This window comes from Sitophilus oryzae, unplaced genomic scaffold (assembly GCF_002938485.1).
Source record: "Sitophilus oryzae breed Bouriz unplaced genomic scaffold, Soryzae_2.0 scaffold_864_pilon_pilon, whole genome shotgun sequence".
Lineage (NCBI taxonomy): Eukaryota > Metazoa > Arthropoda > Insecta > Coleoptera > Curculionidae > Sitophilus > Sitophilus oryzae.
Window position 1 is genome coordinate 859,774 of NW_022147488.1, and position 144,179 is coordinate 1,003,952.

General features: G+C 32.8%; 2 protein-coding genes across 6 annotated transcripts; one reads left to right on the forward strand and one right to left on the reverse strand.

Annotated features, from left to right (window-relative positions):
- Positions 1-373: 373 nt before the first annotated feature.
- LOC115890429 (cAMP-regulated phosphoprotein 21) lies at positions 374-90,645 on the reverse strand. 5 transcript variants are annotated; one of them, XM_030910653.1, is made up of 22 exons: positions 90,444-90,645; positions 70,418-70,476; positions 61,036-61,135; positions 55,813-56,057; positions 53,478-53,630; positions 52,310-52,530; positions 49,439-49,580; positions 43,170-43,370; positions 42,959-43,115; positions 36,176-36,304; positions 35,833-35,986; positions 33,768-34,009; positions 33,096-33,260; positions 32,420-32,566; positions 30,004-30,159; positions 29,611-29,824; positions 29,304-29,510; positions 26,203-26,406; positions 14,291-14,550; positions 13,127-13,277; positions 6,434-6,563; positions 374-545 (listed from the first exon to the last, which is right to left on the reverse strand). In XM_030910653.1, exons 3-22 carry the CDS (start codon positions 61,114-61,116, stop codon positions 503-505), a joined length of 3,402 nt encoding a protein of 1,133 aa, XP_030766513.1. In that variant the 5' UTR covers positions 61,117-61,135; positions 70,418-70,476; positions 90,444-90,645; the 3' UTR covers positions 374-502. The 5 variants fall into 5 exon arrangements, with proteins under 5 accessions (XP_030766513.1, XP_030766515.1, XP_030766514.1 ...); XM_030910655.1 differs by having other exon boundaries at positions 375-545; positions 42,959-43,109; XM_030910654.1 differs by having other exon boundaries at positions 390-545; positions 6,434-6,560.
- LOC115890406 lies at positions 80,166-80,753 on the forward strand. Its single transcript, XM_030910635.1, has one exon. It carries the CDS (start codon positions 80,166-80,168, stop codon positions 80,751-80,753), a length of 588 nt encoding a protein of 195 aa, XP_030766495.1.
- Positions 90,646-144,179: the final 53,534 nt, after the last annotated feature.

The following is a 144,179-nucleotide window of genomic DNA, read 5'->3' on the forward strand; positions in this document are numbered from 1 at the left end:
AAACCCAAAACTTGCAATTTGTAAAAATCTAATCGTTTAGCTACAATACTCCGTGTCGTATGTGGTGAACAACCCTGTGTATGTCATTTATTAATAATTTTCGATAAAAAAATAAAAAAAAAGGCGAAGAAAAATGTAAGTTTTAACCGAGGTTTTAACAATCTTTTCAAATGACGTCTAGGGCCTGACCTCGCCAAAATTATCAACGACTGTCATTCCCTAGCAGTCTTTGACGCCGTTTTTTTTTATTATACGGTAGTTACTATTTAATATATTAATTACCACATAAGGAAAAACGTGCAAGAAAAAATTGAGCATTTATATTATTTATTTTATTTGTTCATTAAAGTTGAAAAGTATTATTCAACAAAAAAACTTGATTTTATATGCCTATAAAAAATATAACGCATAACGGCCAAATTTTGATTATACTAAATCTTAGATAATATCGCTGACAGTCTAATATGTCGATGTTTTTTCAAATAGATAGAAATTCCATCATCTATTTGCTAGTGGTGGGTGGGAGAGTGCATTGTTTGTTGTTCCTGAAAAAATACAGACGACTGAAAATGTTATCAGTAGTATATGATCCATAGAGTAAGAAGTAGTAGAGAGATAGTGTTTACTTGTTTACGAACTGTTTCTCTTGCACAAACTCGTTTATTTTCAGCTCAGCGGGCTACATGTCATTTAGCGGTTTAGCATAAAGTAGATTTGCGCAAATTGGACTGAAAAATTAAAATTGTGTATTGACACGGTTACTTTTTTGGCTGAACTTAAACTGCCGTTAAACGGTAGTTTACTAAAATGCCGTTAATAGGTATGACGTCGTTGTTGTGACACACTTGACGGCTTTATGAAATAGAGGAATTTTATAAGGACTAACCAACGCTATCCACCCCACCGAATAACCAACTTAACCAACGCAACTAACCTCGACACTGATAAAAAATATAAAAAACAAATATAAATTAGTAAAAATCAACCAACCCCACCAAATAACCAACTAACCTATGAATTAACACCCTCCAAATAACCACGCTAACCAACCCGCCAAATAACTAAACCAATCCAACCAAAAAGTGTAAAACCAATGCAATAAGATCACGCTATAAGCAAAAAAAAATATAAAAAAGGCTTGGTCGGCGTGAGATTTGAACCACAGACCATCCGCTTACGAAGCGATAGCCTCAGCCACTGACCCACAGGTGCTCTTGCAAAAAGCTTAAGGCTAGGCATTACTTTCCGCCGCACAGTAGGCAATATGTCCAAACCAAGTTGCAAAAAATAACATCCACAGTTAGCATTTATGGCAATAACATTAGATTGGAAACATATTAGTTAAGAGGAAACCACATAAAACTAACAAAAAAACATATTCGGAGTCTCTTTCGAGGGGCTGTAAAACGAACTTTGCGCAAAACCTACATTTTCAGTTAATTTGTGTCCAATAACTGCCTTTTTTCTACAATTTTTTAAATAGTAGGCGTTGCATTCAAGTGACACAGTATTATAACAATTGAATCGGACGACCTTAGCTTGCTGTCAATAATTATTGTGAAATTGTCATAACGTGTTTTACGTAGATTCCCGGTTGCGATAAATTTAATGTCAAGGTAAGTAAAAAAGTATCTTTTATTTTGATTTTTTGGATAAAAACTAGGTAAAGGTCAAAGTAGAACATAATCATTTAAGGTTTTTTTGATAGTGGCATATATTCTGTCTAAGAAAAGTTGAGTCAAAAAAATCGCAACATTAAATTTATTAGAAGCGTAAGCCTCCATGCGTATGTGTATAGTAAGATCCTTTATGAGGATACTTCTCATAAATTAATTGTTATAGTAGCTAGAGAAGAACTTGAAATATAAAGTTACGTATTTTTTCTCAAGATTTCCGAAGAGGTATGTCATAAATGTCAAATGACATTTTTTGACAAATTGGCAAATTTTGACAGTACCAAATTTTTTAAATTAAATGAAATGGATTTTTCTTTCAGATTTAAAAATGTGCACTTCGTGACCGTTGCATCCAGCTGTTATAAAACAAAATATCAGTAAATAGTAAATAGTAAAATAAAATTTAGATATTTTTAATAGGTATAAATTCTGTTATTTTCTAAATCGTCATTGTTTAATTCTCAGAATATGGTTACTTATTTAAAATATAATAATAAAATATTGTTCACATATTGTCTGGTATTATTAAAGACCCAACTTATTGAAATGACAAACAATCTTGAATAGATTGGATTAGTATACTGAGGGTTTTCTATTATACATTGACACCCCCTTTATCTTTTTTATTTGACGTTTCCGAAAACTGTCTCAAATGAAAGTGGTTTTGAATAAATTTGCCAAAAAAGTCTATTTTGCATGGTTCAACTATCTTATTTCGTTTTAGGTATAGAAGAATATATAAACAAGGGTATAGGCTATGCTACATAAAAGTAGTTAGGATTTTTAGGAGAAAATAAAAATCAAATATGAAATTGGGTACTAATTTGAAATAAGAAAGTTGGGCCACGCACAGGATTTATAAGGCACCCTGTATATGCAAAGAAGACTGTTTTGAAAAATGTATTCGAGACCATTAAACTTTTATTCAAGACACTTTTTTCGAAAACGTCGAATAAAAAAGATACAGAGGTTGTCAATATATAAAACAAACACTGTATATGCCGGAGGAGTAATAATTGCTCAATATTTGTCTCTTTCATCTTGGCTCTGCCAAAAATCGTAAAATTTAGAGAAATATAAAATACTCTTACCGCCTTTTGGTAGCTGTATTAGTCAATAGATGCTTTTCCCATTTTATGAATCCCCCCCACCACCCCTAACCACTCTCAAGTCAGCCAAAACTAACTGGGTTCACGGGCTACTAGCATAGCATGATTTTACCAAATTTGAATGAAATCGTACAAAAAAAGAATTTTTGCAACATACTTCTGGATTTTTGCCCACTGTGAATCGGTTTGCGCAGATATTCCATGAACGCCATCCTGACAAACACCTTTATGGCAAAATTGTTCGCGATTTAGTAGCAAAATTTCACGAAACTGGTTCCGTTATGAATAAAAAGAGGCAGAGGGAAAATCCTGTAGTAAATGAAGCTATGGAGGTATTCGTATTGGGCCAAGATTTTTCACTTAAATTTTAGACAATACATATACAAATATTTGTTTACATCTATATTATTAGGTACTTTGTCTACAATTACTATACAAACATATCCTAATTAAATGCAGTTATTAGCTAGTTTTCTGAATGAAAGCTCAAAGCTGTAAAGTTCTATTTGGTTAACATTAGTCTTTTGTAAGATTCTACTAATTACCTGTATTATCTATGACTCTACTCACATATGTCCGTAAAATGATACTAAACGCAGCTGCAACACGCTGAAAAATCTAAGTTTTCAATAAAAGCCGCAAAATTTAAGCAACAATATCAATTTTTACTTCTTTGAGGCAGTCTCTTTCCTGTTCAAAATAATTGAGTAGAGACGAGAAAAGTTGCTGATTCCGACTGTTAGTGGTTTTGGTATTTTACTGCCATGCCAATCACAGTCAAACGCAGATTTAATTTGCGATTTGTCAAAGAAAACTTGAAATAAAATTGAGAATGACAAAGAAATGTCAGATAGATAAAATTAATAAAATCGAAAATGACAAATATCAGCAGTGGGATTCTGTAAGCTCAGTAGCAAGAAATTTCTTGCCTAGCCTATTCTATTTTTATACGATTGATGAGTCACTAGACAAGAAATATGTTTACTGATTATGACTACCAACATAAAGTCTTTTTTTATTGCGCAGTTCCTTTACTTGATGCGACAACGTGCTACCTTTTTTTACCAGGATATAATGAGAGCTAGCAACGTTTTCCAGAAAGTATTTTAAGACGTCTGGCTCTTTGATATATATTTTACGATGCTCTCTGGAACAGCATGCCCGTCTGTCTGCCGATACCCGTTGCGTTCATTACTGCGCATCGGAAGAAGATCCTATATATTTTTTTAATTTAGTCCTATAAATTAAATTGAATATAAATCAAATATGTCTCCATAGCGCAGTGCGTAGAGTTTCCGACCACGAACCGATGATTCAGAGTTCGAATCCCCGGGTCAGGGCCAAAGACTTTTTTATTTTATTTTCGTTTATATTCTGATAGTAAAGTATTAAATAATTCTGGTGATTGAAAAAAAACAAATATTTAATACTTTACTATCAGAATATAAACGAAAATAAAATAAAAAAGTCTTTGCTCTGACCCGGATTCGAACTCTGAATCATCGGTTCGTGGTCGGAAACTCTACGCAATGAGCTGCGGTGACATGTTCGATTTATATTCAATACTAGGATTTAAAGGACTAATAAAAATATAGGATCTTCTTTCAATGCGCAGTAGGGAACGCAACGTTTACCGGCAGCTAGACGGGCCACATGCTGTTCTAGAGAGCATAGTGAAAGATATATCAAAGAACCAGACAAGCCAACAAAGGCTCTCATGATATGCAGAAGACTGGCGGGAAATAGGTGGGGCTGCGCCCCAAGAATTTTGCGCTGGATGTATACCATGATAGTAAGACCCATGATTACATATGGAGCAGTTGCTTGGTATACAAAACTAGAGCAACGTATAGCAAGGCAAAACCTGTGCAAAGTACAGAGACTGGCATGTATCTGTATCACAGGTGCCATGAGAACATGTCCAACAGCAGCAATGGAGGTCATTTTAGACCTAACACCACTGCACATTGTCGTCGGTAGTTATGCCAATGCGATAATGATTAGAATGGTCATAGACGGAAATAGTACTGGGAGAATTTTTAGGTCAGGGGCTTGGAAAACCCTCAAAAAGAAAATTCCACTTCTCCAACTCCCAGTGGATGACATACCAAGAATTTACAACTTTGAGAAACACCTCACTGTAGTATTGAGTAATAAAAAGGATTGGGAAGGAAGAAACGCTTACTCAGCATATAAAAGACCATAACATAACGTGGTATACTGATGCTTCCAAAACCAAAGCAGGGACAGGGATAGGAGTATTTGGGCCGAAAACCAAATACTCCGAATCAATGGGCACCTACCCCAGTATCCTTCAGGCAGAAATTTGCGCTATCGAAAGATGTGTACAATTTATCTTAGATAGAAACTATCGAAAACAGGAAATTGCCATCCAATTCGATAGTCATGCAGCACTAAACGCGATCAACTCAGTAACCATCAATTCAAAGTTGGTCAAAGAATGCCTAGAGAAGCTCAACAAGTTGGGCAAAGAAAATAAAGTCCTCCTACTCTGGGTGCCTGCTCACCAAGGGATAGAAGGCAATGAAAAAGCAAATGATCTAGCTAGGAAAGGAGTGAACACTCCACTAACTGGAACAGAAGCGTTCTGTTTTCCAAGCGGAAACCAGCTGAAAGCGGAACTGAAGAATCTGGAAGACTCCAACCGCAACTTGGAATGGGTGTCCTCCAACGGTCTAAGACACTCGAAAAAGTTCCTTAGAACTTATGACCGAGAAAAATCAAAGGTTTTCCTTGATTTAAGTAAAACAATCTTCGGATTGTCACGGGGTTCCCTAACAGGACACTGTCTCCTCAACGAACACCTCAGTAGGCTGAAGCTGAGAAACAACGGCGAATGCAGATTCTGTGGGGGAATATGGGGAAACACCAGAACACCTCATCACTGAGTGCGCCGAGACGACGACCATTCGTGCCATGAACTTTGGTACGGCTGATGTCAAGGATGGAGAGCTGGCCTCTATGGAGCCGTCTCAGATACTGGCTTTTGTTAAAGCCTTCAGACTGTATGATGAGTTATAACTGGTTATAGCTCAAGAAAGGGGAACACACAATAGATCTTTAAGGTCGCGGTGACTAACTCCCCTCCTAAACATTCTACATTCTACAAGAGCCAGACGTCTTAAAATACGTCGTGTTTTTCCGACGTTGCTAGCTCTCGTATTATAAGATTATAGGAAAAAGTGCGCTCTACTAAGTGTCAAACGAATTTTTATTTATAACGTTTTTGATGACGTGCACGCGAACTTCTATTGATTTTTCTATACTTGAAACTTTTATTAGATAAATCACGATGACGCAACGTTCAACGATCGTGCTACGAACTATACCTGCACCAGTATAAGAGTTGTAAGCGTTGAGGAATCAGTAAGATAGTTAAAAATCGGACCAACAGGTTTTAAGAGTCATCTCGGGCACATAAATCAAACTTCAATATATAAAAATCATTTTATTGTAACAACCATTTTTTTTAAGTACTAGATTATTTTTGAATTAAACTTCAAATTTAACGAAACTTCACACTAACATACAATGTCTAAACGTCTTATTGTGTTGTGTAAATGGCAAGGAAAAAGAAAAGGCATCTAGTGAGAGAGATATCTCTGAACTATCGTTGGTTTTACCTACTTGGGTTTTCTGTTCTTATTGTGATACCGGTTGTCTGCGTTTTGGTTCATGTTTGCCGGCTTGTTTTGGTTCAACGGAGGTGTTTGTCTATAGACGTTCGGCTGTCCTCTACCTACTAAGCGTGGATCTGCTAAACAAAAAAATGCAACTTAGAATAAAGCCACTGAAGGAGAAAATGCAAAACTTAAAGGAGACCAAACTATATTTTATTTATTTACATTTTATCCCGATCACAAAAAAAATCGATACTGACAGATTTCTTCAGATTGCGTTAGATCTACGGCTTGTGTTTGAAAAGGAAGTATGCTGTTACTGTTATTAATGTTTATTGGGTGTCTACAAAAACGGCGTACTAAATATACATATACAGGGTCCGGCAATAGTGCGTCGGGCATCTGTAGCTCCTAAAATAAAAAACTTTGGAATTTTGTTTAAGTGCAAACCTAAAGTATGTACTAGGATGTATTTCAGGAAAATATTTTAACTTCTATAGGGTGGCTCAAAAAAGTGTGAGTGGATCGGGATGATTTTTTTTTAAATTGAACACCCTGTATATTATTGCATTTTTGGCTTCCTATCAGATCACTTTACATAATCCTAAGACATGAGTAAATATATTTCGATAATTTCGGAGATATTAATAAATAAATAAAAATTATAGATTTTTCAGCCTTTTTTAAAAAAATTATTAATAATACAAGAACTGTCCTGAAATCAAATCTATATTAGATATTTACTTTAGATGGTCTGTACTTAGTTTGCTATAAATATGGAAATCGTAAATCATACAGGATGTTCAAAATTCTAAGCCAAACTTTCTAAAATATAAAATAATTTTTCACCCTGTATATTATTTTTTCAATAGATGGAGAATTAAAAAATGAACATTTTTTGCATTTAAAGTATTTCAAAATGTTTAACGGTTTCGCCGATATTCCCGGTTTTGTATTTCATATGGCAATTTCCACAGTAAATTTTTATCAAAGCCACCCAATGATTTTTCTCTCGTATTTTACCACTGAAAGCTCCATATGAAATAATACCGCGTGTATCCCCAAGACTATTAAAATTTTGAAATACTTTAAATACAAAAAATGTTCATTTTTTAATTCTCCATCAAATAAAAAAATAATATACAGGGCGTTTCATTTAAAAAAACCAAGAAAAAATATTTTATATTATTGAAAGTTTGGCCTAAAATATTGAACATCCTGTATGATTTACGATTACCATATTTATAGCAAAGTAAGAATAGACCATCTAAAGTAAATATCTCATATAGTTTTTATTTCAAAACAGTTCTTGTATTTTTAATATTTTTTTTAAGAAGGGTTGAAAAATATATATTTTTGATTTATTTATTAATATCTCTGAAACTATCGAAATAGATTTACTCATATCTTAGGATTATGTAAAGTGATCTGAAATGAAGCCAAAAATTCAATAATATACAGGGTGTTCCATTTAAAAAAAATCATCCCGATCCACTCACACTTTTTTGAGCCACCCTATAGAAGTTAAAACATTTTCCGGAAATACATCCCCACATACAGGTCCGGTAATAGGATATCTAGGCATAGGAATTACATGCATTGGAATGAAACGCCTATAAAAAGTCTAAGCTTAAACAGAGATGAACAACAACTTCCCCGTTTCCACTTCCACTTCGACTGTCGAGTTAGACAAACTCCAATAAGATAACAAATTTTAGAAATTCCGCCGCCTCCCAACCATCCATGATACACATCCACCTGCCCTTTCTCGCCATTATTTTATTTCCCTTCCCGCGCCCCCGCAAGACGCCTTCACCTCAGTCCATCACAGAGTTGCCAGGTCTACCGGTTTCGTCTGTAAGCTACCCATCTACCGATTTAAACAAAAATCTAACGATATGTTCAACTGCGTCTTTAGTCTAATCTGACTTTATTATTGTTTATTAAATTTTATTTAGTAGTCATAGGTCATCGTTCTGTCTAGTTGCAGAGTGACAAATATATTCTTACAAATCCTTATTACTCTTTATTAGGCGCGGTATTGGCGATATGCCCGAAGAAGTTGATATTTTTTGAAAAGATTTTGATTCTACTAAAGTTAAACCCATATTTTTCCCAAAAAAAAATATAAACAAAAAACAAAATCTAAGTTAAGAAACAAACTGAATATGGATAAATATTTTAGTGCTTTTCCTGTCAAAAAATATATTAATATGAAAAAAGAGTTGAGAGTTGCTACAGCTTTCCCATTGAAATGAAATTAATTTTAGATATCACTGATCAAAATTTGTACAAAGGTAAAAAGTGACTGCTATCCCTACTTGTTATAGTTTTTATTAATATATTAATATTGTTTAATTCAATATATTTTTTTTAAATTTTAAATAATATACCTCTACCTCAACCCGGATTCATCCACTCCTGGATATAGGTCTCTCCTATCCTTTTCCACGACTCCCTGTTTTCTGCTATATTTAACCACCGTTTACCTGCCACTACCTTAAATGTCACGCAGGGACGTGCCCCTGTCCACGCGAGCCTTATAGCTTATCTCCCAAGACCATACTGGGGAAATCACTGTCCCATCCCATTCTCATATCCAAACATCAAAAATTTCTAATCAAAAGCGTGGCCTTGAAATTACCAAACCTCTAAACCACGAAATGTCGAACCCTAAAACAAAACTACCCCAGGCGAGTAGAAAGTATGATTCAGAATCTCGCACTGAATATAATATACCTACCTATTTCTAATTCTTGTTATATTTACTATATTTGTATTTTATTTGAGTGATCTAGTATTACGACACATAGGAATGCTAATTTTGGACTTAAATATTTTATTTTATTATATCTCGTATGGAATTATAATCTAAAAAACCCGGCAACCCTGTTCGGCTACTACTTTATAAAGTTTTTTCGGCCTATTCCTTTGTCGCCGTCGCGCCGCCGACCGATCTGTCGGTGTCTGGAAGGAAGATCGTACAGTATTGCCATTTCATAGAATTGCACTTGCTATTTTTAGAAATGATTTCAAAGTTCTGCATGTTACTTTTTGTTTTAGAAAGAAGTTGTTATGTGCCTAGAGAAAACATTCTTAAAATTGTTTTGTACTTTATTTAATATTTCATTAAGTAGGCAAGATAATGGGATTAGAAGATTCGGGATTTAGGATAAACCAACATAATTTTGATTTAACAGAATGGCAACACTGTCCTTCGTCTTTCTATTTTTCCATTCTATTCTATTAGTAGCCGGTAGCCCCCACACAAGCGTCTTAAAGACCCGCCCCCTCAAGCAGAAACTCTCTCGTCGTATCACTTCTATGATCACTTCCCCTATACAATGGTAGGGAAAGACACTTTATCCGTCTCTGTTGTACTGCAGTGTATTTTGCAGCCTTACCATCTTTTTTTATCGCATTGAAAAGCTCCTATTGCTAATGAAATTTTGCCACACGTGTATACTTTAGTTAATCAAAATTCTGAAGTTTTTTATTCTAGGAGCTACAGATGCCCGACGCACTATTGCCGGACCCTGTATGTAGGTATATCATTTTAGTTCAATGCTTGAACCTTTGAAATTATTTTTACTTTTCTAATTAAATTAAATTACAATTAATTAGGGAAGTAACTGTGACAATGCAGCGTCAGGAAGACTGTTTGGTTTCTATGGTTTTTACAATGTTTTTATTCAAATTATGTATAACAGTGTTGCTGCGCGGTGTTTGTGAACTTTCGTGTGCTCTGAAGTAATTTTGACTGTTTTTCTTTGCAAAAGAACTGTGTAGCATTTTTTATTCCCTTTAATAAAATTGAATTTAAAAATCTATTTTTATTTAAATTTCTTAGTATTGGCGCCATCTATTTGCTAGATGCCAAAGATACCAAACTACATTTATTACAGTTCACTTGTCTTGTTTATTAGCGCATCTATTCGCTAGATGTCAAACTTCATTTATTACATTTCACTTGTCTGAATCTCACTTCGCTGGGGATTGCGATTTTCTGTTCTAATGATTTCGATCATATGATATCACTTTTTTCTCTCTCTTTTTCTTTTTTCTGGGAATTTGGATCTGAAAAAGACGCGTGTTTCGGCGTCCGACAAATTTTCCAGTGAAAAGCACTCTGAATCCACTTTTCGATTTCGATTGCATGGGTATCCGATTTGGAAATTTGAAAACCTTGTAAAGTATGCAATCCAGAGTATAGATCGTATTTGTTTGGTTTCTTCTTGGAATGATCACCGTAAGTTTATCCGCCATTTTATATAGCCCTATCTAACTAAACTCTATTTCAGTTATTTCCGTTTTTTATTTCGTTTATTTGAGTATTTAATTACTGGTTTGGATCGGCATATGGTTTGAATATATTTATGTAAAGCTGATTTTCAGACCGTAAGTTGTTTTCTTTATTGAATATCTGTCCTGAGAACTATTTTTTATTTATAGAGTAACTACCACATGGTACTCAGTAACTACCACATGGTACTCAGTAACTACCACATGGTACTCAGTAACTACCATATGGTACTCAGTAATTACCACATGACCTTAAGACAATGTTCCTGACATTACAATCGTTCTTTTGGCTAATATCGAAGACTTCTCCTGCCATAGTCATCTGCATCCACTTCTGTTAGTCTGGAGAATACCTAACTACCTGTGTACATCATAAGAAACTATATACAGATAAGTCTTAAGTTTGATACACAAGGTACGCTTTTATTTTATAATTTTTGAGAGAACAGATTTAATAACCTGGTAAATTATCACTATTTATCCCACATTTTGTAGTCAAAATTATTTTTTTATTTAACGTTATAAGTTATAATTTGATTCGTACAGTACACTCTTACTTAGCTATGATATTTTATATGAAAATTATTAACACGTATTCATTTTAAAGGTTTTTGTACATGACATGTTTCGAAACATCATCGTATTGAGACATACATAAATTTCACCTGTTTTTATTAAGTAGCTTACTTAGTTCAAAGAATACAGTTACTAAATTCAAATCTATTTAAAATAACTTGCGGTTTTATTGGGATCACTGTGACTAATTGATGATACTTGTGTTCGTTTTCAATAAATGTTTAATGTAGGATAGTTATTTCTGACTTTTATTCCTGATAAACATAATAGACCCTTAACGCTGTTGATTACTTTATTTTAGCTATGTTGTGATATAGTATTTTTCTTTTTGGTTTCTTACTTTACCACTCTCATAAACAAAGTAAGTGGCGCCCTTTTTCACTGTCTTTGACCATACCAATTTGAATTCTTAACATCAATATTAAAATCTCTGCAGCCTACATATTATCATTTTTTTATTTTTTAACAACATTAGAAAGTCACTGTGAGTCAGAAGCCTTACCTACGAACCCAGCTTTCCTCTAACCCTGATCAACGGATTCTTTTTTCATTCTATTTGGGTAACGACAGAAAAGTCGTCACAACTGGTTATAGTATTTTTAAATATCTAAGATAGTTTGTTAGAGCTTAGTTTACAAAAAGGTGGGCTATTCTAGTCCCAAATTGATTATTTGCGTAGATTTTTCGGCGGTAAGTGACGTTACGTATTTTTAGCTTTAACAGTGGTGTATCTAATTTAATTTGGATATTAGATATTACCCAAACCGGATTTATGAGAATAATATTATACCTATACAATTTTTATGGATTTCACATTTTGAATTTTTATGTAATATTACACGTACCCGGTATAAAAAATATTATACCGGATGGGCCTCGAAAGTGGCTCAACCCTATTATAACTCTTTTATTTTTTCAGATAAAAAAAGAGGTTTGGTATGTTAGTATATGACATAAATTAGGATTGATTGACGTGTTTAATTGTTTTTGGTCACTTCCAGTTTCACCGGAAATGACTACAACTTTTGATTTCTAAATAGCACCATCGGTATATTTCTACTTTATTAGATAGAAAATGACATTCTGAATAGAATGACATATCATATGTCAACTTTTGACACTTTTGCTTAAAAACAAATCGTATTTTAAATTTCAATCTAGAATAACATGGCTGTGTTAAAAACACTAATTTTTAATCAAGGGGCCTTGGAAAAATAAATTTGATCATCTAATGTTTTTCTTGTCTTGTCCTGGCCGGTTAAAAGATGCCCAAATCGATTTTTAATCATATCTCAATTTTTTCAAATGAAACAAGGGTGGCTCATTAGCATATTTGGAAAAAGCATTTTTTACAAATAATTTGGTACCACACACTTGGTATCTCGAGTCAAATTGTCATTATGAACATTATAACGTTACAATTTCAAATAAACCATATGCGAAAATGTCAAATGTTGACATGTGATATATCATTCTATTGTGTCATTTTCTATCGAATAACGTTAAAAAATACCGAGGGTGTCATTTAAAAATCAAAAGTTGTAGTCATTTCCGGTGAAACAGGAAGTGACCCCAAAAAATTGAATAGTCAATCAATCCTAATTTATGTCATACACTAACACACCAAACCTCGTTTTGTTATCCGAGAAAATAAAAAAGTTATAGGAGTAAGCCACTCGTGAGACGCATCCGGTATACGCTCAATTGTTAATACATGAATAACGAAAGTTCTTTCTGTCTAACACATTGACGTTTTCGACTAAGTATTGAAGATACAAGGTGACACTGAACCATAATTTATGGCGAAATGGATTATACTTACATTGAACAATGTAAGGCATAGGCATTCCTTGGTAAAAATTCGTGGGAAACATAAACCTTTGTCGTTCGAAATGCGTCGCCGCATCGCTGGCTGGAGTCGGAGATCTGCTGCTTTTGGCAGTGTTGGGTGTAGCGCCTCTTTCACTACTTAGCTGAAAAAAAAAACGTTTACATAAATTTTAATAATATAGTAATAATGCCAAGACTTAAATATAGGCCAACTTGGGTTTATATCAAATTGGGAAAAATCATGTAAAATATAATTCTAGTAAACCAATTTGATGTAGACCCAAGGGAATCGTTCACGTATACGTCGACCTAGACACGTTCTTATAGTAAACATTGTTACTTAAAACAATTAAAGTCAGATCGATGTAGCGTGATGTTTCAAGGCAAGCTCGTATTAAACATCGGTGCTGGAAATATACAAAGAAAACTTTTTTATGACGCACCCGCCGATGATTGGGACGAGCGGACAAATATAAAAGAGTATGCTGAAGACAGGGTCGAGGTTAGTCAGTTAGTCGAGGTTAGTCAGTCGGTTGGTTGCGAGTGAATCAGTAGAAGACAGAGAAGACAGAAGTTAACAAGTCAGACAAGATGCTGTTGTAAGTACTTCTTTGAGTCTTGAACCCTTAAGTCTTGGCATTTTCTAGAATTGTTATCTATTAACTTATTTGTTATGTATGTAGTTGTATATTTAGTAAATGCATATTTTTCCAATGGTTGTTTTGATTAAGAGAGAGAACCTGGTATAGCGATCCTAGCAAACAACCCCCCAACTAGGTCACGACATGTGGATATAATGTAATAATAACTCCTAATAATAGCTCCCGTATATAGCGTTTAACGCCTTGGGAGTAGCAAGGTACAGCTTGCTATACTAGAGCCGTTCGGTATACAAGGAAGGTAATGTGGCTAGCACTACGTTTCAACCGCCTATTATTACCTCAGGATTGTGAATCCCAAGTACTCATTTCAGGCTGAGTCGACCTAGGTACCCAAACTATTTTTATTTTAATAAAAATAGTCGGCTGATGAAATGCCGGGTGTAGGATTCGAACTCACCGGGCACCTTACATAAATTTTAAAAACGCTAAATAAAAGCTTCCCAAAAATCTACGAAATATATATATTTTTTTAAAGATTACGGTATATGCAATACCTGTCGAAAGATTCTGGGCGCGATCGGCATGCCAGGCTGGTGGAACACAAACTGCGGTGTAGGTGGCGTGCTGGGCGGCGGCGTTCGGTACTGCCCGGGTCCCATCGCCGATCCGGGGCAGTATCCGGCGATGACGGTTGCTGCAGGAGAATTCGTACCGGTACTGCTCTGACTAGAACCCATCATAAACGGCCTGGGCGGTTTCGATTGACTAGACATCTTGGTGACGGAACCGCGTGGTCTTTGATCAAATTGTGTACCTAGATAGATAGATAATGTCAACATGGTGTAAAAATGAGACATTCAAATAAAACTACTGAAAACTTATATTCAGTCAGTTTTCTTGTTAGGAACATTTAACAATAATTGTTAAGATACCATCCGCATAATTTTTTTTATCTTTGTGTGATGAATCATGGAAAAACAGAAATTATAAATCTATTATTTCTTTTTTAGGCTTAAAACTTTTGAAACTAACTACCAAACTTTTGTCGGGTGACATCAGTATGAAGTGGTAAGTGTTGACTCCAGTCGTCGCGTGCATAGGTTATAGGTTTAGAAAGGCATATCCGTTTAAATTTAGTCATGTTGGTACGAGAAACTAGTTTTTTGAAGAGGTAAATTTGAACCACACACACAGGTTTTAATGAGATAAAGGTAAGTCATAACTTCAATAATAAATAAATATAAACGATAGCGGGGCCTTTAAAGGTGCATTTTGTGTTGATCGGTATTTACATGTGTGGAAGTAAATCGCATAGGGATCTTATTAAGTCGCAGTGAGAGAAATGCGACGCTGTGTTGTTGCCGCGTTGCCACATTTCTACGGTACGTCCTTCCTTATCAAGTAAAGTAAAATGACGATCGCAACCCGCTTATTTTTAAAAGACTTTTTTTTCGAAAAGATAGCTAGATAAAATCATTAGATATGTTTCTGAGCATCTGAAATAGAATTATAAGGGTATCGTTAGGGTATCCATTTTTTATAACGAGAAAACGTCAGTAATCGCGATAATTTAAAATCTCAACTTTTTAACACATAACTCACGATAACTCAAGAATTCCTTTAGATATTAAAACATTCTTTTTTATTTTGTTAGTCTTTTTCTTTTCGAAGTTCGGATCTTTTACAAGATGTTTAAATAAGAAAAATTTGATATGCTTGTTTTTTTTTCATTCAAAAATTTTAAAAAAACCCATCTATTTACTTTTTTAGTGCACAGCAACAGTGTAAATTTTTTATTTATAAAGAATTTCACTGTCTGCGAAGAAAATATAGCAGACATATTAAGAACATTTTTCAAAACACTACAATCAATTATTTCTAATGGATTTTTGAATTCAGAGTTCTAATAGCGCGACCACTGTCGAACACCAATTCAATTCCACTTATTTTTTACCAAAAGTGCAAGTATTTCTAACTTGCACTTAAAAATGTACAAGCTATAGGGAAAATTACAACGAATCGTTAATAAATAAACAAATTAAGTATTACAAGACGTAATTAAATCGTGAAGCTGAACGCACGATGTATACCCTTCCCAAGGATACTATAGAGATAAGGATAGTTCGAATCCTATCTTCCTGTACTGTCAGTTTTTTCAGTTATCTACTGACCGAGTTGAAGTTGGCGCTAAAGATTTTAGACAGTGACAGTTATTTTTGCATTTGACGGACGAGCGCACAGTGCGTTGGAAGATAAATTTAGCGGGACAAAAGCGTTTGGTTAGAAATAAGCCAAAAAATGTGTACTGATAAGAATAAATAGTAGACATTCCAATTGATACAAAAATGCATGAATATTCTTTGTATTTCGATACATTTTTATCAACCAAATTTGGTCGTTTTCTGTTCAGCAAGGCAGAGATCATACGAAAACAAAATAGTTACAAGTGCTTATACATTTTATTAGAAGGCCAAATTATGTTGAAGATTGCCAAAGGTATGTACTTTTCTACTGTACATATATTATTTATTAAAATTCTTCGTGCCTTTGTTCTGCAGATATCAAACTTTCACTTTTTTTTCAAATATCAATATATTGAATGATGTAGATCTTTTGAGTTACCAATAGTTACCAACACAGGTAGTCACAGTCACATGGAGTTCAAGCTTAACAGGTGAATGCCCAAAAAGATTAATTTCAATCGGATAGTATAAAAACAAAACAACTCCATCAAAAGGCACTGAGTTTAAAAAATTGTCTTAGATACTTACTATATATGAATTTACAATTACCGAGTGTTAAAATTAAAATTAAAATATCTATCTTATTTATTATTTTCAAAATAAAATATATTTTTTTAAAATAAATTATAGAGGGTGTCACAAGATTACAAATTAATTAAAAAAAAACTGCTAAAGAGTTTTTTGATATCATAATGTTATGTATTTGGCAATAGTTTACAATACGGTTTTTGTGTGTCATGTACGAATAATATCATAGTTTTATTATCTTGTATTTATTTATTAATAAATTAAGTTGTTAATAAATAAATAAGTATAACCATATAGTTGCTATATATTAGACCATTTGCTACGTTCTTAGATTTTAAGTACCAAACATTGCTCTTGAGATTTTGTCCCGCTAGAATAACCATCCGCCGCACTGTGGAGCGCTGGTCAGCGCGTGACGTAGCATTCCACGGCGACTACGACAGCGGCGATTTGACGCGATCGAACAGTCCTTGTATCCTTCCATAGAATTTTATGTACTGATCGGGTTGACCGCGACGAATCTGCTATATCCCCGTCCACGTCTCTTAGCAATGCGCACAGTTTCTCGGTTTATTTCACGCGTTTGGCAACGTTTTTACTGTTCTCTCTTTGTTCAGTACATTATAAACGCACTGTAGCCTTCTTACATACGGAAATCGCGACCCAAAACTAACCTTTGCCAGCCCTTAATATATAACCCTAACCTCCGGTGTTTTCAGGTATAGATAGCGCGTTATAATTCGCCAGATATATTTTATTTGATGGATAGCAGAAAAAAGTGTATCTTCACCTATAGATACCAATATCTATTAGATAAAATAACCTTATCCGTCAGATATCCTATTTGGGATCTGAACTGCCAAATATCGCTTTATTTGTCGGATAAAAATTTGACACATGAGATTTTGATTTAATTTAATAAAATTGCTTAACATAACCTAAGACATTGTTACTATTGTAGATTTCGTTTATTTCAATAAATTCGATTTTAGATTATTTCGAAAAGACTTACCTATTCTGAGTATGTAAACTATAATCATTTTAGAACGTATGAGGTATAAACACTAATAAACACATTGAAATGGTGCAAAAAGCTATTGTTGTTAGTGCCGGACTTTATAATGAGTGTTGCAAAATAAAAGGAGCCTCTGTTAGAGCATCAGAACGAAGAGAATGCATTAAGTCAGGATAATAGTGATGAAATATGTACAATTACCGAGTAAAAATATAACTCAACGGCAATTTATAAATTATTTTACTTAAATCCCTTCAATTAAAAACCATTACGTACTTAATATAGCTCTAAAGTAGGTAAAAAATAAATAATTTTTTTTTTAAATCAAACTGTTTATTTCATTTTTAATTCGCATATCTTAATTCATTAATAATTACAACAGGAACTTAGAAAACCTGTTATTCAATTCACATTTGCTTTTATTTCTTTTGTGTTACAATTTTAATTTAATTTCTTGCACTTATGTACCTTATACTTTATACATCTCTTCTTCATGCTGTTTTTTAAGTAACTCTCTAGCTAAACCTTTTTAAAACACCTCCTTCGAATACCAGTTAGTCCAACTTTTTTACGGTTAAAAGGTTTATTAATATCAACTTTGTTTACACAATATTTTTCCTTTATTTTTTTCCTGTTTTTTTTGAAGTTCCATCACTTTGAGTTCTTAAAAATAAAAGTAATATGACAAAATTGTTTTATATTTATTATTTTTTATTAAAAAACTTGTGCATATGTGTTAATGTAACAATTATTATAGGTGCTCTTAATTTATTATTAATCAAGACAAAAGTATATCTAAAATCATCTATACATATATAAAATGCTAATGTTTATCTGTGTCGCCTCTACTGAAGTAACGACTTGTTCTAGAACGTTGCTTTTTACTAAAAGATAGCCAATTGGCTCTCTTTTTCATTTAATTAAAAAAAATATTAAAGTATTTTTTTTCCTGATGTCGCTGTCGTGGCGGATGCGCCAGGCTTCAACTAGTATACCAATAAATGAGGAGATAAAACTACAGTACTGGTCTTTGGGGTTATATATACTTATTCTCAATCGTGCTTTTCTAAAGAAAAATAATATAAGTACATTTATCTATTTTATAAAATTTACCTTAATTACTATCATCGATGCTATCCTACCTATTTCTTTACTATGAGAAGCCCTACAACAATACATATTTGTTATTACTAACAGCCTTATTCTATTTTTTTTACCAGATTGTGGTTTTAGGATTTATCTATAAATCTCGATCTGCTTGCACTTCACCAGTTTCTTCCATATTTTCTATTAGCAATTTATTGTACTAAAATGTTAATATAATAAATATAACAGTAATATCATATAATTAAATTATAAATTAAGTACTTACACATACTTTTTTTCTTGTTTTAATTTCTTATAAATCGCATTCCATCAACAGATCTATTTCACTACTGTTGAAACTGATTCCCTTTTTCCAGAAAGGTATAATTAATTACCCTATACCATAATAGAACTGGTCAGAGTTGAACACAAAATATATTTTAGTTGAATTTTATTGTTTTTATTTTCATTTTGACGATCTTTTGACAACTGAATAATAACCTCACTTTTTAATCTAACGATTTGAAATTACCGGTTTTTGTCTCTGTCTGTTGCATAGACTTTTTTTTTATATATATAACCATCTCAATTTCAGATATCTTATATTGGCAACACTTTCTCTACGGAGTGTCTAACGGTCCGTAGTCCTCCGAATTGTTATCTTTTGAATTATTTTGTATGAAAATACCCAAATGGTTATATCCTATAGATAGCAGGCTGTAGATTGTTTATCTTTTAGATGGTTATTTGTTAGATAAAAGCTATTTATCTATAACTGAAAACACCGAGCCTAAGGGTGGCTGCAACGACGTCCCGTCATCCTGCTGTTAAAACCTGACAGTTGGTTTTCATATATAAAAACCCATTGTTTTGTCTTAACCGCAGGATTACGGGACGTCGCGTCGTTGCGGTCACCCTAACCCCCGGTGTTTTCAGGTACGGATAGCGTGTTATAATCTGCCAGATAGATTTTATTCGATGGATAGCAGAAAAACGCGTATCTTCACCTATAGATAACAGTATCTATTAGATAAATTAAACTTATCTCCCAGATATCCTATCTGGCGCCCGAACCGCCAAATAGTGCTTTATTTGTCGGATAAAAATTTGACGCATGAGCAACGGCATGAGGAGATATTATTTTATTTGATATTTGACAAAATTGCTTAACATAACCAAGACATTGTTATTACTGAAGATTTCGTTTATTCCAATAAATTCGATTTTAGATTATTTGGAAAAGACTTACCTATTCTGAGTATGTAAACTATAATCATTTTAGAACGTATGAGGTATAAACACTAATAAACACATTGAAATGGTGCAAAAAGCTATTGTTGTTAGTGCCGGACTTTATAATGAGTGTTGCAAAAATAAAAGGAGCCTCTGTTAGAGCATCAGAACGAAGAGAATGCATTAAGTCAGGATAATAGTGATGAAATATGTACAATTACCGAGTAAAAATATAACTCAACGGCAATTTATAAATTATTTTACTTAAATCCCTTCAATTAAAAACCATTACGTACTTAATATAGCTCTAAAGTAGGTAAAAAATAAATAATTTTTTTTTTTAAATCAAACTGTTTATTTCATTTTTAATTCGCATATCTTAATTCATTAATAATTACAACAGGAACTTAGAAAACCTGTTATTCAATTCACATTTGCTTTATTTTCTTTTTGTGTTACAATTTTAATTTAATTTCTTGCACTTATGTACCTTATACTTTATACATCTCTTCTTCATGCTGTTTTTAAGTAACTCTCTAGCTAAACCTTTTTAAAAACACCTCCTTCGAATACCAGTTAGTCCAACTTTTTACGGTTAAAAGGTTTATTAATATCAACTTTGTTTACACAATATTTTTCCTTTATTTTTTCCTGTTTTTTTGAAGTTCCATCACTTTGAGTTCTTAAAAATAAAAGTAATATGACAAAATTGTTTTATATTTATTATTTTTATTAAAAAACTTGTGCATATGTGTTAATGTAACAATTATTATAGGTGCTCTTAATTTATTATTAATCAAGACAAAAGTATATCTAAAATCATCTATACATATATAAAATGCTAATGTTTATCTGTGTCGCCTCTACTGAAGTAACGACTTGTTCTAGAACGTTGCTTTTTACTAAAAGATAGCCAATTGGCTCTCTTTTCATTTAATTAAAAAAAATATTAAAGTATTTTTTTTCCTGATGTCGCTGTCGTGGCGGATGCGCCAGGCTTCAACTAGTATACCAATAAATGAGGAGATAAAACTACAGTACTGGTCTTTGGGGTTATATATACTTATTCTCAATCGTGCTTTTCTAAAGAAAAATAATATAAGTACATTTATCTATTTTATAAAATTCACCTTAATTACTATCATCGATGCTATCCTACCTATTTCTTTACTATGAGAAGCCCTACAACAATACATATTTGTTATTACTAACAGCCTTAAGCATACCGCGCACTTATGCGCAGCGCGGCGCGGCGAAGCGCGGCGAAAAACCGTGCAACGGATTAAATTTGTGTTATATAATGCACGTCCGCTGACTCAAGCGAAGCAACCGCTTGCACCGCGCGCCGAAGCGCCGTTCGTTGCAGACCTGGAATCCAAAGCGAGGAAATTCTTCTTCGGCGCGCTTCGCGTGCCCTAGTGCGCGGTGGTCTGCGGAAACTATCTCTGTTTTCGGTCATTTTCGAAATCTATTTCGGGTGTCTTCGATGAAGGATTCTACGATTAATGTATTACTAATTGGCATTTAGGTTACGTTTAATCAAGAGCCGTTTTGTTTCGTTTGAGTTTGTTTAGTACTTGTAATTTAATTATTGTTTTATCATGGATGATGAAACGTTCATTTTAATTATACAAAGTTATAAAGATATATATGATATTGAGATCCCAATTATCATAATCAATTGAGAAGGGACAATATTTGGGAAGAAATTGAAGAAAATGCGGAATAAAAGGTATGAAATTTTAATTATTTCCCAAGTTTATGGAGTGGGTAGCGGTACATAAACGTAGTACGAATTTGTTGTACAGGGTGAGTGAAGGATAGACTAAAGTTCTTTGTTCATTATCTCATTTATTTTAACAATTACAACAAAAGACTACAAAAAGAACAAATTTTAGAAGTTTAAGAGATGCCCAATTTAATATTTCTTTTTAAATGTAGAGAGCACATATTTTACGCAGAGATTCTGAGTAAAATTCTATAATTTTGTATATAGTTTTATATACCTAAAACTATTAGTTATCTATCTATACTAATATATAAAATCCTTAAGTGACTGACATACTGATTAATCACGATCCTGCTCAAACCACTCAACGTAAGAAGCTCAATTTTGGCATACAGGTTGATTCTAGGGTGTAGAGGTTCGATAAGAAGGGATTTTCGAAATGCCAGTTCCAAGAGGGTGAAACCACCCCTCAAATATTACAATATTTTTATTTAAAAACGGTCAAGTTTCCGAAAAAGCTTACACACACGTATATTTTATTTTGTTGTTTTACATATTTTAAGATTTTTATAAATGTATACAGGGTGTTTCATAAAATATGACCATAGAGTAATCACGATTCTGCTTAAACTGCTTGACGTTTAAAGCTGATTTTTAAGCAAACGGATTGACTGTGGGGTGTAGAGGTTCGATAAGGAGGGGTTTCTCGAATCTCAAATTCCAAGAGTGTGAAAACGCCCCTCAAATATTACAATATTTGTTATTTAAAAACGGTTAGTCTTTCGGGAAAACGCTTGGACAAGCATAATTTATTTGTTTTTTTTTACATATTATGAATTTTTTTAAAAATCATACAGGGTGTTCCAAAAGTTGGGTAATTTCTTAACCACGATTCTGCTTAAACTGCTTGACGTAAAAAGCTTATTTTTGGCAAACCGATTTTTCGAAAGTCAAATTCCAACGAAATTTAATCTACAACTTATGCTGCCATATTATCAAGTTATATTATGATTTATATGAAAATTAAAAATATTTCCAAAATTCTCTTTGAAAACAGGGGTTGAAATACACTACCCTAAAATAAATTGCACTTATTTAAAACTCAAACAACCCTGTATAATTAGTCATCGTTATAATCTTATTATATATCTAGTTTTTCTGCCTCTTCTAACCATTTCGACTTGCCAAGGTAATGAACCAGTCTCAGAAACAAAGTAATTCTTAAATTTTTCCCTGACATCTACTGCATAAAGAGATGGATTTCACCAATTCCGGGGATATCTATTAGACCTTGAGGTATTGTTCTATCATCTTCTTGTTCTTCTTCTGAGATCCCACCACTTACATCACAATCTCTCAAAAATTGTGAAGACAACATGTTGCAAGAACCACTTTATCCAAATGTTCAGGTGAAATTTGAAGCTTTCTTTGGTACAAACGAAACTTTTTTACTAAAATGCCAAACGCGTTTTCGGAAACCCTTCTTGCTCTACTTAGTCTATAATTGAATATTTTTTGTCTTCTTGTCCTGAAGTTTGTGAGCCAGGAAATGGACGCATTAAATGTTCATGGAGGGAAAAGCTTCATCTGCGACAATTACATGAGGCATTAATATATTTGTTCCTGGTAGATTTCTTTTTCCAGGAAAATCTAGCTCATCTTTAAAAAAATTTCCTTCCAAATTCTGAAGAAGAAAATACTCCACCATCACTATTACGTCCATAAGATCCAACATCAATTGCCAAAAACCTATAATTAGCATCGACCAAGGCCAGAAGTATAATACTAAAATTTTTTGTAGTTAAAATAACGTGAACCGCTATTTGGAGGTTTATCTGTAATTACGTGTTTTCCGTCAAGGGCACCCACGCAATTTGGAAAATTCCATTTCCGTTGGAACTCTTCTGCTACATTTTTCCATTTTTCTTTGTTGGGTACTGGCAAAATTTGGGGGATAGTACGCGCCATATTTCTTCACACACTTGATAAACTATCTCTCTAACAGTAGTTTCACCAAGTCGATAGCTCATTGCTATTGTTCCAAAGGTGTCTCCAGTTGCCAAAAATCTGTAAAAAACATAAAGTTATTTACTCGTTACTTAAAATTATCTTCTACATTTTTGTCTAAATACTCGTATAAGGTGAATAATAATGTTACCTTATGGTAAATTATCTTTTCAGCCGAAGAATGCCGAAAAAAGATGGCGCAATTTGAGGGAGTGCTACAGAAAAGCACAGAAGTCCAGACAAACAAAAGTGGACAAGCCGCTACAAAATCAAAGCCTTGGCGACTAGAACAGCAAATGAGTTTTATGAAACCATTTTTAGCAGAAAGGCCCCAACAATCAAATTATTCAACACAAGACATAATCAACACAGAACCTGAATCAGATGGTATAGTTGATACAGTTGTATCGGTTCCTTCACCGGCGTCACCATCATCCGCACCCAGCCCTTTATCTTCTATTTCACAAAGCAGTAAAAAAGAAAGTATAGTTCTGTAAAGAGACACCAACTTCAGTAGCACTTCAGGAATATGTCAATTATAAAAATCAAAAATTCATACTCCCAAGGACCACTTAACAAAATATTTTCAATCAGTTGAGGAATCTGTCAGGACTTTTCCACCTATATTGCAGATTCAGGTTAAATCTAAAATATCAGAGATAATTCATGAAGCAGAATTAAAAATATCACCTCGCCTACCACCTCAACATATACTCAAGTCGATGAATCCCCTCCTTCAGCATATCAACAGACTCTGTCTTCCCAAAGTACAAATATACATACACTGCCACCATATAAACCACATGTTTCTCAGCAGCAGTCATCTCAGTATAATTTAAATTATTCATCAGGCACGTATGGCATTCCAACACGACAGCATCAGCAGTCACTCGAGTGTCTTCCTATGCATACAACTCCAGCCCATTCTGAGGAGAATTTGCAATATTCACCTCAAAATTATAACAGCTTTTCTCTCAATGAACCACCTCGAAGTTATAACAGCTTTTCGCCCGATGAACCCGGACAAAAGTAATTTTATTTATGTATTGCTATTTGTACATCACATATAAAATAAAGTATTTTCTACCAATGTACAGACTACTTAATTTAGAATAATGAAAAATCTATCCATTTAAAAAGCATGCATTACATAAAATAATATAAATTATTCTCTATTAATTTTATTTAGACAATATTAAAAACTTGCCTGAGACAAACTGAAAGTCTTTCGATAACGTCAATTGAGCAGCGAAATCTAGAATTTTGACGCTCTATACTTGGTCTTAACAAAGAAAGAAGTTCACTAAATTTTCGTGGGTCATTCTATAATACTTGAAAATTTTCTTTCGTCTTCCAGAAGATCTGAGTGAAGGTGATGGAATTCTCCGTACGTATTTCTTTTATATTTATATTATGAATCCAAGATTTTCTTTTTTGTTCTCACGCATTTCTTCTTCCTCAGCTATTGTACATAAAGTAAGAAAATCTCCTCTGAACTGCTGCTAGAACTTGAGCACATAATGAAATTTAACACACCTTTATCAAACCGTCATAGAGATAACACTAAAATTAAAACGGTCAGCTCAAAACAACTTTAAATACCAACCGCGTACGCAAAACCGTGCATAAGTTAGCGGACCCATCAAAAATTCGCCGCGCTGCGCCGCGCCGCGCTTCGCATAAGTGCGCGATATGCTTTATGCTATTTTTTTACCAGATTGTGGTTTTAGGATTTATCTATAAATCTCGATCTGCTTGCACTTCACCGGTTTCTTCCATATTTTCTATTATCAATTTATTGTACTAAAATGTTAATATAATAAATATAACAGTAATATCATATAATTAAATTATAAATTAAGTACTTACACATACTTTTTTTCTTGTTTTAATTTCTTATAAATCGCATTCCATCAACAGATCTATTTCACTACTGTTGAAACTGATTCCCTTTTTTCCATAAAGGTATAATTAATTAACCTATACCATAATAGAACTGGTCAGAGTTGAACACAAAATATATTTTAGTTTAATTGTATTGTTTTTATTTTCATTTTGACGATCTTTTGACAACTGAATAATAACCTCACTTTTTAATCTAACGATTTGAAATTACCGGTTTTTGTCTCTGTCTGTTGCATAGACTTTTCATATATAACCATCTCAATTTCAGATATCTTATATTGGCAACACTTTCTCTACGGAGTGTCTAACGGTCCGTAGGCGGCCCGTCCTCCAAATTGTTATCTTTTGGATTATTTTGTATGAAAATACCCAAATGTTATATCCTATAGATAGCAGGCTGTAGATTGTTTATCTGTTAGATGGTTATTTGTTAGATAAAAGCTATTTATCTATAACTGAAAACACCGAGCCTAAGCATGTCTCATTTTTAGACTTTTTATGGGTTAAATAATATGAGACACTTTTTTCTGCATACCGAATTTTTTAGGGGTAGTACTTTTGAATAGTTTCAGAACAGAAGAAATACTGTTGCATTTAACTGGTTGAATGTAAGAAAAACATTAAGTTTTGAAAAAGTCTCATTTTTACACCCTAATCATTACAAACTCTTTGATGACGTGCATGCCAACTTTTATTGTTACTTACAACAGAAAAACTTACATTTCAGATTTAAAGGGACGAAGTTTCGATTGTTCGGTGGTGGTGGCATGCCCAAATTCATGTGTTGGACGCCTTGTGTCAAGTGTACAAATCCGTCGGAATTTCGGGGTTCCCCCGCAAAAGGCGTACTGGGTATGGAGGCGCTGCAACTACTGGGCGTAGGAGTACTTTGAGGATAAATAGGCATGTTTTGTACCGGATACGCTGGAAAGGTATAGGAATACCATAATTGTAACTAGCAATTGTACAATCAAAAAGTATTGAAATACGAATTGAAAAGCTTTTTCACTAGTGAAATAAAAAAAGTGGGTTTCTATTAAAAAAAATGACTTATGATAATTTTTTAATAACTCAATTCGATGGCAGCTACGGCCAATATTATATGACATTCAAACAATTTGATTCTTGAAATCGATAGCCACATATCTTCTTTTGTGTCACAATGGCTGTGGTAATCACTAAATTTGACGTTTAGGCTATACAGGGTTGTTCACCACATACGACACGGAGTATTGTAGCTAAACAATTATGGTGGGTTCATACAGCCAAATAAAATAAAATAAGAATAAAATAAAATAAAATAAGAAAGTTGGTTATATGGGATACCGTACATGCGTTCATACAGCCAAATAAAATAACAAATAAAATAAAAAGTCTTTATCTTTTAACTTCTTGTTTTATTTTATGTGAAAACGGCTTTGCGCACGCTTAATTCTAACCTACAAATATTTTCAGTTTGGATTTAATTTATTTTTTAATTTCACATAAGTAAAATGTATAATATAGTAGGCAACGAATAAATAAATATACTATAAATAGTAAAATTACTATAAACAATCGTAAAAGTTAACTTTTATCCAGCCTCATCGTACTGCGCATGAGCAAATATATATTTCTTATTTTATTTTATTTGCCTGTATGAACGCACACAAATAAGAATTCCTTATTTCTTATTTTATTTTATTCTTATTTTATTTTATTTGGCTGTATGAACCCACCTTTTGATTTTTACAAATTGTAAGTTTTGGGTTCGTTGAAGGACTATTAGAGCTACAATTTAAAAATATTTTTACAAGATACAGAGTGCCCCAAATAAATAAAAAATATCAAAGTTGTATTTTTTTAAATGGAACACCCTGTATATTATTGCAGTTTTAGTTTCTACGATTAAAATAAAGGCAAATTTGATTAAGGTTTATTACACTTAAACCTTACCGTTTTTGAAATATTTTCAATTTTGTGAGAATTGCAATATAAATTTTAAGGCTTCATTTCTCGAGGTTATCAAAGTTTTTAATACTAAATTTATTGAAGTTTATTTATTGATCAGATATTGTGTTGCAATAATAAAAATTATACTACCTTATACAGAGTGTTTAAAACTTTATTTTAAATAATTACTAGCTTTAAACGGCAATAACTTGTTTAATCTAAATGAAACACCCTGTATATTTTATAAGAATCAGATGCACAATTTAATTGTCTATCAAATTGTATTATACCACTTTTACCTATCCCTTCAAGTTTTCGTAGAAAATGCATTTTCTTATAATTTAGACCTCATTTATCAATATACCCATGGAATGTTGACATTTCAGATTGTTTTTTAAACAACAATGTGAACAAGCTAGTAATATTATCGTTTTTATTAAAACGATAATATTACTAGCCCATTTGCATGCAAAAAGAAAACTACTTTATAAAAGAGTATACCATTAATTAAATATACCACCAGTATTTCCGCCCAAATACTAATTAATTACATACTTAATTGTGTTCGTTAATAAATTATTCTAAATAAATGCGGATTTGAATCAGAAATGAATATAATAATAAGTTATGAAAATGAACGTCTCTGTTGTTATAAATAAGCATTTGTCAAAAAATGAAATATCATTTTTAAGGTGTTAGTTTTTTACCACACTGTCTAATACACATACATGATTCAGTTTTTTAGTATTTGGAGCAATTATTATTAATCAACGCAAACAGTCAATTACTGTAGTTTGAATACTGAAATCATATTAATTGGTCCTCTTTAACAAATATTTGAACAGTTTTTTTTTTATTTTTTAATGAAATAAACGAACTATATCGACAATATTAGTATCTGTACTCTTTAGAAATTTGGTATATCTTTAAAAATAATCTAAAATGTCAGTATTCCATGGGTATATTGATAAATGAGTTCTAAATTACAAGAAAATGATTTTTTTACGGAAACTTGAAGAGATAGGTAATAAATGGTTTAATACAATTTGATAGACAATTAAATTGTGCATCTGATTCTCATAAAATATACAGGGTGTTCCATTTAAATTAAACAAGTTATTGCCGTTTAAAGCTAATAATTATTTAAAATAAATATTTAGACACTCTGTATAAGGTAGTAAAATTTATATTATTGCAACACAATAACTGATCAATAAATAAACTTCAGTAAATATTTAGTATTAAAAACTTTGATACCCTCGGAGAAATGAAGCCTTAAAATTTATACTGCGATTTCACAAAATTGAAAATATTTCAAAACGGTAAGGTTTAAGTGTAATAAACCTTAATCAAATTTACCTTTATTTTAATTGTAGAAACTAAAAATGTAATAATATACAGGGTGTTCCATTTAAAAAAATACAACTTTGATATTTTTTATTTATTTGGGACACTCTGTATCTTGTAAAAATATTTTTAAATTATAGCTCTAATAGTCCTTCAACGAACCCAAAACTTACAATTTGTAAAAATCTAACCGTTTAGCTACAATATTCCGTGTCGTATGTGGTGAACAACCTTGTATAATTTTTTTTTCCTTTAAAAATTTTAAATATTTTTTTTCTCAAAAACAGTCAAGTCAGGTATAGATTGTTTGATATCAAAATTCACATAAAAATTTACAGAGAATTTAAGTAGGTAATAAAAAATGGGGGTACTCATTTAAAATAACAAAGTTGCTGCCAACTTCTTGTTGTAAAACAATGATTTGTTAAAAATCTCCGACCTAAAAATTTCAGTCCTCTAGAAACTTCTAATGCAAGCTCAGCCTGGGACACCCTGTATAAGGCACGCTATTATTATTATAAAGTATATCATAATGTACTTACATGCAGTTTGATATAGAGGAGTATTTTGCGAGTAAATCAACGACGGTGGATTCTGATATATCACAGAGCTGTTGGGCTGACTAGGCGGGTAGACCACTTGAACAGGCTGATTGGGGAACACCGGGACCACTTCGGGATTTTGCGTTTGCTGTCCAGGCGGCTGATTCACATAATTGACTGCCGTAGAATAACTAGGCGGCATAAAAGCTAAAGGGACAAAAATAATTATATGTTACCATCTGAATATATCAAACCAGTTTTTTAAAAAAATGGTTAAATATGTCTTCTACGAATTTTGTATTGTTACCTGATGGTCCTGGGGGTTGCATATGCACCGAAAACCTCTGCGGCGGTGTTTGACTGGCAGGCTGAGGACTGTTGGGATAGAAACTGATGGGTTGCTGGTTCCAGTAAGGGCCAGAAGTAGGTGATTGATAAGCGATAGTTTGAGCAGCAGGAGCGCCTCCTCCTTCAGGAATAAAATATGTCGTGGTGTTTAATTCCGGCATGCTAGGTTGTTCCTGCAAAACCATATTTTACAAGTTATACAGTTCGTGCGTGAATATAGTGGAATATAGGGCCTACTTAATAATAATCATTTGACACAAAACTAAAATGACGTTCGGAACGTAGTTGACATTTTGTTGCATGATAGTTTTACAGGCTATACAATCTTTGGTTATAGATTATTCCAACTTACGATTCTATTGTCGTATTGCTGAGGTACGGGTATACCATATGGAGTTGTGTAAACAATGTAAGGTTGTTGGTAAATGGGAGCATTGCCATCGGTTGGAGGATTTGAAAAGCTGGAAAAGTGAGTTTGTTGCGGCAAACTTTCGCAAGAGTTCACTACCTGCAAAAGAATCATTTTCTTTGTAAAGGATTGATATAAATAAAATTAATTAGACGATCTCTTTGATATTCAAAAAGATAAATATATTGGTTCAAACTTATTCTTAGCCTACGATATAACGCCTTAATAAGTAATAATAAATGAAGAGCACACGGGAAAAACGATGTGTCCAAAAATGATAAATTTTTAGGAGAGCGTTTTTTAATTCAAATTACGCATGAACTTTTATTGTTTTTCCCATTTTTAAATGCCCGTTTCTCTGTGACCGTTATCGATATTCCCATTTATTTAGGGAAATTCCATATCAAAATGTGTAGCTTTTTAAGACGAAAAATATTATGTATTAAAATCAAATCAGCAAAGAATGGACTTTCATCGTTTTTTTTTCAAATAACTCGAAAATAATCGATATATTTTACGAGGCATGTTTTTTAAGTAAGTACCGTTTTGCGATTCCGCCGCCGCAGCGCTACGGTCGGCGTTCCGCGCATGCGCGCTGGTTACCTACATCTCTTGTCTATGCACAGACGCCAGTACAGTCTGATTCTTCATTGAATACGTTGTTTATTGAGTGTTTAAGATGCCTCCGAAAATCGTGAGCCCCGCCGATTGTGAAGTACGGGCTGTCATACGATTTCTTAGTGCTAAAGGCGTAAAACCGATCGATATTCATCGTGAGATCTGTGAAGTTTACGGACAAAACATTATAAGTGATGGAATGGTAAGGAAATGGGTGAGAGCATTTAAAGATGGCCGCACAAATGTGCATGAGGTCGATAATGAAGATTTGATGCAGAAAGTGGACGAAAAGGTGAAAGAAAACAGACGCTTTACAATTTCATCATTGTGCGACTACTTTCCTCAATGTTCTCGCATTGTGACCGAGAACTTGAATTACCGGAAATTGTGTTCACGTTGGGTTCCGAAAATGTTGACGGATTTGCACAAAACCCAACGTTTAGGCAGTGCATTGACTTTCCTTGAGCAGTACCACAATGAAGGTGAAGATTTTTTAGACAAAATTGTTACTGGTGACGAAACATGGGTGGCCTACGTCACACCAGAATCGAAACAACAGTCCATGGAATGGCGACATTCATCATCACCCAAAACAGTGAAGTTTAAGCAAACAATTTCTGCCCGGAAAATCATGTGCACAGTTTTTTGGGACAGAAAAGGAGTATTGCTAGTGGAGTTTCTGCCTCGTAATGAGACAATCAATGCAGCATCTTATTGTGAGACATTGAACAATCTGCGCCGTGCAATCCAAAACAAAAGACGTGGCAAGTTGAGTAAGGGTATTGTTTTGCTGCATGACAATGCCCGTCCACATGTGGCTAATCGGACCAAAGATCTCATCAAATCTTTTAAATGGGAAACTCTAGATCATCCTCCATACAGCCCTGATCTGGCGCCCAGTGACTACCATTTATTCCTGCACTTGAAGAAACACCTGGGCGGTCAGCGTCTTCAAGACGATAACGAAGTCAAAACAGTTGTGATACAGTGGTTAACCAGTCAGGCGGCAGAATTTTATGAGGAGGGTATTGAAAAACTGGTGCCACGTTATGACAAGTGCCTCAATATTCACGGAAATTATGTAGAAAAGTAGATTAAGGTACAGGCTTTCATGTAAAAATAAAATTATTGCGATATCTTTGCACGTTTTTTTTTAATTCCAAAACGGTACTTACTTAAAAAACATGCCTCGTACTTTGAAAATTTCTAAAAAATTATTTTTCGCTTAAATTTTGAGGAAAATAAAACACTAAATCACCACAATACACCAAAACACTTTTACTTTTACACTGGACGCGCGTTTCGCTAACCATGTTAACTTGTTTAATCATTGTTAACCAAAAACTAAGTTTTAATCATCTGCTGATGATGCTAACATGGTTAGCGAAATGCGCGTCCAGTGTAAAAGTAAAAGTGTTTTGGTGTATTGTGGTGATTTAGTGTTTTATTTTGCTGTGTAACACCAAAGGTTCCAACCCCCAACTGTAATAACTTTTCAGGACCGCTGGATCTTTTCTGGGTTTTCTTTCTTGTTTAATTTAATCTACCTACCTATGTTGTCATGTTATATTATTAAAAAGAAGTCCAAAAATTTTTTCAAATTTTTTTTTTCGCGAAAAAACCTCATAGACGTGTTTCTGGGGTCGAAATATACTACCCCTAACCTACCACTAAAAATATTTGCACTTATTAAAAACTCACCCTGTATAAAAACATTAAATTATATTTTTAGATCCATTACCTGCATGAAAGGATAACTCCTTCCCGTAGGAACTCCGACAGATGAAGATGAAGATAAAGGTGGCGAAAATGGCAAGCTAGGACTAGTTGCTGTGTTGGTGAAGCTAGATTTCAATTTGACAGGTGAAGATTTCCTAGACGGTCGTTTCTGAAGAAAAGAACCCTTGTTTAATTTAATGTATGACACATGTAAAACAACATTTATATTACTTTCAGACTTGCGAGACAACATCTTTAGTATCGTATGATCGAAAAAACGGCGTCAATGACAATCGATGATAATTTTGGCGAGACGCCATTTACTAAAAACTGACATAATACATGCCAGTTAGAATGTGAAGTGAAATTAGACATGTCAACATAGAAATCTATTTCCAAAAAAATATTTTACTCGAATTTTAAACTACAATATTTAAAAATAATTTTCATAGGGCTTGGCCTCACCAAAATTATGGACTGTCATTCCTTAGCTGTCTCTGATGCCGTTTTTTTTGACCGTATGGTATATTGTCAATGAGCGTTTGTTCAACAATTTAGAAATGATCCACTGTCATGGATCCTCGTCTTGGACAGATTATATCCGGTATTGGCTGATTGCGTATTATTTATTGCCTAATGCTTGTTGTTTCAGTGTGCGATCCCGTTTATTATGCTTTAAATATATCGTGTCTACTAACCTCATGCTTTGGTGATGACGTAGGCGTTTTCTCCCTGTCAGGTGTCATCGGACGGTGTGGCTTTTCGGACAATCTTGGACTTGGCTCGGTTAAAAATCCAGGAGGGGGATTGCTAGGATCGTAGTGGTAAATAGAGCCATCCCCATTCTTGAACGGCTTGCCAGTCTAAACAAAATCAGTGTAAACTAAGTTGTAGCAAACAATCATCTGTACTTATTAAACTACTACTAGAGGAACAAGGAATAATGTGCGGGTTACAACAGGTCTCTTGACATGATATATGACTGTCAAGTGCTATCTGAATAAGCTCAACCTGTATCAAAGAAGGATTTCGTGTAGACTCTGCAATAAAAATCCTGAAACAGCAGAGCATAAAATATGTCACCTGCTTGTATAACAAGGGGCACTTTTTATTTGGGAAAGCAAGACTAGAACCGGAGAAACAGTGTCTATGGATATCTTATATTAACAACTTCACATAAAGAAGAGAGTATATTTTGTCATAGAAGCCAATCTTTTTAAAGAAATTTAATATATTATCAATGCTAGACATTCCAAGTTCCTATAGAAAAGAACAGAAAGTCTCTGCACAAGATAAGAACTCTGCACAGTTCGCCCTGGAAAACTGAGCATCTCTGGGGTCTCTTATAACACTAATCTCAACACACTTACCTCTGGATTAATGATAATACTGCCTTTGGGTACGTTACACATGTCGGTAACAGCCCACACGACGGCGTTACTGCCTCTAGCGCACCCCCTCTGATGATCGTGGGCGTCTCCAGAGTCACCAAGGCCTGTAGGATGGGGCGTTGAGGTAGGGCTGGGCGTCACCGACTCGGACAGTTGAGACTGCGACTTGTAGCCTGAACTTGACGGACTTAACCTCCAAGAGACCGAACTGGCTCCTGAATCTATCCAGAAAGTTTATATAAATAATGTAAACAGGGTTGTTGAGGATGTGTGTTACAGAAAAAGGATTTTTTTTATTATTTATTGCTTTAGGTAAAATTTTTGATTGGCGTTGGCATAAAAAAATATCTCGGGTACAACCCAAGTAGCATCTATCTGACTTCGAACTAAATCTGACCTGAAGCGACGTCGGACTTTGTGCAAATTTAGGTCGGGTGCTGGTGATACGACCGGTGACGTCGCTTTCCTATTAAAAGCGACGTCGTTGGATCCGAGTCGGTAAATCCAACGATCTGTCGACGTACAAAATAACAACGTACCATTTTTATTAATTTCCCAACGTCGTTCCCACGTTGGCTTGCACATTACATATGCTGGAACTAGCCCGACGTCTACCCGTTGTCCGAATAGGATACGTCTCACTGATAATCCCTAAAGTAACGTCCAATTATATTTTGTTGTATTTTATGTTCATATTTATAACCTAATTTACGTATCTCTATTTACGTCAGTAAATACAACCCATTAAGTAGCATTTGCGACCTAATGAACATCATGAACATAACCTAATAAAAAGTTTTTGTAAACAAACTTAATTTTTTTATTATGCCTAAAAAACACTAAAAAGGCATTTAGACATTCATCTACATTTACAGAAAGAGGTCGAGGCTTTTGCAAAATAATAATAGTAGTAGTGATGTCTTGCCTCCACCCGTAAATGCTTTTTATCCGGAAGAGATGCTGCATTACACTGGTGCATCTTAATTTCATTTTTTAGCTTAGGAAACTAGCAGACCCCATCCTCCTCCGACATGTGAGGTTAGGCTTAAAAAAGTGGCTGCCCATTTTTTTAAGGAGAAAACAAAAACTAAAATATAGTTCCACTAATCACTGATACGCAAAGTGAGGTTACGTGGCGTACGTTGGAATTATATAAGTCATAATATGATTGCCGGTCGTCCGGTTTGATGACTTCGGTCGTGTGAGACGACTAATGTTGGAGACCCGGTCGGAATTGGTATATTGGTAGTTCATATTAAGTCGGACACAGAAATCCGCCATTCTTAACACATATCCGATTGTCAGCCATTTTAAAATCGTTTTTTGTTTTTAAAATTTATATTCACATTTCGATTTCTAGTAGAATAATATTGATAAGGTTCAGTTTGGGGGGAACCACAGTACAGTTTTATGATTAAACCAGCTAGAAAATTAAAAAAAAATATTTTGCGAGTTACTTTTTTATAGATATTTTTATTTCATAAATCTACCTAATTTTGAAGGCGCTCGTTGTTTTCCGGAGTATTTTAGTCAGATATATCAAGAAAGTGACTTCCGTTGACAAAACTGATGTCTGGATTAATGATTCAGAATTATTATAATATGAAATTAGATAGGCACTTATAGTTATATTCGAGGAGTGATTATGAATCCATTTGTAATTAGGTAGTTTGGTTAGGTTTTTATGTATTCTTGGTAGCCAATATGAAACCAAACGTAAGGTAAGTGTTTAGCGACGAATTTTAAGTAACTAAAATCCAACGTAATATGACGTTGGTAATTGGTAGAATTACATTCCCTATTAGGTCAGATACCGATGTCGAGGCGACCCGAATCTGTATTCCCCATTTAGGTGCAAATAAGGGTCGTCAGGTGGTCGAACCGACGTTGGGTACGTTGGGTTTATTGAACGCGACGTATACCCGACGTTAGATAACGTCCAAATGCTACTTGGGAAATTTGACATTTAAAGAAATAAAGTGCAGAAAAATGTGTTGATTTTTAAGAAATGCTTGTGCTTAATTAATTTCTTGTTTTAAAATACCTTGCTTGGTCAAAAGTCTAGGACCGGGTGCACTGTGAGTGGACATGACACTATCGCCTCTTGTCAGTATAGAAACGTTGCCTCCATAACCTCCAAAGCTGTAACTCTTCGCGACACAAGGGCGCATGGATTGTTCAGTTTCTTCAGAATGAACCTAGAAATAACAAAATTTAAAATAATTTTAAAGGTCTCTTGGATATAATAAATGGCAGCCATGCCAAAATAAGACGATTATTTCTTATGGTGTAAGCTCTTTTTAGGCATATTTCATTAATTACCAGAATTTGCAACTGATGACAACTATACAACAAAGATTAATTGCCTAAAAAAAAAATAAACTTACTTTTAATAGCCTTCTTAATTGTTTACTCTGAAACTCTGGGGGTTGCAGTCTATACCGGGAGTAGTCGCTTTCTGTACTCGACCACTGCATGTCTGACCATCCGAAGTCGTCCGAAGAACCATCGTGCATCTACAGATAACATCAATAATTTATTTATTTTAAACTACTCCTTACAAACACCAAAAGAATAGTTGTTACAAGTAAGGGACTTAAATCTAAATAAATTAACTTAACAAAACTAAAACTACTGTACATACAATGAATGCAATAAGTAAAAAAAATTGGTTGATTTGAAACTAAAATATACAAAGTAAAAAAACAAAAATGTGCAGGTATATCACTTCACTGTGGTGAAGGAGATATGATTTAGGATCTTATTTATTTCTTTTACATTTGTATGGAAAATATCTATATTAAACTGACTTAACACTGCATTACATTCGTCCAGGATGTGGCACATATAAAAACTGACCGTATATATTTAGAATGAATTTAGAACATAGACAAACTAACAAAAGCAAGACGCGTCAACGCTGTACTGCAAAACGGTAACAAGTTTGATAAGAGTTTTTTACCGCGCTTGCGTCAACTGGCCTTTTAGACGAGGACGGTTTACTTATGGATTGTGTATTTTGTAGTAGCCTTTTAGACAAGGATGTTTAATTAAAAAGCGTTTATTAAAATCAAATAAATTTATTACCATCGGTAAAATAAACAATAATTTCTGGACATAACAGATATAAAAACAAAAGTTAAATAAACGAAAACGTATTTCTCTTATTAAAATAACAAAAAAGATGATAAAAAAAACAGTTATGGTAAACGAAATAAAAGCATTATTCTTCAAAAGGTACAAAAAAATAATTATGTATATTATAATATTAATAATAGGAACAACAAGAAACATCTTAAAAATATAAAACTTTTTCAAATATAAAACAAAAACATAAACTTCACATTTTCACAAGAATTTGCAAAAATATTAACATTTCGAGTCTATTATAAAATATAAAGCACGAAAATTCAAATCATAAAAAGATTAAAAAGATAAAGATTCTTATAACTTACAGTCAATTTGTAGGACCTTCGTTTTGTCTACGTTAGCGATGTAATCACAATAATATGTAAATCACAGTAATTATTATGTTCTTCATAAATGTAAAATGTATTAAATTATTTGTTTTCGTTTTGTACGCTAATAAAATAATAGTAATAACCAAACAAAACGCAAAATCAGGAATTCAACAGTTCGTTCGGATGGTTCAAGGCAAAAACGTTTTTCGTTTTATTTGGGTTAGTTTGACGAGTGCGACTGCGCGATGATTTCTGACTCAACTGGCCAGCGCAAAAACAATAATTCGACTTCCTCAATCCTTTGAAAAGTCTTGCTTTTGTTACTTTGTCTATGATTTAGAATGAGTGGGAGGGGGGTTAATCACTTCGACCTTACAGATCCATTGTGTCCCCCTTTCTTGAATCATAACTCATCATACAGTCCCAGGGCTTTGACAAAAGCCAGTATCTGGGACGGTTTTATAGAGGGTAGTTCTCCATCTCCAATATCAGTCGTACCAAAATTCATGGCACGAATGGTTGTCGTCTCGGCGCACTCAGTGATGAGGTGTACTGGTGTTTCCCCATCTTCCCCACAGAATCTGCATTCGCCGTTTCCTCTTAGTTTCAATCTACTGAGGTGTCCATTGAGGAGACAGTGTCCTGTTAAAAACCCCGTGACAATCCGAAGATTGTTCTTACTCAGACCCAGGAAGGTCTGTGATTTTTCTTGATCATAAGCCCTCAGAAACTTCTTCGAGTGTCTTAGACCATTACAAGATTTCCATTCCAGGTTGCGGATGGAATCTTCCAAGTTCTTGAGTTCCGCCTTGAGTTGGTTCCCACTTGGAAAGCAGAACGGTTCTGGTCCAGTTAGTGGAGTGTTCGCTCCTTTCCTAGCTAGATTATTTGCTTTTTCATTGCCTTCTATCCCTTGGTGAGCAGGCACCCAGTGTAGGAGGACTTTGTTTTCTTTCCTAATTTATTCAGCTTCTCTATGTATTCTTTGACCAATTTCGAATTGATTGAGACTGAGTTGATCGCCTTTAACGCTGCTTGACTATCAGATAAGATGGCTATTTCTTGTTTCCGATAGTTCCTATCTAAGATAAGTTGTACGCATCTCTCGATAGCGTAGATTTCTGCCTGTAGGATACTAGGGTAAGTGCCCATTGGTTCGGAGTAATTAGCTCTCGGCCCATCACTCCGATCCCTGTTCCCGTATTGGTTTTGGAAGCATCAGTATACCAAGTTATGGTATGATCTTTTAACTGCTGGGCAAGCGTTTCGCTCTTCCAATCCTTCTTATTGCTCAATACTACATTGACATGTTTGTCAAAGTTGTACGTTCTTGGCATATCGTCCACTGGGAGTTGCATGAGTTGTATTTCCTTTTTGAGGGTGTTCCAAGCCCCTGATCTGACAATTCTCCCAGTACTAATTCCGTTAGTGACCATTCTAATCATTGTCGCATTGGCATATCTACCAATGACAATGTGCAGTGGTGTTAGATCTAGAATGACCTCCATTGCTGCTGTTGGACAGGTTCTCATGGCTCCTGTGATGCAAACACATGCTAGTCTCTGGACTTTGCATAGGTTTAGCCTTGCCGTATATATATATTAAATGTTTTATTTGAATTTGTTGTGCGACGTAGGCTGATTTTTGGGACATGAAATTTGATATTATTTATTAGATCTGAATTATTGAGTTAATAATTATTTATTATATTATATAATATTATTAAACATTGTACGATTCTTCGGGCGTGTAGATCCTGGAAGTTGAATGAGCTTAACATGTTTTTATATGATACCAGCAGAGGGAAAACTGGATAAACACCATTTTGTTTAAAATATAGATATCTTAGAAATTTTTTTGGATTTTCTCAATCAGATCGCGATTGCATTCCGCTGTAGGAGTCCATATAATTGATGCATATTCTAAGTGAGGCCTGACTAAGCAATTGTACAGTTTAGACAACGTACTAATTTGTTTGAAATGCTTAGAGTTTCTAATGAGAAAACCCAGCATTTGATATGCTTTATTAACCATGTTTCGATAGTGTAGATTAAACCTTAAGTTAGATTCAAACGTTATACCCAGATCTTTGATAGCCCTACTTTCAGTCAGAGTTTCACTATGTATACGATATTCAAAATTTATCCTGGTTGATTTACGTGTAAAGCTCACAAATGAACATTTTTCGATGTTAAGAAACATTTTATTGTTTGTAAACCAAGTCATAACATTTGTCAAATCACTCTGAAGATCAATACAGTCACTCTCGGAGGCAACATTTTTGTAAATCTTGAAATCGTCCGCAAACAAAAGACACTCGGAGTGCATTATGCATTCCGGAAGATCATTCACAAAAAGAATAAACAGCAATGGCGAAATGTTGCTCCCTTGTGGAACTCCTGAGTGACAGTAAATGCGTCAGATGTTTCGTTGCCTATTCTAACAGTACAGGTTCGATCTGTCAGATAGTCGTCCGAGGAACCATCGTGCATCTACAGATAACATCAAGAATGCTATTAGAAGCATTTTGTATGTTAGAAGTATGCCATAGAAAAAATTATTTAAGCATTTTTTGTTCTTAAATGTCGCTTCTACGTCACCATGAATTTTTTCCTAGAGTCCTAAACGTCCTAAACATCAAAAGGCGTTTCTATTCTTTGATAGATGGCATAATAGGAATTATAACTTACATTATAAATTAACATTATAAATAATTCTTACAGGTAAAGGAAATAAATTTAGATTGGAATGTTCGGCCGCCCGCCAAAATTTATAATTATTTTGAAGCGCATACATTGTAGGGCGCTGCTATAGCGTTTGCTAAGAACAACCGCAAACAAGAACAGAAAGAATTTTCTTTTGTCAAAGTAAGAATCTTCAAAAATCATAAAATCTTTCAAAATTTAAACCGTCCTCATTGATAAAATACCGAAAGGTGTTTAAAGCGTCCATTTTCAAAGTAATTATTGCTATAGTAAACGCCACGAATGTTTGGGAGTGATTCATCGCTTGATGAAGTTAGAATCGACACGCGCGCTATCATTTTTACACTAAAAACGTATTTTTTTACCGCAGACGTAGGTTTTTAAAGGCCCGGTCTAATCATCTGCCTGCGCTCCTCCTACTTATTCTAAAATGTTAACGTGATTGACAAAGACGATACTATATCGCGTTTGTTTGATTGATTCGTCTTTGTGCGTCAGTCCATTGGTGTGCTTGCAGTGCGACCAATGGGGCATTCCAGTTTATATTTATAGCCAAATATATGTTTTGACAAGACTTTTACAGTTAAAACAACAAATTACAACAGATTATATATTGATTATTATAAGACTTGAAACACCACGGCACTGGAATTAAGTTTTATGTGACCTTGAACAGATTAGTTCACATCTTTGAATAAGAAGACTAAGGAAGGAGCATATCAAAAATCTTAGGTACACCGCGATGGGCCTCAAATATGGCCGACTTAAATTCCGGTTTATCAGTGTCGTTCTAATTTTATTTAAAAAATGTAAAACGATGATGTAGGGTAGACGTGGGGTAGTCTCAATAATTTGTTGTTTTATTTTACGTTGTGAATAAATGTTGGTAGTTATTAAAATTGTTATAAAAATATATAATTCTAATAAAAATAGATAAGTTATAATAAGTATTTATTAACACAAACATCCGATACGCTACTGAAGCAGGTAAGTCAAATTAACGTATCTAAATTCTTTGACATCTAATCTTTGACAAGTAATAAATAAAAGCTAAAATGCAAGAAAAATATATAATTTAGTTAATTTAAGTGAATTTCATAAATGATCGGTTTATTACACGTATGTATATTATATAGTCACTTACTAGCGAAAAGTTGTTCCATTATTTCACTCAATTTTTACCGAGATCTACCGCACGCTACACAACCAACTATTTTAGAGTCTTTTTCGATAAATCGCGATAGTGTCACTGTTAATTTAAGTTCTGCCACAATTTCCATCTAGATTTACTACCTTTATACAACTATCAGTAGTAGAATAAATAATAAATAACATAAAATAAGCTCCGTAAAGACTGACAAATCCACAAAATTTCAAATCAAATTCAAATGTGTCAAATGAATCGTCAAACAGAACTGTCAAGGATCCCCACCCTAGAGAGCTTTTATGGTGGCTTTTCCGCCCACCATGCATGAATAATGGATAGCATTGTGCTCCTTCCTTAGTCTTCTTATTCAAAGGTTCACATGGTAGCGACTGATGAATCACACCCAAACATTCGTGGCGTTTACTATATCTTGTGAGTTTAGTTTAAATTTGTACTATATTTTATTTATAAAGTTAAAAGAAAATAATAACAAATTTGAATAAAAAATATTTGGTGACATAATTCCGGAAAAAGCCGAACCGCTCCGAAATTATCGAAAACTTTGGATCGCGACCGTTGTAAGAATAGCGCAAAATGGTAATTACATTGTCCTTATGAGCACCTTCCAATCTAAACTTGTTTCGTTTATCTATGATAGATGGTTATTATGAATTTATCACCCTTCCCGTATCATTGAACTAAACATATTTTGTGCTTCTTTAACATTTTAAAACAACAAAAAATATGACGTTAATTAAAATTCTACCAATAACCATCTAGCAAAGAATGAAAACGAAGTTATATTACCATAGAAACACCTTTTGATTTATGACGAATATTTGGAAAAGCACAAACGGGATTAACCATTTTAGAACACAAAACATCCCACTTTAGAACTTTTTCTTTAATGGCCATAAGCGGGAGTAAAAGGCCAACCGCCCGAACAAACACTAGAGGCGCCACCGGTCATCAAATGGTGTAAAAATTGCGAAAATTTAATCATCTAATTTTGACACAAGGGGTTGCGCTTAACTTTTTCAATTTTATTTCAATATTCATTGTTTTCAAACTATATTACTAGACTTTGTTGTATTTTGTGAATGTATAAATGTTTTCTTAGTATAAAGTTGCATTATAGTAATTTAAATTATATATTACATACATATTATTTAAGATTCAAATATTATGACATATATGTCAGTTGCTGTCTAAAATGTCATCTTGATAACAAAAAGTTAGTTATTGTCAAAAGTAGTTAAAATCATGTTAAAATATTAAAATTTACAAGTTATAATTAGATATTTTATATTATTTCAACAACAAACACATAATAGTACAGCGTAATGTTGATATGCAGGTCCAAAACAAAAAGTGCCGTTATATTTTTCAGTTTTCGTTGTCAGCCGCGGAAGTTTCAGTGATTTTAGTGTTGTCGGATATTTTTTTGTGAAATAGAAATATTGCATTTGGATTGCAAAACTAAAAGTGGAAGTTTTATTGCAATGTAAGTAAGCGTTTGTCCATTTTATATTTTACTTTTTTCATACCTACGACAAATATACATATATTGAAATTTTATAATTCGTTTTATTTAAAAAATGTTAGAAAACAAGCTTGTAATCCTGTAATTGATATAATTGTTATGTAGATTATGCGAGAGGCGCTTTATTATTTACTTTCATTTCTTAACATAATAGACGAAGTTCTAAAGGGGGATGTTTTGTGTGTTTAGAACCAAACCAAACAAAAATTTTAATGAAGAATGCATGTTTCTCAAAATGTCAATAATAAAAAAGTTTTTTTCCTCTTGTAAAGACAATCCGGGGACATACTGTATACAGAGTGTGTTTATGTTACCTCTTGTCTAAATATCCTTCTCCTCGCTTTCTCGTATTCCTCCTCCCTTTCCTCAAAACTCTTGCTCCTGCGACTCTCCAAACTATAACCTCTCTCCGGACTCTTGAAGCAGTAGTCCTCTATGCTGTTCGAGTCGCGTTTCAGGATAGACCTAAGGCTTAAGATGGTAGTAAATTTTTAAAATAAATCCCGCCGAAAACCCGAAGCTAACCTTCTGGGAGGTTCGTCGTTGAATATCTCCTTGATGTGCTCCTTGAATTTCACGTCCGGTATCCGGGTGTTTTTCGTCTTGTTTACTACAACGCATTTGCCTGATTGCTCTATGTTGTGGTCCATGCCGAAGTAGGCTGCGCATCGATGAACCAGCATGCGATGGTAGCTCGACATCGGGGGGAACTTGTAGTGAGTCTGGCTGTTAACAAAAGCAAATAGATTAACACTCTGGATTAACAAAAGCAATACTAGATCAAGTAAAGGTGGGTTCTCGACCATCATGGTTATTTTTTGTTCATCGTTTAACGCATAGATTTAGGAAGAACAGATATCACATTGTGCATTTTAACCCGATCAAACAATCGGAGGTTGACTACGTACTGTAAAAACCAACTGAGATAGAGAAGGCGACATTGCCACATGCTCAAATTTGCGCCTATCTACTTAGTTTGATTTGCAGAAAAGGTGATTTTAAAACCTTCACCGGATATCAATAAATCTCAATTTCTTAATTAAATTAATAGTTTATTTTTAAAGAAGTATGCGTAATAATATGGTTATTAACCAGAGGATATATGCGTTACTATTAAAGGACATGTTTACTGTTAAATGTGCTGAAACGTCTAGAACTATTGGCAACGTCGCTGCTAGTCTTCCAGAATGAAAATGAGCTGTCCGTCCCACCACCCCTCGCGACGGCACTTGGTCCGTTATAGCGTACTACGTTTAGCTTACGGTGTGTTTGAAGTCGGAATTAAGTCCGAAGTGAACTTTTCAGTGTTTTCAGTAATTTTTGTTTTTGTTTAACGTACTTTTGAATCTGCGAATTTTCAATATGGTTCGACAGTGTCAAGTGTGTGGAAAAATAAGCTCAAATTACCCGAATTTGTCTTTTCACAGGTAGGTACACATTTCCGCCGAAATTGTACATAGGCGTCCCACAAGGGAGCCCCTTACAATTAAAATAATTTCTAATTATATTTGTTGAATTTTGAACTATTAAAACAAGAACGAAGTAGCCGGTAATTGAATTATAATTCACCTCAATTACTACCTAACTGTTGTAGATCATAACAAATTTGAATATAAACGTTGCATTTGAAACTTTATTATAAGCCAGAAAGTGACTTTTTTTTCTTAAAATTGCGTCATATTTTGGTCATTATATACGATATTCTAAAGGAATTTTGCTCAATAAATAAACAAAGGTGTTTACCCGACCTTTTTTACATTTTACTGCTTTATTATATCTGCCCCTTCGGCCTTGTTTAGACAATTTTTTACCACCGTACTAATAACTCTAGGAAGAGGTTAGGTGTGTTTACCTTTTTTTTAGAATGAGACGCACTGTAAATAATTTTTAGGCTACTAGTTTTATACATACCTATATACAGAGTGACCCAGGCCTCCAAAAAAGCTTTTTACCTATTACGTTTTTGGTTTGTGATTTTTATTTCAATTTTTTACATAAGATGGGGGCCATTGTAACGCACATTTTCAAAATATTTTGTCAACATATAGGATGATTCAAACCGCAATACATATGCTTAATACAGTTCATGAAGATTGAGATATTTAACTAAAATTTGATTGTCTGATGAAGCTACCTTTAAAAGTAATGGGTTTGTAAATAAACGTAATATTCATTATTATGCGACAGAAATCCCCTACTGTAGCACACAGATTTAATACTTTTAATGATAAATGCCTTCTATTGAGAGACTAAAAGGTAATTGCCTCGTATCAGAGCCATCATAATATAAGAAGAAGACCGAAAGTCAAATTTTGTCTTATATTTTCAAAAAAAAACACAATTTTCTCATTAAATATTGATTTTGGGTATAGGAAGTTATTAATAATATAAGATTAAACAAGTATTACACAGTACTTCACAGGAAGCTATCGATTGCGAACTAACTAAATCGTTACTAATTACTAATTTTGAAAAGTTCTTATTAAGATCAAAAAAAGTAAAACTAAAACCTAAACTATCATTTGAGATTAAACGGAAAGTTCTAAATAATGTTGCCTATTCTAAACAAGAAACATTTATTTATAAGTTTTAATACATCTCTAATTAAATTTGGACGAAGAGAATATTTTTGTTTGCTGTAGGTAATTTTCTCAGGGAAAATACGTAAATAAAAATGACTTTTTAAGTCAAAAAAAGTCAAAAGGACAAGTTATTCCAAAAAAGGACTGTCCTTTTCAAAAAAGGACAGGTGGCAACCCTAGGTATTTCTGGAATGGAAATTTTATGGCAAATCTACAACTTTAGTTTGAAAATATGTTCCGGCCACCTACGTTTACAAAAATGTCTAAAATGTGCTTTACCATTGCCTCCATATTCTGAAAAAAAATTGAAAGAAAAGTCACCAACAACAAAACTAATATAGAACTGTTTCAGAAACTTGAGTCACCCTGTAAATATTCAAAAGTAACTGAAAGTTGATATAGAAGTAACTGAAAGTTTAAATTGAAAATCGAGGTTGGAGCGATTTTCGGAAACTACCTACTAACGTTTCAACATAAGTATATGTGGGATATTAATTATATTATTATATTAGACCTTATAACAAAACTCATCTGACGAAAAAGTGTTAATGCAGTATATTAATATGGAGTAAAAGTTTTACTAATTACTTTAATTTTACTTTACTAATAATTAAATTCGTTCCAAGAAACGATACGCCACTGGCCATTAGAACAATCCAAATGCGCCTAGTTGCCGGGGACGGAAATTTTAGACTTCTCTGTCTCTTCTGTTCTTGTTTGACACATTGGAATGTTTGATACACTACCAACGAGTATTTATGAATGAGATGTTCGGTCTATCTTTATAATGTCTTTGGTTTAACGTCACGTCATATATTGTCGAACTCTCTCTTTCACTTGACAACTAGATGAAAGAGATTGGTGGTGTCATTACTGCATTTCGTAAATTACTGCACATTGTTTCTGGTTATTGTCATTTGATTTGAGATTATAATTTTAATAAACCGCTATCGATCAATGTCAAAACTATAAATTGATTGCGTTGTGAAACATAATTCATTTTACAACTAAAATGCCCCGCCGATTTAGTGATATTGAAAAGGCCAAACATCGCGAAGTTTATTAATTACTTTAAGCGGGAAAGAGAGGCTGGTAAAGGATTTACATCTATGGAGTCATATATGAAGTCATAATAATCTTATAAAAAGCCAAATTGATTGTGTTTTTCATTAATAGAGCAGTCCTTACAAGAATCTTGGAATCGATGCCATGTCCAATCTCCATTCGATTCTCATGTCCAAGTGCTATCGCTCTAATATAATTATAGTACTATTCTTTTAAAAGTTCCTCAATATGGCCGACCTAGTTACGAAAATTGGTATTTTTTTTTTAATGAAAAATAAGTTGGCGTTAGGGAATTCAGTCAGAGTTCAATTGGATTTACCACAGATTATCAATTTGAACGATTTGAAGTACAGTCGATTCCAGTTTAGAGATTTTCGTTTTTTAAGTCTCCCATACTGAAGTCCGCCATATTGGGAAGTTTTAAATGAATACAAGTATAATTTATGAAAATAATCATCATATTTTATAAAATGTGTATAAAACTGTGTTGTGTTGGACAAATTTTAGCGGATCTGTCGCATAGTATATTGCGTTATTAACATTTTTAACGTTTATTATGTTGATTTAATTACGAATTACGAATTAAGATAAACATTTTGTAAATTAAATAAAACGTACAGAGAAGTCACAACTCAGTAGTCACATAACGTGTACAAATAATCACTTAAACAAAAGTGCATTAAAGCAGTTTTACATGATTAAATTCTTGTAAGGACATCAAAAATATAATGTTTTTGGGCATGTTAAACGTAAGAGTACCCAAGATTCAAGAGTATAGAATATCCCTAATTTTTTTCAAAAGTTTATTTTTAAAGTAGTTAAAGTTTTTTTTAATAACCCAAACAACAAAAATAAATATTTGGTACATACATACATATATACAGGGTTGGCCACTGAAAACTTACAATCGATATAATTCTTAAACCAAAAAAGATATCCAAAAAATAAAAAATACCGTTTCTATAATATCGAGGGGGAATACATATGGCGTATTTTTTGAACTACCCCGACCTACCCCTTAGGCGGCACCCCTACTCACTTGAAAATCTTAAATGGCAACACCCCACTTGTGGCGCCTTTTTGGAAAGCCCATGAAAAATGCTAAACGATGATCGTACAGTTTTTAGGGTGAAATTGAAAAACTACCCCTTACACGAAAAATTAGGTGGTCATGAATGAAAAAAGTTTTGAAAAAAGAAATTTTTTCAGCATAAGTTACAAATTGGGACCCAGCTTAATGAGGCAAATGAGGTATTTTTCAAACCACCCCGACCCACCCCTAGGTGCCACCCACTCACTTCTAATCTCAAGATAGCGATACCCCACTTGTGACACTTTTGGAAAGCTAATTGAAATTGCTAAACGATGGTCATACAGATTTCAACTTCTATAACAATTATTGGTAAGTCGTCTTCTTTCAACAATTACTGGTAAGTAGTGATAAGAAATGTAGGTTTGACAATTTGAAAGAAATTTAAAATGATAATTTATTTTAACAATTGCTCAAAATGACAGCCGTTTTGTTTCATACAAAAATACAAACGATTTTCAAATTCTTCTCTCACTTTTTGGAAAGTCTCTCTCGGAATATTTCGACATGCTTCAGTTATCCTCTGCCGCAATTCTTGCAACGAACCTGGTTTTGTCTTGTAGACTATGGATTTAGTGTAACCCCACAAGAAAAAGTCTAAAGGAGTGAGATCAGGTGTCCTTGGCGGCCACTCGATTGGACCCCTTCTGCCAATCCATTGCCTTGGATAATATCTATCCAACCACCGCCTTGTGACAATAGAATAATGCGGATGGGCTCCATCTTGCTGAAAGTGGTCTTCATTAAGAGTCAAATTTCCTTCCAAATCTCTTTGATTTTCAACCTCATTTACAATGGCTGGCTCTATCAAATTGTTCAGCATTTCCACATAAGCATCACCAGTCAAATTTCCGTCGATGAAAAATGGACCTATAATTTTATCGCCTAGTATTCCGCACCAAACATTGAGCTTTTGGGGATGTTTGGGTGTGTCCTTCAACAACAATATGCAGTTCTCATCGCTCCAGTATCTGCAGTTCTGCTTATTCACAATTCCGTTTAAAAAAAAATGAGCACTCATCACAAATATTTTTAGTAGTAAGTTCCCTTCGAATTTCCTCCGTCATTAGTTCACAGAACTGAATCCTTCTATCTAGATCGTCGTCGCCAAGTTCCTGCAGAATCTTCATTTTGTACTCTTCTGAGACAGATGTTCGAGGTATACCTGTGATTGATGCCAAATGGCGTGTTGATGCTTCTGGATTGACAGATACCTGACCAATAACTTCCATCTGCATTTCTTCATTCAAATGTATAACATAAACGTGACTTACGTTTTTGTCCGGATTTCTCTCATTGAAAGACGGGCCGTTCTCAAATAACACATACCTTCAGTACAATAAAGAAAAACTATTTGAATTCTTTCTTCCACAGTATAAACCATTTCTCTTTCAAATAAGCGAATCAAATAAACGTTTAAAATACCACCAAATTTGCAAACGATTGAAAATCGATAGAAGACAGTGCAAAAACGCAAAGATATGCCGGTTTAAGATTCCTGTCTGTTGAAAGTAAAAAAATAGATGATAAGGAAGAATTTGCGTTATCGCAAAATTAGGCTGTAAAAACATCTTTGTGTTGCCTTTTTTTATTATCTACATTTAAAAATGGCCTTGATGAGATTAGAAGTGAGGGGATGGCACCTAGGGGTGGGTGGGGGTGGTTTAAAAAATGCATCATTTGCCTCATTTAGCTGGGTCCCAAATTGTAACTTATGCTGAAAAAATTACTTTTTTTATTAATGTCCACCTAATTTTTCGTGTAAGGGGTAGTTTTTCAATTTCACCCTAAAAACGTTTTGATAGTCGTTTAGCATTTTTCATGGGCTTTCCAAAAAGGCGCCACAAGTGGGGTGTTGCCATTTAAGATTTTCAGGTGAGTAGGGGTGCCGCCTAAGGGGTAGGTCGGGGTAGTTCAAAAAATACGTCATATGTATTCCCCTTCGATATCATAGAAACGGTATTTTTTATTTTTTTGATATCTTTTTTGGTTTAAGAATTATAGCCATTGTAAATTTTCAATGGCCCACCCTGTATATTTAAAATATTGAAACTTACAATTTATCGTTAGCAAGAAGAATCAATTCTTCTTCGATCCGTAGCATCAGAGCACGGTCCTTTGGGTTCCTGTTAAGCGTTTCGGGAATGAACTGTTCCAAATTCACACCAGTGGTGTCCGTGTAACAGTCTGAACTGCTCTCTGCAGAATCAATAATCCATAAAAACCAATATTATCATAAAAAAAGTACAACTAAAGAATTCCGAAAAACGGTAAACCTCTATTTGTACCCGACAGAAAAACAATGATATGAGTGAATAAGGATATACCGTACGATCGAAAAAAAACGGCTGGGGAATCACAATCGATGATAATTTTGGCGAGGTCAATCTCTAGACGGCATTTACTAAAAATTTATATAAAACTTGTCAAAAATTAGCACTAATTAATTATAGAAAGATTAAAAAAAGATATCATTTTTACTCAATATAAATAGTATATTAAACAACGAGTTTCGAAAAGGACGTTTTGCACACGAGTTCGACAGTTTGTTGGCTCGAGCCACAGGCAAGAGCCACAAGTCGAACGAGTGTACAAAGAAGTTTTCGAACGAGTTTTTTACGCTATTTTTTCTATGACGTTTCAGCCAGGTTTCAGCTAAACATTGGAGGTTTTTTTAAAAATGTTGTGCGCTAAATCCTTAGCACACGACAGTTTGCAAATTCCAGATTAGCCAATTTCAGATCCAGTTAGCCAATTTCAGATCGAGTTTTCCGTGTGTCAAACTGAGTTTTTGAGGCTAGTCGTAGAAAAAATACATTACAACCTTCTTTAAGGCCAACTGGCAGCTATTAAGAAAATAAAAAAAATCGACTGTATGGTATTAGCCTTATAGAGGTATTACTTATATCACAGAATATCTAGCTACGCAACAGAAGCCTCGTTACATGTATAAAATTGTAGGTAGCAAAAGGAGACAGGCTTTGAAAGAATCCTGAATTTTCATTGTAATTCGGCGACAATATAATAAGTATTGTTCTACTATTATGATACCACTTCCTGACGTTCGATTGTGTTCATACCAAGTTCATATCGTATAATCGGGAAAAAACGGCGTTAGCGATAGCTATGAAATGAATATCGCTGTCATTTTATATGTAAATTTATATGGGAAATGTCATCGATAGTCCTTTTCCAGCCACTGGACGCCGTTTTTTTCAGAAGCATATCAAGTGATACCATAATATAGTACTATATTACGATACATGGCGTTCGATTGGGTTTAAACTTGGTATACTATATCTTCAGTGACATTGTAATATCATGGTACCATGGAGCATATAAAGTGGTACCTTCTATAGTACCATATTTGATGACATAGCAATATTAGGTACATATCGGCAATAGGGATTAAACTTGGTATACTACGTATTTTCGGTGATATTGTAATATGATGGTACTATGATGCATATCATCTGGTACCATAATATAGTACCATATTATGTACATGGCGTTCGATTGGGCTTAAATATGGGATACAACGTATCTTGGGTGATATTGTAATATTATGGTACCATGGAGCATAATAAGAGGTACCATAAGATAGTACCATATTACGATACCATTTCCTGGCGTTCGATTGGACTTAAACTTGTTATACTACGTATCTTCGGTTACATTGTAATATGATGGTACTATGATGCATATAAAGTGGTACCTGAATATAGTACCATATTTCAATACCATTTCCTGGCGTTCGATTGAGCTCGTATTTGATATATACTTGCGTATTTTTGATGACATTGCATTATTATGGTACCATGAAGCATATCAACTGGTACCATAATATAGTACTATATTACGTACATGGCGTTCGATTGGGCTTAAACTTGGTATACTACGTATCTTCGGTTACATTGTAATATGATTGAACTATGATGTATATAAAGTGGTACCTTAATATAGTACCATATTACGATACCATTTCATGGCGTTCGATTGTTCTTAAATTTGGTATACTACGGATCTTCGGTGACATTGCAATATTATGGTACCTTAAAGCATATCGAGTGGTACCATAATATAGTACACTATTATGATATTATTTCCTCGAGTTCGATTGGGCCCAAATTTGGTATACTTGCGTTTCTTTATAAAGATTTGTTTAATTAATAATTTTAATTTATTTTACGAATTTTAATTTATTGTTCGATGTCGTGACAGCAACTTTTATGCCGAACGAATATATTATTAATTGTACCTGTGTCACTTTTTAAAATTTACCTAGGTCTATATAAATAACGTAGCAAACGGAAGAAATTTGTTATTATAGTATTTTTTAGTCAGTTAACATTTTTTGTACTGCATTTTAATAAATTATTTCCATTATTATTAAACTTATATTTCATTACTAACGTTCAGCATTAATAAATATCACTATCAATCGCCCTGTATATTATTAATTTTAAAAGGTAATTAAAGGTATTTTCTTAGTTAACATTATAAGATAGTGTATATAAAAAATGTATATGTTTTTGTAATAATATACTTAAAACTATTTTAATAGCCAAAGGAATAATTAATATAAGTGTATCTGACAAGAAAAGAAGAATAGAAAGAAACACATACTGCATTATACATAATAAAAAGAATGGGATGCCAATTCAAGTCTTTTTGAATCTGGCAACTGTGCATATTTAGCCGAGCTTCAAGGCCGTCGACATGCAGTCGATCCAAAACCGAAAATTGAAAATTTCCAATTATATTCTGATTATGATATTGTCGCGCCATCTAGTATTTTATTTGTGCAATTTTAGCTCTTTCATTTCGAGTATTTTTCTGTTGCGTAGCTAGATATTCTGTGCTTATATGCTTTGCTCACAATATCTCAAAAAAGTGTTTATTTAAATGTCAATATAAATGTTTCTTACCTCTTGACAGGCACGAGCTATTGCCCGTGGAACTTTCGAAGCTCAAACTGGTCTGTGACGAGCTCTGCTGTTTTAACTTGCCCCGAGATTTGTTCACAAACAACATATTGTTGGCGTTGCCGGTGTTGTTGTTATTTGTACTGTTATGATTGTTGTTGTTCCCGCCTTTTTCCTTCAGACATTTGATACAGTTCTGGTTCTGACAGTCACAGTATTTCTTGCTAAGACGTTAAAAAAATAAATTGTACATTAAAATAAAGTGGTTGCCATATCGAGGGAGAGGCAGCGATCCCCCTATTATAGCACTTGTTGGTACTAAAACTTTTGAATAAGAAGACTAAGGAAGGAGCATATCAAAAATTTTAGGTCCACCGCGATGGGTTCCAAATATGGCCGACTTAATTTCCGGTTTATCAGTGCCGTTCTAATTTTACTTAAAAAATGTAAAACTATGATGTAGAGTAGACGTTATAGGTAGATTCAATAATTTTGTTTTTATTTTACGTTGTGAACTACGTTGGTATTTATTAAAATTGTTATAAAAATATAAAATTCTAATAAAAATAGATAAGTTATAATAATTATTTATAACCATAAACATCCGATACGCTACTGAAGCAGGTAAGTCAAATTGACGTATCTAAATTCTTTGACATCTAATCCTTGACAAGTAGTAAATAAAAGCAAAAATGCAAGAAAAAATATATAATTAGTTAATTTAAGTGAATTTCATAAATTATCGGTTTACTACACGTATGTATATTATATAGTCACTTACTAGCGAAAAGTTGTTCCATTATTTCACTCAATTTTTGCCGAGATCTACCGCACGCTACACAACCAACTATTTTAGAGTCATTTTTGATAAATCGCGATAGTGTCACTGTTAATTTAAGTTCTGCCACAATTTCCATCTAGATTTACTACCTTTATACAACTATCAGTAGTAGAATAAGTAATAAATAACATAAAATAAGCTCCTTAAAGACTGACAAATCCACAAAATTTCAAATCAAATTCAAATGTGTCAAATGAATCGTCAAACAGAACTGTCAAGGATCCCCACCCTAGAGTGCTTTTTCCGCCCACCATGCATGAATACATGGATAGCATTATGCTGCTTCCTTAGTCTTCTTATTCAAAGACTAAAACAGAATTACATACTTACCCTTTTGCATTGTTCTGACTAGATTTATGATTGGGAGATCTTTCGTTAGGAGAATTACTCTTACTACTATGGCATTTCGGACTAGAAGGTAAATCTGACTCGACCGGATGCAATCGTTCACACGATCCACTATTTTCACAATGAGGAGAGCACCTGCAATATAAAGACACATTTTGAATATAAAATATTTTGGAAACTGAAGCTGTTTTATCAGTCTTTAGTTTCACTGAAGTGACCCTGTAAAAATCCTGTACAGGGTGGGTCAAATTCGACGCTTTTAAATGGAAACACCCTTTTCTATAGGAGATAGACAAAAACTAATATCGGTATCTGGACCTCAATTTTCATCAAAAACATGATGGTGAAAACCGCACATCAATATCTGTTACCGTTTCGGAGTTACGGGGTGTTTTTCAAAAATGTGCATTTTCAACAAACCGCTGTAACTTTTTTGCTATGGAAAATTTTGTATTTCTATGAAAATATTTCCAAAGCACCTTTTTACGTAGAATTTAATGGTTTAAGTATAATTTTTTAAAAATTAATAATTTAAGAGTTATCAATAGAAAAATTGAATTTTTATTTGGGACACCCTCTATATTTTTAATTAGCTGAAAAGAATTAAAAATTACCTTACCAAAAATATAGTACACTTGATATTTTGTTGTAATTCCCTTCGAAATACAGAATTTTTAAAAGTTCGCCACTTTTAACTAGTAGGCTTTGGACCCCTTATTGATCTTATTGGAACTCGAAAACATATTTTTTCCAGCAAAACGACGCACCGCCTCTGAACGCTGAAGTTATCAGCAAATGTTTGCAGCCAATTTCAAGAATAATTGGATAGCTAACCAAGCTCCCAGCCGTTGGCCGTCGCGGCCGCCTGACTTAGTACCCATGAATTTAATCCTATGTATATATTTGCGGAAGAATAAAGGTTCCTTATTCTTCCGTATAGTCTAGACAAGAATTAAAAATACTTAGCAGTTATGAGAGGGTATCTTTCTGAGTTAATGAATTCCGCGAGAAATGTTCAAAAACTGCCCCGTCTGTCCATAACAGAAGACGGTCGATATGTCGAACACCTGTAGCAAAATCTCATGTCTTGGTTTGCTACTTATTTTTATTGTTATTAGATATAGTTTAAATGTGTTGATGTTGGCTAAATATATTTTAAATTGTTATAAAATTCTGCATCTCTCATAGCAAATATTATTTTCGTTTTAATTGATGCTCACAGCTAGAATTTTTTTGTATTACAGCCGCTGCCGTTCAAAGCCTACTTATTTAAAGCGGGCGAATTTTTATATACTCTATATCTCGAAGAGGAATCGAGCAAAATATCAAGTGTGTTATATTTTTGGAAAGGTAATTTTAAATTCTTTTGAACAAATTAAAAATATACAGGGTGTCCCATATAAAAAATCAATTTTTTTGTTGATAATTCTTAAATTATTAATTTTAAAAAAATTATATTTAAACTATTAAATTCTACGTAAAAAGGTGACTTGGAAATGTTTTCATAAAAATACAAAATTTTTCATAGCAAAAAAGTTACAGCGATTTGTTAAAAATGCATATTTTTGAAAAACACCCGGTAACTCCGAAACGGTAACAGATATCGGTATGCGGTTTTCACCATCAAGTTTTTGACAAAAATTGAGCTCCAGACACCGATATTAGTTTTTTGTCTATCTCATATAGAAAAGGGTGTTTCCATTTAAAAGCGTCGAATTTGACCCACCCTGTACATAGTACATAGAATGAAGGAGTGTCAACAAAAAATAACAAAGGATAAACTACAATTCTACATTAATCTAAATAGTGATCAATCTTACTGCAATATAAATATACATTTATAATATAAAATATCTTGGGAACTAAAGCAGTTTTATCAGACTTCAGTTTCACTGAAGTGACACTGTAAAATTCTGTATATTTATTTTGGTATATTCGGACATTTTTACATTACTGTGCTACTTTTTTATGAAACTAAAGATGCTAGACACAAATTTGTCCTAGACCTCTTGCTTCCTGAACTATAGGGCGTAAAGTTTGTAATGCTATGCCCCATAGTCATAAATTTGAACTTTAAGGTACCTCTACTAAATATATAGAACAGCGAAGATCAGGTGAAAAGAATTTGGCAAAACGCAAACATCAGATTTCCCTAACGCACTACAAAACTTTTGAACGCTGATTGCTTCATGCAAAACAAAATTTAATTAAATTAAAATCAAAGGTTAGAATGACATAGATCCGGCAGAACTGGAACCTGGATGTAGGTCCATGGCTCTTTCAAAATATCGGATCTACCCATCTCTAGTACTCTTACCTCGGACTAGCGGTGGACCCCATTACAGCACCAGGTGAACCAGTATCACCTGCTACTCGTTCCAGGCCCGTTTCCTCTTCCTCAGCGGGTGACGGACTCAACACCAGCGCGGGCGGCGATTGCAGATGGCCCCCAGAAACCCTTTGGTCTGCGCAAACTGTTACACCTGCGGCCGGTTCTCTGGGAGGAGATTGTTCTTCGCGCATCGCATGACTTCGACCCAGAACTTTTAATTTCGACGTGGGCTAAATTTGAAAAAAATCAAGTTAAACTAAGACATACGAATATTTTTAAGAATCTGTTATTTTCAACTGTTATTTAGAAATAACAGTTCCATACGTTTTAAAAAGTAATGACAATAATTTCCTTGTGCTAAAGGTTTTATTTGATATATTTATGTAGAAACGGGATATTATTTAACGATCTGTTAGTTTTACCTGTTATTTGGAAATAACTGTTAATTATTTTTTAAGAAATAATGACAATAATTCGTTGAATTAAAAGTTTTATTTGTTCTATTTACATACGTAGAAACGGGTTATTATTTAACGAACTGTTATTCTTAACTGCTATTTAAAAATAAGTTTGTTACTTTTAAAAAGTAATGACAATAATTCGATGAACTAAAGGTAATACCTATTTGTTATAGACGAGTAAAAATGGGTTATTGATTAATAATCTGTTATTTAAGAATAGCAGTTCGATACTTATTAAAAAGTAACGACAATAAAACGATACCTACTAAAAGTTATATTTGTTATATTTACGTAGAAACGGGTTAATATTTATCGATCTGTTATTCAGAAATAACAGTTGAGTACCTGTTAAAAAGAAACAGTGCGCTAACAAAAAATGCTTATAATGTAATATCGGAATTGCCGTGCCTCGTAACTCTACCACCTCGTAACAGTTGTTACTTCGAAAAAATAACAGTTATTTTCATACCTGTTATTTTGCAGTTTATGCTATTTTATCAGACTTTCGAACAAGATAAACAGTTTTTGTGATTCTTATTGTTATTGTTGGATTTTTTCATTAATACACAATTTAAATTTGATATTTTGAAGATTGAACAATAAAATCAATAAATAACAGAAACACGTTAGTTATAAATAACATCTTGTTATTTGTAAGTAACAGTAAGTTTTATCCATCTTTATATTAAATAATAATAATAATAATAATAATAATAATAATAATATCTTTATTGCCCAACAGTTACAAACCAATTATAGGACAATTTTACAATATATATCTATAAATTAGTAATACACTAACCTCTAAATAAAAAATAAATGAAAAAAAACATATCAATGTAAATTAAATCTTAAAAATTAACAGAAGCAAAAAGCACTGAAAGGTGAATGATACAAAAATCAGATACCAAGTACAGATGAACAAAACAAAAAAAAATCCAAATATAAACAAACTATAAAAACAAAACACTATATAAACAAAAAAAAACTCAAATCACACCGCTGTGCAGCATATTATTAGCTAAAGCAATTATGTGACTTAAGTTATCAAAGAAAATATCACATTTATCAGATATTACGTTATAATTGCTACACATGACATAAACTGGAGATTTAAGCAACAAATTAGTTCTGGCTCTAGCACAATAAAATGTTCTATGCGATCTAGTCGATATAGAAGGAACCAAATAATCTATATGTGCAACAAGCTCAGAACTATCTATCGCATTATGCAACAGCTTATACAGGAAGACTATTGATGCGCACTTTCTTCTCAAATCGAGAGTTTGCAACTGAAAGGTGCTAATTAAATTAATGTAGGGAATACCCCTTTCAGGATACACTCCGCTAACTTTATATGAAACAAATTTCAAAAATCTTCTCTGTACTCTCTCAATAAGCTGCCTGTAACAGGTATACACAGGGTACCAAATCAATGAAGCATATTCCAGTTTAGATCGAATGTATGCTGAGTATAATATTAAAAATGCATTTGAGTCAGTAAAAGACGCACAGTTGCGAACTATAAAGCCGTAAAATTTAAGAGCCTCTCGTACCTTGGTTATAATATGATCACTAAATGAAAAAGACGAATCAAAATAAACTCCAAGATCTTTGATTACACTAAGTCGTTCCAATTCGGTATTATTTATATTATAATTAAAATACTGTACATTCTTTTTTCTGGAAAATGTCACTATCTTACACTTATCAACATTTAACTTTAGTTTATTCCCATCACACCATTCTACAACGCGATCAATCTGTGTCTGCAAGAAACTACAATCCGCTCTATCCGATATACGCAAGAAAATTTTTAAATCATCAGCAAAAAATAGTCTAAAACACTTAAGGATATTATCTAGATCATTAATAAATAATAGAAATAAAAGTGGGCCCAGGTTTGATCCCTGAGGAACTCCTGACGTAGCAATATAGTCAGTCGAACAGTAGCCACTATATGAGACAAATTGCTTTCTTTGAGAGAGATAAGATTTTAAAAATAATAAAGATGGTCTAGTAAAACCCATAGAGTTAAGTTTGTCCAGTAATATAGAATGATTTAGTTTGTCAAATGCTTTGGCAAGGTCCGTATATATAACATCCACCTGCCCATTACTATCAATGCATTCAGATACATATTGCGTAAAACATGCTAAATTCGTAACGGTAGATCTACCCGTCATAAAACCATGTTGGTTACTAGATATTACACCACGTACTGAACTATATATTCGATTATACATAATTATTTCTAGCAGTTTAGCAAAATTTGATAAGATTGAGATGGGACGATAGTTTTCCACGTTATTTTGATTTCCTGATTTCAGAATTGGACATACTCTTGCCTGTTTCCACACCTCTGGAAAGGTGTTTGAATTGACAGCTAAATTAAATATTTTACCTAGTGGGGTTGCTAAAATGCCAATGCAATCCTTCACCAGAAATGCTGGAATTTTGTCAGGACCCGATGTCATCTTATTTTTTAATTTTTTTGCAGCTATGAGTATTTCCTCTTCCGTGATATTAAGAAATGTGATATTAAACTCATTGCTAACCACACACCGATTCCATTTAACATTGTCTTTATCGGGCGGGGTGAAAACACTGTGAAAAAATTTAGCAAAACTATTCACTATTTCGTTTGGACAATCATGTACCTCATCATTAAATTTCATTTGACCGGGTATTCTAGAAGATTTATTCCTCGCGTGGATAAAGCCCCAAAAACGTTGTGGATTTGAAGACACAGAAGTTTCGACTCCGCGAATATAATTTTCGTAGTTAGCTTTGATTAAGCTTTTAATAAGTGCTCTCAACTCTCTAAACCTCTGCAAAAATAAATCGCTCTTATATTTCTTATACTTGTTATGATAGACAGCTTTTAATTTAATATTTTTAATAATTTCGGCATTGTACCACGGTGGATATCGTTTTTTATGCGATTTGTATAGAGGTACATGAGTGTCCAGAACATCATACAACAGTTCATACACTTGACTGACGGCTCTAATTAAAGAAACGTAGTAAGATCATAATATATCTAGTTATTTATCAGATATAGAAAATATAGTTTTATAAAACTCTATGGTGTAATAGCATTCACAAAAATATATGGTCTTATGATATTAACATTATATTGGGATTAACACAATGTTCAATAAATAAAAAAATCAAATAACATATACATTCTGTTGTTTAGAATATGGACATTATTTTCAAGAGAGCCCTTGTGGTATTTTTTGAAAGATAGTAATCAAAATTCAACTTTAGTACTACAAGTATATTCAGCTTAAAAAAATTATATATAAAATAAACTACTATTAACAAATAACTAAAAAAACGTAGGTACGAATCAAAATTAATAGCACACATCAATTTTCTCGGCAATCGTCTATTGCCATCTTTATTTACTTCTCAACCTAAGTTACCCAAGCTCATTTTTCTTTGAGAGACATTTTGAAATATTACAGAGGCAAAAATACCCTTCTCTTCTACGCTAGGCTTGATTTAACCTATTGAAAGGAATTTAGGAATCCAGAAAAATAAAAACATTAGGGATTTTCCCGCTTTATTCGTTCATCATTAATCTCTAAAAGATGCGCTTTACGTTAGAATTATGGTGTTAAAATAAACAAACAAAATTTAATTTTAGGAAAATCTAAATACCAAACTGCATATTTTGCATAATTATCATGTTAAACATAAAGAAAAAAGTTAAAATTCGCAGAAATGTTATTCTCCTTAAAGTTGACTCAACTTTAATGTGCTAATTCACAAAAAAAAAAACGTATTAAAAGTAATTACATGGCTATGAATTTAAAGATTTTATCTATGATACTCTTATATATTAAACAACTGTTTAAGTAAATTTTTATGTATGTTGGCAATTAGATCATCATCTTTACTTTTGAACGATATAAATATTTTGAATACTTCTTTTGTGTATAAAATACATATTTCAATTTTAATTAGTTTATTTCTAGTTTGCTGAAATGTAGATTAATTTCTGTGTAACTTAATAAAAACTTTTTCCCACCAGTGTTCAAATTTGTCAAACACGGTGTTATTAACAATCTGGATTTTTAAAACTGTTCTTCATAATAAACAGTATAATATAATATTTACGTAAAAACGGCTTATTATTTAACGATCTGTTATTTTCAACTGTTATTTAAGAATAACAGTTCGATACTTATTAAAAAGTAATGACACTAATTCGATGAAGTAAAGGTTTTATTTGACATATTTACGTAGCTTAGTAACAGTTTATTTAATTTTAAAAAGTGATGATGTTATTTTTAACTGTTATTTAGGAATAACAGTTTATTTCATTTTAAAAAGCGATGGCAATAATTCGTTGGATTAAACGTTTTATTTGACGCAGAAACAGATTAAACAATCTGTTATTTTAACTGTTATTTAGTAATAACAGTTCACGTCTTTTTCAAAGGAGATGAGAATAATTCGTTGGATTAATAGTTTTATTTGTTATATTTACGTAGAAACGTGTTATTATTAACGATCTATTACTTTCAACTGTTATTTAGGAATAACAGTTATACACGGTATAAAAACAGTGCAAAACACATAACAGTGTTCTAAAAGTGACGGCTTGTGATGTGAACCGGCTTCAACGGTTGTTGATGTTGTGACGGCTTATATGAAAACAAGCGTAATATGTTATACATAATTATACTATAAACACCTATTATAGATAATAGGTATTTAAAAATATGGCACTTACCCTTCCTCTGGAAGGAGGAATATTGCTTTGTTCTGTTTCGTCGCTTTCCATTGCGGTTGAGGAAGAGCCCCTTTGTTGCATCTCGTGTTAACTGAGGCTCCTGCAATTTAGAATAAGCGCCGTAAGTATGATTAATCTGTCTCGTTGCGGCAAGTTCATTTACGCCCGAGTCTGTTAGAGCCTGCACCATTAAAACTAAGTGTGAAATAATAAAAAAGAAAAATTATATTGGCATATTTATATTCCCTCTAGATTCTTGAGTCAAGCCGTTCTAGTGAGTTGGATAGTCAGAGAGTCTTTTGCTGAAGCAGCTTAACTGATTCGGTGTTACTAAACGTATAATCGTCGATTGAAGAAATAAGAAGATGCGCAACCTTATGGGCGATTTCGTGGCACAAAACTTGTCCGAGATGTAGCTGGCGTTATCGTCAGCCTATCCAAGGATTCCGAGATTTAGTTTAGCTCTGCGCCGCTGCGCGCTGATCGTTTACAGCGCAGCGGATAAAGAATACTGTACCGCAGTTCTCCTTTCATAGTGATGTTGGTAGCGAATATTTCCATTCGAATTTTGCAGGAAATTTCAGAAATTTCATAAATATTCGATCCCAAAATCTCGAATATTCGCAAAAATCCGAATTTTGCAAGAAATTTCTTTTCGAAATTCAAGACATTGATCAAAAATTTAACGAAAGTGTATCAAGTATGCCTATTCTTAAATCAGAAGAAAAAGAATGCTTCTCCGCCTTACAAAATAGAGAACGTATGGCTCTTAAACCAATGCATTTTGCCGCGAATCTCTTGGACCCCTCTGTTTCCTGGGAGAGCACCTTAACAATGAAGAACACATATACGCCGCTATGGAATTTATCAACAATTTCACCAACAAACATCCTCAGTTTGTCAATAACAAAGAAGCCATTTTTACAGGTGTAACAAATTATTGCGCCAAACCGGGTTTATGGGCTCTCGACTACGTTTGGATGTCAGTTAAAAATGTAGACTGTCTAAGTTGGTGACAAGCAGTGTGTAAAAATACTTAGTTGAAATATTTAGCTGTTGCTCTGCTGTCCTTACCAACGTCATCTGCAGCCACTGAGAGAAGTTTCAGTACTTACAGTTTTATCCATACTAAAAAAAAGAATCGCTTAATTGAACAAACAGCCGGCAAAATAATGTTCATAGCTCATGACAATAAATTATTATTACAAAAACAAAAAGTGATTATGGAGCATGATGAAACAACATGAAACTCCTCCAGAACCACTAGAACCTGTAGAGGTAGAGGGCCATCCTTCACAATCAGAACCAGATGATACATCAAATATATCTGATTTGGAAATAGAAACTGACAAAGACAGTACTACTACTACTATAATACCCTATGAAGATGGGACCAGCTCGGGGCCTGAAAGTATTCCGGAATAGAATAATTCAGTTATTTGTGTTTTACGTTTTTTAAATTTATATTTCGTGCTTTTTTGTTTGTTTTTAACTTCATAGTCATAGTTCATAGTTTAAGTACAAAGTACAAATGTTACCAAATGATTTTTGTTATGTATTAGTATTTTAATAAAGCACGCTTTTAGATGTTTAAAAAACTTTTAATAAGAGTAACTTTAACTCTACATATATGTTTCGGCTTGTTAGGCCTTTTTTAAGAACTAATCGTCTAACTACACTGTAACTATATATATATTTGCTATGGGGGTGGGTTCAGAGAGTTTACAATAGGGGTAATAAAAAATGTGTTTAGAAATCCTTGTTGGTCGTTAACATTATTTTCGTTTTTAACAGATTTTAGTATTTCTAACTGTTCAATGTAATTTAAGCGTCTACTTTTTGTTTCTCTCTGTAGTAACTTAATTGAGTTTTCATTAATTTTATGATTATTTACTATACAATGAGTTGCAAGACCAGAACTATGCTGGAGATTATTAATAGACTTTACATGTTCTTTAATCCTTATATCTAAATTTCTACCTGTTTGGCCTATGTACACGGCATCACAATCATTGCAATCCACCCTATATACACCCGACTTATTTTTGACATTAGTTTTGTCTTTATTATTTAATAAAATTTGACCTAAATTTCTATTATTTACGTTAATAGTTTTACATCCTATTTTATTGAGATTATTTGATATTTTGTTAGTTAAATTAGGAATGTAGTTTAAAAAGTCGATAATTGTTATTGTCTTTAGAATTAGCGGAATAAAAATTTTTCATTAATATTTTCTTTTGTTTTTCTTTAGCATATTATCAATAAGGGAACACTTATATCCATTGTTGATGGCGATTTGTTTAATAATATTTAACTCTTTTTTAAAATTCTCTGGGCTCAGTGGAAACATTACTAATCTATGAATTAAACTATGAAAGGGTGACATTTTGATTTGCCAGGATTGGTGTGATTGACTATGTATTACAGTGTCTGTGGTAGTGGGTTTTCTGTAAATATCAAATTGTAATCTATTAGACTGTTTTATAATTGTAACATCAAGAAAATTGATGGTATTAATACCTTTTCAATAGTAAATTGTATTCTCGGGTTAATTGAATTTAATAATGTTAAAAAACTGTTTAAATTTCTCTCGGTGCCTGACCAAATACAAAAAATGTCATCTACATATCTTGCCCAATAATTTATTTTTCATATTAAACTACTCTTGTTTTTAAATAGCTTCTTTTCAAAATCTGCCATAAATATTTCTGCGAATAACAGTGAAATTGGGGAACCCATCGGTAACCCATCTTTCTGTTTAAATATTTCATTGTTATACTGAAAATAGTTTTGTTCTAAACAAGTTTCAATAATTGTTATTAAATCTGATTTTACTATTATATTAAGATTAGATTTATCAATTAGTTCATAAATAATAGAGGACAATTCATGGGTTGGGATAGAAGTGAACAGGCTTTTGACATCGAAAGAAACGAGTGTTGCATTATGTGGAACTTCAATATTTTTCAAATTATCTAGCAACTCAAAAGAATTCTTTATGGCAAATTTTGATGATTGATTTTGTTATGTGTTATGTTTATGACTTTTATGAGTTAAGTATTGTTTATTAAAAATATAACAACTAATATTATGTTTATTGTTTTCTTTTTCCACTTACATGTTGTTATCAAATGTCTATCTACATAATTTATTCCTTTATTGTATCAACAAAAAATTTGTAAAATTGTAAAATTTCCCAAAATTTCATAAATTTCCGAAAGTTTCCGAAAGTTTCGGAAATTTCCTGCAACAATCAAAAATTTCTGAAATATTAACATCACTATCCTTTCAGTCCAGAGAGTGAGTGGTTGCCGGAGACAGTGTTGCCAAAATTACTCATTAATCCGCAGATTTACGGATTTTGGGTACAGTACGTTAATAATACAGATTTTCTGTCATTAAACAATTTAATATAATATTATATGATTAATTTTCATCTAAAGAAATTTTCGTCAAACGTATTACAGATATTACACATTTTAATCACAGTCTTCAATATGCTTTCGCTGGCCGAATTAGAGAAAATAAGTGTTTTATGCGTTGACGGCAGATCGATTGGTGTCACCACCGTACAGCACTTGAGAGGTAAGGAGAAATGAAATCAGCCTTGTCTCGAATTCGCCCATTGGGTTGTGTATCTTCCCAATTCTTTCAATCAACGGTATAATGAACGTGAGAACACGTGAGTATATTTATACTTTCAGTTAAGAGTAAAAGCTAGTTCTACTTTTATTCATTTTAACGGAACAATGGATACAAACTATAGTGTGTATTTTTTTTTCGTTTAGATTTCCAAGTTTTGATGAAATATGAACAGAACTGCTTTTCATAAAGAATGTTTCATAATTTGTATTTATTCGTGTTTTAATAGCCAAAATACATAGATTCTCGCGACAGTTCTCGTGTAAAATTTATTTTTTAAGTAAACTAATGGATGTTTACGAAGTTCGTGAGAAAATTCAAATTGTAAAATGGTATTTCTAAAATAGGTCTTTTCGGGATATACAAACAATTTTTCCACAAACTTTTGTAAACAGGCCAATTCCATCTTTATCTACTATATCAAGAGTTATTAATAATTTTGAAACACATGGGTGCGTGTTCCCACAAAAACACAAAAAGCCTGATGTGTTGATTAATGAAGAACAGGAGTTAAAGCCAGTGTTCATTTGTGCTACCGCGGATCAAAATCCCCCCTTTTCAAGTAATCTAATTGCTGAGGTGGTTGTCCTGCCCACAATGCCCGTATTGTTCAAGAATATTTGAACAATACTTTTCCCAATCGTTTAATTAGTGGATATGGAACTATTTTGTGGCCCGCTAGATCACCAGATCTTTCTCCCAATGACTTATTTTTGTGGGGTTATGTAAAATTCAAAGTGTATGGTCATAATAGGGCTAATAATCTGGATGAGCTTCAAATAATAATACGAGATGCTTTCCAAACTATTAAGGTAAGTAGCCAATTAGTGACCGATCGCCAATTGTTGACCGATTTTGTCTATATACTTCTTAAATAAGAATTTTAAAACATTTATAAACAATTCAACGCCTCCATTTCATTTAGACATATTTAAGGTTAATGTTTTTCACATAATTTTGATATTTACTTTTTTAAATCAGCCGCCAATTTATTTAAAGCGTAGGGGCGCGGGAGATCAGCCCGTTTAGTCGTTATTAGGTGTCGAAGGTGTTAACAGCGTGCTTTGTTTGTTCGAGGCGAATACAATTAAGGTAAGCATATTACTTCAATATTTGAGTTTCTAGACATTAATAAAGGTATATTTTTGACAATTGCATACTTTAAATTAAATATTTTATAACATTTATGTAAAATAATTATCGGTCAATATTTGGGTGCGTTTAACCACAGAAAATCTAATTATTGACCGACCGGTCAATAATTGGTTTATTGCATTACTAATTATAATTCCTTTTATTTTATCTATTTTAATACTGAGACATTTTTTTTATTGAAAAATAAACTAATAATACACTAAACTACACGTAGGCCAAATAATGACCATGATAATATTTTGACCATAATTAGTATTTTTAAAACAAATATGCGGTCACTATTAGGATTAAGCATCGGTCATTATTTAGCTTTCCTTTGGTCAGTAATTGGATCTAAAGGATTTTACCTATTGACCGGTCGGTCAATAATTGATTCACAGACACAACTGCATGGAGATTGCTATTTTCAGTATTTTAATAGCAAATTATTTACCTCAAAACCATGAAACTAATAAAACGATTCATTACATTTTATTTTGACCAAATGATTTTCAGCGTAATATGTTAAAGTATAGTATTATTTTTAATATTAATAGTGTGGTCACAAATAGGGCACTATATAGGTCATTATTTAGTTTTGCGGTAAAACAGAATTTTTGTTCACTCTTAACTAAGTGTCTGGATTAAATAGCCTTGTTAGTTACTTGTTAATTGGACGTTAAACACGTATTTTTAATTTTATATAAAATATACGCCATTTTACTAGCAATTTAGCATTTGTAATTCCTTTAAGGAAAAAATGCGGTACTAAGTATTAAGTACTTTACATTTTTTCAGAATGCCCCCACAAAATAAAAAACGGAAATTATACACCAGGCAGATGCTTGATAACGCTCTACTTGCCGTGGGAAACGGCATGTCCTATGGAAATGCCAGTAAAGCTTTCAATATACCAAAAACCACACTGATATATAAAAATTCTGGCAAAATTCCCATGACAGGCAAACCAGGGCCACCCACATTACTGTCAAGTGATGAAGAAGATATGCTTGTAAAATGGTTAATCTTCGTCAGTAATAGAGGCTTTCCTGCTACCCGGAATCAATTGGCAGATAGCATAGAATTACTTTTTAAATATATGAAGAAAGAAAATCCGTTTCCAAGCGGTCGTCCAACAATAAAATGGCATCAGCTTTTTGAGAAGAGACATCCCGAAATAGCAGTTAGAGTAGCCCAAAATTTATCCAAGCCTAGATCGACACTAAATGAAAACAGTTTAAGGAATTGGCATGCCGAAGTATATACATATTTAAAAAATAATAATTTGGAGAATGTGTTAGAGGACCCAAAACGGGTGTACAACTGTGACGAGTCCGCTTTTTTTTTGAGCCCGAAGGGAAATCGTGTGCTGGCTAGAAAGGGGGAAAAAGCAGTTTATTCTTTTTCTAGTAATGATGACAAGGAATGTTTGACAACGCTCATTATGTGCAATGCCGCTGGAGATTTGCCACCACCGATGGTGGTTTTTCCATACAAACGTATACCACCAAAAATAAGTAATCAAGCACCTAAACATTGGGGTCTTGGTCGTAGTGACAATGGTTGGATGACAGGTGAAACCTTTTTTGAATACATTGCCAATGTATTCTACAAATGGCTGACGGAAAATAATATTTCGTTTCCCGTGCTTTTATTTGTTGATGGACACTCTTCTCATCTTACTCTAACTCTTAGTAAATTCTGTTCTGAAAAGAAAATTATTTTGGTCGCTCTGTATCCTAATGCGACTCATATAATTCAGCCACTAGATGTTGCATTTTTCAGGCCATTAAAAATGTCTTGGAAAACGGTCGTACACACATGGCGTTTAGAGAACAATGGAGCTAAAATATCCAGAGAAGATTTTGCGCCGCTGCTTCAAAAATCGATAGACGAAATGGAAAATAAAACAAAAATAATTTCAAATGGATTTAGAGCTACAGGATTATTTCCTTTTGAAGTGGATAATATAAATTTTTCCAAATATTTCAAAAATGACATAGAAATTTCTGAAGCTTGCCAAAGTACTATTAAAAAACAATATAACAATTGCTACACTATAAATACTGTTTTAAAAAGGATGGAAATGGATCTTCCCGATAAAATTGAAATATTTAAAAATACTGGAGCCGTTTGGAAGGGTGATACCAGAGACACGGGATTATATGAATACTGGAAGTTTTTAAAGGCAGAGAAAAATAAATATAATGAACATGACGAAAGTCAGCAAAATGAGGAAATCGATATGGAAATAAACCAAGACATTTTACCAATTGCAAATTCTTCACCATCAAAGAGCATAGATAATATTATTACAGAAGTGCTGGAAGAGAATGCAGATATGTCTAATATTGATAGAATTATTTTAGACGGAGACAGTTTGGTTATCCCATTTGATATAAATCAAGAATATGAAATTTTAGATACTGATTCAATAAAAGAACCCAATCGTGTTGCTGTTCCACCAAAAGAAGAAAACAGTATTGTTATAGAAATTCTAGAACCAAATAATTCTAATACTAATATATTACAATTAGAGTCAACACCATCCCCAAATGTCCAAAAACAAAACAACGTATCTGCATTAAGTTCAATAGAAAATACCACAATTGGAGAGCAACCTAATAAAATTTCTACGACAACTCCCGACTCTATTCCCACTCCCTTTAAAAGGGCACTTTTTTGGCCTGATTCAAAAGAAAATATAGAAACGAAAAAAAGAAAAAAAGAAAAAGTACCAGCAGTCGCATCATCGGAAGAATGGCAACAATATCATAAAAGAAAAGAAGAGATTAGGAGTAAACAAGTAGAAGAAAAAAATATTCGAAAACAGGTACGTTTAAATAAAAAAGAAAGTAAATTGAATAAGAACGCAGTACCTGAGATAAACCAAACTGAAACACCCTTATCCAATAATTTGAGAAAAAAAATTAATAAAAAAAAATTTGTCGGCAATTTCTGTATTGTCAGGTATGAACAAAAATATTTTCCTGGCAAGATTTTAGATACTAGAAATCAAAATTCTGAAATTGAATATAAAGTGACAGCAATGACACCAAGTGGGTTAAACTGGAAATGGCCATATCCCGAAGATATATTATGGTATAAAGAAGCAGACACTATAACGAATATAACAGAACCAAAAATGATAAACAAGAGAGGTATTTATAGTGTCAAGGATATAGACAGTTTAGTATAATTATTAATTCAAATTTGTTAGACTTTGTTGAGAAACATGTAGTAACAATTTTTGATAAAGTATTTTTTGAAATAATACATTTTGTTCATACGAATAAAGACAAAATTTAACATTTCTTTTACGAAAGGTACTTAACTTGTTGCTAATTTTATAAATGTGCCATACAGATTTAAACAAATGGTTTATCATTAATAAGTGTTGTATTAATTAGTTGTTATATGTATTAATGAATTATTATCGATTAATGTTAATATTTATTATAAATTACCAACGAACTAAGTAGTTTCCTTACTACTTAGTTCCTAGGTATAAATAGTTAATGTGCAATTTATAATATATACTTACATTTAGTAAGTTAAACCAAAGAATTTATGGACGTACCTGCATAATTACATAATAAAATTACCTTAAAAAATAAGTTTATGTGATTTTTCGTATTTGTTTAGAAAAAAGTACTGAACAAAAGTAGGTACTTAGGTATAAATATATTTTTCTAAGTTAGTGGTATGATATGTTTGTGATTATTAATTAATTTATGTAGGTATTTAAAAAATAAAGTTTTAATTAAAATTTTGTTGTTTTATATCCAAAAGTATAGCAATAAGTAAGTATAATTCACATAATCAATTTAATGTGGCCGGTCAATAATTGGATATGCGTATGGTCACTAATTAGATATCTTCAACTTTACACTGGTCAATAATTGGTTAAACCTGCTTTTTTCCGAATATCCGTTAATATTTAAGTTATAATACAAAATTATAACAAAATTGCATGATTTTATGAAAGACAATACTTCAAAGTACCCTAAAGAAATATATGTTGAATTTTAGTCAGTTCCAGAAAAAAACAGTACTGAAATAAAGTTGGAGTATCTGCTTAAGCGGTCATTAATTGGCTAGTTTACCTTAGCCCTAATAAGTTAGCCAATGTCAGACGGGGATTTTACGACCGCCTAGGCTTCTGTCTAGTACAAGAAGATGGTCTTTTTGAACACTTGTTATAACTTTTTTTATTTAGAGTCATATTTTAGTTTTTTTTTGGTTTTAGAGAATTTATTTATTTTTAGTTTTGGCTTGTAAACACACTCAAATAATAAATATTTAAGTATTTTCATTTTAAATGTTACCTTAAGTGAAGGTAAACACTTAAAATGAAAATAATAAATACTCGGCACTCCTCGAGTCGTATTCCTAGTCTGTCATGACCGAGCCGTCCAAGCACAACTGCAACTGCGTACTGCCTGACCAGCCGACTAGCCGACAGTGACTCTCGAGTACGAACGCAAAACGGGTAAACGTAAATTCGTCCGGCAACTTGCTATGTTACTAGTAGGCTGGTCTTCTATTCGTCTATACTAATTTCTCAAAGGTTGAATTGATAACTTAAATATTATTTACTTACCGGATTTTAATTTTTATATCCATTCGAGTAGTTTCGCTCTTAACATTACATGACTAAATCTGAAACAACAAAAAATACATTAACCTCCCAAAAAGCTGGATAAATATCTTAATACATCAAAATATGAATATAAAATAAAACATACTGTATTATTTTGATTTTGTTCTTTCTAAAATTCGCAGACCATTTTCCAAGCAATAAACAGATGTCATAAAAATCTTTCGTTATATTTTCATATTCCCAAAAGAATAATACTCGTAAACCTTTACCGGAAAAGCTATAACCCGAATTAAAAGTTTTTTACTGTTTGGATCCATTAAATCTCCCCACAAGCCCGATTTTCCATAGCAACAGGATCCTTGTTATCTCTCCCTCCAAGAGGAAAAGGTTGTTTAATACGCTTTTAAGTATGCTTCGTTATATAGATCTCTTTTTCATGTCTTTACATTGAAAATATATTAATATATAATCTACCTGGGTAAGAGTCAATGATAAAGTTCATTATTTCGTTTGTTTTAGGAATTATAAAAAATGTTAAATAAAAAAAATTGAGACAACTTAATAGCATGTATATTTTAAATTTTACTTACGCAAAAAATAACAAAAAATGTAAAGAAACCAAACAAGTATAATGAAAAAGTTAAAAGGGTGCAAAGTTAGTCCGCAGCGCAGATATAGCCTTAATATAATATGCAGCCAAAATTTTTATATTCATAAATCAAAACTGTATTTACTTAGATAAATAATTTCAAAAAAGATATAGTATTGTTACGTTTTTCGTCGGTTCCGTGTGGATAGAAAGTCACAATTTATTTAAACACTATTTATTTAACACTAATTAACAAAAACAATAACGATAAAAGACTTATAGAACTATTTACAAACGATTTATAACTAAGAATTTATTTTGAATTTTAGCGCGTCAACTGCACTGGTATATTTATAACTGCCCTCTCTGGGCCACAGCCGCCGGCTTTTATACCTACAGCAAAAGAAATCTAGAATAGGCCATAGATCGTTAGGTGCATAGAGAAGGTTTTCGAATGTTCTCGTATGTACTACTCATAGACTTAAAATAAAATATAGACTACACTATTTACATCTCAACGCGGACAAACAACCTTTTTTGTACACATGTTTACTTCTGGGTACAGTCGACCGAGCCTTCCTCATCCAGCCTATGTTGTCACGTCTTTAATATTATCAATATTTTTTTTCTTGTTATACCCATATATTGAGATATTAATACTACAGTTTAATAAAGTAGGTTTTAATATTCCATAGATGTATTAAATAGTCCTTATACTACTAAATTATAAGTGGGATACTGTTTAATAAGGATAAGTTCTTTACAATATGACAACACCGATTAGAGGCGAGGGAGCCTATTCATTCATTTATTACCTTGTAGTACGTGTCGCACGTGTGCGGTAAAGCTTTGTTGCCGCTATCTCCCCGGCTGTATTAACGCATTTTCTTAGCTTGTAGTCCTTAAGTGTTTATTTTATTGACTTTTTCTGTTCAAAAAATATAAAATATGGTTCGCCAGTGCCAAATTTGCAAGAAATTTGACTTAAATAATCCATTTAAGTCTTGAAACGACTTTTGACCGGTAGGCAACTCTCAATTTATCCATTGGGAGTCAGTGGCGTTGTTGTAGAAAGGGGCTTATTTAGATAATATTTTAGTTTTTAGTAAAATGTAAAATCTGAATTTTTTCTCTTACATTACATTATTTACTTACTTACATTGTAACAAAATCATAATTATAACCCTGTTAATAATTAATAATGTTTTTATTAAAAATATATTCCGGTTTATTCTAAAATTATCTTCAGAATCTAAAATAACATACAAGAATTTTAAAATGATATTACATTATGAAACAATATTTTTTAATATACCGGGTCGTCTCAAAAGTGGCTCACCCCCTATAACTTTTTTATTTTTTCAGATAAAAAAAACAGATTTGTATGTTAGTAGGTATATGACATAAATTAGAATTTATTGACGTATTCAATTGTTTTTGGTCTCTTCCTGTTTCACCGAAATGATTACATCTTTTGATTTTTAAAGACACCGTCGGTATATTGCTACTTTATTCGATAAAAAATGACACTCTGAATAGAATGACATATCATATGTCAACTTTTGACATTGTCGCTTAAAAACATATCCTATTTTAAATTTCAATCCAGGGTGCCATGGTGTTATTAAAAACACTAAGTTTTAATCAAGGAGCCTTGGAAAAATAGTTTTGATTGTCTAATAGGTTTCGTGTCTTGTCTAGGCCGGTTAAAAGATGTACAAATCGTATTTTTAATCATACATATGTCAATTTTTTCAAATGAAACAAGGGTGACTCATTAGCATATTTGGAAAAAGCATTTTTTTATGAATATATTGATACCACACACTTGGTATTTCGAGTCAAATTGTCGTTATGAACCGCGTGTTACAATTACAATTAAACCATATGCGAAAATGTCAAAAGTTGACATATGATATGTCATTCTATTCAGAGTGTCATTTTCTATCGAATAAAGTAGAAATATACCGAGGGTGCCGTTTAAAAATTAAAAGTTATAGTCATTTTCGGTGAAACAGGAAGTGACCAAAAACAATTGAATGCGTCAATCGATCCTAATTTATGTCATATACTAACATGCTAAATCTTGTTTTTTTATTTGAAAATATAAAAAAATTATGGGGGATGAGCCACTTTTGGGACGCACCCGGTATAATAAAGACAGTACCGAGTTAAATAAATTTAGTTTTCATTTTATCCACTTCCTATCATCTTCCTTGCTTTAATGAAACAGATTTATGTTTTCTCTAATTTACATAAGACATCACTTAACCAGAAAAAAATTACAACAATCATTTTTTTTCTCTCCCTGTCGCCGATTCTATTATATCTGTGGAATAAATCCTGTTTTGATTAATATTAGGGGTTGTAAATGTTTGACTAAAATTAATAATTTATTATTAATTTCAAAAATTACATAATTTCGATTATAAAATTTCTTCTATAACGTGTATTTTATTATTTTTATCCTTTTTGGACTCTAAGAAGTTTTTTCTAAACTTTTATTTAAAAAACCTGTCCTAAATCTTAATAAAATATAAAAAAGTTTAAATACGATATATTTTTAAATTAATTATAGCTTCATTAAAATAAAAAAATTACCCGGCTATGAGACGGAGAGTTCAGGTATACTTGAGAAACGAAAGACAGTGTTGTGTTTCTCGGCAGAGTCGTCAGGGAACGACCGTTACGACAGAGACAACCTATCCATCGCTCGTGTCGCACTCGTTATAACCTAAAACAATAACACAACAGTAACAAGATATTGTCTGACCGCATGTTCCAGCTATTTATGAATGAGATGCTCAGTCTATATTTTATTTTAAGTCTATGGTACTACTCCATTCCAGTGGGACTCGATCCTTCTCGAATCTTCGAATGAAGCATTGCGGTGTCTATTCTTTAATGCGATGCTAAGGTCATCCGAGGGCGGGCCATATTGTTAGGTTAGGTCGAGTCCACACCGGTCCGCAACAGTATTAAAACTACCACCATCAAATTTGTAAGGTGGGACTTCTAATGGCACAAACATACTGAGGCATCTCGATGCGATGCTCGCCAAGATGCTGGCCGTGCTGCTCGCCAGGATGGTAGCCGCGATGCATCCTACGCGCACTGTTTTAAAACGGCGAGTAAGTGCGCGTAGGATGCATGGCGACTATCGTACAAACATAGTGCGGGGCATTTCATCTCGACGCGATGCGCCATCCGGCGATGCTGAATCAAACATGTACAAATTTATGCGTCAAAACATACTGGAGCCTCGCACTTCGCCACGCACCTAGATGTTCAGCGCGATGCTTCATAAAAAACAAAATTTTTGTTTTTTGCGAGAAGCGGACGCGGATGCCTGAAACTTTACATTTGATTGGTCGGTTTAGGATCACAATTCGTTGAGAATATGTCGAACTAGAGTCGGGTGGAATAAAATGTTCATAATACTAATATTTTTAATTTATCACCAACAATGTAATAACCTTGATTCTACAGGGTCCGGCAATAGTGCGTCGGGCATCTGCAGCTCCTATAATAAAAAACTTGCGTTTTTTATTATAGGATTATATATAATTTTTTTTATAAAAAAATGAATTTTGTAGTCCAGACATAAAGTATGTATTAGGATGTATTTGAGGAAAATATTTGAACTTCTAAAGGGTGGCTCAAAAAAGTGTGAGTGGATCGCGAAATTTTTTTAAATGGAACACTGTTGGATTCTATCCCTTCCTCCCATCCTTTACCCGAAAAACCTTAGTGGGTACGTAGCCGTAGTCGAATACGCAGCGTGACGAGAGAGAGACAAGATCGGCCGAGTACACAGTGTACACCTCCAAGCGCGCGCTATCCTCAAGTGTTTTGTTCAAGCAAAAAATCAACAGGTACGAGTCCAGAACGGGAATAAAGGTGAGTGCCCACAGTCCTGATACATTAACTCACCCTAATGAACTGAGCCCCTTAATTCTCGCCCGTAACATTGGTCCTTCCGCCGCAGATCCCTTTCTGAACTACATACATATTTTACTTATACTCAATTAAATTGATTATCATAATTAATTTCTCAAAATTATCTAAATATCATTAATATTTTTGTAATATATTATTTTAAATATATTCAATAAAATAAATTCTCGAACAAAATCTATATTTATCTTCTCTTTAACGCAGTAAAAAAAGGTAGTACATTTTTTGTCACTGGTTCCACTGGCCAGGAATTTGCCACCGACCGATCGATTTTTAAATTGCCGTACCGGTGTTAAAAGCGATATCTAGCGCTGTTTCGCGATACTGGTCCGGATATTTCTTTTTCACGCTCAAATTTATCGATACGCATTTAGTCTCAACTCTACTCTGTTCTCTCTCTTAATAATTTAATTTTTAATTAATAAATAATAATTATTATTATAATATATAATTAATTTTAATTAAAAAAATAATAATTATTTTCTCTCTCTCTCTCACACACACACACATACACTCTCTCAGTGAATTATTCTATTTCTCTCTTACTCTCTTAGTTAATTACTCTCTCTCTATCTCTCTCTCTCTCTCTCTCAGTTACTTATTATATTCTATAATATTTTATTTTCTCACCTTATAAAGTAAAAATATAATAATTATTTTCTCATATAATATTCTATTGTAGAATATATCATTCTCTCTCTCTCTCTCTCTCTCTCTCTCAGTTAATTATTATATTCTATAATATTTTATTTTCTCACCTTATAAGGTAAAAATATAATAATTATTTTCTCATATAATATTTTATTGTAGAATATATCATTCTCTCTCTCTCTCTCTCTCAGTTAATTATTATATTCTATATTTTATTTTCTCACATTATAGCATTCCATTTCTCTCTTACGCTCTAATTAATTATTATACTCATTTTCGCTATGTCTGCAGACGCTCGCAAATTAAAAACTCTTATAGCTCAACGCTCTGTAGAACTTACTAAAATTAAAGAACTTAAAAAATCCGCTGATCAAGCTCTTGAAGATCCAAATTTTCACCCTAACTTTAGATGTAGAGCAAAACACTTAGAAGATATTTATAAAACTTTTAATAAGATTCATAATAATATAATTTTATTAGTCTCCGCACAGGATAATGGCGATATTGATCCTCATGTCAAAATTCAAACTGAATTTAATGATTATTATTTTCACATTGAAGCATTATTCACAAATTTATTCCGCAAACGAAATCGGAGCTGGATACTACACAATTACAAAAACACTACTGCTCAATGTTCGGTAAAACTTCCTAAAATTGAGGTACCCCATTTTGATGGTGAATTTAAACATTGGCAAACATTTATCGATATGTTTGATTCTCTTATACACTGTAACTCGTCTCTTAGTGATATATCGAAATACAACTATCTAGTGAGTTTCTTACGAGGTCCTCCTTTAGCTTTGGTATCTAGTACTCCACTTGCCAATCAAAATTATAATATAGCATATCAAGCCTTAAAAAATAAGTACGATAAGAAACGTTTGATTGCAAAAGCTCACTGGCAGGCTCTAGAAAATATTAAGCCCATCTCTAACGAAAATAATCATGAAGCTCTAAGAAATATGATTGATATTTATACTCGTAATATTACAATTTTAAATAACTTGGGTTTTCCCACAGAGAGCTGGAGTTTTGTGCTATTTAATATGATTTATGATAGACTTCCAGAAATTTTGCAAACTAATTTTGAACTGGAATGTGGCTCTGTTTTATCACAAGATATGCTATACCTCAAATCATACGATACACTCATTGAATTTTTAGAAAAACAATGTTCAGCTAAAGATACAATCTCTCTAACTAAATCGTTTTCTCATTTTAATAAAAATAGTAATTATGACAAAACTAAAACGAAGTATTCACAAAAAAGTTATAAAAATAAACCTACCTCTTCCTTTGTTGTCAACACTCAGTTGAAACAAAATTTAACTTGTCAAGTTTGTAACAAGGATCATTTTATTTATAACTGTCCAGATTTTATTGCTTTTACTCCAAAACAGAGATATGATTTAATTAAATCCCGAAGTTGGTGCTCAAACTGTCTCGGCACTAGACATTCTTCTAAGAGTTGTAATTCTCGTTCCTCATGCCGAACTTGTGGCAAAAAACATCATTCGCTTTTACATTTCGAAGGTCAAATAACAACTCCTGTAAACGTTCCTCCATCCACTTCATCGCAAACTCTTCCAGTTCTGCAAGCAAGCAGCTCTATCTCAGAAGTTGTATCTACAAATTTATTTGCAAAACATAAGAATAAAGCTCTTCTTTCTACAGCATTAATCAATGTTCAAGATGCGTGGGGTAATTTTCATGTAATACGCGCTGTAATTGACAGTGGAAGTGAAAGTCACTTTATTTCAAAATCTTGTTTTAATAAATTAGGTTTATCTAAATTTTTCCTCCCCATCCAATTGTGTGGCATCGGGAAAAATATTTCCAAAGGTTCTCACGGTGTTAGATGCAACATTAAACCTATTGGAAAGTCTGATCCGATCTACTCCTTGGAGTTTATTATATTAAACGAAATTAGTGATAATTTACCGATTAATTCTCTTCCCGTTGAACAGTTCTCAAAGTTTTCTCAATTGCCCTTAGCTGATCCCAACTTTCACCTCTCTAAACCCGTAGATATACTTTTGGGTGCAGATATTTATGGTTTCTTGATAACAGGAAACAAACTCCTCTCAGATCCAGATCAACCCGTCGCTTTAGAAACTATATTTGGATGGATAATTACAGGAAGAGTTAAAACATCTAGTGTTTCACTCTCTGTAAACTCATACTTTCTTACCTCTTATGCTTCCTTGGATCAATCACTTCAAAGATTCTGGGAGTTAGAGGATGTTCCACAATCCTCGACGCTTTCTTCAGATGAAAAGCTTGCCGAAGAACACTTTTGTAAAACATTTTCACGCACTCTTTCTGGACATTATAAAGTATCTTTACCATTTAAAACTTTGGAACCGATCTTTGAAGGTTCTAGAGATGTCGCCCTTCGTAGATTTTTCTCGCTTGAAAAACGATTGCTTCGAAACCCCCAACTTTATTCTCAATATTCTAATTACATGCGTGAATATTTAGATTCTCAATATATGATTGCCGTGCAAAATCCTTCTCCCAACGCTTATTCTTATTATCTGCCTCATCATTGCGTAATCCGACCAGATAGTCTCACGACCAAACTTAGAGTTGTCTTTGATGCTTCCGCTCGAGATTACACAAATAAATCTTTGAATGACACTCTCTTAACTGGGCCAAAATTACAGTCAGATATTTTATCTATTTTGCTTCGATTTAGATCGCTTTTTATTGTATTTGCTAGCGATATTAAACAAATGTTTAGTCAAATTCTTGTTAATGAAAATCATACTTAATACCTAAAATTTTTATGGCGATTTTACCCTAATGAGCCCATTCAAGAATACAAACTTACTCGTGTTACTTTTGGTTTAAGCTGTAGCCCATTTTTAGCCATTCGAGTTATAAAACAAATTGCTTTAGAAAATTTAGTAAAATATCCCGAAGCATCAAAGATTTTAGATATGGAGACGTATGTCGATGATATTATATCTGGTTGCGATTCTCTTTCTCTTGCTATAAAAATTCAACGCGATCTCATTTTTATACTCAAACACAGCGGTTTTGAACTTAGAAAATGGACTTAGAATAGCTCAGATTTTCTTTCTCAGTTATCTCCAAATGAATGCAAAATGGATTCTTCTCTCTCTTTAAATATAAATTCTCTTTCTTCCTCTAAAGTTCTAGGACTAAACTGGAATCCCTCTACAGATGAATTTTTCTTTGATTCACCAGCGTTGTCCTTGACAAACAAAATCTGTAACAAACGCAATATTCTTTCACAACTCGCAAGCATATTCGATCCATTCTGTGGCATGTGAGTTCCTCTCACTCTTCACCTAAAACTGATTATACAAGATTTGTGGAAGTTAGGTATACATTGGGATGATCTGCTCCCAATAACATTGCTACTTCTTGGTATCAACTCGTTCAAGAATTACCTTGCATTTTCTCTCTCAAAGTTACTCGATATTTTCTCACTCTCAAATATTTATCCCTGGAAGTACATGGTTTTTGTGATGCCAGTGAAAAAGGCTATTGTGCAGTAATTTATTTCAGGATAATTCTTCCAGATAACTCTGTAAAAACAAATTATGTCTGCGCTAAAGGCAAAGTAGCTCCACTCAAAAAAATCTCAATTCCAAGACTGGAACTCTGTGCAGCCTTACTTCTGACCAGGTTAATTGATTTCGTTAGAACTTCTCTTACTAATAAACTTATTAATGTTAGTACGATTATATGGTCCTACTCGATGGTTGTTTTACATTGGCTTAGAAGTGAACCATATAAGTGGAACACCTTTGTGAGCAATCGAGTTTCCCAAATTCAAGAGAAATTACCTCCTTCTTGTTGGCGTCATGTAGTCTCCAAAGACAACCCCGCTGATCCAGGTTCTCGTGGTCTTCAACCTAGCGAGTTACTCGACAATGCCTTATGGTGGGCGGGACCTCCATGGCTAAGCCAACCGGATCTTATTGGCCGCAATCAATCTTTACTTTCCCTGAAATTGAAGAAGAACAACGAAAAGTTATATTGACATGTACTTCACAGCCCTCATTGTTTGATACTCTCTTTGAAAAGTTCTCTTCTTTCTCTAAAATTATAAATATTGTCACGTTTTGCAGACGCTTTCTCTATAATACTCGACATTCTAAATCTCGTAAAACCTCTCCTCTCTCGAAATTTGAAATAAATGAAACTCTAGAATGTATTATTAAATGTGTTCAATCACAATATTATGCTAGGGAAATTCTCTTAATAAATAATTGCAAATCTCTACCTAAATACTTAAGAAAATTGACCCCCTTTATCGACACCAATGGAATTCTTAGAGTTGGTGGTCGCTTGCGCAATGCTTCTCTAAATTTCTCTCAAAAACATCCCGCACTCTTACCCAATAATCATAAATTTACTACTCTACTCATAGAATATACTCATAAACTCTATTTGCATCCCGGTCCCCAAACTCTTCACTATATTCTCGCTCAACAATACTGGATTGTTTCTGCTAGAAAAACAATTCGTAGTGTTCTCTTTAAATGTCCTCAATGCTTTCGCGCTAATCCAGTAATGCCTCAGCCTCCTATTATGGGAGATATTCCTGCTGTAAGACTTTCTCAAGTAAAACCTTTCTCTGAAGTTGGATGCGACTATGGTGGTCCATTCTCTTTATTAAGATATCGTGCACGAGGTGCTAAGTCCTGTAAAGCCTATATTTGCTTATTTGTGTGCATGGCCACGAAAGCTTTGCACTTAGAACTGGTTTCCGACCTTTCCTCCGAGACTTTTCTGGGTGCAATGCGTCGATTCATTTCTCGTAGAGGTCGCTGCAATCATATTTATTCCGATTGTGGAACGAACTTTGTCGGAGCTTCTAGAGAACTGATTAATATGCTAAAATCCGCCGCTGAGCAAGAACAAATTTCCTGGCACTTCAATCCTCCAAGCGCGCCTCATTTTGATGGCCTGTGGGAAGCAGGAATAAAGTCTGTAAAAACTCACATTAAAAGGGTTATTGGTGATCAATTGCTCACGTATGAGAAATTTTATACGCTACTGGTTCAAATAGAAGCAGTGCTTAATTCTCGTCCATTGTGTCCACAAAGCTCTGATCCTAATGATTTGTCAGTTCTTACTCCAGGACATTTTTTAAGATGATCTTTCCGGGATAAAATTAAATCATCTCTCTCGCTGGCAGTTGATATCACGCTTGCACCAAAGCTTTTGGAGCCGATGGTCTAAAGAATACCTTCAAACACTTTTACAAAGAGCTAAATGGAATGACTCTACTATTCCAATAGAAATAAACTCGGTTGTTTTAATAAAGGATGATAATCTTATTCCGCTCAAATGGAGCATTGGAAGAGTCTTAGAGATTCACCCGGGCCATGATCGTGTTACACGCGTGGTTACTTTAAAAACAGCAAAAGGCATTCTTAAAAGACCAGTGACAAAGATATGTCCACTGCCGTACTGCAAATCTCATAATTAAAATTTACTCTCTAAAAAAAAACATAATCGCAAAAAAAACATAATCTCATTATAAACATAATTAACATCTCTTATTCAATTACTTTTCTCTACTCTATAACAAATGTAAACTCTCTTAATATTTAATTAAATTACACTCATGCATTAACCCCAATAATGCATTTTTCTAAATTTCCCCTAAATTTAACTTCATAAATTTCACTCTTACTTTCTTTTAAACATAACGCATTTTTTCACTTTTTTTTTATTTTACTTTACTATTCTCAAACGAAAATGGAAAATATTTCATTTTGGTGGGCGGTATGTTGATTCTATCCCTTCCTCCCATCCTTTACCCGAAAAACCTTAGTGGGTACGTAGCCGTAGTCGAATACGCAGCGTGACGAGAGAGAGACAAGATCGGCCGAGTACACAGTGTACACAAGCAAGCGCGCGCTATCCTCAAGTGTTTTGTTCAAGCAAAAAATCAACAGGTACGAGTCCAGAACGGGAATAAAGGTGAGTGCCCACAGTCCTGATACCTTAACTCACCTTAATGAACTGAGCCCCTTAATTCTCGCCCGTAACAAACACCTATATACAGAGTGGCGCAACTCATTCGTGTCGGTTGATTATACGAAAACGGAAATATGAAGAAACAAAATATTTTATGGGCATATGTGGAAAGACCATGTGCATAATTTAAAATTATTTTGAAATGTACAGGGTAATGAATGTCAGAACTGTCAGAAATGGTATAAATGTCAGAACTAAGATTTACACCTAAGTTATATTTTTTCTTATGGAACACCCGGTATTTTATTTCATATTTGGATCCTTGGACACAAAATAAGGCCTTTATTATAAGGGTTATTATATATTAATATGTTTACAAGCTTTGGTTTTTGAGATATTTAAAGATATTTAAATATGCATGCTACAATGGAATAGAGTATCAACACCCTGTACATTACTTTTTAGAATTAATTCTTGTGCTGAGTTTAAAGATAGAGAAATAAACTTTACTGAAAAATTGTATTGCTCCCTTAAATTTATACAGGGGTACCAAAATTTGATGATTTATTTTAAATATTTATTTTACATAAAAACCTTGTTATTTCAAATACGACAACCTCTATTTTTTTATCAATCTATTAATTTTTTTTTATTTAAGTTTTCTACTAATAAAAAAGCAGGGTTGGAAAAATCTTCATATTTCTGGGGTCAAAATATACCTACTACCCCTAAAAATATTTGCACTTATTTAAGACTTACCCTGTATAGGGCGATTCACGGTTATGGTACGTTATAGCGTTTCCGGAACCGCAGCTGTTTCTCGGAACCCGTAATTTCGGTACCATGCCTCTAAGGAACCGGGATTTCTAGTTTTTTTTCGGTACTAGCAAATTTTTGTTCAATAATGGTGCAGTTCGTTAAACAGCAAGCAAGGGATGGTTGTCAAAGTAAAATGGTTAAAAAATTGAGGTTTAAATGAAAATAATATCAAATTATTAAATAGTAATTAGTCATGAGAAAATTAACCTGAACACAAACATGATCATCAACATAGATAAAAGAAAATAATCTACTATTAAGATAGATATGAAACTTAATAGTAAAATTTTGGGTCAAAGCGCCCCTCCGTGTTTTTAGTGGAGACTACGTTTAACCCAGCGCCTTCGCCTTTTCTGCTGTAAATGTTTTTTATGTTTATATTTGAATTCAAAGGATTTATTTTTAAAGTTACACTGATATATTAGTATATCAGAGTTTCATGTAAATGATCGTAAGTCGACTGAGGCCCGATTCTGTAAACACTTCTCTTGTCTAGTGACTCATCAATCGTATACAAATAGCATAGGCTAGACAGGAAATTTCTTGCTACGTAGCTTACAGAATCCCACTGCTGGCTGTCTAATGAATAGACCGAGATTTATAAATTTTAAAGCGAACGAAAAAATTCACAGATTTTGCAACATGCGCAACCCTCATAGGCGTATTGAAAATACCAGACACAAAAGTCGGCGGTGGTCGGCAATCATCTGTTTTTTACATTTTATATTAACCTGTGACGTCATTTGGAAGAGCTCAATAGAAATATGAAAGAACTAAACCTTGTTTGGAAAGCAATTTGACATTCGTGACGTCAGCATTCTGGCAGTCTAACGTATCGCTAATTGCCATTCGCAAATACTGGGGTCGGCATTACTGGTCTTGGGTGCCGATTTTCGTGTGTACGAAACGTAAAATAAGATGTACTGAATAAAGACAGAAGGCAAGTATTTTCCCAAGCGCATGGATCTAGCGTCAGATTAAAGTGATTATATTAAAATATTTCGTATTTTGGCTCTCTCCGACTTAGTAGATTAGCGATTCACTCCTATACATGTAAACGCCGACCTAAGGTTTTGTTTGCCAGTAGGGTATATTCGAGATACGTATAGTGAACAAGTGAACCGTTCACAACGTTAAATAATTTTGATATTTGATTTTTATCGTGATGGCTTTTTATAAAAGTGAACAATTTATTAAAAAAAAATATTAATGATGGAGATGGACGTGTGCGGATTCATGAATGGTCACGATCACGGTCACTACACTATAGAAATGTGAGGTATGTATATACATAGAATTAATGGCATTAATTTGCAATAGCACCTGGAACCCACAGTTTCATTATGGAGCCAGATTAAACCAATCAGAATGAGTATTATGTTACCGTAAAAGCCCGAATATTGGTTAAACGTAGGGTTACCCACGTAGGAGCCCGAAATATGCAAAAAATGTCAGTTTAGGTTAAGTATAGATTAGGCCTATATTTTTTTATTAATGCAAAACCAACTAAAACCTAATTCTAATCTAACCTAAACTCACTCCCCCTTTTGCATATTTTGGGCTATTACCTAGGTATTTCTAGGTTTAACCAATATTCGAACTTACGGTTAAATTCGCCGTACAAAAAATAAGTAATAGTTACTGTAGATAAAAATAAATTAAAATATAGTTCCACGATAATTTAGTTTGCAACTTCTTTTCATCATACCTAATAAAAAACCGTCACAACCACAAATATACATAGGTGCCCATAATATGAGTAGCGGTATTGACGGTTTTTTGTTATGATGAAAATGTTGTGTGATATGAAAAAGCAATAAAATATATTATCGATTGCAGGAACTATACCTAGTTTACCTTCAGTATGTCCAATTAATATAGAACATTATACCTATGCATGATATCTATGCATGAAAATTTGCTACCATTATATTTTGATAGTTGAGTTTTTGAAATTATTATTTTATAATTATTATTTCTTAAACAAAACAGACCCACAATAATTCAAATCTTTATGATCCAAGACTTCCAAGAATTATAAAGTAATCTCACGTCAATTTTTCACAGTTTTTTTTAATTATTGCATGCTTTAAATGTTTGCAAAGTTAACAAAAATATTTCTTTGAATACCTTGCAATTGATATATTTGCTATTTAATATTATCAGTTCCCCCATTAAGCCTATTTAATATTATCAGCTCTGCATCATATCCGAAATTCAGATTGTGTGTGACACAACGAAGAGTCAACGTGCAACGTGAACGACAAGAAAAATGGCAAGTAAAAAAACTTGTAAAGTCTTAATTACTAATTACACAGTCCTTCCCTTGAGTTCTCCTGCCTAAAATCTATATTGCCTTTCCTAAGATTTTAAATATAAATGATTGAAACTCAAGTTTACCACAATTTAAACTTAAGATAATTATTTAATTATTAAATCCATAATTATACTAAAATATAACACTTACGAAGTTTCTAAATATTAACTATTTCTACTTAATCCAGTAGCGTAGCGTAGGCCCCGCAGCACCCGCAATGGGGCCTCGTGATTTTGTTTACTAAATACATATATATGTGAACAGCGTCCCCTACAATTTCCAAAAATATTGTGTTGATTTATTTTTTAATGTTTTATTTTTTATGTTCTTTTATTATTATTTTTTCTAGTTCTAGTTATTATTTTTTCTAGTCTATAAGTTTTTTTTTGTTTTTATATTTTAAATGACTTGATATACGTACATAAAGCTATATTATGTTTTTAGTGTGTTTTTTTTATTTTAATATAAGGGCACCAAAAAAATTTTGCGGGGGGGCCTCACATTTGAAGTTACGCTACTGACTTAATCATTTAATAATTCTGATAAAAACACTCTTGATTATTTATTTTGAAAATCATACGGGCTATAATCATTAATATGACTATATTAACAATACTTAAATCAAAATTTATTTGAAGGAATGCCATAACCATCATTACAATAAATTGTAAAACAATAAGTATGTAATAATAACTCGGAATAATTATTAAAAACTGCTCATCGCGTTATAGATGTCGGCGTCTTGTCTCTATTATTGTATTACCCGTTTAGCTATAGTTTGATTTCAGATAATGCAGATTTTAATGTGCCATTTATGTTTTTTATTGGAATTATTATTTTTAGCATATTTTGTATACTCTATGAAGTGATTTTAAGAAGTGCTCCTGTTCATTTTTCATTTTTCAATTATTAAAGTGCCTATTTAGATACATTTAAAATTAATTAATTAATTGGTGTATAGTATTTGTATTATGGGTTTGTTTATTTTTTATGAAATGTATTTTTTTCCTATTAAAATAAACATAGCTTACTAAATCACTAGCCAGCCATTTTTAAATACAGGGTGTTAATTAAGTATCTGGCCAAACTTCAGGAGATGATTTTTTGAGTGTTTTTAAGGTAAAAAGTTCATATAAACATGTGTCCGGAAATGTATAATTTTAAAGATGTCAATGTGTTTTCTAATAGGCCTTTTTTATTAATATCTCAAAGATCCGTTGGCCGATTTTGTTGAAATTTCGCCGTGTTGTGAACTTTGATAAGTTAGCACTAATTAAATGATAATTATTTACAACAATATTCAAACGATAAAAACTTATCCCGATAAAAAATATTTGGCACCGCCTTGGATTCATTTGTTTTTACGCCTTTTGGCGGTGGAAACCATGCAAGCTTTTTCTTTGTCCTAAGTTGTTAATTAAAAAAATAATAATCATATAAAAAAAAATATAGGTCCTAATTAGTAGTGGGAACTATCGAATGAATACTATCGAAACATTCGATAGTTGCAATTCATTCGAATAATTCGATAGTTAGTAAGAAAACATTCGTTGAAAACTATTCGAATAAAAATTATCGAATAGATCCGTCATCTGCCTTGAAATATTGTATTCTAGTAATTCGGCTGCAAAAACCATTCATTTATAAAATTCATTCATTTATGAAATTCATTCATTCGTCAGGATGGATTATAATAAAATATTAACTGAATTTTAGTTGTCGCCCGGCGACGTAGGTTTCTTTCCGAGAAACCCGACAGCGGTCGGTGGCAATGCTATGAAAGAAGCCGGCATCTTTGATTTTTTGCGGAGTCCGATATAGATAAGGACACATTATTTTTTTTATTGAGGTGCTAGTATTTACACAGAAAATACATTATGAAAGGCACTGTTACCATATTTTGGTATTAGTTGATATTCGCAAAGAATATTATTGTTTGGCTTTAGTTAATTAGGGATAGTATGTCTATATATTCTGCATTTTTTTTTATTAATATTCTGTTGTTACATTGCAATAATACTTGTTATTTTGGATGCAGGAAAATTATTTTTAATGTTTTTTAGCAAAGACTGGTTTAATAAATAATAATAACAGTAATAATTTGTTATACCTATTAACAACAAAATTTAAAATCATTTAATATAAATATTTTCTTTTAAGTAGTAGCAAAATATAAACAACAAATTAGATGTCAAAATTATTTATATTAGATCCTATTTAAAAATAATATAGTCTCTAAATTTTTTGGCAACGTTGGTTTATTAAATAATAATAATTACAGAACTAATTTGTTATATTAACAACAAATTTTAAAATCATGAAATATAAACATTTATTAATTTTCTAAGCATGCAGTGTAATGGAAGGAAAATATAAATAAAAAATTAGAAATCAAAATTATTTATATTAGGTGCTTTATATTACTATTTAAAAATTATATTTACTTTTACTGGCATTTACTTTAAAAATAAAATGAAATATTTTTTCTTCGCAAAAACTACATGTAAGAGAATTAGCATAAACAAAATACAAACATCGTTAACTTTTTTTAAATTGGCACGTGTAAAACTTTCATTTTAATTTTCTCTCACCCCATAGTTTGAGTTTGATAACCATTTACTTAAATATGATTATACAACCACATTACTTAAATATGATTATTAACTTCAACTAATTCATATTATTAAAACATCTAAAATACAAATATGTATTTTTAAAATTAATTGTACGTTCATCCCATCTCTCTTAAAAATTGCTACTTCTCAAAATTTCCCATTAAAAAATAGACCACCTTAATTTTGACCACCTGCACATGCACACAATCGTCAATAAATAAAATTAAAAAATAACTACTATTTTAGTATTTTAACTATTTTAATAAACGCAAAAATAGCACAGTATTTATACGGCGAAGTTATAAAAATTTGGAAGAACTAATAATGCACTGACGCATACAAAAATCAAACGAATACTAAATTTCATTTATCAAAAGCATTCGATAGTCGTGACTCAACGATAACCATTTAGTCGCACGGCGAGGTTGTCACATATGCTTTAGTATACAAATGAATGAACGATTTTATTCGAATAAAACCATTCGATAGTTGAAATCATTCATTCAGTAACCATTCGATAGTCTAATTCATTCGATAGTTCCCATCGCTAGTCCTAATAGCCTAAATTTTATCCTTGTTTATAATAATATACAAGGATTTTATCAAAATGTATCAGCAGATCCGATGAGACCCGAGTTATTATGTTTTGGAACTTAATGATTTAATTAATTATTCCCTTTAATGCATCGATTGTGCGCATTATCCTACGCGCCAAGAAAAAATATTGCATTAGTCTAAATTTATTATTTATGTTATTCCGCTCTTTCACGTATAATTTGCCTCTTGATTCTCTACGGAAAGAGTTAGATTAAAATAGCCCAACTGTACCTAACAACCCATGCCTTGACGCATATTCTTTTTTTATAATAATATCGGCTTTCCCAGACTAAACATCCATATCCATAAAATAGTTGGCCCACACACACTAATAAGACCTCATTTCGGCCCTCGAACGGCCTTGCGATCGACTTACGTGTTGACAAGTTGATTAGGCAGGTTATTGAACTCATGTTGCCTCTAGCATGTCGTTTTTTCAAAGATGGGTCCCATATAAACGCGGCCAGAAGTATTTTCAATACTAAAAAATCAAACAACGAATATATACCATATATTTTTCTTTTATCTAAGATACATACCTTATCGTCTTTTGGAAACACGTACATTTTTGCAGTTTTGTTAGTTTCTTTGCAAGATGCAACACAACAAGAAAACACCATTTTTACAGTTAATAAATAATAAAACTATTTCTGACTATGATATTTAAAATTTAGATAGATAGAAAATTAAAAAACAAACGAGTATTTGCAAACGCAGGCCCAAATTCAATAAAAATCAAAATATTTCCTGCGAAAATCAGACTTTTTTCACTGAAAAGGTATTTTTTGATTTATCATTAGTCATTGTCAAGTTGACAATATACAGGGTGTTTTCGAATTAGTCTAAAAAATTATGGTGTGATTCCTCATGTGTTCTTAAAACAATTTTTATATAACCATTAGGTCTAAAGTACTTCTTTTCTGATCTACAGGGTGTTAACAATTAAAAAAAAAACGATTTTTTTCCTTAACATAAATGGTACACCACTTCTTATATATAAGAAAATATATTTTTTTCTTGACTGGTCATCCTTTTTCAACAAAATTGATCTTTTGAATTTTTCTTGTTCATCAAACGGTTGTCGAAAAAAATAAATATACTTATTAAGAGCCCGCCTTAATTCGTTTTCTAATGATTTTTTATTTTTTAGATTATTTAGGAAACACCCTGCATATGCATATATATGCATATCACAGGCAACCAAATAAACTAGTAACCTCTAAAAATTATTTTTCCTACCACTAGCGACATACCGTGTTTTTAGTGTGTACTAAATTATTTTATCAAAATTTCACCATATAAGTTTCCAGGCAATGATCATAAATGACTCGCAAAAAAAATCAAAGCACAATTTTTTGAATTATTACTACAACCAATAGCAGCACACAGTAAGGCACTCATTTTTTGTGAATCCGTCTCTGTGCTGGGACGCAGCGCTCGAACCTCACAGGTCGACGGACGGAACTCAACTGAAACGCTCTGCAATCTGCCGATATTCGACAGATTGTAAAAACTGGCAGAAAATATTTGGGAGAGTGCAACTACTCTTTTCCTTTTACTATGCCAGTATGTCTGATTTTTAGACTTTTTATTGTTTACATATGAGAACCCTTTTATGCATACTGACTTTTTTAGGGGTACTAGTACACATAAACACTAACCAAACCAAATTCGTTAATATATAAAAAAAAACATTCACATTTACAAACTAACAATTTCATACATTCTACAAAATAATATCCAAATATATTATACTTTTGGTATATTTTTACTTTGGCAATAGTTTTGTTACTATATAGAAGAAATACTTTTGTATTTAAATGCTTGTAACTAAAAAAAAAGTTTTGAAAATGTTTCCTTTTTACATCGCTTGACGCTATTTAATAAAATAAAGTAGCTAAGAAACGAAACGTCAGATTGAAAATCTAATAACATCAACATGTTGAACAAGAAAAGTAGCAATAAAAATCTAAAATGTGTATTGTTATATTTTCAAATAATGATCAGAAAAAAAATCGAAATCGTTTTAAAAAATCGAAGATTTTTTAGACTCTAAAAAAATCAACAAGGCGTTCACTTTTTCTAATTTATCATTGTATCTTTTTTTACGAGATTCCTGCAGTTTATATGAGACACCGTGTATAAATGTTCCAATCCCAGTTTTATATAAGAATTTAGTTTTAATCAGAAATATCCGTACAGAGTTTAAATAAATATATTGTGTCAGATTTATGTAATTTTCTTCAATAGAAGAAGAAAAATCTAAAAAATCATAAAATTATTATGTTTACATTCAACTCCTTTTCAGAGATTTTAACAGTCATCACCACTCATTTTAATCAAACTAAAAAAAATTCGAAAAAGAAGTTTCATCAAACACATTCACACCAAAAACAAACAAAATACATTACGTAAGTACCAAGGTACGAGCAATCTCTTTGCCAAATCAATATCAAAACACACTCAAACCAAAACACATGACAAAAATTGTTTGGATTCTGTGTTTTTCCTTACATTTTCGTAACGGTCATTTGTTGATTTTTTACAGGTAGCTTTTGGGAAAGGAAAACAGACACGACTAGGCGAGAAAAACGTGAAAACAAGCGAGTCGAGTCGTCCAAGGACCGCCGATTTAAAATTGGAAGCACGTGTGACGTGGAAATCTGGAAAGCCTTCGGGAAAACAACGAGAGCGAATCCGCGAATTTTCTGCTACTGGTTTCATTCAATTGGCAAGTGCATGGCCCGGGAAGACGCTGTTGCCACGTCTTGACTTATGTTTTAGGTTATATTCAGATAAACGTACAGGGTATCTCATTTTAGTTGAAATCGTACGGTTACTCCGTTATTAGTGGAGATAGAAGGGTGCGGTCTTGCACGATCCTGTCCCACTTTTTTGTCAAACGGTAGATGCTGTCAACAAAATTTTCATAGACCTCTTCGTTTCTGAGCTACAGGGTCTTTTTGAAAATTTTGCAATTTGGGACAGCCTCAGTATCTTCGTTATTGTGAAAGATATTGAGAAGGTGAAAACTGACTCTTGTAGAACTTTTTATATTATACCGGGTGCGTCCTCAAAAGTGGCTCATCCCCTATAACTTTTTTATTTTTTCAGATAAGAAAAACGAGATTTGGTATGTTTGTATATGACATAAATTGGGATTGATTGATGTATTCAATTGCTTTTAGTCACTTCCCGTTTCACCGGAAATGACTACAACTTATGATTTTTAAATGGCACCCTCGGTATTTTTTTACTTTATTGGATAGAAAATGACACTCTGAATAGAATGACATATCATATGTCAACTTTTGAAATTTTCTCATGTGGTTTATTTGAAATTGTAACATGCGGTTCATAACGACAATTTGACTCGAAATATCAAGTTTGTGGTACCAAATTATTCGTAAAAAATGCTTTTTCTAAATATGCTAATGAGCCACCCTCGTTCGATTTGAAAAAATGGAGATATGATTAAAAATACGATTTGGCATCTTTTAATAGGCTAGGACAAGACACGAAAAACATTAGATGATCAAACTTTGAATAAGAAGACTAAGGAAGAAGCATAGCAAAAATCTTAGGTCCACCGCGAAGGGACTCAAATAAGGCAGACTTAAATTCCGGTTTATCAGTGCCGTTCTAATTTTATTTAAAAAATGTAAAACTATGATGTAGGGTCGCAGACTCAATAATTTGTTTTTTTTTATTTTACGTTGTGAATAAATGTTGGTAGTTATTAAAATTGTTATAAAAATATAAAATTCTAATAAAAATAGATAAGTTATAATAATTATTTATTAACACAAACATCCGATACGCTACTGAAGCAGGTAAGTCAAATTGACGTATCTAAATTCTTTGACAAGTAGTAAATAAAAGCAAAAATGCAAGAAAAATATATAATTAGTTAATTTAAGTGAATTTCATAAATGATCGGTTTACTACACGTATGTATATTATATTATAGTCACTTACTAGCGAAAAGTTGTTCCATTATTTCATTCGATTTTTGCCGAGATCTACCGCACGCTACACAACCAACTATTTTAGAGTCTTTTTCGATAAATCGCGATAGTGTCACTGTTAATTCAAGTTCTGTCACAATTTCCATCAAGATTTACTACCGTTATACAACTATCAGTAGTAGAATAAATAATAAATAACATAAAATAAGCTCCGTAAAGACTGACAAATCCACAAAATTTCAAATCAACTTTAAATGTGTCAAATAAATCGTCAAACAGAACTGTCACGGATCCCCACCCTAGAGTCCTTTTTCCGCCCACCATGCATGAATACATGGATACCATTATGCTCCTTCCTTAGTCTTCTTATTCAAAGTGATCAAATCTATTTTTCCAAGGCTCCTTGAATAAAAATTAGTGTTTTTAACACAACCATGGCACTCTAGATTGAAATTTAAAATACGATTTTTTTAAGTGAATATGTCAAAAGTTGACATATGATATGTCATTCTGTTCAGAGTGTCATTTTCTATCAAACAAAGTAAAAAAATACCTTGGGTGCCATTTAAAAATCAAAAGTTGTAGTAATTTCCGGTAAAACAGGAAGTGACTAAAAACAATTGAATACGTCAATCAATCAAAATTTACGTCATACTAACATACCAAATCTCGTTTTTTTATCTGAAAAATAAAGAAAGTTATAGGGGTGAGTCACTTTTGAGATGTACCCGGTATGGCACCCCTTATGGCAAGCCAGATCATATAATTTATAAATATACAGGGTGTTCAATTTAAGAAAACATAACTTTAGTTCATATCTTTAAAAATATTCTTTTCGTAGAAGAACAGACTAGGTCACTGTATTCTACGTAAAAAGTTCAACAATAAACTGTTTTCACCCTCTCGATACCTTCCACAATAACAGAGATACGGGGGTGTCCCAAATTGCAAAATTTTCAAAAAGACCCTGTAGCTGAGAAACGAAGAGGGCTACGAAAATTTTGTTTACGGCATCTTCCGTTTGACAAAAAAATGGGACAGGTTAGTGCAAACCGCACCCTTCTATCTTCACTAATAACGGAGATACTGTATGATTTCAACCAGAATGGGACACCCTGTATAGGCTGCTGTTATATTTTATTGAAGTATAATTAGGATATACTGGGTGTTTTTCAAAAGTGGCTCACCCCTAGAGCTTTTTTATTTTTTCAGATAAAAAAACAATATTTGGTATTTTAGTATGTGACATAAATCAGGACTGATTGACGTATTCAATTAGTTACGGTCACTTCCTGTTTTACCGGAAATGACTGCAACTTTTGATTTTAAAAATCAACCAGAGGATATTGGTACCCACAGTATCAAGTTTATTATAATGCTTTTCTTAGCCAACGTTCCAAAAACTCTTCCAAACCAAAAACAAGTAAAATGTTCCGATTTCTAGTAAGAATTGGCAACGGTGCGGCGTGGCTGGCTGGGAGCCAACGTTCGCACCAGTGACGCGATACGGCGTCGCGACGACGTGCGCCCGAGCCGACGACCAACCGGGCGACGCTCGACGACGCTGTAAATTTCGACCACTGCCGGCCGCCAAACGTAAATTCCGCTGTTTTTCGACCGATGCGATTAAGCGAACGTTGGCGCTTCGCTAAAAAGCCAATAGGTACTAGGGATGATAACGATGACGTCGATGTTTCTGAAAAATCGATGTTTCAGTAACAACCATCGATGATTTACTATTGCAACCAGCTTGACAAATCTGAGAAGAGATGTGAATTTTACGATTTTGACATCATCATCTTTATCATCATCATCATCATTTTCAGCTTATTCAACAATTTCCAATTATGGTGTAGCCTCCTTCATATACTTTCTTTGTAGTTGGGCCCATTGTTGTCTATGCGAGTCTAAAATAAAATCCGAAATAAATAAATAAAATTATTTTTTCCAAATTTCGGATAAACGGTAAGGACTAGAAAAAAGTTTTAAAATATTTAAATTCAACTATTCGAGAACATTTTAGTTTTTTAAAACAGATACGTCTACAACATCAACAAATAAAAAATCGGTAAAAAACTTTTAAGTTAAACGGTTTTATCTTATGTGCACTGAAAACTAGAAAATAATAATAACAATTAGGTATTTTGAACTTTTAGTTCAGAAATATTTTAGTACTAGGCAGAATAGCTTTTAGGCATATTAGACTAAAATAAAAACGTGGGGCCCATTAACTATTGCCGTAATACTTTCTTCTATACTAAGTGTGGATTGCATCGACTTACTATAATCGTAACTGGAGATTTTGACAATCAATAACCAGCCGTGGCGGCTTCACCAGCGAACGCCGAGCTCATGATCTACCAAAGTATAAAGATATGCTTTGCCATAGGTAGGATTTCAGAGGGGCCCCACCTTTTTATTTTAGTCTAATATGCCTAAAAGCTATTCTGCCTAGTATTAAAATATTTCTGAACTAGAAGTTCAAAATACCTAATTGTTATTATTATTTTCTAGTTTTCAGTGCACATAAGATAAAACCGTTTAACTTAAACGTTTTTTTACCGATTTTTTATTTTCTAGTTTTTAGTATTTAACGGAAATGCCTACCGAATATTCCTCATTCTATTTAATTCATTTAGTGCATCATTATTACATGGTTTTTTACCTGATAATTTATTACAATCTGACGCTCAGGTGTTTCTGACGCTAACAACTCTCTCTGTCTGTCGGGTTCTGATGCTAGCCTAGACTCATGACACTCAGGTGTTTCTGACGCTAACAACTCTCTCTGTCTGTCGGGTTCTGATGCTAGCCTAGACTCATGACACTCAGGTGTTTCTGACGCTAACAACTCTCTTTGTCTCTCTCGTTGTGATGCCAGCCTAGACTCATGACGCTCAGGTGTTTCTGCCGCTAACAACTCTCTCTGTCTGTCACGTTGTGATGCTAGCCTGGACTCATGACGCTCAGGTGTTTCTGACTCTACCAGCTGCCTTTGTCTCTCACGTTGTGCTATTAACCTGGCATCATGTTGCTCAGGTGTTTCTGTTGCTAACCGTTCATTTCGTCTCTGTAGTCGACTATAGGTTTCATTTTCAGTTTCTTTTGCACGTTTCGTTCTATACTTTTCTTTCGCCTTTTCGAGCCTTCTTTTTCGTTGTGTAGCAGTTTCGTTTTTATTTTTGTTTGTTTTTTTATTTATTGTTTCCATGTTGTTCTCACGAGTAATGGACATTTTAACAGTCGACCCCCCAGAGGTCCAGTAGAGGGGCAAGGCTATAATATACAACAAGAGGCGCCCAATCTTGAAAGGAAAAGGCTTGCGACATTACATTTTTAGCCACCCTAATGCCATACAGTCCTCAGCACGTTTTAACCTATTACCTTAACTTGGGTGGTAAAGCTACCGTTAACTACGTAGGTACATCTAATCACCTATTTTTTTATCTGTCCTTCTAACGTCACACAATCTTGGACACAACTGTTCTGGACACGACGACTCATGCACGACTCATTCAACTATTCGAGAACATTTTAGTTTTTTAAAACAGATACGTCTACAACATCAACAAATAAAAAATCGGTAAAAAACTTTTAAGTTAAACGGTTTTATCTTATGTGCACTGAAAACTAGAAAATAATAATAACAATTAGGTATTTTGAACTTCTAGTTCAGAAATATTTTAGTACTAGGCAGAATAGCTTTTAGGCATATTAGACTAAAATAAAAACGTGGGGCCCATTAACTATTGCCGTAATACTTTCTTCTATACTAAGTGTGGATTGCATCGACTTACTATAATCGTAACTGGAGATTTTGACAATCAATAACCAGCCGTGGCGGCTTCACCAGCGAACGCCGAGCTCATGATCTACCAAAGTATAAAGATATGCTTTGCCATAGGTAGGATTTCAGAGGGGCCAAAACCTCATACGCCATTTTGTAACAACGTCCATCTTGGATTTTAAATTTTGTCATAATTACAGTATTCTACTAGTGTAGCCCTTTCATTTGATACCCATATTGAGGGGGTTGTGGAAAAATATGAAATCCGCCATTTTGTACCGGCGGCCATCTTAGATTTACAATGTTATTGATATTATTATATTGTATTGTCATCGGAACTAAAGGTGTGTACCAAATTTCAGATCAATCTGACAACAGGAAGGTACTTAAATTTCAATTTCTAATTTTGACCCAAATAAACAAACAAATAAATAAATACCGTACGGGTCGAGCTAAATAAAACCGTTTAAAAACCGTTGACGTTCTGTTAAAATGACATTATATCCAAGTTAAACTTCAAAATCAACAATTACTACATGATAACAATTATTACTTATTAAGGTAAAACCAAAAGGCCCCAAACTTTCTGTATGATTATTTTTAATTTTTACGTATATTATGTTTTTATTTATGTTATGTTCTTTAAAATCAAAGAAGCGATTGCCATACATTACTAACATCTAGAGATGCATCAGCAATACATTTATTTTTATTAGATTGTATTAAAAAAGCCTCTTTTATTTTTCTTTATGTCTATCGCTTCTTTCATTATAATTTGGGCGTTATTAAAATTTATTCTGTGCCCTGTGTTCCACGAATGCTGACAAATATTAAATTTCTGAAAATCTCCCTTTCTTAAATAATCTTTATGTTCTTTAATTCGAACATTTAAAGGTCTAGATGTTGCACCAATGTAAAAAAAATGTTTTAAAAAATTACAGTGTTCTCGAATAGTTCAATTTAAATATTTTAAATAGTTTTTTCTTTAGTCTTTGTATTTTTTTGCTTCCGACGACGGAAAGAGATAGACTTTCCGAAACGTTAAGCATTTTTTTGTTCGTTAGGCAAATTTGTATATCTGTAAACCTAACTTCTGACAAGTAGTCTTCGTTTTAACGCAGAAATGTTTAAATTAAATTTTTAGTTTAAATGTTAAAAAATAACTATTTTATTTTGTAGATTTTCTTGCAGTGGCGAAATACCCATATAGGATTTTTTGGAGAGATGAATCCGCCACATAGGTATGGACATTTTTTATAAAAATGATCTCTATACTTTTTTTGCTTAGATCAAAATTAACCGAGATTGGGTGGCTAGAAGCTAGAGTACAGCTTTTTATTGAAATTTTTTTTCAAAGTCCTTACTGCTTCTCCGAAATATAGAGAAAAAAAAACACTTTATTTATATTTTTCATCCCATCTCGGGGTGAATTTAAAAAATCTTAATTGAAATTCATAATTTTCTAAGCAAATAGAATAAAAATGTTAAATATGTGAATTTTTCAGCAACTTATAATTTTTTTAAATTTCTACTATCCCTTAGCTTCTAGCCATCATATCTCGGTTAATTTTGATCTAAGAAAAAAAGTATAGAGATCATTTCTATGTAAAATTTCAAGCTCTTTTTTCTAGTTCTTACCGTTTCTCCGAAATTTTGAAAAAATAATTTTATTTATTTATTTCACCCCTTCCCGAGGGTGAATTTTAAAAAAAATCTTTCACAATTCGTTTTTACATCTCAAAAAAAAATCAATAAATATCAAACATTCAAGTTTTTACCAAAACTTCGTATTTGAAAACCTATCTTCTTGGACTAAAAGAAAACTGCCAATAGAAGACAATTTTTGACCGATATGAGTGAACCATAGACTTAAAATAAAATATAGACTGAGCATCTCATTCATAAATAGCTGGAACATGCGGTCAGACAATATCTTGTTATTGTTGTGTTATTGTTTTAGGTTATAACCAGTGCGACACGAGCGATAGACAGGTTGTCTCTGTCGTAACGGTCGTTCCCTGACGACTCTGCCGAGAAACACAACACTGTCTTTCGTTTCTCAAGTACACCTGAACTGTATCATAGCCGGGTAATTTTTTTATTTTAATGAAGCTATAATTAAATTAAAAATATATCGTATTTAAACGTTTTTATATTTTATTAAGATCTAGGACAGGTTTTTTAAATAAAAGTTTAGAAAAAACGTCTTAGAGTCCAAAAAGGATAAAAATAATAAAATACACGTTATAGAAGAAATTTTATAATCGAAATTACGTAATTTTTGAAATTAATAATAAATTATTAATTTTAGTCAAACATTTACAACCCCTAATATTAATCAAAACAGGATCTATTCCACAGATATAATAGAATCGGCGACAGGGAGAGAGAAAAAAAAATGATCGTTGTAATTTTTTTTCTGGTTAAGTGATGTCTTATGTAAATTAGAGAAAACATAAATCTGTTCCATTAAAGCAAGGAAGGTGATAGGAAGTGGATAAAATGAAAACTACATTTATTTAACTCGGTACTGTCTTTATTATACCGGGTGCGTCCCAAAAGTGGCTCATCCCCCATATTTTTTTTATATTTTCAAATAAAAAAACAAGATTTAGTATGTTAGTATATGACATAAATTAAGATTGATTGACGCATTCAATTGTTTTTGGTCACTTCCTGTTTCACCGGAAATGACTATAACTTTTAATTTTTATACGGCACCCACGGTATATTTCTCACTTTATTCGATAGAAAATGACACTCTGAATAGAATGACATTTCATATGTCAACTTTTGACATTTTCGCATATGGTTTAATTGTAATTGTAACACGCGGTTCATAACGACAATTTGGCTCGAAATACCAAGTGTGTGGTATCAATATATTCATAAGAAAATGCTTTTTCCAAATATGCTAATGAGTCACCCTTGTTCCATTTGAAAAAAATGACATATGTATGATTAAAAATACGATTTGTACATCTTTTTAACCTGCCTAGACAAGACACAGAAACCTATTAGACGATCAAAAACTATTTTTCCAAGGCTCCTTGATTAAAACTTGTTTTTAACAACACCATGGCACCCTGTATTGACATTTAAAATACGATTTGTTTTAAGCTTGACAATGTCAAAAGTTGACATATGATATGTCATTCTATTCAGAGTGTCATTTCATATGATATGTCATTCTATTCAGAGTGTGTCATTTTTATCGAATAAAGTAGCAATATACCGAGGGTGCCTTTAAAAAATCAAAAAGATGTAATCATTTCGGTGAAACAGGAAGAGACCAAAAACAATTGAATACGTCAATAATTCCTGAATTTATGTCATATACCTACTAACATATTCAAATCTGTTTTTTATTTGAAAAAAATAAAAAGTTATAGGGGTGAGCCACTTTGAGACGACCCGGTATATTAAAAATATTGTTTCATAATGTAATATCATTTTAAAATTCTTGTATGTTATTTTAGATTCTGGAGATAATTTTAGAATAAACCGGAATATATTTTTAATAAAAAATTATTATTAATTATTAACAAGGTTATAATTATGATTTTGTTACAAAAGCCTTTATATAAATGATTATGTAAGAGAAAAAAATCAGATTTTACATTTTACTAAAATATTATCTAAATAAGCGCCTTTCTACAACAACCCCACTTGACTCCCAATGGGTAAATTGAGAGTTGCCTACCGGTCGAAAGTCGTTTCAAGACTTTAAATGGATTATTTAAGTCAAATTTCTTGCAAAATTTGGCACTGGCGAACCATATTTTATAGTTCTTGAACAGAAAAAGTCAATAAAATAAACACTTAAGGACTACAAGCTAAGAAAATGCGTTAATACAACTGGGGAGATAAGTGGCAACAAAGCTTTACCGCATACGTGCGACACGTACTACAAGGTAATAAATGAATGAACAGGCGATCTCGCCTCTAATCGGTGGTGCCATATTGTAAAGAACTTATCCTTTTCAAATAGTGTCCGACTTATAATTTAGTAGTATAAGGACTATTTAATACATCTATGGAATATTAAAATCTACTTTATAAAAATGTAGTATTAATATCTCAATATATGTGTATAATAAGAAAAAAAATATTGATAATATTAAAGACGTGACAACATAGGCTGGATGAGGAAGGCTCGGTCGACTGTACCCAGAAGTAAACATGGGTACAAAAAAGATTGTTTGACTGCGTTGAGATGTAAATAGTGTAGTCTATATTTTATTTTAAGTCTATGGAGTGAACCTATAAGTTTATTGTCTTAACTAAAATTATTCCTTCACGAGCCTGATATACATCCATTAGGGTTATTTTTGTAAACAATGACTCTTTTTCGATGTACATTACTTTCCTTCTTGTTGTTTTTCAACGACACGATAGTTATTATAGTTCAGGGTATTTTTAGATCGTGTTTACATTGTATAAGTTCATAAATCCTGGAGCATTTTATTACCGTTGAATGCCAGTACACTATAAATGTTAACACCGCGTATTTCATATAAATAACTGGCATTGGTGCATTGGTATAGTTTGCAATGGTTTAATTATTTTAAATATAATTTCTTACAGTGAGTATCCTTCGTGATTCACAGTTCACACAATACTCGATAAAAAGCCGAGCGAATTTTCTACATACATTGCAGGAAGCAAATTTATACCACGCCGTATATATAGAATAAGAATATAGGTATCGATTTTTTATGCAAATAATTACAAAAAATTTAGAATTTCAAGTCATCGTATTAAAAAATTCAAAATGTGACCAAAGCTTATAATTTTAATAATTTATTTGCTTTACTTTGATTAATCGTGATGTAACATTTTTTTGTAATTTGTAGAGTGATGAACCACCCCAAAAAATACCAAGGAGTGAAGAAGCAGAAATAACTACTATCGAGGAAAATAATATCACTTTACTTACTACAGACCAGGAAAACCTAATTTTATCAGAAAATAATATACCTCGTAATATGCCTGTATACTGTATATGATGTATAGACTTCTCTTAGATCAAAATAAATTTTAATTGAGTCAATAGTATTCGCTATTGGTTTAAGAAAAGTGTCCCTTTAATCAAAAAATGGTCCCTTTTCAATCAAGAATTTTTGCATGAATCAAAAAGACTATTGTTCTTGTAGCAAGAACTTCTTTGCATATTCATTTTGGGTCAAGAGTGAAATACTTTGGACAGATAGATTCTTCTATTCTCGAAAGTAATTTTTTAAAGCTTATGAAAAGATAGTTAATGCTTTGGGCAAAGAAACGTCGTTCTTCGCCCTATTGAAAAGCGCCAATCTTTTGGGTCAAAGTCATATTCATTTCGACTGAGAGATCCTTTTTTTCAGTGTACATATATATTTATCCGTTGCGTATTGAGGGACAACATTTTACGACCTACTTCCACAATGCTTTGAAATAATCTAAATCAAGCGAATCGCTCGCCGCTTGCTACTTGCCATTCATCACCGAAAGAATATGTGCCCTGCGCACGCAACTTACTGCTTGGCGTTAACGAGTACTTACATGAAATAATGAATGAATACTATCGAAACATTCGATAGTTGCAATTCATTCGAATAATTCGATGGTTAGTAAGAAAACATTCGTTTAAAACTATTCGAATAAAAATTATCGAATAGATCCGTCATCTGCCTTGAAATATTGTATTCTAGTAATTCGGCAGCAAAAACCATTCATTTATAAAATTCATTCATTTATGAAATTCATTTATTCGTCAGGATCGATTATAATAAAATATTAACTGAATTTTAGTTGTCATCCCGGCGACGTAGGTTTCTTTCCGAGAAACCCGACAGCGGTCGGTGGCAATGCTATGAAAGAAGCCGGCATCTTTGATGTTTTGCGGAGTCAGATATAGATAAGGACACATTATTTTTTTTATTGAGGTGCTTGTATTTACACAGAAAATACATTATGAAGGGCGCTGTTGCCATATTTTGGTATTAGTTGATATTAGCAAAGAATATTATTGTTTGGCTTTAGTTAGTTAGGGATAGTATGTCTATATACTCTGCATTTTTTTATTAATATTCTGTTGTTACACCGCAATAATACTTGTTATTTTGGATGTAGGAAAATTATTTTTAATGTTTTTAAGCAAAGACTGGTTTAATAAATAATAATAACAGTAATAATAATTTGTTATACCTATTAACAACAAAATTTAAAATCATTTAATATAAATATTTTTTTAAGCAGTAGCAAAATATAAACAACAAATTAGATGTCAAAATTATTTATATTAGATCCTATTTAAAAATAATATAGTCTCTAAATTTTTTGTGTGTGGCAACGTTGGTTTATTAAATAATAATAATTACAGAACTAATTTGTTATATTAACAACAAATTTTAAAATCATGAAATATAAACATTTATTAATTTTTTAAGCATGCAGTGTAATGGAAGGAAAATATAAATAAAAAATTAGAAATCAATATATATTTATATTAGGTGCTTTATATTACTATTTAAAAATTATATTTACTTTTAAAAATAAATGAAATATTTCTTCGCAAAAAACTACATGTAAGAGAATTAGCATAAACAAAATACAAACATCGTTAACTTTTTTTTTAAATTGGCACGTGCAAAACTTTCATTTTAATTTTCTCACCCCATAGTTTGAGTTCGATAACCGCATTTACTTAACCACATTACTTAAATATGATTATTAAGTTCAACTAATTCATATTATTAAAACATCTAAAATACAAATATGTATTTTAAAATTAATTGTAAGTTCATCTCATCATCTCTTAAAATTGCTACTTCTCAAAATTTCCCATTAAAAATAGACCATATACCATATAAAATTAAATAATTGAAAAGATCGGACTACGGAAAACCACACAATTTTTTCATTTATTTTAACTATTTTAATAAACGCAAAAATAGCACAGTATTTATACGGCGAAGTTATAAAAATTTGGAAGAACTAATAATACACTGACGCATACAAAAATCAAACGAATACTAAATTTCATTTATCAAAAGCATTGGATAGTCGTGGCTCAACGATAACCATTTAGTCGCACGGCGAGGTTGTCACATATGATTTAGTATACAAACGAATGAATGATTTTATTCGAATAAAACCATTCGATAGTTGAAATCATTCATTCATTATCATTCGATAGTCTAATTCATTCGATAGTTCCCATCGCTACTTACAACAAGCGACGGGTGAAAAACCGTATTTTAAAATACGAGTGATATTTTGCTCGAGTGATCACTCGGTTATTGCAAGCGCTTGAAACTCGAGTACTCGATTATTGAAATTAATCGGGTTTTCCCATCACAAGACCCAATGACAAAGAGAGTATCTAAATATGTGAGGGAGGCTACGACCATAATTGGAAATGGTTGATTAAGCTGAAAATGATGATGATGATGATGATAATTTATTTATTTTTTGAACTAAAATTAGCACCATAATTATAAAACAAAAAGAATTTCGGACTTCCATTGTCTTTATTTATTTTGCTTACAGCATCAGTGTAAGCAAAACAAATAAAGACAATCAAGTAACATTCAAAGAATTATATGAATAGAAAATTAACCACATACTTCCAAGTAGCAAAATAAATTATACTCTGTTTTTTTTCTCAGGTAAGATTTCGACAGACGATGACAGAAGAAAAGCAGATGACGTCCCATACCAATCTATTTATTTTACTAAAAAAAGTTTCTAATAATTTTTAAGTTATCTATGGATGGGTTTAAATATAAATCCGTCATACGTCGTGTCTTGTTGTTTTTAACCAGTTTTATTGGTTTATTTAAAAAATGACAGATCGTATTTCAATTTTATTGGTTTGACGGAACGATGAACGATAAACGGACGCCGATGCGTATGAACTCGCCTTTAGATTTTTGTCATTTTTGACGCTTGTCAAAGTCTTGCCAAATTATAGGTTATAATTTTGTGTCAACTTTTGTTAAATACCCTGCGTTTTGGAAGATGATGCAATTTGATTCGTATTATTACGTGTGTTTTGTGTCTTTTGAAGTCAAGTGGAGGAAAAATCGAGTGAAAATTAACTGTAAACCCAGAGCACAGTTTATGGTTAATACTCGTTGCTCAGGCAGAAAGTCTTATACACCAATGAAGTTGCCATCGACAAAGTTTGTATACCATTTCGTCGTAGATAAGTGCATCTCGTATATGGGAGAAGGATCAAACTAAACACATACTAAAAACTGGAATAGCTGTAAAATATCGACGTCACACGATATGTAAATAATGGATTTTAGTACTGCAGAAAAATAATGTCAAAAGGTACTGGTTTAAAAAAATTAAGATTAAAGTTAATTAATCAACCTTTAAGGTATAAAATTTGGTAGGTGTTATTATTAATAAAATAGTTTGTTTTATTTACCTATGTTGTTTTTTATTTATTCCTGTGGAATATTACAAATTTGTATTTGTACATAAGCTAAGTATATTGATAAATATAATCATAAATGCAGGTAGTTTCATAAAGCTTGAAAGTAAATAAAAGTTTTTTTTATATTTTTTTTGTATGTAGTGTCTTGTTTGTTTTGTATTAACACATACCGTTTTTATTAAATAAAATAACTCGATTACATTTTTTTCAGTTTTATACAGTTTTTCACAATATTTTGAAGTAATCACTTGTCATCTTGTCAATCAAATTTTAAATATTTCCTGCTATGCGTTCCAGTTGTACCAACTTATTTCTTTGTAAAATAAAATAAACTACTTTGAAATTAAAATGACAGACACATCTATCACTGTCAAGGATCTTCTCGTTGGACAGACTATATATACGGTTTGTACAAGCAACAATAAAATATATTTTATTTCTACTGACTTAATATGAGCTTATATCGTCTTGGTTACGCTAACCATAAAGAGAGTCATAATTCCCTTGGGACATTATTAACGGGAATTAAAATACCATAATTCCCTCTACATTTTATAGGTAACAACTATAAAATACAATAGAGATTTTAAGTAACGATATAAAATGAAAATGGGTACTCATCTAACTAGGTACTATAACAATTTATTATCATCATTAATGTCACATACCATAGTAAATTTACAAGAGAACAGTTTCACCGACATCCCTTGCTACAATATTTTTATGCTCTAGAATCTGAAGGATTTTTTTTGATCTTTTGGTAAATGGATTCATTTTTAATGATTCAGAATTTTTAGCTTTTTTTAATATTTTCTCTATTTTAATGAACGAGTGCTAAATTCGTTTTTTTTTGTGCCGAACACGGTGTTTTTTTCAGAGTTTTTTACATTTTTGAGTTTCTTAATTTTTGAAGTGACCGACTTTGTAAAGAGAAAAATGTTTCTGTCCGTAGCCGCTATAGCAGCGCCCTACAGCGTACGCGATCCAAAACAATGGTTTTGGCGGGAAGCTGAGCATTTCAATCTAAATTTATTTCTTTTATCTATGCCAACCAACTTATCAATATGTGATTGATTATTATTAACACTGATTTGATTAGTGTCAATTCTAAATAACCGTTTTATTTATAAAGTGCTATGATAGTGTTTTAATTATATACCGGGTGCGTCTCAAAAGTGGCTCACCCCCTATAACTTTTTTATTTTTTCAGATAGAAAAACGAGGTTTGGTATATTAGTATACGACGTATATTGGGATTGATTGACGTATTCAATTATTGTTTTTAGTCACTTCCTGTTTCACCGGAAATGAATACAACTTTTGATTTTTAAATGGCACCCTCGGTATTTTTTTTATTTTATTTGACAGAAAACGACACTCTGAATAGAATGACATATCATATGTCAACTTTTGACATTTTCGCTTTAACCCTTAACTGGTCCGGTAATAGATATGTATCATAAACGGTCCGGCGTAGTCTGTGAGACTACGCCTTCTAAAAAGTTTAAAAAACACACAAAAACTAAAAAATAACAAATTTTTATTTCATTATATATTATATTATGTATTATTGAACTAATCTAGACAAAAATGGGGTCAATTAATATAAACTTTAAGAAAATATAGTACAAAATAAAATAACATACATATAAATTTGAAAAAAAAAACAATTAGGTTTTTACTAAGCTCAAAAAAATAAAACCAAATTACTAACAGCCAATACAATATAGAAATAAGTTTTTAATACTACATATATATATATATAAATATGTTATAAAACCGGAGTTAAAGAAAAAGTTTTTAATTACAGCATGAGGCAAAGTTCACTGTTTTCCTGAATATGTTTTACAAAATGGATTCGTACATTCTAGGCATTAAAAATAATTAACTAGGACATAACATTGTCTTTAACTAGGATAAGTACTCTAGGATAAGATAAATATTTCCGTGTTCTGGTTGTACAGGAATTGCAAGTATTCTACCAATTGTAAATTATGTATTTCTCGTGGAATATTTGACATCGTCAAACGCATTTGTCTGGCCATATTGTCACTGTCACAGTCCTCATCATATCATTTTCATAGAGTTTCTTCATAACTAGAGTCTCCTAAACGCAATTTTTCGAAGGCCCGGCCATATTTTACAAAAGTTTGTCACACACAAAATCTTACACAAACGGTCCGGCGTCGTCTGAGAGACTACGCCTTAAGTAATTTCTGCCAGAACTTCTAAAAAACTAATCCAGTTTGGGCATAAATATGGCTATCAGTCGTTGACCGAGCGGGGGAGGATTAGCTGGAACGCCAATCCTGTAGGAGGTCCTAGTAACTAATGAGAATGAGTTAATTATTTGGCGTAGTCTGTCAGACGACGCCGGACCAGTTAAGGGTTAAAAAAAATCTATTGTAAATTTTAATTTAGAGTGCTATGGTTGTGTTAAAAACACTAATTTTTATTCAAGCAGCCTTGGAAAAATAGATTTGATTGTCTAATGTTTTTCGTGTCTTGTCCTGGCCGGTTAATAGATGCACAAATCGTATTTTTAATCATATCTCAATTTTTTTAAATGGAACGAGGGTGGCTCATTAACATATTTGGAAAAAGCATTTTTTTACGAATAATTTGGTACCACACACTTGGCATTTCGAGTCAAATTATCGTTATGAACGGCATGTTACAATTTCAAATAAACCATATGAGAAAATGTCAAAAGTTGACATTCTATTCAAAGTGCCATTTTCTATCGAATAAGGTAAAAAAAATACCAAGGGTGCCATTTAAAAATCAAAAGTTGTAGTCATTTCCGGTGAAACAGGAAGTGATTACAAACCATTGAAAACGTCAATCAATCCCAATTTATGTCATATACTAACATACCAAATCTCGTTTTTTTATCTAAAAATTTAAAAGTTATAGGGGGGAGCCACTTTTGAGACGCACCCCCATAAACAGTTCAATTTCATGCTTTTCTTTTCATTTGACCAAGCTTTCTAGCTTTTTTCTTACACCTTAATATATTTACATAGACCTAATCGTTGAAAAGTGCCCCTTTTTACCCTTTGTTCGCGCTAAAATAAAAACGCTCGATAAATCCCACTTTAAAGAGCTCATAAACTTCATTTTCTACGACCCCATATCGGAAACAATCTCAAATGGTAGATTAAAAAACCAGCCCATCAATTACTTTAATTTGCCACGGCTTTAACCGGCTCTTAACTTTCTATTTTTTTCTCTTCTATTTTGAGGCGTTGGTATAGATTAAATTGAAGAAAGCTAGCGTTAAAAAACGCCTTTAGTCTTCTTTCAATCAATGCTTTACAATTACAGACACAATTACAGAGACATTGGAGAAACGTTCTGAAGATAAATTGAGCGTAAATTCTAATAAATAATTTATTTTAGTTGGTTAATAGAGATAGGCCTTTTTTGTTATAATAATAATAAATTTATTTCCGAACGAATAGTATACATACGCCCATGTAAAATAAATTTAAAAATGACGGTAAAGTGTTCTTAATAAGAAAAAAAATGATACAATATTCACATTATGGAATAATTACAAGAAAATACAAAACATACATACAAGAAAAAATCTGAAAATCGCCAAAAAATCAGAAACAAATATTTTAAATACTTTTTATTCGCGTTGGATTAGATCAACTGAAAACAAAGACAATTTTCATGCCAGAAGCAGACTATAATCAATTAAAATACTCGTATCTAGCTTATTTTAATAATATTGTTTTTTATACAAAAATGCATTTTTAACTAATATATTTTTAGTAATTTTTAGTTAATTGAGGGCATTAATACAGGGCATTTAAACTCACGGTCCATATAATAAAAACCAAACTAAACAAAAACAAAACATGTTTCTTCATTCGTTTTTTTTATACAAATAACTGTGGAGTAACAGTTTCTGTTTTCCCTGTTCAATGATAAGCAAAATAAATAAAATTTTCCAAAAATTGGTAAGGATGACAATGCCAATGGCCTGACAATGATAATGAGATGAAAATTATTGTATTTTTCGGGCAAGTTTTTGGTTCGCTAAAATGTTCTTAGAGAAATTATGATTTCGGGAAATTTTCCATTAGAGCAATTTTCGTTTCGTTGTTTTGCTTTCGATCAAAATGTTCCTTTAATTGGGCCATTTATTCTCGGACAATCTTTTGCATACCCGATACAGCTATGTGCGGAGTCTAGCTCGTTCTAACTATGGTTTTTGGCAAAAAATAGACTCTAAAATCGCACTGTAAAAGAGAGCTGCTGCCATGATAGAAGTTTTATTTTGTCCCAAGCAACCGTCAGAAAATAATTAGGTAGAATGGTGTGATTTTCTCTCGCATGCATTTTCATAACTTAAAACAAAAGGACCTATCTCAAATTCCATCTTTCTTGTAGTACAACAATTGGTATAACAATAATTGATATAACAAAGAGCCCTATCTCAACATACGTCTCTTCGTCATAACGAAGAATTGTAGTATTTGAGATGGGGCAAATTTTTAAACTAATATAAAATGAAAAAGGTACAATATTGAGATGCGCAAATTCGCTAGTTAAAATATGACCCACTGGGCATGTCATGACGTTGATATCTCAAAATCGCCAAAAATCGAGATACGCCTTTTCGTCATAAAGCCGACGATATACAGGGTGAGTTTTCTACGATGTTCTCTATGGGTATCTCGGAAACTACTGGAGGAGAGTCGGTTAAATGGGGAAAGAATTGCAGTTTTGTGGGGTCATAAATGTGCGCCTTTCAGATTTTGAAAAAGTTCATGACTTACTAGATATTTCGAAAAAAACATTTTTTTAAATTGTCCGTAATTCCATTATAAGCTATTTAGACAAAAAAGTTTTCAGATAAAAGTTGTGTCCTGCGTTTTTTCTAAAGCCTGTCATTTTTTGACATATGGCACAAACATAGGTTTTTTTTTAAATGGAAACCATAGTTGGCCATGACTTCATAAAAGCGCCATTTTTAAGCTTTTTAGTGATATAAGGTATAATATCTTTTCTTCGAAAAATTACTGAGTTATAGCAAATTCTTATCATTTTTAAACAAATTCACTTAGTTAGCCATGGAAACAAGTTCAATCGCCGTTGCTCTCAGAAATGTGAAGCAACAAAAATTGTAAATATGAATTTTTTCAAATGAAGAAAAGCGTGTCAATAGAGTAAATAAATAATAATAGAGTAATAGTGGTTTCAACATGAATTTCATTGTCAACACATGTCAACAACGCAGAGCACACCACCCCCCACCCCCCATAACGAGAGAAATGTTAAAAATTATTTATATCATAATTATACAAACGCAGGGATAGGAAAAGGTGGACTAATTGCATGGGCCTCCCCGATCACCTGACCTATCCATTTTAGAATTTCTTATGCGGTATTATTTAAAAACCGGTGAGTTTTTCAGAAAAACTCTTAAACACGTATTTATTTTGTTGTTTTACATATTTTAAGATTTTTTAAAAGTTTATACAGGGTGTTCCATAAAATATGACCATTGAGTAATCACGATTCTGCTTAAACTGCTTGACGTTTAAAGCTGATTTTTTAGGACGGGTTTTTCTTATTATTATTTGTATAAAAAAAACGACATGTTTTGTTTTTGTTTAGTTTGGTTTTTATTATATGGACCGTGAGTTTAAATGCCCTGTATTAATGCCCTCAATTAACTAAAAAATTACTAAAAATATATTAGTTAAAAAAATGCATTTTTGCATAAAAAACAATATTATTAAAATAAGGAGGGGTTTTTCTAATTCCAAGTGGATGAAAACGCCCCTCAAATATTACAATATTTTTTATTTAAAAAATGGTTAGTCTTTCGGGAAAACGCTTGGACACGCATAATTTATTTTGTCTTTTTAACATATTTTGAATTTTTTTAAAAAATCATACAGGGTGTTCCAAAAAAGTTAGGTAATTTATTAACCACGATTCTGCTGAAACTGCTTGACGTAAAAAGCTTATTTTTGTCAAACGGATTTTTTGAAAGTCAAATTCCAACGAGATGAAACTACCCCTAAAATATTACCAAGTTATATAATAATCTCGCCATATTGTTTTTTCTCATGCTGACATAAATGTGAGAAAATTTTATCCAGTTTGTATGTTAATGGAAATTCTTGCTTTATTTTATCATCACCATTACAAATGATTAATTCGACGCGAACGAAGTCGCGGGTACACGCTAGAATAATATATTTCCTTCGGCAACACACCCGCTTTACCCGACCCCTGAGAGCAACCCGAACAGTACAGCGTAATAGACTCTTACGCTTTGATATTAAGAAATTCAAAATTCATTTGACTGATCAGATTTTATTTTTAGGATCGCTGGTACACTTTGGTTTAGGCCAAGGAAAGAAACCTTTGCTGGTAATAGATAATTACGTCTACAGAATCGGCGGTCGTACGATGGAGAAGAGTTACTGGTGTTGCAGAGATAAAGATATGTACCGTTGTCGTGCTAGATTACTATCGACTCAGAGTACTTTGATGGTTAAGACTTCTGTTGGTCACAATCATCCACCTAACTGTGAGAAGAACTTCAACGTCTGTTCATCCAAGAAGTTGCAGATCCAATATTTGTCAAATTTTCCAAAATAATTTCTCTCAATATTGTAGTTTTCAAAGTTAACTATAATTAATTATAATGCCTGGAGCACGACAAGAAATATTTGTCAAACGATGGGCTGTATTGTATAATAAAGCACATGGCGCATACAATATTTTATTTTGTCTTCCTCGTTATTTCGGTATCTTTAGCTGGAAAGTATTGCTACAAAAATTTATGTAGGGGTAAGGATAGTTTTCGCCCTTTCTGTATTTTTTCTTAATTTTTGTGAAAGGCAAATGTTAAACCACTTAAAACTACTACTAACTATCGCTAACAGTTCTTTAAATATCTTGAAAAATATGTTTTTTAAAGTTTGATGCTCTTGCACTTTTATATAGATAAATTGGACATTGGACACAATTTATCTACAGGTAAATTGTGTCCAATGAACTTATTTTGATCCCAAAAATACGTAGTAGTTCTATGTCCACTGAATATTCGGACACCATGTATATCATTTTCAAAAATAGAGTTATTAAATTAGTGTATCTATATGGATAAAAGAAGTACCATCAATAGTACTCTCTACCCTATACCCTAATGGAAAGTAGTCTTTCAGGGCTGTTACAAAATTTTACACTATCGCCATTCCCTTTGGCACTAAAATGTGCATAAGAATACCAAATTTAAAGAAAAATGGTTTACGAATGTTCTTTCATTTTATGTCATATAGGGAGTTTTTGTTTTATTTTTACCTACATTATTTTTCAAACATCCTGTATATTGTCGGCTTTATGACGAAAAGGCGTATCTCGATTTTTGCTACTTTTCAGGAGAGCAATTTAAAGAAAATCACTTACTTTATTTGGCCAATAAATGTAAAGTCTATAATTTTTTAAGTGTTTTTGTATTAACACTTAAACGGAGACATTGAGGAAACGTTCTGAAAATAAATTGTGCGTAAATTCTAATAAATAATTTCTTTTTAGTTGTTTAATAGAGATAGGCCTTTTTGTTATAATAATAATAAATTTATTTCCGAACGAATAGTATACATACGCCCATGTAAAATAAATTTAAAAATGATTGTAAAGTGTTCTTAATAAGGAAAAAAAATACAATATTCACATTATGGAATACATAGAAGAAAATACTATACATACATACAGAAAAAATTTGAAAATCACCAAAGAATCAGAAACAAATATTTTTAAATACATTTATTCGCGTTGGATTAGATCAACTGAAAACAAAGACAATTTTCATTCCAGAAGCAAAGACAATAATCAATTAAAATACACTTATCTAGTTTATTTTAATAATATTGTTTTTTATTCAAAAATACATTTTTTTAACTAATATATTTTTAGTAATTATTCAGTTAATTGAGGGCATTATTACAAGGCATTTAAACTCACGGTCCATTTAATAAAAACCAAACTAAACAAAAACAAAACATGTTTCTTCATTCGGGCATTTTTGATACAAATAACTGTGTACTAACAGTTTCTGTTTTCCCTGTTCAATGATAACAAATTGATGATGATCACAATAAATAAAATTTTCCAAAAATTGACAGGGATGACAATGCCAATGGCCTGACAATGGTAATGAGATAAAAATTATTGTATTTTTCGGGCAAGTTTTTGGTTCGCTAAAATGTTCATAGGGAAATTATAATTTCGGGAATTTTTCCATTAGGGCAATTTTCGTTTCGTCGTTTTGCTTTCGATCAATTTTTCTTCGGCCATTTAGTCTCGGACAATCTTTTGCATAGCCGATACAGCTATGTCCAAAGTCTAGCTCATTCTAACAGTGGTTTTTGGCAAAAAAACAGACTCAAAATCACACTGTAAAAGAGAGCTGCTGCCATTATAGAAGTTTTATTTTGTCCCAAGCAACCATCAGAAAATAATTAGGTAGAATGGTGTGATTTTCTCTCGCCTGCATTTTTATAACTTAAAACAAAAAGACCTGTCTCAAATTCTATCTTTCTTGTAGTATAACAATTGGTATAACAATTGATATAACAAAGAGCCCTATCTCAACATACGTTTCTTCGTCATAACGAAGAATTGTCGTATTTGAGATGGGGCAAATTTTTAAGCGAATATAAAATGAAAAAGGTACAATATTGAGATGCGCAAATTCGCTATGTTAAAATATGACCCACTGGGCATGTCATGACGTTGATATCTCAAAATCGCCAAAAATCGAGATACGCCTTTTCGTCATAAAGCCGACGATATACAGGGTGAGTTTTCTACGATGTTCTCTATGGGTATCTCGGAAACTACTGGAGGAGAGTCGGTTAAATGGGGAAAGAATTGCAGTTTTGTGGGGTCATAAATGTGCGCCTTTCAGATTTTTGAAAAAGTTCATGACTTACTAGATATTTCGAAAAAAACATTTTTTTTTAAATTGTCCGTAATTCCATTATAAGCTATTTTAGACAAAAAGTTTTCAGATAAAAGTTGTGTCCTGCGTTTTTTTCTAAAGCCTGTCATTTTTGACATATGGCACAAACATAGGTTTTTTTAAATGGAAACCATAGTTGGCCATGACTTCATAAAAAGCGCCATTTTTTAAGCTTTTTAGTGATATAAGGTATAATATCTTTTCTTCGAAAAATTACTGAGTTATAGCAAATTCTTATCATTTTTAAACAAATTCACTTAGTTAGCCATGGAAACAAGTTCAATCGCCGTTGCTCTCAGAAATGTGAAGCAACAAAAATTGTAAATATGAATTTTTCAAATGAAGAAAAGCGTGTCAATAGAGTAAATAAATAATAATAGAGTAATAGTGGTTTCAACATGAATTTCATTGTCAACACATGTCAACAACATGACACACCACCCCCCACCCCCCATAACGAGAGAAATGTTAAAAATTATTTATATCATAATTATACAAACGCAGGGATAGGAAAAGGTGGACTAATTGCATGGGCCTCCCCGATCACCTGACCTATCCATTTTAGAATTTCTTATGCGGTATAGTTAACAATAAGGTTTACAAAAGAACTTATGAATTAAGAGAGGCACTAGAAGTGGCGGTACAAGAAAAGTTTAATTAAGTCGCTTCTATGAGAATAGGTAGTAATTCAGTTTTAAAAAGATGCAACTCAAAACGATGGTGGATTTTTTGAATATTTTCTAAAATAACTTAAAGTATATGTAGTGATATTATTTTTAATTTAGATTATATATTTTTAATTCAGATTAAGTTTTAGTTTGTGTAATGCAAATTGTAAAGAACCGTTTAGTAATATATTCTGACTTTTTATTAGTTATAAATCATAACAGAATAAGAATACCATGCAATCTAAGTGAAATTAGTCAAGAAAGATAAAAATTGGCTATAACTAAATTTAACTTTTCTAACATGTCTTAAAAACCGTTCTCTAAAAAACGTTACATTCACCGGTCAACGTATCCTCGAAAATGTATGGTCAAGAAAAGTTGAACTGTTTTCCCTGTTCAATGATAACAAATTCGACTTCCATTCTACGTGTTTATGCAGGATGATGATAGGCACAATAAATAAAATTTTGCAAAAATTGACAGGGATAACAATGCCAATGGCCTGACAATGATAATGAGATAAAAATTATTGTATTTTTCGGGCAAGTTTTTGGTTAGCTAAAATGTTCTTAAGGAAATTATAATTTCGGGAATTTTTCCATTAGGGCAATTTTCGTTTCGTCGTTTTGCTTTCGATCAATTTTTCTTTGGCCATTTATTCTCGGACAATCTTTTGCATACCCGATACAGCTATGTGCAGAGTCTAGCTAACAATGGTTTTTGGCAAAAAAACAGACTCAAAATCACACTGTAAAAGAGAGCTGCTGCCATGATAGAAGTTTTATTTTGTCCCAAGCAACCATCAGAAAATAATTATGTAGAATGGTGTGATTTTCTCTCGCATGCATTTTCATAACTTAAAACAAAAGGACCTATCTCAAATTCCATCTTTCTTGTAGTATAACAATTGGTATAACAATTGATATAACAAAGAGCCCTATCTCAACATACGTCTCTTCGTCATAACGAAGAATTGTAGAATTTGAGATGGGGCAAATTTTTAAACGAATATAAAATGAAAAAAGTACAATATTGAGATGCGCAAATTCGCTATGTTAAAATATGACCCATTGGGCATGTCATGACGTTGATATCTCAAAATCGCCAAAAATCGAGATACGCCTTTTCGTCATAAAGCCGACAAAATATTATACGAATTTTATAATATTTTTTATCCACGAATCGTCTATAATTGAATCGGTCATTTGGGAAAGGGGTCAACTCCAAAATTTTCGAAATCCCGTTTTTATCGGCTTTCGAATGTAACGCTCTAGACGCATGTTTTGTGTAAAAACGAGCCATCTCTTGATATAGTATCCTAATAATTTTAGGTAGTGTATAATACAGTCATCATTAAAACGGGGCATATCTGGGAGATGTCCCATTTTCATAATGACTTCTTTAATGATTTTTTATAAACTAAGTTTTTGTTCTAACACACCACTTTACGATTGATATTGACCAATCGGATAGACGCGCTACGACCGTATCTATAGTCCCCAAGAATATGAAGACCTAATCGTTCAATCGTTCACTAAAAACAAATTTAAACAAAAGTTAAACATGTCAATCATCAAGACATAGCTGCTTTCAAAACCTGGTGGCCTATGTATTTTAAAAAAAAATGTTCGTTCTTTGCGTAGCATTGGCAAGGGGGTTCACAAAGAAAATAAGGCGAGTTTTGCAGTTAATCAGTATTATGAGTTTACCTTTGATTGTAAAGAACCCAGCGTTGTAATCGTAAAACCGTACATCGATAACGTGTTGGAGGAACTCTTTCTTCTTGCAAAGACTATGCAGAATGATACTCTACCTCTGGTCATTCCTAACTGACAAAACAACCCAGCGTATCAAGGAAAAATACCTATCAATGAGAAAAAAATCAATGACCTGAAAAAAAATTTTCAATATATCCCAGAAAACTTTAAAGCATTTTACAATGAGATCCGTGAGTGGCCTACTACGAATGCAGATGAGCCACCAGAGGAAGGATATCAATGTGTTTCCGAAGGATTTTTTTGTTCAGTGCTTGTTGTAGTTTAAGTTTTTGTATTATTAACAAAGCAATAATATTTTTATATATCCAAAAAAATCCTTATGGGTTTTTCGCCACTGCACTGTAAGAAAAATCTACAAAATAAAATAGTTATTTTTTGTAAACACTTTTGCGTTAAACCTAAACGGACGCTGCTTGTCAGAAGTTGGGTTTATAGTAATAAAAATTTGCCTAAAAAAGAAAAAAATGCTTAACGTTTCGGAAAGTTTTCTCTTTCCGTCGTCGGAAGCAAAAAAATATAAAGAATCAAGAAAAAAACTATTTAAAATAATGAAATTGAACTATTCGAGATCACTTTACTTTTTAAAACAGATACGTCTACAAGAAATCGTTGACGTTCTGTTAAAATGACATTATATTAATTTAAACTTCAAAATTAACAATTACTACCTGATAATTACTTAATAAGGTAAAACCAAAAAGCCCAACTTTCTGTAGGATTATTTTTAAATTTCATGTATGTTATGTTTATTTATGTAATGTTCTTTAAAATCAAAGAAGCGATTGCCATACATTACTAACATCTACAGATGCATGAGCAATACATTTATTTTTATTAGATTGAATTAAAAAAGAGGTTCGATAAGAAAGGATTTTTCGAAATTCCAGTTCCAAGGAGGTGAAACCACCCCTCAAATATTACAATATTTTTTATTTAAAAAACGGTCAAGTTTCCGAAAAAAACTTTTAAGCACGTATATTTTATTTTATTTTTCTACATATTTTAAGATTTTTTAAAAATGTATACAGGGTGTTTTGAAAAATCTGGTCATTGATTAATTACGATCCTGCTTAAAACGCTTGATGCAAAAAGCTGATTTTTGGAAAACGGATTGACTTTAGGGTGTAGAGGTTCGATAAGGAGGGATTTTTCGAAACTCGAATTCTAAGGGGGTGAAAGCACCCCTCAAATATTAGAATATTTTTTATTTAAAAACCGGTGAGTTTTTCGGAAAAATTCTTAAACACATATATTTTATTTTGTTGTCATATCTTAAGATTTTTAAAAGGTTTTTACAGGGTGTGTCATAAATCACGATTCGGCTTAAACTGCTTGACTTTTAAAGCTGATTTTTGGCAAACGGATTGACTGTGGGGTGTATAGTGTAGAGATTTGATAAGGAGGGGTTTCTCGATTGTTTTTTCTCATGCTGACATAAATGTGAGAACGTTTTATCCAGTTTGTATGTTAATGGAAATTCTTGCTTTGCTTTATCATCACCATTACAAATGATTAATTCGACCTGAACGAAGTCGCGAGTACACGCTACCCATACATGCACACTTCGTCCCAGGGACGTACATTTTATGTCCATTTTACGTCGGTACGTCCCGGGACCAATTAGGGACGTACTATGTACGTACAAAAGTATACGTACATAGTACGTGCCCCATGTACGTACTATTTACGTACATTGTAGGACTTCATACGGACGTACATGCGGGTACGTACTACGGACGTACATGCGAGTACGTACTACGGACGTACATGTGAGTACGTACTACGTACGTATCTTGAAAATTTTTGAAAACGCATTACAAAATGTTATTTAATTTTAATATCATGACTGGATTATTTTGATCAGATATACCCAATAATAATGAATGGACTGGATCAGTGGATCTTTTCTAGGCTAACGTTAATTCAAGTCACTCTAACCTACCTCTACTTCTTTTATTAATAAATCTAACCCGACCGCTATAAAAAATGATTTCCTAAATTATTTAATGACCATAATGCATGACAGCCTTTGAAGAAATCGATGGGTTAAAAATGCAATATATTATGCAATCAAGCCTAACAGGAAAATTATGCAGTCCTATGTTTAAATTTCCCGCTAAGTTATTCGTTCACATTCGAGTCTTGTCGGAATCGGAAGTCGGGCCACAGAAGAACAACCGGTCGGGCGGTTTCTAATGGCGTTTTCGATTGGCAGAGCTAGAGCGCACGTGCGCACTCAGTGTAGTTCCATCTTTTATTAATCAACGTAAAAAATAAAAACAACAAAACGCTGAGTGCGCACCTACTCCGATCCAGTTTTCGATTGTGTTGTGTGCAGTTGTGTGTCATTGTGGCCGTAGGTTGTTTGGCTTCCACATGGCTTCAACCTTGTTTTCTTTTGTCGTTGCCTTCGTTGCTCGTTGTTTCAAGGTAAGTTAAAGTGTAATAATATAATGTGACTATATCACCTAGCACAGTCACAACCTCGAATAATTGAGAATCGGCTCATTCAATTTTTTCAAAACAGAGGCAAGAATTAGATATTTAAATACTTAGCTTTCTTTTTGTATTTTTTAGTTAGAAGCAGTTCGAGAATAAAAAAATAAAATATCTATCAACATCCAATAAAAGACAGAGTGCGCTAAGGGAGTTGCCGGACCGAAGCCAGACTCACGGGTGTATCAAGACATAAGGGATGACCCTGTACCTGAGTTTTTATATTAATAAATATTTTAAGCTGACTTCAATTGAATTATTTCTAATTAAATTCCTATGTCGTATACGTCGTTGAAAAATGTACGTTCATAATACGTACATTGTACGTCCATAGTACGTACATTGTACGTACTTTCGATCATTTTACGTCCAATTTTGGTCCGGAACAAAACATAAAATGTACGTACCTAGAATGTACGTACATGCAACGTACATAGTACGTACTTTACCACATCCCAGAGACGTACCGGGGACGTTCATAGCGTTGGAAAATGTACGTCCCTAGTACCTACATAGTACGTACCTGTACGTACTTGTACGTACCAGGGACCTTAAGTTTGTCCCAACATTACGTACCAGGTACATACATAGTACGTACCGTGGCTGTATGGGTAGTATAATATATATTTCCTTCAGCCACACATCCGCTTTACCCGACCCCTGAGAACGACCCGAACAGTACCGACTCTTAGCTTTGATATTAGGAAATTCAAAATTCACATGAGTGATCAGATTTTATTTTTAGGATCGCTGGTACACTTTGGTTTAGGCCAAGGAAAGAAACCTTTGCTGGTAATAGATAATTACGTCTACAGAATCAGCTGTCGTACGGTAGAGAGGAGCTTCTGGTGTTGCAGAGATAAAGATGTGTACCGTTGTCGTGCTAGATTACTATCGACTCAGAGTACCTTGATGGTTAAGACTTCTGTTGGTCACAATCATCCACCTAACTGTGAGAAGAACTTCAACGTCTGTTCATCGAAGAAGTTGCATATACAATATTTGTCAAATTTTCCAAAATAATTTCAACGTTGTAGTTTTGGAAGTTAACTATAATAATTAATTATAATGCCTGGTAGTGGAGTGCCCAGAGACTTCTACCTCGGAATTCAATTACTGTGAATGTATTAATGCGAAATATTCTGTATTGTGTTTTATAGATAAAATACTAAAATGTTTACCCATTTTTTTTCGTTGCTTATATTTTTTTTTTATTTTAGTAATTTTAGTAAATTCTTTCGTTATTTTCTTCTTAATTTTTTGATTTTTTTTCCAAGTAAATTTATTGAAATAAATGAATCTAATGCATAAGCTATACCCATTCTGCTTATATTCTAATCATTGAAATTTTGATTGAAATCAAATTATACAGGGTGGCGCGTCGTATACTACGCGGTTTTTGCAAGGTGAACAAATATTTATTGTATTGTAGTGAAATTTTGTGAGCTTATGTAAGTCAATTTAAAGCATTTTCTAAAATTATAGAGAGTTCTACAGGGTGTCCCCAAAAAAAGTTACACATCAAAGTTGTGTTTTTTGTAAAAATATATTAATTGATTTTCGGATTCTAGTTAAAAAATAAAGGCGAGGTTCATTAGAAAATTATAGGACTAAAATGTATAATTTTTGAAATACATTCACTGGCATGAAAATGGGCATCTTAAAATTTTGATGTATTTTAAAGTTTAATATATTCTGTTCTAGTGGGCCGATTTTGCTGTTTTTTTAAGCCAAATAATTTGAATCTTTAGTATCTCATTCTGAATTAAAAATGAAAGTTTCCGTCTGTCAATTATACGAGAGATAACAAAATGTTGATATTTTGGTGAAAGTTTGAAACACCCTGTTGAATATGTTAAAACACCAAGAAATTTAAAAGTCATTTTATCATCTAGATACATCCTTTCTCGTTGTTTGTTGGTTCACCTCATTAGCTTTAATTTTATTGGAGATATTCGCTTTTGAACAAGACGCTAACATGTTTTCGTAATTTTTACATTAAGAACATGCCTTTGGTTTTGGTCCATGGTAAGTAGGCCTTCTTGACATAAGATTTGGTTCATTAAGTCTTCTTCTTATGTTAGTTAATATGTACGTTCCTTAGGTGCAATTCATCCGTCCTCTCGATTAGTTCTCATACGAAGGTTCCTGGACGTCTAGATTGCCGTCCTCATAGACGTGGTCATAATTCCAAAACCTCTCAGTATACTCTATGGTATTGAGGTATTTTTGGAACCGGAATTTTATAGCAAATTCACTGAACTAAACAAATATAAAACATTTCGTTTGAAAAACTAAAACTTAAGTGTAATAATATATTTGACTCACCCTGTATATCTATAAAAATATTTTTGAAATGTGAACTACCATTAAATGCACATTTTCTCAAATCTCAAACAGGAATCCTGATACAGAGGTTTTTCGGAACACGGAGCCATCTTGTATGTATGCATTTGTATATGTCTGTTTATTTAAATACTAAAGTCACGGGCGCCGGAAGAATGAAATTTAGGGGGGGGGGCAAGGTAAAAATGAATAAAAAATTGACATTTTTGTAATTATTGGGAAAACTGTTCACAGTAAATGAATTCCGAGGTTTATATCCCATAAGGGCTTAAAGCACTCCACTATGGAGGACGACAAGAAATATTTGTCAAACGATGGGCCTTATTGTATAATAAAGTACATGGTGCATAGAAAATTTTATTTTGTCTTCATCGTTATTTCAGTATCTTTAGCTGGAAAATATTTCTCCTAAAATTTATTTAGGGGTAAGGGAAGTTTTCACCGTTCTTGTACTTTTTCTTCATTTTTGTGAAAGGCAAATGTTAAAGCGCTTAAAACTACTACTAACTACCACTAACAGTCCTTTAAATATCTTGAAAAATATGTTTTTTAAAGTTTGATGCCCTCTAACTGACAACGGCACTTTTGTATAGATAAAGTGGACACTGGACACAATTTACCTTGTCCAATGAACTTAATTTGATCCCAAAAATACGTAGCAATTCTATGTCCACGGAATATTTGGACACCCTGTATATCATCTTCAAAAATAGAGTTGTTAAATACTGTATCTATAAGTACAGGGTGGGCCACTGAAAATTTACAATGGCTATAATTTTTAAACCAAAAAAGATATAAAAAAAATACAAAATACCGTTGCTGTTGTATCGAGGGGGAATACATATGACGTATTTTTTGAACCACCCCGACCTACCCCTTAGGCGGCTACCCTACTCACTTGAAAATCTTAAATGGCAACACCCCACTTGTGGCGCGTTTTTGGAAAGCCCATGAAAAATGCTAAACGATGATCATAAAGTTATTAGGGTGAAATTGAAAAACTACCCCTTACACGAAAAATTAGGTGGACATTAATGAAAAAAGTGATTTTTTCAGCATAAGTTACAAATTGGGACCCAGGTAAATGTGGCAAATGAGGTATTTTTCAAACCACCCCGACCCATCCCTAGGTGCCACCCACTCACTTCTAATCTCAAGATGAGTAACTCCACTTGTGACACTTCTTTGGAAAGCTAATTGAAAAATTAAAGTAGTGATAAGAAATGTAGGTGTGACAATTTGAAAGAAATTTAAAATGATAATTTATTTTAACAATTTGCTCAAAATGACAGCCGTTTTGTTCCATACAAAAATACAAACGATTTTCAAATTCTTCTCTCACTTTTTGGAGTCTCTCTCGAAATATTTCGACATTCTCCAGTTATCCTTTGCCGCAATTCTTGCAACGAACGTTTTGTCTTGTAGACTATGGATTTAGTGTAACCCCACAAGAAAAAATCTAAAGGAATGAGATCAGGTGACCTTGGCGGCTACTCGATTGGACCCCTTCTGCTCCATGTATTGCCTTGGATAAATCTATCCAACCACCGCTTTGTGACAATAGAATAATGCGGAGGGGCTCCATCTTGATGAAAGTGTATGAGGTCATCATTAAGAGTTAAATTTCCTTCGAAATCACTTTGATTTTCAACCTCATTTACAATGGCTGGCTCTATCAAATTGTTCAGCATTTCCACATAAGCATCACCAGTCAAATTTCCGTCGATGAAAATGGAATATAATTTTATCGCCTAGTATTTCGCACCAAACACTGAGCTTTTGGGGAAGTTGGGTGTGTTCTTCAACAACAATATGCGGATCTATTTTTAGTGAGTGAAGGTTCCCTTCGAATTTCCTCCGTCATTAGTTTACAGAACTGAGTCCTTCTATCTGAATCGTCGTCACCAAGTTCCCGCAGAATCTTCATTTTGTAGGGATGGAATTTGTGCATTTTCAATACCCTTCTGACAGATGTTCGAGGTATACCTGTGATTGATGCCAACTGGCGTGTTGATGCTTTTGGATTGACCGATACCTGACCAATAACTTCCATCTGCATTTCTTCATTCAGTACCCTGGGCCCTATCCTTTTTTTTATTATTATTATTTATTTATTATTTCTGACCGATCCAGTTTCTTGAAACTTTAGAATCAAATCTCTAACATAAACGTAGACTTACGTTTTTGTCCTGATTTCTCTCATTAAAAGCACGGGCCGTTCTAAAATAGCACATACCTTCAGCACCATAAAGAAAAACTATTTGAATTTTTTCTTCCACAGTATAAACCATTTTTCTTTCAAATAAGCGAAGCAAATAAAGGTTTAAAATATACCACCAAATTTGCAAACGACAGTTCAAAGACGCAAAGATATGCCGTTTTAAGATTCCTGTTTGTTGAAAGTAAAAAAATAGATGATTTAAGGAAGAATTTGCGTTATCGCAAAATTAGGCTGAACGATTAGTAAAACATCTTTGTGATGCCTTTTTTATTATCTACATTTTTTATTTTTAGCTTCAAAATTGCAATGGTTTCAAAATGGCATTGATGAGATTAGAAGTGAGGAGGTGACACCTAGGGGTAGGTCGGGGTGGTTTGAAAAATACCTCATTTGCCTCATTTAGCTGGGTCCCAATTTGTAACTTATGCTGAAAAAATCACTTTTTCTATTAATGTCCATTTAATTTTTCGAGTAAGGGGTAGTTTTTCAATTTCACCCTAATAACTTTATGATCATCGTTTAGCATTTTTCATGGGCTTTCCAAAACGCGCTACAAGTGTTGCCATTTAAGATTTTCAAGTGAGTAGAGGTGCCGCCTAAGGGGTAGGTCGGTGTGGTTCAAAAAATACGTCATATGAATTCCCCCTCGATATTATAGAAACGGTATTTTTTATTTTTTTGATATCTTTTTTGGTTTAAAAATTATAGCCATTGTAAGTTTTCAGTGGTTGAAATTGGTCTGTTTCAACAGATAAAACCTATTTCCTGACTAGATAGAGTAAAACCGACATAGATGTCATGAGCTCGATTTCTGAGACACGTTTAATGACGTAAACCGCCTGTTGATATTTTCACTCCAAATTAAGATAAGGGTCTTTTTGAATTTTTTACCATTTGGAAAAATGCCCATAACTTTCGTATTTCGCCGAATAATAAAATTCCGTAAAAACGTTCTTAACGCACTTTTTTAAGCACAATCCAGTGGCGTAGTCAGTTTTTTTCTATATTTGCTCTTTTTGTCAGAAATAATAAAAAATCTTTTTTTTTTAAATGGAAATCATAGTTGGCTATGCACTTAAAACAATGCTGACGTTCAACCCTTTCCAACGATATAAAGTTATGTGTATTTATTTCTAAAAATGAGAGAAATATTATTTTTTTTATCTTTGTATAGAAGCAGGCCTTGATTTTGTGTTGACCTAGTTGCCTAATTATTTTTTATAATAATTTAATATTCTATATTATTATTTATCTGCATAATTAAAGATTTTTGAAAAGGTAAATCAACATTCTATATAGTATTACCAGTTACAATTAAAATGCCAGGGTTACAATTGAATTACAAAAAATGGAAAATTTAGAGATATTTGGATTGGAACTGGATTTAGGGTCTTATTGATTTAACTCTTTCGACTTTTTATGGGGGAAATTAAAAGACCTTATATATAAGGGGAAGAAACATTGGAATGAGAAGAATTGCAGAAGGCTACCAGGGTAAGCTCTTGGACTTATATCACCAGCTCACCTAATAATAATCGTTGTAACTCAATGTGCACAAAAGATGTTTGTTGTGTATTCAACAGAGAGGTGCTCATTTTGAACATCTTTGATGATTTTTTAAAAACTATATTCGTCACTGAAAAATACGTTTTTTTTAGTTTTGTTTATTGTATCGATTTCAACTGTAATTACTAATATAGAATGTTAATTTACCTTTTCAAAAAGTCTCTTTATACAGATAAAATAATAATATAGAATATTAAATTGTGATATAAAATAATTAACAAACAAACAAAACAAACAAACAACGCTTTATTGTACAAAAAGCCAAAACAGCTTCATCGACAAAGCACTCACAAACAACAAAATCACAAAAAAATACAAACAACAAAAAATACACATTACAAATAATACAATTCAAAAGAATTTAAGTCTTTAAAATTACAAAAAGAATATACATGGACAATTTGAGAACAGTACGCAGTAAATAGATATAATTTTAGAGTTATAACATATTAAATACTTGACCTTTGACCAGTGTGTGAGATGATCAAAATTTTAAAATTCAAAATTATTCATAATTAAACATCAACAAAAAAGTCGTTTACCGCATATAGGGCTCTCTCCAGTAGGTATGATTTTAGAGCTTTGCGAAATGCGGGAAAGAATGAAAGCGACTTGATATTCAAAGGCAGATGATTGTACATTTTTTTGGAATTGTACAATATTGAACCTTTAACTAGTTCTGAGCTCGGGGTTGGCAGATAAAGATCGTGCTCTGCATTCCTAAGTGGATAGTTATGAGATGGCCTTTCGGGAATAGCAGATATGTCTTGCGGATTAAACAAAACGGTTTTAAAAAATTAATAAAGAAAGGAAGGACGATAAAATACCATTTTATCGTCTTGTATAAAATCTTCTATCGTCTTGTATATACTATTAATAAACATTTAAATAAGAATTTAAAATTCGATCGTAGAAAAATTCGACTTCGTCTGGAACTGCAAAACTCATGCGTCGTGCAACAAGTATGTCCTTTTTGCACTAATTACACTAAGAAATAACTATTGATTTAAGGTTTTATTTGTCATCTTCAAAGCTAATGTATTAATAAAGATTTAAACAGAATACATGATTCAATTAATTATTTTTTAGATCTTATTTACTTTATCTCCAAGCGTAAACTACCCATGTTGATCTATCAGGGATACGAGTTCAGGATCAACAAAAAGAACCTGAAACAAAAACCATATGGGTATGCACCAAAGCGGATAATATAAAATGCAGAGGAAGAGTGTATACGGCAACACTTTGTACGTCAAAATGACCGAACACATCCATCCTCCATCGTACAAAGTTGAAGCTACGAGTTGTTGAAATCGCAAAAAGTGAACATTAATTAAGTTATGCATAATATCCTATACAAGCTATACCAATTAAACTTTTAGTTACGTAATCGAGGGCGCGATTTTTAAAGTCATTGTTGCCAACCAAAGGACATTTTCGACGCCGCGCCGGGCTAACTAACCGGAATTTAACTCTGCCGCTAGGGATTCAGGTAGTAGCTCTGCTGTAAACTGTAAAAATGTCAAGTTGCCACATTTATTTATATCCTGACATTGTCATTGATGATAAAGACTATTACGATAAGGTTAACAACTTAATCGATAATGTACTACATACTACATAAACTACTACTACTTACTACATAAATGTGAAAAGAATCCTTTGTCTAAGATGGTAGCAGACGTTAAAAAAACTCTAAAAGAATGTAACACCCTTATTGATCTTTCTTTAAAGAGGAAATTGCAAGTATCCAATCCCTCATTACCAAAATTGTATGCTTTGCCAAAAATTCATAAACCGGACAAGTCTATGCGCCCAATTGTATCGGCTGTAGGTTCTCCGACTTATAATTTGGCAAAATGGTTATCAAGGGAGTTCGAAAATTTACCTGATCATGAACCTTCTTTCGCAGTTAAAAATAATATTGAATTCATTAACAAAATTAAAGATATAACATTGCATGAAGGTGAAATTTTGGTCTCCTTTGATGTATCTTCGTTGTTCCCAAGTGTTCCAATTCCACATACTTTAGGCTACTTGAAGGAATTACTGAACGCAAATGGTCTCGACAACAAAACTGTGACTGAATATATTGAGCTTACATCGTTATGTATGAAACAAAATTGTTTTCAATTTAATAACAACTTTTTTGAACAGCGGGAAGGTACAGCAATGGGTAATCCATTGTCTCCATTTTTGGCTAATTTATTCATGAGCAGGTTTGAAGTGGAGGCTAAGAATCAGTTTGAGTATTTTCCAAGAGTTTGGTTTAGGTATGTGGATGATATTTTTGCTGTTTTTGACACACATTCAGCACAGGGCCGGCGGAAGCGACCCGGGCGGCCACCCAAAGCCACCCTGGGCGCATAGCTCGTAATTCGCCGACACATTAAGTATACGGGTGCCACATATGTATGCACTCTATTGTATCAGGATCATGTATCACGTATCAACAAGCTTGTATCGTAAGTATGGACGTTTATTTGGGCTGTGTCGACTGATTAGTCACGGCATATCGTGCCAAAGTAGCGTCCATGCCAGCCATAAAGGTTCATATGTATGCCAGCGTACAAGCGTGCGTATCAGTATTATATGGCACACGGTACAACAAAATCACCTTAGCTTATCGTCGTATCATGTTCATCAATTCTTGTCAGCGAACCCTCCAATGGCCCTTTGATGATTGGAGAAAAACCGCCTCAAGACGGGTCGGCGTATCAAGTCAATTGTATCGTTATACTGTATCCAAAACACGTCCAAATGACAGATCGTGATACGTGTGTATCCGATACGCAGTGTTAAGATACGCGCCAAAATTCGGATTGGCATGTATCAGATACGGTATCACAAAAGTGTACCATATGATCGCGTTAATTCGGCGTCAAATTAACGACCATGAAACATGTTGGTGCAACGCGACGGAGATATGATACACGAAAGATGCTATATGTGGACCCGGCTTTAACCGCTCGGATTAGGTCGGGTACAGCGATGGACGGTTGCTAAAGTACCGACGTATTAGACTAGTCCCAACCCCTTAGGCCGGGTCCGCATATGTAGCATCTTGGTGTATCATATCTCCGTCGCGTTGCACCAACACGTATCATGATCGATAGTTTGGACGCCGAATTAACGCGATCATATGGTACAACTTTGTGATACCGTATCTGATATGCCAATCCGAATTTTGGCGCGTAGCTTAACACTGCGTAGCGGATACACGTATCACGATCTGTCATTTGGACGTGTTTGATACAGTATAACGATACAATAAACTTGATACGCCGTGACCCGTCTTGAGGCGGTTTTCTCCGATCATCAAAGGGGCATCGAGGGTTCCGTCCTGATAATATAAACGAGAATTGATGAACATGATACGACGATACAAGGTGATTTGTTGTACCGTCCACATACACTGATACGCACGCTTGTACGCTGATACGTATGAATTTTAAGGTATGGACGCTTACTTTGGCACGATATGCATATTCAGTCGACACAGCCCAAATAAACGTCCATACTTACGATACAAGCTCTTGATACGTGATACATGATCCTGATACAATGAGTGCTATATGTGGACCCGGCTTTATACGTCGGTGATTTACGAAAACGAAATACTGTTGTCTGCATATTGCATTACAGTATAGGTTATGGTAAATCGAGGACTGTTAGAAAATTATACGAAACAGACTTGAACAGAATTTTTTTTTAATACTAAAATTAAACTTTACGGTGTAAGCAATATGATTTTCAAAAAAATTATGAAGCAATTATTAATTTGTCATTTTTAATATAAAATTCTAACTAAAATTTTGTTAACTTAAAAAAAAATAGTTTCTGTTAGATAAATATTAATGGCGAAATGATGGTGGATTACTCTGTTTATAGAAATTACTAAACAACTTAAGTTTAAGAAAAACATATTAGCAAAAAAATATATAATAGAAAAAAATTAAGACATATTTTTATTTTTTGGATTTATTCCCTTCATCTTAACCTTCTAATCCCATATTTTTTTAATTTTGTGTCTGGAAGAAATTGTTTGATAGTTACTAATGATTTTACTGAACAGTCTATATTTCGTGAAGTTCTTTTGCGGCTCGCTTCCCTATTTTTCTTTTGTTTGCCATCAAAATGGTAGTGATAAAACCTCCTAAATGCTTATTAGACGTAGTCTCAGAAAATGTTTTTGAAACTCTTTCAAAAATTTCTCTCCTAACATTTACCAAGGCAGTTATCCGTTCTATAATTAAATAAAAATAAACTAAAATTTACTCGCTAAGCAGTTTTAAGCTTCCATGCCGATAATAGAATGATTGGAGCCTTAATAAAGAGTAAGTTAGTTTTAAGACTTATCGCAAGTACCGTATGTTCGAAAAAAAAAGCGGCTAGTTGGTTTGGTAACGACGATCATTGACATTCCTTATATAATTTTACATACAAAATGACAGCTATCTTTATTTCCATGCCAGCTCTGACGCAATTTTTTTCATCGCAAGGTTTGGAAATGAAAGCGCATAAGACTTTTGCGTAGTATAAACAAAAGCTGTGCTAATACTATTTATTTTATATTAATGATACATTAATAACATTACTGTTATTATTTAATATCTCTGCAAAAAGCAGCAGCTACTATCTAAAATCTGTTTTTTAAGTAATCTGCAACCTCAGTTTATTGGAGACTATTTATTTATCAGGTACAGCTGGTAATGTCTTAAAATCCATGTTTTAAATTATCAATCTGCTCGAAATGTGCTAATCACTGGAAAACAATGAAAACCAATACAGACGATTACTGATTGATCATAAAAATTACGAATACTCATTACAGATGCAGATCAAATTAATCTAATAACTTGCGAAGAAAGTAACAATATTTTTGAGCGCATCGTAAATCGCCGACGTATTAGACTAATACGTCGGCGATACGCAGCACCCGAACTATGCCGAGCGGCTAATGTATCGGCGAATTCCGAATATGCGCTCGGGGCGCTGTATACAAGGGGCACCACGACAGAAACTAAAATATTTATAAAAAGAGTAATCTAAACAAGTAGTAACGAATAACCAGTTCAATAATTAATTCATTATTAAAATATTAGCAATTACCACACCACATAGGGAAAAATATCTGACTAAACATTATAAACGCTACTATATCCTAGACCTATCTTATTATAGTTTTCTGAAATTATGCTCAAAAAATTCTTAGCACGGAAGTTTTGGGATGTTTTTTTGACGGACGTTGGGATTTCTTCTATTCTATATATTTTTTGGGTACTCTATTCGAAACCGGGATTTGCGAATTCATTTTCGTGGAAGAATCTTAAACAAAATAAAATAAAAAAATATAAATCTGATTTGTTCGTGGTATTTTACTTATAACTCAAAAGCTATCAACTTTTTGTCAGTAACCCTTCTGGTTTTTATATATTTTCTCTAAACAAACTATTTCGAGTCAAGAGCCAGCAAAATTTACAGTTAGACTGATCGCTCAAAATCGCACTTTTTCTACTACCCACACCTTTTATTTGTTATTAATGGCTGATGTGCCCTAAAATTACACGAGGCAAATATTTATTCGCAAGAAGCTGAAGAAGATCCCGCCGATATCCTTATTATAAAAAAAAATATAAGGTTGCCTCATTAATTAAATTAATTCATTAACAGTAGTGGGAAAAGATATTAATTTTTTGGTGGTTTTGATTGTTTCGGATTCCGGAAAATGTAAGCAGAATCATAGAATTTTCTCATTAGAGCAAGACAAAGTAATGCATCACAAACACTGGCTGATCGTCATTTTGAAGCCGACAAAACTGTATCTGATCCTATAAAATAACATATAAATTGATTGTGAAAAAGGAAAGAACATTTTCTTAAATTCTTATAGAAAAGTAATGCTGCAACTAAATATTAATGTTTTCAAAGATCACTTATTCCAGAACGAGACTGCCGAAGTTGGAATTCTATTTCTTATATTTCTATAGATCGGGTGCGTCTCAAAAGTGGCTCACCCTCATAAATTGTTTATTTTTTCAGACGAAGAAAGGAGATTTGGTATATTAGTATACGACATAAATTAGGATGAATTGACGTATCCAATTGTTGTTTTCATTTTCTGTTTCACCGAAATTACTATAACTTTTGATTTTTAAATCGCACCATATCGGTATACTTCTACTTTATGCGATAGAAAATGACACTCTGAATAGAATGACTTATCATATTATGTCAACTTTTGACATTTTCGCATATGGTTTAAAATTGTAACATGCGGTTTGTGGTTCATAACAACAATTTGACTCGAAATACCAAATGTGTGGTACCAAATTATTCGTAAAAAAATGCTTTTCCAAATATGCAAATGAGCCGCACTTGTTCCATTTGAAAAAATTGAGATATGATTAAAAATACGATTTGGGCATATCTTAACCGGTCAGGACAAGACACGAAAAACATAACAATAATAATAAAACATTTTTTAAGGCTCCTTGTTTAAAAATTAGTGTTTTTAACACAGCCATATCACTCTAGATTAAAATTTAAAATACGATTTTTAAGCGAAAATGTTAAAATTTGACATAATATGATATGTCCTTCTACTCAAAGTGTCATTTTCTATCGAATAAAGTATAAATATACCGAGGATGCCATTTACAAAAATCAAAAGTTTTAGTCATTTCCGGTGAAACAGGAAGTTACCAAAAACAATTGAATGCGTCAATCAATCCTAATTTATGTCGGATACTAACATACCATATTACCATAAGAAGAATTTTGAAGTACCTTTAAGTAAAAATTTATTGTTAAAATAGCATAAACATGCTTAGTTGTAGTTAAAGTATAGTGTTAAAGAAAAGAGAGAGTTATAATAACTATTAGGTAGGGGGGGGGGCGCCAGATAAGTTTCTCGCCCGGTCTCAATATTTCCCTTCCGCCGGCCCTGTTCAGACACTATAGATAATTTTATTTCTAAGTTAAATAATCGTTTTCCTTCCATTAAATTTACGCATGAAATTGAGAACAACGACAGATTACCATTTCTAGATGTATTAGTTATTAGAAATACTAATAATTGCCTGAAATTTTATACCTATAGGAAAAATACGACCACACGCAGATATATTCCTAATGAATCACATCATAGTGTTGAACATAAAATGGCTAGTTTAAATTTCTTAGTTCATAGATTATTTAGTTTCCCACTTTCCAACGAAAGATATGAAATAGAAAGAGATTACATTAGGAATGTAGCTGAGTATAATGGATATTCTCCTTCACGAGTTGATCAATTAATTAGAAAACGTAGGTATAGGTTAATGATTTCTGAAAATTCGACTTTTCAAGTGGAGAAAGATACGTCTGAATATTTTTCGATACCGTTTGATAGAGAGTTATCCCGTGGTCTAAAAGGAATTTTTAAGAATGTCAATTATAAACTTGTGTATAGTGCTAATAATAAATTACAACAATTATTAGGTAATCCAAAGAATAAAACACCTCCACTGGAAAGGTCGGGTATTTATGAAATTTCTTGTAAAGATTGTAATCAGAAATATGTTGAGGAAACTAGAAGATCAATATTAACTAGATTTAAAGAACATTTAGCTCAGATAAGATATGGTAGACCGGATAAATCTTCCGTTGTCGAACATATTGTTGATAAAGAACATTGTATAGGTCTTAATAATTTAAAATTAATTAAACAACTCTCAAATTACAGGCAATTAGATGCATATGAAAGCATCAGAATTAATAAATGTAAAGATAGTATGAACAGAGACAACGGTCCAATTCCTTCAAGTTCTTTGTTCCTACTACTCTAGTGGCGGAAATCTAACTGTTTTGCTCAGTGGGTTCTGACTCGGTTGGCTATATTTTGCCACGCCCACTCGGTGCCCATTGAGAGAGTATATAAACGCTCAACTTGTAGATTGTACTTTAGTTTATAATCATCTGCTGATGATGCTAACATGGTTAGCGAAACGCGCGTCTAGTGTAAAAGTAAAAGTGTTTTGGTGTATTGTGGTGATTTAGTGTTTTTATTTTGCTGTGTAACACCAAAGGTTCTAACCCTCAACTGTAATGATACTTTAAGCTTAAACATTTTTACTAGCAGATCTTGCAGTCGAAAATTGTTCTTTTTAGAACCTCTTTTAGTGCGAAGTGTACAAGATAGCTTAAAAGCCGTTGAAAAAACTTATCGCAACCTTATTAGAATATTTTGAACGAAAAAGCGGTAGTAATTGCCCTTTATGTCTCTTAAGTGCTGTGTAAGGAGGTGAGTTTTGTTAATGTAAATTATATCCAAATAATAACTGTTTATCTATTTATAACTAATTTATTTTTGTTTCCTAAAATATTTTGATTAAAAGAAAATATGTAGAAGTGGTCAACGCTGTACCGGTCAATCTAAATCACGTGACTAAACGTTTATTTGGTATGATCTATATATAATATTTAATTTGTAGTGTTCTTTATTTTGTGTAGCTTTATTGTTCTGAATATTGGAATAAAAGACTAAGAAAGGAGTTTAATACTGTTTTTATATTCATACATTAAATAGTTTGGACTGATATTGTCTTTAATTATGCAGACTTCACAACGTTTCAGTTAGATATCATCTTTATCATTTTCAGCTTATTCAACCATTTCCAATTATCGTATAGCCTCCCTCACATATTTAGATATACCCAAGTAGCATTTGGACGTTATCTAACGTCGGGTATACGTCGCGTTCAATAAACCCGACGTCGGGTACCAACGTCGGTTCGACCGCCTGACGACCCTTATTTGCACCTAAATGGGGAATACAGATTCGAGTCGCCTCGACGTCGGTATCTGACCTAATAGGGAATGTAATTCTACCAATTACCAACGTCATATTACGTTGGATTTTAGTCACTTAAAATTCGTCGCTAAGCACTTACGTTACGTTTGATTTCATATTCGCTACCAAGAATACATAAAAACCTAACCAAACTACCTAATTACAAATGGATTCATAATCACTCCTCGAATAGAACTAAAAGTGCCTATCTAATTTCAGATTATAATAATTCTGAATCATTAATCCAGACATCAGTTTTGTCAACGGAAGTCACTTTTTTGATATATCTAATTAAAATACTCCGGAAAACAACGGGCGCCTTCAAAAGTAGGTAGATTTATGAAATAAAAATATCCATAAAAAAGTGACTCGCAAAATATGTTTTTTATTTTCTACCTGGTTTAATCATAAAACTGTACTGTGGTTCCCCCCAAACTCAACCTTATCAATATTATTCTACTAGAAATCGGAATGTGAATATAAATTTTAAAAACAAAAAATGATTTTAAAATGGCTGACAATAGGATACCTGTTAAGAATGGCGGATTTCTCGACTTAATATGAACTTCGACTTAATATGAACTACCAATACACCAATTCCGACCGGGTCTCCAACATTAGTCGTCTCACACGACCGAAGTCATCAAACCGGACGACCGGCAATCGTATTATGACGTATATAATTACAACGTACGCCACGTAACCTCACTTTGCGTATCAGTGATTTGTGGATTTGTGCAACTATATTTTTAGTTTTGTTTTCTCTTTAAAACAATGGGCAGTCACTTTTTAAGATAGTATATACAAAATTTAAAAAAGAAATGAACCATTACCTCACATGTGGGAGGAGGATGGGGTCTCTGCTGGTTTCCTAAGCTAAAAACTGAAATTAAGATGCACCAGTGTAATGCAGCATCTCTTCCGGATAAAAAAAGCATTCGTGGGCGGAGGGAAGACATCACTACTACTATTATTATTATTTTGCAAAAGCCTCGACCTCTTTCTGTAAAATATGAATGAATGTCTAAATGCCTTTTAGTGTTTTTTTAGGCATAATAAAAAAAATTAAGTTTGTTTACAAAAACTTTTTATTAGGTTATGTTCATGATGTTTATTAGGCCGCAAATGCTACTTAATGGGTTGTATTTACGGAAGTAAATAGAGATAATAAATTAGGTTAAAAATATGAACATAAAATACACAAAAATATAATGGACGTTACTTTAGGGATTATCAGTGAGACGTATCCTATTCGGACAACGGGTAGACGTCGGGCTAGTTCAAGTATAGGTACGTCGTGCAAGCCAACGTTGGAACGACGTTGGAAAATTAATAAAAATGGTACGTTGTTATTTTGTACGTCGACAGATCGTTGGATTTACCGACTCAGATCCAACGACGTTACTTTTAATAGGAAAGCGACGTCACCAGTCGTATCACCAGCACCCGACCTAAATTTGCACAAAGTCTGCAAAAAAAATGCATATGACGGTGTTCCTTCCCCTGTCACCCTTCAAACATGCTATATCAAATATTTGTTGTCAACCTTACTGTAAATAAATTGTTTTAGGCATTGTTTATTTCATTTCCAAACGTAAATTACCCATGATGATCTATCAAGGATACGAATTCAAGATCAATAGAAGAACTGAATCAAAGACACTGTGGATATGTACTAAGAGTGGAACAAACAAGTGCAGAGGTAGAGTGTTTACTTTCGGAAACACACTGCATGCCAAGATGGTTGTGCATAGTCACCCACCGACATTTAAAGGACAGTACGAACTGTTGAAATCCCAAAAAGTGGATATTGTTTATTAAGTGCCATACGATCGAAAAAAACGGCGTCAAAGATGCTAGATGTCATTTACTTGGCCCATACTCTTTTTTATTTTTTTAATGACACTGTGTGATTGGCCTTAAGAAGGTAGTAATTTATTTTTGTATTGAGTAAAAATGATTTTTTTTCCATAACAACTGTTAAAATTGCCTTATATCTATCAAAAATAGTAGATAAAAAAGTACTTTAACCGCAAGTGTAGATTAAATGATACTTTATCAGCGAGGACAGGTTAAAAACTTTATTTCTTCTCGCACGTTTTTTAATTGCTTCTATTTTTCAAAAATTTTTGTATTCTTTTTTAAGTGTTATGCCAATTTTTAGTAAATAACGTCTAGAGATTGACCTCGCCAAAGTTATTATCGATTGTCATTCCCAAGATTTGTTTGACGCCGTTTTTTTAGCATACGGTATTATATTTTACATGGATTAAAACAAATAGAAATAATCATTTGATTTGTTATCATTTTATTGTACATATTTATAAATAACTACCTACAATAATAGGTAGTTAGGTTAGGTAGTTAGGTAGTAGTTTCGTGATTTGAACCCCACCACCAGGCTAACTGTGCTATAGAAATCGGAAAACAACCTCAGGCAATTATATAGTTAGTTACAAAGTTAATATTAAAATGTTTTTATTTTCAAAAGAAGGGCAATGTGAATAGGATATTATATTATTTTTTTGAAATTTGACGCTAGATTGAAACATAATGGAAATGGATAAAATATAGACTAATCACAATACCGGGTGCGTCTCAAAATTGACTCACCCCTATAACTTTTTTTTTTCAGATAAAAAAACGAGATTTAGTATATTAGTATATGACAAAAATTGGGATTGTTTGACGTATTCAAATGTCACTTCCTGTTCCACTTCGGTATTTTTTTCATTTTATTCGATTTATGACACTCTGAATAGAATGACATGACAATTATTTTTGTCATCATCAATACTTTTGTCAAGCATATGTCAACTTTTGATATTTTCACTTAAAAATAGTATTTGAAAGCTGTGCTAAAAACACGGATTTTTAATCAAGGAGCCTTGGAAAAATAGATTTGATCGTCTAATGTTTTTAGTGTCTTGTCCTGGCTAGGTAAAAGATGCCCAAATTGTATTTTTAATCATATCTCAATTTTTTCAAATGGAACTAGGGTGGCTCATTAGCATATTCAGAAAAATATTTTTTTTTGCGAATAATTTTGTACCACACACTTGGTATTTCAAGTTAAATTGTCGTTATGAACCGCATGTTACAATTACAAATAAAACAAATGCGAAAATGTTAAGTTGACATGTGATATGTCATTGTATTCAGAGTGTCATTTTCTATCGAATAAAGTAAAAAAATACCGAGGGCAAAGAGTAGATAAGACAAGAGACGACAGTTCGCGCGGTACCTTTCATGTTTGAGTGGTGTGGAGAGTGACCTCGTCTCGCTTGTCCCTTTAAATTTTCGTAATTTTTTCGCGGGAAATTTGAAATAGGCTATTATTAAAACTTGCCTGTATAGCTTATAAATAGTTACTGTATGGGTAAAGAAATAAATAGAAACGAAAAAAAAATGAGTTTTCTAAATATTATATAAAATAAATTAAAATTAGAAACATATTTGTCGGGGAATAAAGATGATAAAAGCAATATTTTGTATATCGTTGGTAAACAAGATAAAGTGACCAAGTCGATTTGTAAGAAATGTTTTATTTACGTGTATTTTTTTACATATGGACTTGAACAAGTGTAATATCACGATGTGGAGTTTATCTAAAAAAATAGTTGCTCAATTTTTTTTGTAAAAATATATTACAAGCTTCTAACCATGTCTTCGATCTATGGATTACATTTAGTTTAATAACATAATTATATAGTATATTTCTATAAAAATACTTTTCAGGATCCTTTGGAAAAGAGTGAAATATTATGTTTGTCGAAGAATAAGACTTATTTTTGCAGTCTTTATAAGCACACACATTGCCACCATCTCGTCTTTTCCTGCTACTCGTGTCCTGTTCAGTATTCATATTTAACAATAATTACAATTTAGTACGCAACAAAAACGATACTAAAATTAAACCTTAAAAACTCTCAAAACGATAATATATCGAAAAACTCTGAAAACACACTTTAAAAAGGCAAAAATGCAAGGAAACTACTAATCAGATTTGTTTGTTTAAGCCTGATTAGCACAGCTGATTAGCGTCCTAAAATCATAGGTTAGAATTAATAAAATATGCCGTTGTCAGATTCTCAGATTTTATCTGTTTATCTTTGAAATCGATCAACTTAGTCATTCTGTTTCTTTGATATTATCAGTACATTGCGAAAAAAGGACCTAAACCAACCTAAACTAAAAATTTACTTTTCCGTATACGTTACTTATTATTCTTATATTATCAATTTATTTGCAGAAAATCTTGTTTATTTTTCAAAGAAATATACTTGGCAACAGACAAAATGGGACTTGATGCGACCTTTAAATTTTAATACATCTGCGTCTCTCTCGCGAAATTCGACTTCTTTGTTCACTGTCGTCTCTTGTCTTATCTACTCTTTGCCAAGGGTGCGATTTAAAAATCAAAGGTTGTAGTCATTTTCTGTGAAACAGAAAGTGACCGAAAACAATAATTCAATATGTCAATCAATGCTAATTTATATCATATATTAATATACCAAATCTCGTTTTTTATCTGAAAAAAAAACAAAGAAGTTATAGGGGTGAACCACTTTTGAGACGCACCCTGTATAGGATGATTCATGGCGTCATAAGCTAGATATAGCTTTTATAGAAAACAGGTCATAAGATTTTTTGGTCAATTTGGATTTTTACATAGAGGCACCTACTCCATCTAGTCTATTAAACAATCTACACAATTTTGCTAACAAAAGAAAAAAAGTCAGTGGCGGACATGTTTTTTTTAGAAAAATATTCCAGTGCTAACCCATATGCACGTCCCTAATGAATATGTCGACACTTTTTTAGCATTATAATATACAATAACTAGACTTTAACCTCCTTTAGCTTCGAAACAAAGCAGAATCGGACCTATATTGATATGAAAAATAAATCCTATTTTTACATGAGGCATCTCCCCACGAGAGATGGCACATGTTTTTGGAAACACCCTGTATAATAATACGACCTTTGTTAATAAACCGTTTTAGAAACGGAGTAGTAGCGGAGAAGAACTATCGTAGAGAAGCGACAAAACGAATCCCGCCTAGAAATTTGGAGTGGAAAAGGGCCGGAGCCGTGCGACGGTGAAGGCACGGCCAAACATTGTCAAATGTTATTTATACTTATACATTCATGCTTAGCCGAGCACGGTCCGAGCTTCGCCGGAACGCGTCCGTGCCCCGTCCAAGAAATGTCGGTGTACATTTTTCCTCGGATCCGCTACGTTCCGGCCCCGTTGCGGCAAACATAAATGAGCCGCCGCGACTAAATACTTCGTTCGTCTACGGGCCTATAGCGACTGTTTTCTAGCAGTGTTGCCGCACCCAACTTTTAGCGCGTACCACATTAAAACTAAAAATGTACCACTTTGGTACAATTTTTTAAAGCACAACAAAATACATCTGCAAATGACTTTAACCGGTTTGGTCGTTGTGAATTTCTTCATAAATTTCTACATAAAAAAAACTTCCTGGAGAAAGACACAAATCGAGACGAAAAACATGAAGTAGAAATTCAGAAAACCCAATTATAAGTATGTATAGGTTGAAGAAATGTAAGTAATTCTAATACTACACACGATACTTGGAAAACTTAAATTTTATTAAAAAAAACGCAAATATAGAAGCATGTTAGAAACAGAAAATTTTTAAGTTTTTTTCTTCGGGTTATTTAATATATGCAACCCTATAGACATTACAACGTTTATAATACGTCGTTAATTAATGCGGATTGTCTCCGAATGGTATCGGTAAGCGCGTTTAATGCAATATCAACGACGATAATTATTAAATATATATTCATTTTTGGTGCGCGTGGGAAATAATTATTGTACCAAATCATCCTGGATTTGAAAATGTAGTACCACTGTACCAAATAGAATTAAAAGTATCAAATTTGGTACAAATGTACCACTACGGCAACACTGTTTTCTAGAATATAATCGGCACGCACATGATCCTCGTTGTCCACTCGGTGTTGCATATATTGAAGGCCCGGACGTGGCTCGGTGTCTACTTTACGAAACGTGCCCGGCTCGGGTACGGCCCGGTGTACCATGAATCATCCTTTAAGGATGATTCACGGTACGTCCGGGCTCCTGAGCCACGTCCGGGCCTTCAATATATGCTACACCGAGTGGACAACGGGGATCATGTCCGTGCCGATTATATTCTAGAAAACAGTGTTGCCGCAGTGGTACATTTGTACCAAATTTGATACTTTTAATTCTATTTGGTACAGTGGTACTACATTTTCAAATCCAGGATGATTTGGTACAATAATTATTTCCCGACGCGCACCGAAAAATGAATATATTAATAATTATTGTCGTTGATAAACATGCTTCTATATTTGCGTGTATATTTTTTGCCTAAAATTTAAGTTTTCCCAAGTATTGTGTGTTTAATAAGGGCCAAGTTTTTCAACCTATACATGTCAACGTATTAAGGGGGTCTTCTGAATTTCTATTTCATGTTTTCTGTCTCGATTTGTGTCATTCTCCAGGAAGTTTTTTTATGTAGAAATGGCTATGAAGAAATTCACAACGAACCTAAAACCGGTTAAAATGTCATTTGCAATGTATTGTTATGCTTCAGCTTAAAATTGTACCAAAGTGGTACATTTTAGTTTATAATGTGGTACGCGCTAAAAGTTGGGTGCGGCAACACTGCTAGAAACAGTCGCTATAGGCCAGACGAACGAAGTATTTAGCCGCAATTCGGCTCATTTATGTTTGCCGCAACGGGGTCGGACCGCGGGCAGATCCGAGGAAAATGTACACCGACATTTCTTGGACGGGGCACGGGCTTTGAAATTCCGGCGAAGCTCGGACCGCGCTCGGCTTAGCATGAATGTATAAGTATAAATAACATTTGACAATGTTTGGCCGTGCCTTCACCGTCGCACGGCCCCGGTCCGTCACGGTGTACAGTGAATCATCCTTAACTGTCATCTCAACGTGTTTTCGGAATACGGCCAGCGTTGCCATTGTTAATGATAAAGTCCTGAAATCTTTCTATTTTTTTATTTGCGTACATTATTAATCTTTTTGAATTAATTAATCTATATTTTATCCTTACCTTATAATACCTAGTACTTAAAGAAAGAACTAATTTTCGGAACTAAATATTATTAAGACTTAAAATAGATGCAGGTTATTAGCGTTACAATAATTAGAAAATTAAAACTATGTATTAGAAAATTAAATTATTTTTTATCGCAAATATAAAATATTAGCGGCGCTAATTTCAGTTGTGTTATCTTTAAATGTAATTGGTATGGTTTTTTATGTAAAATATGATTTTTTAATATACAGGGTGAGTCTTAAAATAAGTGCAAATATTTTCAGGGCCGGTAGATCTCGATAAATGAAGCATTATATTTTCTCTTTCAAAAAAAAAACACTTTCAAATATTAATTTCGAAACAAACAATATTATCAGATACGATTTGAAAATGTCCCTCTAAAAAGAATAGGTTAGAAAATGGTTAGAACGCGGTAAATCCGCAAACCGCGGAAACCCCTTAAATCTTAAAAGATAGTTACTATTCAATGTGATTTCTAAATATTTATAATAATATACTTTTTACTGAACACATGTTTTTTCAGTGTATAGCTTTTCTCATTTTTTTTTTGCCTTCATTGAATTTTTCTCAGTGTAGCTATAAACCGGCGATCTCTCAAATACGCCAATTTGAAGGTCACAAAACTTGGCCCCCTCACTTCAACTTCAATAGTGGCGGCGGTTTTTGTCGCCTCTCTAGGATTGTTCTTCTCTGGTAGTAGCATTGACTTAAAATAAAATATAGACTGAGCATCTCATTCATAAATAGCTGGAACATGCGGTCAGACAATGTCTTGTTATTGTTGTGTTATTGTTTTAGGAGCGTGTTATTGTTTAACGAGTGCGACACCAGCGATAGATAGGTTGTCTCTGTCGTAGCGGTCGTTCCCTGACGACTCTGCCGAGAAACACAACACTGTCTTTCGTTTCTCAAGTACACCTGAACTCTCCGGGTATTTTTTATAGCCGGGTATTTTTTTTATTTTAATGAAGCTGTAATTAAATTAAAAATATATCGTATTTAAACTTTTTTATATTTTATTAAGATTTAGGACAGGTTTTTTAAATAAAAGTTTAGAAAAAACGTCTTAGAGTCCAAAAAGGATAAAAATAATAAAATACACGTTATAGCAGACATTTTATAATCGAAATTACGTAATGTTTGAAATTAATAATAAATTATTAATTTTAGTCAAACATTTACAACCCCTAATATTAATCAAAACAGGATCTATTCCACAGATATAATAGAATCGGCGATCGGAGAGAAAAAAAAATATGATTGTTGTAATTTTTTTCTGATTAAGTGATGTCTTATTATGTAAATTAGAGAATACATAAATCTGTTCCATTAAAGCAAGGAAGGTGATAGGAAGTGGATAAAATGAAAACTACATTTATTTAACTCGGTACTGTCTTTATTATACCGGGTGCGTCCCAAAAGTGGCCCATCCCCATATTTTTTTTATATTTTCAAATAAAAAAACAAGATTTAGTATGTTAGTATATGACATAAATTAGGATTGATTGACGCATTCAACTGTTTTTGGCCACTTCCTGTTTCACCGGAAATAACTATAACTTTTAATTTTTAAACGGCACCCTCGGTATATTTCTACTTTATTTGATAGAAAATGACACTCTGAATAGAATGACATATCATATGTCAACTTTTGACACTTTCGCATATGGTTTAATTGTAATTGTAACACGTGGTTCATAACGACAATTTGACTCGAAATACCAAGTGTGTGGTATCAATATATTCATAAAAAAATGCTTTTTCCAAATATGCTAACGAGTCACCCTTGTTCCATTTGAAAAAATTGACATATGTATGATTAAAAATATGATTTGTACATCTTTTAATCGGCCTAGACAAGACACGAAACCCATTAGACGATCAAAACTATTTTTCCAAGGCTCCTTGATTAAAACTTAGTGTTTTTAACAACACCATGGCACCCTGGATTGAAATTTATAATACGATTTGTTTTTAAGCGACAATGTCAAAAGTTGACATATGATATGTCATTCTATTCAGAATTCTATTATCATTTTCTATCGAATAAAGTAGAAATATACCGAGGGTGCCTTTAAAAATCAAAAGATGTAATCATTTCGGTGAAACAGAAAGAGACCAAAAACAATTGAATACGTCAATAAATCCTAATTTATGTCATATACCTACTAACATACAAATCTGTTTTTTTATCTGAAAAAATAAAAAAGTTATAGCGGTGAACCACTTTTGAGACGACCCGGTATATTAAAAAATATTGTCTCATAATGTAATATCATATTAAAATTCTTGTATGTTATTTTAGATTCTGAAGATAATTTTAGAATAAACCGGAATATATTTTTAATAAAAACATTATTAATTATTAACAGGGTTATAATTATGATTTTGTTACAATGTAAGTAAGTAAATAATGTAATATAAGAGAAAAAATTCAGATTTTACATTTTACTAAAATATTATCTAAATAAGCGCCTTTCTACAACAACGCCACTGACTCCCAATGGGTAAATTGAGAGTTGCCTACCGGTCGAAAGTCGTTTCAAGACTTAAATGGATTATTTAAGTCAAATTTCTTGCAAATTTGGCACTGGCAAACCATATTTTATAGTTCTTGAACAGAAAAAGTCAATAAAATAAACACTTAAGGACTACAAGCTAAGAAAATGCGTTAATACAGCCGGGGACATAGCGGCAACAAAGCTTTACCGCACACGTGCGACGCGTACTACAAGGTAATAAATGAATGAATAGGCTCCCTCGCCTCTAATCGGTGTTGTCATATTGTAAAGAACTTATCCTTTTTAAATAGTATCCGATTATAATTTAATAGTATAAGGACTATTTAATACATCTATGGAATATTAAAACCTACTTTATTAAACTGTAGTATTAATATCTCAATATATGTGTATAACAAGAAAAAAAATATTGATAATATTAAAGACGTGACAACATAGGCTGGATGAGGAAGGCTCGGTCGACTCTACCAGAAGTAAACATGTGTACAAAAAATATTGTTTGACCGCGTTGAGATGTAAATAATGTAGTCTATATTTTATTTTAAGTCTATGGGTAGTAGCGTTTTGCTTTTACATTTGGTTTGTTTATATTGGATATTTTTATTTTGTGTTGTACAGGGTGTCCCATTTTAGTTGAAATCATACGGTATCTCCGTTATTAATAAAGATAGGAGGATGCGGTTTGCACAAACCTGTCCCACTTTTTTGTCAAACGGAAGATGCTGTCAACAAAATTTTCATAGCCCTCAGCGTTTCTAATCTACAGGGTCTTTTCGAAAATTTTGCAATTTGGAACAGCCTCCGCGTATCTCTGTTATTATGGATGATATCCATAAGGTGAAAACTGATTCTTGTAGAACTTTTTACGTAGAATACAGCGGCGTAGTCTGTTTAAATATGAAAAAAATATTTTTGAAAATATGAACTAAAGTTATGTTTTTTCAAATGGCACATCCTGTATATCTAAAAATCATATGATCCGTCTTGCTATATCCTTCTCAAAAATCTACCACTCTATATTTATTTTCTCTATTTACTACAATATTTAAAATATATCATTTTCTTATTAGTAGGCCGTGATAAATAACAAATAAATCAAAATAGTATTTACTAAAATACTCATACACATATTAAAATTTTATTTGGTATTGATATAATTTACTTTTGAACTGTTACCACCGAATCTCTGAATATATTTTTCTTTTTTTTATAACGGAATTTGTTATAACAGCATGGGTTTGCAAATATCTAAAAGCTTGCATAATTAGCTTGCATTATTAAAGCATTTTCTAGGTGATCGATATTGGTGTAGTTGCCACGATATATTTCATATTTCAAAAATCAGAAATCGAGGACAGACAAATCCAGGAAACAGGGAGGCCATCATATGGGTCCATTGGTTCCCAATCATTGATTTAAGAAATAATAATTTAACAACATTCTAATATTTTTAAAGTTGTCACGTAAATTAGGTAATGGAATATTTAAAAGTTCCGGAACGATAGCTTCCAAGATAAGATTTACCAATAGCGGTAG

Coding starts and splice junctions, on each gene's coding strand:
- LOC115890429 (XM_030910653.1), bottom strand. CDS start 61,116: ATGCAACAAAGGGGCTCTTCCTCAACCGCAATGGAAAGCGACGAAACA. Junction 49,581..52,309: donor TAGCTCGTGCCTGTCAAGAG/GTAAGAAACATT, acceptor TTGATTCTGCAG/AGAGCAGTTCAGACTGTTAC. Junction 546..6,433: donor AATAAGAACAGAAAACCCAA/GTAGGTAAAACC, acceptor GTATTTTTTCAG/GAACAACAAACAATGCACTC.
- LOC115890406 (XM_030910635.1), top strand. CDS start 80,166: ATGCCTCAGCCTCCTATTATGGGAGATATTCCTGCTGTAAGACTTTCT.